Source organism: Aulostomus chinensis, chromosome 8, assembly GCF_037954235.1.
Source record: "Aulostomus chinensis isolate RoL2024-O1b breed Wild chromosome 8, RoL_Achi_v1.0, whole genome shotgun sequence".
NCBI classification, from domain to species: Eukaryota; Metazoa; Chordata; class Actinopteri; order Syngnathiformes; family Aulostomidae; genus Aulostomus; species Aulostomus chinensis.
The window spans coordinates 15,482,694-15,600,146 of record NC_141327.1 but is presented as its reverse complement, the minus strand read 5'-3'; the positions used below and the strand labels follow the sequence as shown (position 1 = coordinate 15,600,146).

The window sequence follows — 117,453 nt, the reverse complement described above, 5'->3', positions numbered from 1 at the left end:
GGTGCTTTGGACAAAGCTCCTTGGTGGGATCCATCAGAAGAGGTTCAGGCAGCTGCATACACTTGACCTGCTCCCTGAACACCTTCATCTCCTCCTCCTGCACTGCTCCCTTCTTGCTTATGAGGTACAGATCTTGAGATGTCCTCTTTCTTGCCTGCATATCCCAATACATCGCCACACAGTCCCGACAGGGTGTATACAGGAAAAAGCCAGTGAGGTTGAAACGATTACCCACATCAAATTTGAAGGAATCCCCCATTATTGTTATGTTGTAACGAAAATACTTGCAACTTTGATTGAAATGGTTTACGTGGATGTAGGAGAACCTGGAGGGTTCACTGGTGTTAGAGAAATACATGGTGACGCTGTCTTGAAGTTTCAACATGTCAGTGGAAGGTTGGTGGGTGAGAGAGCCTGCAGCTAGAGCCCATTTACCCTCTAAATGAGAAGTGTCCAGCACCAAAGGTTTGACCAGGTCTTCACAAGCCAGATCAGCTGACTGGCTCACATACGCCAGGCAGAGGAGAACGGAAGCAAGCAAGGCAAACATGTCTCTCGGTTTTAAAATGAATCTTTGATCCTTCTTTAGTACAAGTGTCCGTCCGTCTTCCTCTCCAGAGCGATGCAGGAAACTTCTGTTTTACAGCGCAAAAAGCACCAACTAACTGATTTTGCAACAGAGTTCAATCATTATCTCTTATCAAGTATCTTGTGTACATTCCACCGTTGTGCAACCACAAACAGTTTCCTAATCGTTTGTTATTTTGTGGCTCTCACGTGACACATGACTTCTCTGGAATTACACGATATTACCTGGCAATGTCTGCATTGAAGCAGCAGTCCTGCACTCCCTGAATATTCAACAGGTGATGCTAACAGCACCAGCGGCTAGGCTAGCACTGCTAATATTAATGCTAGCTCTATCACAAATAGAATCCCTGGAATTTGAAGGGCAGGATTCTCCCATGAGCATGAGGTTGTTTCAACTATTTATGCATATTTGAGCTAATTTGGCAACACACTGGGTGCTAAAGGGCTATATTATTTTCCGACCCAGACAGAAAAGGTCATAAACCCGCCCACAGCCCTGCTCTACCTCTAATTGGCTAGGACTTGTGCCAATTAGGGGAAGAATGGATCAGAAACCTCAGTAGAGGAAAAACAAACACATTTTTGTTTGTTTTGGATTAATCCTTTACAGGGTACATCTGGGGGCACACAAACCACAATTTGGGAACCCTAATACCCAAACTGATATTACCTTTTCTTACATTAATTATACGCCTAAAATTACCTGGAGTGTCTCACAATCACAATCAATCCTAAGACTTATTTTGTCGCACAAGTCATAAAAACACACAAATGTCCTTTTAAAGCAAAGAAGCAATTCTTTTCTTCCTCACAAGCAAATATGCCTTTGCTGCATAGAAGGTCTTATTATCATCACAGATATGTACATATTTAACGGACTCCATTTGAAATGTATAAAGGAATAATAGATGTGAGGACGTGTGGATTCTATATATGGAGAAAGAAAGGTTTAAAATGACAGATAAAAAGCAAATAATTCATCATTAATTTATATCGAGCGCTTTGGATTATGGTTGAAGTCTTTGTCGTTTCATCTGATGACCTGCCAACACACATAACATATCATACAACCAGTGGAAGATGTAAGCGTTTATAGATTTATTCGATATAAACGGCACATACCCGTGATTCATCTTTGTTTGTTTGTTTCTTTGTTTTCATAGACACATACATTTGAAATGAGTTTCATGAACAGAATTTAGTGAGAGGGAAAAACATCCGCAGTATTTCATATTCCTTTCTAAATACATGCTGACTGATTGATTCCTTTTTTCTGAATAAAAATGTTCATTTTTAATGTGCCAGACGGTTATAGGAACCAGCCCTGTTTTTTTTTTTTTTTTTACAGATGAACAAAATGACAGTAAGTACCCTTAATGAGAGGCAGATTTTTGTTACTGTTGCACGGGCGGTCTGTTACTTGGTGCCATCACAACAGATGTGAGGGTGGAGATTTCTCTGACTGAATCCAGCACTTCTGATAAATTTGCCAAAAATGTTTGCCAATTTGAGTATATTGGCTTACTGCTTCCTGTATATTTGCACAATATCTCAAGCACAATTAGAATGAAATACTGTTATACTGCAGTTAAAGACGGTTTGGACACATTAAGGAAATTAGGAAAACAAAACATCCAAGTTGACTGATATTTGGGAGAATTAAAAGGAAGAAAGAACACAGTCAACTCACAGACCAGCCACTACTTTTCTCACTGTAATGCAGGAATCAAACATCATGAGCAGTTATGTTTAAAAGTTGATGTATTCTCCGGTTGCAGCTGTTGAAGCAGCTGTTGAAGCAGCTGTTGAAGATATTACAAACTTGTGAATATGCAGGGATTATTTCTATGATTCTAAAGTGATAAGTGGTAAATTAATTTCACATCGTTTGCATTGTGATATTTATTATCACAATATGGCCATTAAACAATGTCAGGCCTCTCGTGTCTGATGAGTCGGGTTCTGAGCTGGGCAAAGCTCCTTGGTTGGATCCATCACAGCTGGAGGAAGCATGTTCAGACACTCCACCTGAGCCCTGAAGTCCTCCATCTCCTGCTGCTCCAGCCCCCTTCTCCTGCTGAACAGAAAGACCCGCTGCACCGTTGTAGCGTTTTTGTCGTAGCGCATCAGCAAACAGTCAGGGCAGGAAGTAAAGAGGAAGGTCACGGTGAAGTTGACCCGATCCTGCACATCAAAGCTGAGGACTCTGCCCTCCAGTGAGACTTTGTAGGACCGATGGTGGCACTTCCCCTCCATGTTGACACTGGGTGTGTAGGAAATGTTGGAGCTTCCACTAACATTAGAAAAGATTATACTGGAGCCATCTCTGCGTTTGAAGAACTCCAGCAGTCCTGGATCTTTGAAGGCACCTGCGACTAAAGCCCATTCGCCATCCAAATGATGAGGATCCAGTTGATCCAGAGGCAAGATCTGGTCTTCACACGCCAGAGGAGCTGAGTGGCTCGCTGACATCAAGTAGAGAGCAACAGCACACACAAAAAGCATGCTTCTATGTGTTGAAAGCATATTATTTGTGTCAAGTGACCAGCTGCACTGCACTTACAAACTAAAAATGGTTGAAGAGGCTTGTCTGGTTTTATAGTTGGCTTTCAATTATGCAATAGTGGAAACAGCTCTCAGCTTTATTTGCATTGGAGATTTTTGTTTCAAGACAATAAAAAATGTCTTCCTAGAAAAGGAATTCTTGTGTGAAAGTAAACTAACACATTTGAAATATAAAAGAAAGTAATACAGTTGTTTTGTCAAATGTGTCGCAAAAATAGATATAGATATTAAGTACTTTTTAAAAAAAAGAAGTTGAAATCAAAAGGAAATGTGTTTATAATGAATTTTCCCCAAGTTTTCGAGATAATGTACTGAAATTACAGTGTCTTGTGCGTGTTAGAAATAAAATATATTTGAAAATCAGACAATGTATTTATTCCAGGAAATATTTGTAGAAATAGTAAAAAAAAAAAATTAATTGAGAGATCAAATTAATCACAGAGAGATGTTTTGCCTCCAGTAATGACTTTAAAGTCTCATTTGACTGAAGATCTCATTCTTGCCACATTTTTCTGAAATGTCGTTGCGCTTTAACCTTGATGGCCACCCGAGAAAAATGTTCATTTTTTGCAGCATGTTGTCATGATGTTTTTGGTCATACATGTGATGAAAGCGTCAAATCGAGACACAGAGAAAAAGTACGCTCACATCATCGTGATCGTCAACTTGTAAAACAAACGGTTCAGTCACAAGATATTCAAAGACAAATACAACATAGGCAAATTTTTCGAAAAACTTAACTGATCATTAACATGACAGTTGCTTTAAAATGGTTAAATGCCTTAATGTTAGTGCAGTTGTCAAGGACCAACAGGATTTTCAGTTGTCCTCTCAGGACAAAGTTTCTGGTCAGGGTTCATCTGGGTGGGTGGAATCGTGCTCAGACACTGCACCTGAACTCTGAACTCCTCCATCTCCTCCTGCTCCAGCTCTCGCCTCCTGCTAAACAGATAATATTTCTTCTCCCCTCCTTGGTCGAAGGTCATCAGTATGCAGTCATGACAGGACGTGTGGATGAAGTTTACGGTTATGTTGGTAATGTCAAAAGTGAAGTTACCTCCTTCCAGTGAGATGTTGTAAAATGCGTAGAAGCACATTTCACCAACACCCAAGCTGCAAGTGAAGGCGATGTCAGTGTCACTGGTGTAGGAGAAGTTAACAGCAATGCTGGTTCCATTTGTGAATGGTAGATGACTTTGACTGCTCGCAATCAAAGCCCGTCGGCCCTCCAAGTGATCACGATCCAGATGGTCCAGGGGCCGCGCCAGGTTTTCACAAGCAAGAGGAGCGGAAGAGCTCACAGACACCAAACAGAAAACAACAATGGTACATGTAGCAAACATGTTGTCATCTGTGTTATTCCTAGGTAGCTGTTAGTTGGATTATTTTCGAGTGTGGATTAAATTACTTGGTGTTTGCTGATTTATAGTTGGTTTAGATGCCCACAGTTTCATAATACTGGGAATGCCAGAGAGCAGAGTCCGTGATTGTGAAATGAATCAATGTACTGTGACTTTTGACTGTTTACACTGCATGTGTACCTGTTGTACTGTTTTACTGTAGTGTGACTGTGTGTGTGTGTGTGTGTGTATGTGTATGTGTGTGTGTGTTTTTTAAATGCAATAGATTCTCTATTTTTTCATGCATTCTTATGCTGGATTCTTATTTAATGTATTAGAACATTTGTTGGACTATATTTCATACTCGAATCACAACTACAACACACTAATCTGATGATGTGTCAGGTTGGCAGGGAAGACCAAGAGGTAAAGGTGTGTAAAAATGAAGCGAGTGGAGTTGAGGTAGCTACAAAGGTCATGACATGCTTGCAAGCAGAAGCAGGTAAAAATCCACAAACAACTAGAAGTACTGCATTGAAGTTTCATGCCTCTTTCTTGTGAACTTGAAACAGTTACCTTGACCTTTAGTACCAGCGCTACCAGTAGGGCAGGTGAAAGAGTGACCAGATGGAGGTCGAGCTAGAGCTAGCAAGCTGGGCTAGGTAAGGGAGGGGAACAGTGGAGGGAAACTGCATGGGCGCGGCCTAAACCAGTCTGAAGGTTTACATCAGGACTTTCCATTGGTGCTTGTTTTCCAGGTATTTTTCTGAGTTTCCAAAGTGACAAATGGAACACCCACCCAACACCACTCTTATATTTCAACATGAATTCAGTCATGCTAGCACTGTTCATATTTTATCTGTAGACATGTTTCTACAGGGTTTATATTGCAAAATACCACACAAAAGGTTGTTTCAACTGCTGTTGCAAAATGGCTGAGATGTAAACAATGTGGTAGCACGGTGGTGCAGTGGTCAGCACTGTCGCCTCACAGCAAGAAGGTTCCTGGTTCGAGCCCTGGCTCCGGCACGGGATCTTTCTGTGTGGAATCTCCATGTTCTCCCTGTTCCTGTATGGGTTCTCTCTGGTACTCCAGCTTCCTCCCACAGTCCAAAGATATCAAGAGGGGACGAGGCTGATTGATACTCTAAATTGACCGTAGGTGTGACTGTGAGTGTGAATGGTTGTCTGTCTCTATGTGTTGGTCCTGTGATGGACTGGTAACCCATCCAGGGTGAATCCCACCTCTTACCCAAAAGCCACTGGGATCAGCTCCAGCCCCCCATGACCCTTAACAGGATAAATAGAAGAAAATGGATGGAAGGACGGATGGGTAAACAATGTACGTATTTTCTTTACCTTACCTCTTCTGTTGGAACATGTAAACTCGAGTGTGATGTCATTTCCAATTCTGACCTTCAAGTTCTGAGGTAAACTGAACGCACCATATGTTGGAGAGTTTATGTAGACACTAGCAGGGTTGGCATTGCTTGAGAAAAAATATCTATTTACGTCTGTATTTTACAACGTCACACAGATCTGCTTCTAAATTTTTTGGTGTCGTCTTTGACTCACGCTGCATCATTTAGGTTTAACAAGGCAGGTATAGATTTGTCTTATCCTGCTGACAGATAACCAGACACTTTAGTGAACGCTATGAAACGTCATGAATGCAGTAAGATGGGAGAGCAGATGTTGTTACCAGACAAAATATTTTCAGGTAGAAGAGATCTCTGCTTTGCAAAAGTAATAATACTGGAGGTCAACCTCACAAAATGAATGCCGGCTTTCATTCGGGAATCCATCCCTGGGTGTCTTTGTTCAGGCAGGATTGAGGAGCAGGCAGCTGTATATGACCCCGCAAGATCTACTCAACGAACTGGGTATGCGCATATGGACCGCATTATTTAGATTGCTGCCACCATAACTTGGACATTAGATCAGCGAAAGCAGATGAGCTAATGGATGGAGGGTTGTAGATGTGCTCATAATTCTTCTTTAATATTCATTAGTTTTTGGTCATTGCCATACGACCACTTATTAGTCTGCTAAAATCTGTCCGTGAATACCAATTAGAATCATTATAGTCGCCATATTTCATTAGAGGGGAAATGGACTGCATTTATATAGGCCTTTTATCCAGAGTGCTTTAGACTATTTCCTCTCATTCACACTCAAGCTGACACACTGATGATGACAGAGCAGCCTTGGACGGCGCTGGCTGGCCCGTCAGGAGCTACTCAGGGTTCAGTGTCTGGATCAAGGTTTAAGCCTCAGTCTGCATTTTCATTGACTTCCCATCTCCACTCATCAGACTGACTGGGCTGAATTGGATTGTGCAGTGTCTAGAAATTCAGTAAAAAAAAGTTTAAAAAAAAGAAAAGTTCAATGATTAAATTAAAAGCATGTGTAAAAAGCTATTCAAACAATTTAAGTTACCTTTCAGATCTGAAGAAAATAGATTTCTCAGTTGATCTATTCATCATTCAAACTATGAATGCACTGAACATATATGCCATCCAAGTCCTCCTTAAAAGGAAAGGGAGAAAAAAAGAACCTTTTAAAAAATTTAATTATGTCTTTTACCATCCAAATAGTGTCCTCCAAGCTCAGAAGGCCAAATACTTGCATATTTGCTGGCTGAAAACGAGAGCAGGAAGCTGCTACATGTCCCATAGCAACGCTCAGAGAACATGAAGCCATGAGGTTCATACTCAGGTTGGTGAAATTTAATTCCAGATGTTGGTAAGGACCCGACGCACTGTAAGATGATACAGCCACTGTCCACTTCAGCTCTGATGGGGCCTCACTCCCTTTTCTGTTCACACTATGTGGCATTCAGAAGTGGACCGCTTTGGATTATGGGTAATTCTTTTTCTCTTGGGATGAGATGGCCACTGCTGCATTTTCCTTTTTTCAAGTGCTGATCTTCCTGAAGCATGTGATCTTTCTACGGCAAGCCTGGAGGGCTATAATATGATGGCAAAGTGAAGTGATGCATGGCTCTGAGGAGCCTGAGTTTGTTTGGAGTGTTCACATTTGTGCAAAAAAATCGGTCTGAGTTCACTTTGAGGGCTTAAAGGGACCAGTGTGAACACTGTGAACATACCCTGGATCAGTGGTAGACAGTGGTAGTAACAAAACAGATGTACTTGAGTATCTCTACTTTACTTTGAGCAATACTTCTTTTGGTAAGTAAATTTCAAAGATAAATTTTTTAACAATACGGGCGTTGATAATGAAAAGAAAATATACTTTTGAATACAGAAATATTGTTGTAAACAAACTCAATTACTGAAAATTACATTTGACAAAGGAATTTTCAAGTTTTTTTTTCCAAGCCAAATTTATTTCTGGTTTGACAAGAATTTAAAACTGCAGTTGTAAGGTTTGAATGAATTAAAACACTTTTTTTCAATCCTGGAATGGCACTGCGGAGTCCATGTTGTCTCTCAGTCCTTGTGTCCTTGTTTTGGCTCCTCAGGTTGAGCTGCCTTTCCTGGACAAAACTCTTTAGTAGGATCCATCAGGACAGGTGGAGGCATGTTCAGACACTCCACCTGAGTTTTGAAGTCCTCCGTCTCCTGCTGCTCCAGCTCCCTCCTCCTGCTTACCAGGTACAAAGAGGTCTCTTTCATTTCAGACTCAATATCGATGCGTATCATCAGGCAGTCGTGGCAGGGTGTGTGGACAAAAATTGCAGAAATGTTTTCTGCACCAGAGTAGGAGAGGCTGCTGCCTTCCAGGGAGATGTTGAAGGAATGATAATGGCAGGTGTCACCCATACGGATGCCTTGTGTGTAAAAAAGGTTGCTTCCACTTGTGTCACTGGGGACTGTGATAGTATAGGTTTCTCCTAATTTGAAGCGCTCCAGGTTGCGTTTATGGCTCAGGCTGCCTGCTACTAAAAACCACCTCCCCCCCAGGTGACCAGGGTCCAGTTGATCCAGAGGCCGGACCAGTTCTTCACAGGTCAGAGGAGCTGAAAGACTCACTGATATCAGGCAGCTGAGAGCGACGACACACACAGCAGAAATCATCTTGTCGCTACAGCAAGTGTCCGTCACATTGGGATGTTCTGCTGTTCTGACTGCTTTTTGTTGTGTCCAGTTTCGCAATACCAGAAAGTCCAGGTTTCAACTGAAATAATGAAGCAATGTTTGTCTTTGATGAGTGAGTGTTGTTGTCCCTCTGAGTCACAGGTTTAATGAGATAAAATCTGTTTGTTTGTTTTTTTGTTTTACTTCTCTCTGATTTAAGATTTATTTAGGGTGAATAAAAGTATTTCAATAATTTAGATTTGATATAAACTGCAAATCAGCTGCACGGTGGTGCAGTGGTCAGCACTGTCGCCTCACAACAAGAAGGTTCCAGGTTCGAGTCCCGGCTCCATCACAGGATCTTCCTGTGTGAGTCTCCATGTTCTCCCTGTTCCTGTGTGGGTTCTCTCTGGTACTCCAGCTTCCTCCCACAGTCCAAAGACATCAAGAGGGGACGAGGCTGATTGATACTCTAAATTGACTGTAGGTGTGACTGTGAGTGTGAATGGTTGTCTGTCTCTATGTGTTGGTCCTGTGATGGACGGGTGACCTGTCCAGGGTGAACCCCACCTCTCACCTGAAGGCTGCTGGGGCTCCAGGCTCCAGCCCCCCCCCCCCCCCCCCCCACAACCCTTAATAATAGGAATAAGCGGAAGACAATGAATGGATGGATGGATAAACTGGAAATCATTCCATAGCAGAACTATGGTGATTAAAAAGAACAAAGACCAAGTGGCTGCACACAAAAGAAGGTCTTGTTTGGTAAAATGGATTCAAACTGAAGAGCAGATGAATGGGAATGTTCTGTAACCTTGTGTGATCTTGTTTGCTTTGCCGAACTAAAGTGATCTTTTTTTTCTTCTATACTGAGTTATCTGCAACACAGATCTGAAAACCTCCCTGAATATGAGCTATGGCACATACATAAGCATGAATTGTGTGTAGGTGTTTGATTAAATTACAATCCATTATCATCTATATTTCCGTTTTTTGTTTGTTTTTTTGCCATTTAATAACATGTTTTTTCAACTGCATAGGCTAGCCATTTATTTAGACTTTCCAATATAACACCTGATATAAGTAACTTACGACCCTGTGGCTCCAAGCCATTGCTGAAATCATGTAAAACATTGTATTTGATATCGGCTTCTCTTGAAACACGTACAAACTTATATTGATAGATACGAATTTGCCTAAAAGACTGAAGTAGATTTTATGCATATGTAAGTAACAATTGTAAAGGACATTCATTTTCATTTTAATACAGTAGATTTTCAGCATGTGTGCCAAGGCTCTTATTCAGGGAGATCTTTCATAAGTAGAACTCCATGTCAAACAACTAAATTATATAAATACGTTTCTGTACACGAAAATGAATCATAATTCCAAGGTGCAGGACCTGCCATGGCACAGAGTAATGACACTAGTGAAACGAACTGCACTGAATCCACCTTCTGTCATTTGCATGCAGGAACTCTGCCTTTCTTCTTTTTAATCACCATAGTTCTGCTATGGAATGATTTGCATTTTTTTTAATCAAAACTACATAATTGAAATACTTTTATACACAGTGCAATTAATCATAAATCCAAGAGAAGCAAGAAGAACAAAACAGATTTTATCTCATTAAACCTGTGACTCAGAGGGACAACAACACTCACTCATCAAAGACAAACATTGCTTCATTATTTCAGTTGAAACCTGGACTTTCTGGTATTGCGAAACTGGACACATCAAAAAACAGTCAGAACAGCAGAACATCCCAGTGTGACGGACACTTGCTGTAGCGACAAGATGATTTCTGCTGTGTGTGTCGTCGCTCTCAGCTGCCTGATATCAGTGAGTCTTTCAGCTCCTCTGACCTGTGAAGAACTGGTCCGGCCTCTGGATCAACTGGACCCTGGTCACCTGGGGGGGATATGGGCTATGATAGCAGGCAGCGTGAGCCATCTCCCCTACCTGGAGCGCTTCAAACAAAGAGACAGCGCTTTTGTTAATGTCTCCAGAATCACAAGTGGAAGCAGCCTTTCTTATGTTCGCTCTCTCCGTGAGGGTGACACGTGCCAGTATCATTCCTTCAACATCTCCCTGGATGGCAGCAGTTTCACTTTCGATCACACTGATAAAAGCAACCTTTCTGCCAGCTTTGTCCACACATCCTGCCACGACTGCCTGCTGATGCGTATGGATGTGGAGTCCGGAATTAAACGGATCCATTTTTACCTCTTCAGCAGGAGGAGGGAGCTGGAGCAGCAGGAGATTGAGGAGTTCAAAACTCAGGTGGAGTGTCTGAACATGCCTCCACCTGTCCTGATGGATCCTACTAAAGAGCTTTGTCCAGAAGAAGCAGCCCAAGCTGAAGAGACAACACAAGGACACAAGGACTGAGAGACAACATTCACTCCACAGTGCCATTCCAGGAATAAAAAAACAACAACTTGTTCTTAATTCATTCAAACCTTACAACTGCAGTTTAAAAATCTTGTCATAATAAAAAAAAAAAATTACAGTTGAAAGTTCTTCTGTCAAATGTTTTAAATTGTTTTAAATAATCCTAAACACCAACTATAATGGATGATTCCTTGGAGACCCAGGATGCCTAAAAAAAAACCTACACCAAAGTCAGCAGGTAAATGCAATTAAATCAGTAATTAAACTTATCAGACCACATTTATAAAGAAAAAAACCCATCAACAACCGACTTATGTTTCAGGGTTGAAGGTAATAAGTATCAAGCAGCTTGATAAAATTGTGGTGGAGCCAAAAACGTTTCGACTTTGTTACTGTCTACCACTGATCCAGGGTATGTTCACAGTGTTCACACTGGTCCCTTTAAGCCCTCAAAGTGAACTCAGACCAATTTTTTTGCACAAATGTGAACACTCCAAACAAACTCAGGCTCCTCAGAGCCATGCATCACTTCACTTTGCCATCATATTATAGCCCTCCAGGCTTGCCGTAGAAAGATCACATGCTTCAGGAAGATCAGCACTTGAAAAAAGGAAAATGTAGCAGTGGCCATCTCGTCCCAAGAGAAAAGAATTACCCATAATCCAAAGCGGTCCACTTCTGAACACCATAAATTGTGAACAGACAGAGGACCGCACTTGGGTTGGATCGAGGTTGGATCATATTCATACCACAAAGAAATCCCACCAGAGTTTGTTTATAACCAGACCGAGACCACCTCTTCAAGGGTATTTTGATCAGCATCCGAGTTTGATTGCTGTATTCACACCCACTCAAATGAACCGCACCAAGAGAGTAGACTGACCAGAGACTGACTCAAACAGACTAAACAAGATCGGTATGAAATGCCTGCAGTCCTCTTTTAAATGAACGGAGTCCCTTTTGTGTTGGTCCACTTTAGGGAGGACTAAGGCAGTTTGTGAAAACATCCTGACAAAGTATGATTACTTGAAGCTGACAGACTGTATACTCTTAAGTCCACTTTTAAAGCCGGATCCTCAAATGATCTGCCCCTACTACCTGAGGAAACGAGCTGCACTCCACAAATACTTGGCAGCACAAATGAACCGGTTAATGATGTCTGAGACCCACCCAGAATGGTTAACCCAAAGGTAGACAGTCCTGATCGTGAAGGACCCCCAGAAAGGTTTACTCCCATCCAATTACCAGCCAACTGCCTCCACCTGCCTCTGCCATAAATGGAAGCTCCTTTCAGGCATCGTAGCGGTGAAAATGACTATGCATGGCTCAATACATGAGTGGGGCCCAGAAAATAAATGGTAGCAATACCAGGGGAGCCAAGCACCAGCTCCTGGGCATATAACAGTCTTCCAAGAGTGCAAAAGCTGTCACACCAACCCATGCACCGCCTGGATTGACCACAAGAACACATACGACACAGTGCCACACACGGACACTGAAGTGCTTGGAAATGTAGAATATCAACAGGATGAAAAGAGCCTTCATCAATAATTCACTGGGGCTCTGGAAATTAACTTTCGAGGCCAACTTGAAGCAAATGGCACAAGTGACCATCAAGCAATGTATGTATGTAGCAAGGTGATGCACTGTCCCTGCTGATTTGACTAAGAGTGGCTACGGACATTGGTTTTGAAGCGGGGCAACCATCAGTCGCCTCTTCAAAATGGCCGAATCTCATATTCAGGGAGATTATTCAGGACTGTGTAGCAGATAACTCAGTGTAAAAGAAAAAAAAAACAGGTTCACTTGGAGAAAACAAATAAGACCTGACAAGGTTACAGAAAATTTCCATTATTTTCTCTTGACATAGTCACGCTTGGCCGGTTTGCACTGTATCGTGGCTGGGCATGATTGCCCCCCCTCGCCACTCCCCCACTGGCAAGCTCCCACATTACATGTATAACATTCTGGGCCTGAGCATGGTTACATCGTTACAGTCCGTGCAGGCACTCTGCCTTTCTTCATTTTAATCACCATAGTTCTGCTATGGAATGATTTGCAGTTTTTATCCAAACCAAATAATTGAAATACTTTTACTTTTACTATTCACACTGCAATTAATCATAAATCCAAGAGAAGCAAGAAGAACAAAACAGATTTTATCTCATTAAACCTGTGACTCAGAGGGACAACAACACTCACTCATCAAAGACAAACATTGCTTCATTATTTCAGTTGAAACCTGGACTTTCTGGTATTGTGAAACTGGACACAACAAAAAGCAGTCAGAACAGCAGAACATCCCAGTGTGACGGACACTTGCTGTAGCGACAAGATGATTTCTGCTGTGTGTGTCGTCGCTCTCAGCTGCCTGATATCAGTGAGTCTTTCAGCTCCTCTGACCTGTGAAGAACTGGTCCGGCCTCTGGATCAACTGGACCCTGGTCACCTGGGGGGGATATGGGCTTTGATAGCAGGCAGCGTGAGCCATCTCCCCTACCTGGAGCGCTTCAAACAAAGAGACAGTGGTTCTGCCCAATTCTCCAGGAACACAAGTGAAAGAAACCTTTTTTACACTCGCAGTCTCCGTATGGGAGACACATGCCGTTATCACACTGACAGCATCTCTCTGAAAGGCAGTAGTTTCACCTACAACGGCACTGATAACAGCAACCTTTCTGCCAGCTTTGTCCACACATCCTGCCACGACTGCATACTGATGCGCACGAATATGGATTCCGGAATTAAACGGATCCATTTTTACCTCTTCAGCAGGAGGAGGGAGCTGGAGCAGCAGGAGATGGAGGAGTTCAAAACTCAGGTGGAGTGTCTGAACATGCCTCCACCTGTCCTGATGGATCCTACTAAAGAGCTTTGTCCAGAAGAAGCAGCCCAAGCTGAAGAGACAACACAAGGACACAAGGACTGAGAGACAACATTCACTCCACAGTGCCATTCCAGGAATAAAAAAAACAACAACTTGTTCTTAATTCATTCAAACCTTACAACTGCAGTTTAAAAATCTTGTCATAATAAAAAAAAAATTACAGTTGAAAGTTCTTCTGTCAAATGTTTTAAATTGTTTTAAATAATCCTAAACACCAACTATAATGGATGATTCCTTGGAGACCCAGGATGCCTAAAAAAAAACCTACACCAAAGTCAGCAGGTAAATGCAATTAAATCAGTAATTAAACTTATCAGACCACATTTATAAAGAAAAAAACCCATCAACAACCGACTTATGTTTCAGGGTTGAAGGTAATAAGTATCAAGCAGCTTGATAAAATTGTGGTGGAGCCAAAAACGTTTCGACTTTGTTACTGTCTACCACTGATCCAGGGTATGTTCACAGTGTTCACACTGGTCCCTTTAAGCCCTCAAAGTGAACTCAGACCAATTTTTTTTTTCAGTAATTAACCTCTTCAGATCACATTTATAAAGAATGGCAGCACGGTGGTGCAGTGGTCAGCACTGTCGCCTCACAGCAAGAAGGTTTTGGGTTCAAGCCGCGGATCTTTCTGTGTGAGTCTCCATGTTGTCCCTGTTCCTGTGTGGGTTCTCTCTGGTACTCCAGCTTCCTCCCACAGTCCAAAGACATCAAGAGAGGACGAGGCTGATTGATACTCTAAATTGACCGTAGGTGTGACTGTGAGAGTGAATGGTTGTCTGTCTCTGTGTGTTGGTCCTGTGATGGACTGGCGACCTGTCCAGGGTCACCAGGGTCTTCTCCTCTGCTTTTTAACACCCTGCAGCCTCACATCCTCGCAGAAAGGCTCCACCTAAACTTTGACCTGGACAACCAGCTCATTGTCTGGACTTCCTCATCCTCAGAACACAGAGATCAACAATAACCTGTCAGACCTCCTTACCACCTCTACAGGCTCCCCACAGGGCTGCATGCTGTCCCCATGGCTCTTCATCCTCCACACCAATGAGTGCACGACCACACTACCCGACTGTCATTTGGTGAAGTTTGCTGATGACACAGTCCTCCTGTCCCTCCTGTCCAGCTCTGTCCAGCACCATGAACCTGCCCTGCAGCAGTTTGTTGCATTTAATTCCATTCATTTTATTTAAAGGACAGCAAACATTAATCAACATTTCTGTAAATCTGCCAGCGTTAGCCAGCGGTTGAGTGGTGTGACACCCCCAGCTGGAGCTTAACCTCAGCAAGACCAAGGAGATGGTCTTGATGGTCTTCTTCAGAAGACAGAGGGAGCTGGCTTCAGCTGTCCCCACCACTATCCATGGGTCATCGGTGGAGACTGTGACGGAGTACAAATATTTGGGGAGCATCTTTGATGACCACCTCATCGAATCAGTCATCATTCCCAATGGTCTGCTGGTTCCACCCCATCAACCTGCAGGAGAAGAACTGCTTACATAATGTTGTCAAGGTAATTGGACTTCCTGTTTGCTCCCTTGCAGCTGCGTACGAGCAGCAGGTCGGTGGCAAGCGTGTCATTAGACCTGGGCATTCGCTGCTATAGCCCCAGGTCTCTTGGTAATAGCCCCAGATTCTTGAGCCCTAAAAGTATAAATCTACATATAATAAATCGCCTAATGATGAAAATCGCCATGGCCAGCAGCCACAAATGCAACATTGTTACTGACCTGACCTGGCTTTCCTTATGGAGTCTGAATAATTTGTTGCAAATTCAACATCAGTGTTCTAGTCTTTCCCCTCTGTCACTCATTGATGTTACTAGAGCCCGTCTCCAGTTAAAGCAGTGCTTAGTGGTTAGTTCAGATGGATACATGGCGGGGTTTTTTGGAAAAAAAAAAAAAAGCGATCGGCGACAGCAAACCCTGAATGACTATCACTGATACATCCAGCGATCCAGGCTACCATCTTGTGTGTTACTTGGGAATGACAAGTGACAAATTAAAATGAAACTTAAAATGAAACTTGGATTTAGGCTACTTACATGTTGGCGAGGGAGAAACGTCTGTCGTTGTCAGTCAGGAGGAGCAGGGATAACTTGCTTGCTCTGATTCGGCAGTCCCGCCTTGAATTGTGAATCAAACCTCTGTGGTCACCTTGACACGGTTGGCACATCATGTGTTTATTATTCTAATTTTTGATTTCTAATGTTGCCCACTGGTAAATCAATCAGAATTGTGGTTGTGGGTGTGAGGTCTCTGTTAAATGATTATTTTTTTCCCCCTTAAAGCCCCACGAAGCCTATGCAGACAGACATTGCATCAAAGCTAGGAAATTCTTAAAGGGAATGTTCTAGGCTTAGGTCTTGTGAGGGAAAATTAGCTTTATTTGTTACTAATGTATGACTGTTACAACCCAAACAATTGGCCTTCCTTTCCTTCTCAAACTGTTGAAACTGGATCTTCAACAGCCTGATTGTCAAAATTCCCAGTGGGAGAAACCCCCAAACCTCCATGAAAATAAAGACTCTGTCTGCAAGGCTGAAGCCCTGAATGTTTTGCAGTCCTAGCAACGCCTCTGCTGCCCAGATCCTGAAGGACCCCTCCCACGCTCTAGTCCCGGCATTCGAGAGGCTGCCATCCGGCTGCAGGCTACGGTGTTCCTATAAAAAAAAATTATCCTCCAATTCATTGTGCATATACCACAATATATGCAAAAGTACTTCTCAGTGCAATAATGTAAGTATACTACTTATCTATTGTGCACTACTACTTCTATCATGCACTTTACAAGGTAACCGCTGCTAACTCTGGGACGTACAGACCTTTCCACTGCACTTCTTCTCCTAATTACTGTAATGCATGTTGCTGTGATGTAACTTATGTAACAAACTGTATTGCTCATATATGTATATTCATACATACATATAAATATATGTGTGTGTGTGTGAGTGTGTGTGTGTTAGGGCCCGACCAATGCGGATATTTTTTTGGAGGGGGGGATGATTCTGATTTTGATATTAGGGAATAAAAATTCTGATAACCGATATATCGTTGTTGTTGTTTTTTTTAAACATTTTTCATATTAAACAAAACAAAAACCTTGGATGGCATGAAAACAGTTTCGAACACTTGTTACAAAGATTTAAACTGAAAGGCAACACCCGCTGTCCTCTCACTAACCATAAAGAAGTCTCTCCTACGTGGATAAACAGCGTCATGAACGTCGCTGGTCAAACATGATTTGAAAAGCGCCTCTCGGATGTCCGCTGAAAGTGAAAAAAAAAATGCAGCTCACATCGGTGCTTGCACGGCGACAAAGCGCTATCCTACTTTGCCCCGGTCTTGTCTAGTCTGGTAGCATTCAGACGCCTGAGTGAGCGTTACATTACTTTGAGGCACTGTAACGTGACCGTTACATCATTCACAGCACCCTGACTGACTCAGTTAAATAGTTTAGCAGGGTAGCTAATATTTAGTTAATTTAACTTTCTTCAGCTTGCTAACTTATCATGTCACGCTTACACAACGAGACACGTCATGAAAATTTAAGTTAAGTTTTTATTTCACAAACTAGTGATTATAAACCTACAAGTAAGGCAAACTGCTCGGTTTTAATACGCATGCGCTGTTGGCTTTTCAGTCGACTACACACTCACTCGGGTTCCTCTGGAGCGCGACATGAGAGGAGTCAGAGCGCCCTCTACTGGACACACAAGGACATAATTTCTAAAAAAAAAAAAGTGCATATAAAAATACGTGTTAAAATCGGCGTCAATACCGATAGCAATACCGATTATGCTCTCATGGCTATAATCTAGCCGATTAGTGGGCCCCTAATACACACACACACACACACACGCATTATGAATTATACATATCTACATACACATATACACACACATATATATGTATGTACATATATACATTTTCATCAGTTATTTGATGTGATTCTTCTTGAGAAGTAGAAAGTATAAAGAAATACTGGTTAAAAATGGATTAAAAGGAATTAAAATTAGGGTTTCTTCTGTCAAAGTGATAAAAATTAGACTTTATAATTTCATGAATAAGATCACATTTGATACTGTCTTGATACCAAACATATTTACATTAAGAGATCTCATGGTTTGCATATTTTATTTTACAGTATTCATTGAAACTGACACAAAAATGTATTCACTCTATGTGAAGCTCATCTTGTTGCCGGTTTCCTTGTCTTTCACGTCCGCACAGAAGCTCTTGGTGGGATCCATCACCACAGGTGGGGGCAACTTGAGACACTCGGCCTGAAGCTCAAACTCCCCAATCTCCTGCTCCTTTAACTGCCTCCTCTTGCTCAGCAGATAGAAGTCCACTGTTGCGCTCTTTGATGACGCCACATCCAAGGTGAAGACCAGACAGTCAGCACAGGACGTACGCAGGAAGGTTGCCGTGACATTGAAGCTCCACAGCTTCATCTTCATGATGTGTCCTTCAAGTGAGACGTTGAGTGGATGATATTGACATTCCTCACCAGAACGGATGGCTTGAGTGTACGTGGAGTTGGAGAAATGAAAAGTTATACTGTCCCTTCCTTGTAGGTTGGCTGCATCTACTGAGTCATTCATACTACTAGCAATTAAACCCCAACTGCCCTCCAGGTGACCAGGAGGCATTTGATCCAGAGGCCTGACCAGTTCTCCACAGGTCAGAGGAGCTGAAACACTCATGGACATCAGGCAGCTGAAAGTTATGACACACAAGGCAGAAATCATCTTGTCAGGTAGGCAGGGAACTGCTGAGAGTCATGGAAAGGTCTGCCAAGTCTTATACAGCAGCTGGAGCAGGGGCCTCCAGTTACACAATCCTGGTGGGATGATGGACCAGAGAGCAGAGTCCCAGCAGTTGAATGACTGCTGGACTACAAAATGTCCAACAGACAGAAAAACAAACATTTATTTTAGGTTTATTATCTCAGACGCAATGTCATGTGTCAGCTGTTAAATAAACATCTGTCTATTCATGATGCTAATTTATATACATATACATACACATATATATGAATATCTTTATATATATATCTATATAGATATAGACAGATAAAGCAAGGCTTGTTGTCCTGCTGTGCACCAGTTCAGCCAAGTTAGATATTGCTATTACAAAAGAATAAGTTTCAACCAGTAGAAGGCATTCAATATAAATAATTCTGACAAAATATGTACAATTGAAATATTTTGCAATAAAATGTCCCGAGTCGGTTTATAGACGGCTTGTCCAAAGGGGCTATTTAAATATACGCCATCATAAAAATGCAGTTAAATGATTCCAAAGGATGTAACTTTGAATCATTAGCTGAGATCTGATATAAAGAAGAAATATTGAACAAAAGGATGAATATCAGTGAGTATTTTTTGGATGATATTGTGTTTAGATCAAATCAAAACAACAACATAAAATCCCAGTCAACCTCAATAAGATCAAACAACACTGCGTATCACAAATGTCAGTTTAATCATTAAACCGTTCATTGATAACTGCAAAGCTGACATCTCATAAATCTCACTTCCAGAGGCTCTTGTTTATATACACATCCACACACAGCGTCGTCTTCCGTCTGGTAAACACACTAAATTCATACTTTAACGTGTCTTTTTAGGGCCACCGTGTCTGCAGTGGTACCCACCTTGTTCATAAACGGGACCATCTCATGCCATTATTGTCCAGGCCCTTTACATGGTTAAAAATATCTCTGATAAAATACCCAAATCTATTAAATAATTCAGCTTTAAAGTAATTAAATTAGAGCAAAAATCCTCTGTGAATCCTGTGGGATAAATCTCATATTTACATTGTGAAAATTACCCAAAGAATTACATTATATATGTACGTAACGCGGTTGATAATAAAACATTTTGTATGTTTTTATCGTTTCACTGCATCTAAAATGTAGCTTTTTTTATATGTTATGAAATCAAATGATGCAAAAACACCACAGCTTTGGTCCACGTTGTGTGACGAGTTCATCGTGAAGATGCAAAAGGCACATTAAACACTGACAAGTGGAGTCCACACCTCCTCTCTGTATGTTGAGATATGGAAGCTGAAGACTGAGGCGAGGAGGCTGAGGGAGGAGGGGACCTGCTCAGAGAGGAAGGTGTATTCTGCTTTCAAAAAATAAAAGGAGATGATTACATGACAGAGCAGCACTGGCAGGTTTTACGTTTGGGCACCTCCGCCTCCCCTCCTCCTTCAGCCCTGGTTAGGACGAGTGTTGCTGCATTGGCTGGGGTGTCAGCAGCGGCTGGCTCTACCTGCGTGTCGGTGGCTTTGGCCTGTGACAGGAGGGGTTCCTGCTCGCCCTGCGCTGCCTCTGTCCTGTGGTTCTCCTGGGGATCAGACAGAGGAACCTCCTGGAACTGACCAGATGTGACAGCAGCAGTTTCTACAGCAGCCTCAGCCTCCTCTGATGCCTGCAGGACCTCATCCTCTGCTTCTGGAGTGACGGTGGAGAGTGTTGACTCAGAGTAGACAGGCACGAAAGCCACTGGAGCGCCCTCTAGCTGATTAGCTGTGGACTGCAGCAGCAAAGATTCCTGAGCTTCCTCTTGGTCACCCTCCGCTTCATCCTTTGTCTCTCCATCTCTGTTTGCTTTCTCGTTTCCTTCAGCATCTCCATCTTCGGTCGTTGGATGTACCTCTGCAAGCTTCTCATGTTCTGATTCTGTTTCTGGAGCTTCCACTGGTTTTACCACGGTCTCTGAGTCGTCCTCTCCTGCCACAGCTCCCTCTGGACTTGGCTGAGACGTTTCCTCGGACTGCTGATCTTCTTGTGGTTGTAGATCTTCAGAAGCATCATCGCCTTCATCTGTGACAATCACTCGCTCTGCTCTCATTACAAGCGTCCCTTCTTCCTCCTCCTCCTCCTCATCATCAAGGCTAACATTTAGAACCTGCCCAGGCTCCGTCTCAGAAACCACCAAACTCATGGCAGCCTCTACACCGGGACCACGTTCAGTTACCGCGACTGTTCCATTGGTGGCTGACTGGCTCTTCTTCTCTGAAGTTTCATGACTGATGTCTAAATCTGGGGTTCCCTCGCCATTGGTTAGGACGAATGCTGCTTCACCCTCAGTTGTTCCTGAAGATGTAAAAACAAATTAATATCTTTCCACATTAAAGGGGGAGAAAATTGCACGTTTTTTTTGCAGCCGCTCACTGCAGCAATGTTGAAAAAAAAAGACGTCCTCCATTATGATTCTCAATGAAGAACTGAAAAAAAACTTTAACCTCCAATCTACTGTAGCTCCTGCTAGCTATTACATCACAACACTGATATATCCACATCATTACAAGTATGGAGGCGACACAAGCGCAACAGCAATGTAAAATAACGGACAGAAAAAGAGACAAGTAACATATTCGGAAAGAAAATATGAAATAAAATCCTGAAAAGAAGCAACAGACACACAGTAAATGAGCTACAGAATAAAAAGCAGGATTAGATAATGTTAAATTATGGAAGTCCATTGATTTAAAATGTTCAAGCACATTTTCACCCACAAATTTCCCTGACTTTTTTTTTTATTTGATCAAGGAAAACTTGTACGACTGTGCAGTTCCTAAAATGTCTCTTTGCACATGAACAATAAACTCCAATCAATGTTAAGATTTACTACGGTACATTTCACTGGAAATGCTGATAAACTGTGTTTGTTAACTTTTCCTACATTTTACGGCATTTTTGCATTAAAAAAAAAAGAAGTAGTAGTACATTTTTCCAGGCCTGGAAATTCAATGACTTTTCCCCGTTTTTCCCTGAAAGTTCACATGGAACATGTAAATTAAAACAGATGAATCCATTTCATTCATAAAAATGTCTCATTAACAGCTTGACGAGCCTCCGGTCCATGTACCTCCTGCCCTCTAAAAAACTGCTACTTATGCACCTCACCTCTATTTAATATTAATATATATGCAAAACCTTATTCAACATGTTAATATTCATCACAAGCTGCAAGAACCTTTTGTTAGGTCTGCCTGCGCCACTCCTTTCTTGATGATACTCAGATCTAGAGAGCAGTATATCCACTGGGTATTTCCTGGTCTAGGAGGATTACGAAGGCGATTAGATATGAATTAACATGAGCGGAGGATGAAAGTTTTCAGGTTTAAAAGGTGATGACAAAGGTGTTGACATCATTAAACCTTTCTATGTGATTGAACGTGCAGGATTTGTTTCAGGATGAATGGGGGGGTTTGCACTCTGCATGTGAGATTTATGAGTGTGTTGCAGTGTGCGTCAGTGTGCATTTTAAAATATACGAGTCAACTGTAGACCCACCTGACTCCGCCGCACTCTTCTCTCCATTCTGCACAACGGCCTCGTGGACTATTTCTGGGATATAATTTGCATTGATTGCAATGTTAGTAGGTAGCAGCGTTTTTCAATTACACAGAGAAGTCAAGAATCACTTAGTGCACGGCGCCTATAAATAGCAATAATCAAAAATCTTACGAAGCCCGAACTGAAGCAGGAATTATGATGTGACCTGTGTTTGGATAACATTTCTTGACATTTTAGATATGTAGTAGAATATAAGACTCCATTTCGAATCATTTTCATTGTGCGTGAGGAAGAAAAACATCACACAAATGTCATGTATTCAACATGTACTGATGTTATGTGATAGTAGATGCAGAGAAGTCATTTACTGGAATTCTGTAGCTCGGTAACAGACCAGATTTTTGTATGCAATATATTTTGATATAATACAAGAATGAAACGGTACAAATGTATCCAAATAATAAATAAATTTCACAGGAGGTCACGTTACATCTTTCTATTTTTAGGTCTGATGTGGCGGTGCAGCTGCGTTGGCTACGCCTGCTGCTGCACCATGACTTTGACTTACTGGTTTGTATACCTTGGCTATGAGACGTGATTCTACCTTCCGTAACAAATCCACTTGTTTCATTCAAACAAAGATTCATTAAGATTACATTCCAGCCAGATTTAGTTCAGGTGTTTACAGCCTACTTGTCTTTCAAATGAACTTCGGAGGGCTGCAAATCTGTGATCGAATCGCTGGTGAAAGCACTTTGATGCTCAGAGCTGATGCAGAAAAGGTGGATAGGGCTTTAATGCAGTACAAACCCCTACAGGTACAGTAACTTCCCTTCACCAAGTGTTTAACTGCTGCACAGGTGCTAAGAGTGTTAATAATTCTCCTCAAAGCAGGAGCCGGGGTTCAAACCCGGAACCTTCTTGCTGTGAGGCGACAGTGCTAACCACTGCACCACCGTGCCGCCTCTGTAATATGATATGAAAGACTTTGCAGTAAATACTACAGTTTTTTCCCCTCCTTTGAGATTTTAAATTATGACTAACTGATATACTTTTAATGAATCTTTTTGCAATTTTTTCTTAATTGATATGACTGGATTGTTTTTGTTGATGATTCTAATTGCTGTTTGATTGTTCTCAGGCTTCTTTTGGACAAGAGATTTTGATCTAAATGAAACTGCCTGATTAAATAAAGATTAAATAGAAAAGCAGCACCTGAGTCACAAACAATCAAACAACCATCGGCAACGATGATGAACATTAAAAAAAAAGGGTCTGGGAGGTTGGAGTTAGTTATTCTCTCAATCCCTCAATCTGCACTGTAAAATATTCCGTGGATGTTCAAGCTCGTCAAGTTTCGTTTTTTTTAAATGCTCATACTGACTCGTCATCACGGCGACATCAATTTTATCACTGAAAAGATGACATGTCTTTTAGTCTCACAATTTTTTCAATGACTTGAATCATTTCTCTCTACCAAAGACTGATCTGATCCTACTTACCGACTCCTTCCTCTGCCACCTCCACTGCCCCCTGTTGAGTGAGAGGTAAAGAGGTGAATTTATACGGTCTGTTACTGAAATGGTAAAAAAAAAAGGTATTTTCTCTGATACTTGTGTATTCTGCAAGGACACAAATGAAACAGAAATACTGAAAACTACCAACAGATTTTGAGGACACTGTAAATTGCGAATGTATCTCTATGCTGTATTTTTTTTTCTTCATATTGTCATAAAGGATTAGAGTCGTCCCTATAAACAGCCCAGACAAGCGCAGACTGGACTGAACCACTTCAATGTAGACAAAAACTATTCAAAAGTTAACATCTCTCAGTTCAGCCTTCTCAAAGTGAAACTTCATTCAAAAAAAGTGTACTTTGCCTTGCCCGATGAATGGAGCTCACAAAAACATTCTGCATTACTTTGTTGTGACTCCAGAATGCAGACATTTTATTCAATTTGCAGCTTGAGAGTTTGTAAATGGACATTTTTGGGCAGTTATGCTGTTATCAGTAGTTGATCTTGAAGCGGGGCACTAGCAGCCTCAAGCTAAATATATGTGACTGCTCTATGCGACTGCATTCGACAGTCACAAAAAAGTGATGCAGGAGAGCTCGACGGCTATTTGTGGTGATTTGAAAGGCAAAATACACATTTTGGGTGAAATATCAATTTATAATTAATTTAAAAAAAAAATAATGACGTATAAAACGACAATTTGTAAGGTTGGAAAAGTTGCTCATTTGATGAACCTGCAGAGTATTAACACCTGACTGCATCTCCCCTCCATCTTACAAAACTTCATAGTGAGTATCAGCTGCTGAATCTGTTGCTGTAACCACGCTCGCTGTTCTCAGTCTCAGTTTGGCCACAACAAGCAGAGTTAAGGTCTAGCGGGTGAACATAGCGGAGCATTTAGCAGCTAAGAAGCCAGATATTTCCCTCTGGACATGACAGAGACCACAGATGGAGTGAAAGGAGACAGAAACATGAAACATGACTCCAAAGTAACGTGCAAAAAATAAGCAACTGTTTGCTATAATGTCAGTGATGGCCAGGGGTGAAAAAAAAACCCAGTCAAGTCTGGAAACAACTCTCATCTTGGCCAATATTCAAGAGATGGCATGGCCATTCGTGTGTGAACATGATCTTCTTGGCACCAGCCAAGATGAATGTAATGATAAATGTTTGATGCCACATGAATTACTTTATCTATCTGTTTCCAGATATCACTGGATAATCTAATTTTAGCATTGATTTGCACATTATCTATTTATCCATACACCTAAAAGCGAGACTTCATGAAAGTCCATGATAAATATTTCATAACAGTACGATTTTTACAACTCTTTAATATTTCAAACCACAAGAACTACAACACCTCCTGACTGAGAGTGCATCTACAGTAGGATGCTTTATAAATTAGTCTGAGGTAAGAGTGTCTGCACGCCAAATCTGACCACCCGTGGAGGACTGATTGTAAGGATTAAGGGTTCAGCGCTGCCAAGGTGAGAGAACCTAAACATATTACGAACATGAAAACATCTTCATGAACCAGATATGAGCTGTCAATCACTACTGGATAAGATTTTCAATCAGAGCCAAATTGAGGGTGAGGTCACAGATTAAAACTCACCTTTATCACAGCCAGGATGACTAATCAGCAGTAGCAGCAATTGGAAAACAGAATTTGATGTTTTTGTCGCTGCTTGATTTGAACTGAACTCCAAAGGCAAAGATTAGGATGATGATATGGTGGCTGACACAGGAGCAGGAAGTACAATGGGAGAGACATGCAGACCTTCTATGAGGTGATGTACATGTGAACTGTTTGTGTAACAGGGCGGCTTACATTCTTAAAGCTCCTGGTTTTGAACAACAAGCGCTACATCAAAGGTACATTAAGGGAGGAAATAATTCATGGACACAAGAGGTGGGAAATTTTCTGTGTAATAGAAAATGATGGCGAAAGTTAGATCTAACACCCTTTGTGTCTACAGTGTGTGTGTGTGAGTGTGTGTGTGTGTGTGTGCGCTGGCTCTTCACCATTTGGCCATCGCTCATCTGTTCTTGCAGCCCATCATCTTCTTCTGCCTGGCGATCTGACTGCAACCTGAGAGTTACACACACACACACACACACACACACACACACACACACACACACACACACACACACACACACCCACACCAAATCTATATCCCTCTTATGTAAATACACAGTACTTTCCTATTTCCTTTCAGCCAGGAGCTCCTGTGGAAATGCCAAGTTGGGTGCGCTAGGAGTTCGTGTTTATTCAATTTCACTGAGAGTAGTTTGGAGGTGCAGCGTTTTGTCATCTAAGACACTTTGGTTGCTATGATACAGGATCTCAGTGGAAGTACAGATGTCTGCAGCAGGTAGAGTGCTTCCTCTGGTCTTCACTCTGGATTAGGTAATGACTGAACTGCACAAGGAGACAACACGGACCTGCTGCTCTGTGTGGCTTCAGAGTTTGTGCACAACGAAACATTTGGCGACAATCATTTGGTTCAACAGCTCTGCTATTATTTTTGTTTAGTGTGCATGTATAACCCATGTGATTTGTCTTTGTGTCCCGCTCTTCCTCTACTCCTACTACATTTTCAACATACTCCAACTCTCAGCTCCCTTTCTTTCTCACCCTCGCTCATGGGGAATTTTTTGGTTCGCTTATGTAAAACCGATTTAAATTTATATTTATAAAAGGCAAAAAGTTAACTTTCTTTTGTTACCTCCATACAATGTGAATAAATCCAACATCATCTCACAAGAAAATAATACCAAGTGTTCATGGCTTTGCGAAGAAAAGACACTCAACGGCTTGTAAAATTGCTTGTAGCATGGCGTGGAAAAAATGGCGTTCACATTAAAAAGATTAAAAAGATATGCTGACCTCAAGAAAAAAGTGCTTTGGTGAACACAGAGACCCTTACTGATATTATTGTGGGCACCCCGGAGGCCACATACAGAGCCTTTGTAATAATAAGATGAGATCTTGGAGCAAGATTCTTTAGGGACTCCACAACATTGCCCAGTGCAATAAATAAAAGCCTCTAGTCCTGTCGGGTGGGATTACTCTGAGAGTCAGTACTGGCAGAATTAAATGTAACTTTAACAGAGCAGAGCAAAACAGAAGAGGGAATACTGCAACTCAGTTACATTGCATACTCTGGCCCCTGTCCCAAACACACAGACATACACACACACACCTGTGTTTTTCCACAGAGCCCCACAGGGGTGATCGAGGGGTCTGGGGGTCCGGGGAGGTTGGGGAGGAGGGAGCTCCTTCCATCAGCCACTGGTCCCTTAGAGACTTCCTCTGGAGAAGACACATGATTCTGAGTCAGCTTAGCTTTACACGTTGTGTTATCAGATAATATCTCCAAACCCACTGTAATTAAATATGATAAAATATGCTGTCAAAGATTTTGCTCCACTGCTCGTTACACCACCGCTCCATTAGATGCAAATCACTGATTAGAAGGCTATAATGGATCCATGTGGTTTTTGCATTACTGTGACAGAACTTGGCCTCAGAGATTTCACACAGATACAAATTATACATTCCAGAGATGATTTTATCCCTACTCATCACTTATAGTATATCTGCTGGATGGAATGAAGTGGAAGGCAACTAAATGATAGCGGTGGTCCAGTTTTTTGATTTTCATAAAGCTCCACAAAATCAATAAAATATAAGCATTATCAGGAGCTAAATGAAAGAAACCCAAATGCTGTTAGCTTACAGTACCTGGTGAGCACTTAGCTGACCATAAGAACTTATATTTATACAGATGTGCAACAACAGTCACTAAACTGGGATTTTAAAGTTATTTCAAGAACAGATATACAATGCAAAACAATTTTTTGGGGGGGCACAGATTGATGTAGTTTGCTAACAAACTGTTGTAGTATCGTGCCAGTAGAGGTTGCTATAGCAACAGAATCTCACAGCAGTGTGATCAGACTAGGCTTTTTTCCATTCTTTTTTATATTTCAATGGGGGGGGGGGGGGGTAACAAGTGATTTTAGGCGGATGATTTCAGCTACTCTATGTGTCATGTGTTCTAATTATCCCCTACTCTCACCCACGTAGATCGGGATAGACGCTGAACTTTTATTGCAGTCAGGTCATATTTGAATAATGTCAGATGTGTGAAAGAGAGAGGAGACCCACAAAAACCGAAACCGTTGCAGCTGATGCAATTAGAGCGAGGACACAAGACAGAGGGTCGAGTGAAATGTGGTATTTCAAGTTGATGAAGGTGAGAAATAAAAAAAGGAGAACATCCCGGGGCTCCATGCTGGCAGTCTTCATTTCTGCTATCTAACAGAACGAAGGCAAGCATGACTTTATAGTCCATGGCCTGCTTCAATGTCTCTCCAATAAATAGACAACTGCACACCAAAACACCAGTCATGCACATAAAAACAGGACCAGCGATTGTCTCTATGATCTAGCTTCGATTAATGAGGCACAGTGGTTTGAGAAGGTTGCGAGTTTGCACGTTCTCACTCTGTTTTCTTGCCACACACCATCAAATAAAACAACAAAAAAAACACAACATGTACATTAGGTTAATTGGAGACCATAAAATGTGTCTGTATGTAAGCCCTGTGATTGACGGGTGACCTGTCCAGGGTGTAACCCGCCTCTCTCCTAATAAGCTGGGATTGGCTCCAGCTCCCCGTGACCCTGTACAGAATAAGCCATGGGCTCTACATAATGGATGGATTTAAATGACATCACCATTTTCACAGATTTGTCATTATTCCTTGGTGCTGAGCTGCCCCTGTTCTCAGACACCTCCACCGACAAACACGCCGTGATCTTAATTCAGTCGCTGTACAAATAGGGCTGCAAATCTATGACTGCACATGTATGATGCTGTCAGTCGAGGATTAGCATAAAAGTGGAGAGCGGCTGAGGTCTCTGCTCTGCCATTTTAAAAATTTTACCTTCTCAAAATTTTCATCACACAGTCGCCTTCAATATTGTCAACTGTCACCTCATATCCCCCCCATCTCTCTCTTTTGTGTACCCCCCCCCCCCCCATCTCCCATCTTTCCCATCAAGTCGACTCCTCGACACCGCAGGTATTTGGCTAAAAAAGGTGATTTAGCATTCGCTGTATCTCTGACATTTTCTAACTCTCTACTCCCTGCTGCTTTCAGTAAGAATATTCTTATCAGAGAGATTTAAATCTTTGATAGCGTGTTCGAAATGTGTAGAACTCTGTGCAGTTGTGATGATGAGGATATTCAAATGGGATTTATAATTAAAAGCAACTAAGTTCTTCAGTAGCACTCCAAAAGACAACAGAATTTTCACATACTTGCTAAGCTAGGGATGTAGGACATTGGAAGTGCAATGAACTGATATTTTCACAACTGATTTTTCCTGATGGTTGATATTTACAGATATTAAAATGTTTATTTACAAAAAAATTTGAAAAGCTAATAATAATATATTTGCTGCATTGTTTATTCATCCATAATTACAGATGATGAGCAAAGATGAACAGACTTGAGCAAACCTGGCCCGATACAATTATCATTTATCAGACAAATACGATATATTTTAAAAAATTACCAATATCTGCCAATACCGATGATATGCGAATATTACCGTGCATCCCGACACTAAATAATAAAAATCTTGCCATCAAAATAAGACTTATTTAGGGAAATTACAAGGTATTAATTAATTTGTACAACCAAAATCAGGTAATGCTGCACTAACAAAACGTCACTTGGAGGCTAAACACTCAAAAGTTCCTCACTGTTGGTGGGTTGTCTTTGTTCTTTGCTCCCTAAGTGATGAGTATAAACCAAATATAGATGCTTAAAAAAGTCTCATTTGGTGGACTGCTACGATAGCAGGGCTAACAGGGAGGAGGACTTATAACAACCTCAAAATCACGTTATGGAAAATCTCAGAGCGGTGACAGTGGTCAGGCTTATCAACCAAAAGTGCCACTATTTTCTCCTCACACACCAGGAATTTCCACAGCTATTTGTAACGGATCTTTGTCACATTCAGAAGCATCGGAACTTTATTCAATTCAGAAATATGGAGCTGCTCTACACTGACAAAAAAAAGACACCCTTCAAATGTTTTTTGCGATGAAGATATTGCACACTTTTTTGAGATAGTTGAAAGCAAGGAACGGTGAAGAGCAACTTTTTTTCATAAACCCCATAATAAAAGAGTTCCAGTGTACGTCAGAACTGATAACGGTGCCTGCAGAGGGACTTATGACAGAAACTAGTCACCCTTGATTCAAGTGGCTTTTTTTCCCATCATGCATCCGCCATTAAAATACCCTCGAGCCTGACACTGAACCCTCGCCAGCTCTGGAGGCGCTGGTCCGGGCCTGACCCTGACAAACACAAATAAACATTCTGCCTTCAGAGAACTTCTGAGTACATTTAATCAAATAAAATAACCAGGATTATCATTTTGGCATGTGTCGATATACACTAAAATCCTTGCTCCCGATGTGAAAGGGAGTATTTTTCACTTGCAGCTGAGACTGAAGTCTCTTAAATCTCCCTCTCTGCCTATGGTCCCGTTTCTATAAAAAAAAAAAAAGAAAAAGAAAAAGAAAAAAAAATCTGGCAAATGTTAGTCGGTCGCTACCTACCTAACTATAAGCGTCACAAAACGATCTCTGTGTTTCCTCCTGCAGTATAGAACAAGCACTGCTCTGTTCACTGTGTCCTGTGTCTTTGGCTGGCTGGACACAACTCTCTCAAAATGTTCCCGCAGGTCAGGAGCAATGTTGAGGCTGCTGCTCCTTCCTGCAATCACGTCCTTATACACCCATCCACAACAACATTTATGTCCTGGCAGCTTTAACATGTAATGCCGCAGCTGCAGCCGCAGCCCTGCAACAAGTCCTGCCTTCATGAGTAGTTTGTGTCTCATACTGACTGACAGAAACTGATTTATTATGTAATTTAGTTCATTCGCATAGGTGTTCCTAATATTTTGTCAATCCTATTTATATGACTTACAAAATTAGAATGCAACAATAGGATTCATGTTAAACTGTTTGAATGTACTAAAATCCATGGGAATAAAAACTTCTGAAGTCTGCTGCGACTTGACTTTGGGTTTAATGGGCTGAAGTTGAGTGTTGTGGCCCTCAAGTGCACACTCAAACATAGACAGCATGTACAAAACAGTCCCTTGCAGGACCACACTGATACACACATGCGTACCTGCAAGCACACTAACACACACTGCATAAATTGCACACAATTTGAGGAATGTGCCCTGGGGCAGCATAACACAGTGGAGTAGGAAGTGGGAACGCCAGTCTGGAAATGATGGGAAAACAATAGAGCAGCTCTGTGACTTGCAGAGTGTGTAAACACTCACAGTAAATCTGATTTCGGTAAAAGGGGGGCCTGCAAGAGGCTGGCAGGCCTGGGAAATTTGTTTAGTGTAGTTCATTGGTGTGTGTGTGTGTGTGTGTGTGTGTGTGAAAAGGAAATAGATTTGGAAGCTATCTACTTGCTAACAAGCTGCAATGAGTCTACAGAGGGTTTTTATCTTAGAGAAATTTGGGCTGCACAGTGTTGATAACCCCGACATGTGTGTGGGACCTTGAGCTGCTGTAGTCTCAGTTTTTCATCCTCCATCTCTCTTCTGGCTCTGTCCTCTTCTTCTTGCAGCCGTCGCTTCTCCTGAAAGAAGACAACGGGGAGGGACAAGAGTTGGTGGATGTCAGGATATTGGTTTGGAAGGAGTGAGAGTAAAAAGATTAAAATTTTATTCAGCTAAAGAGATGCGGGCAGAGAAAAGTCGGATCAACAGCGAGACGTATAAACATGCAGAAGTGAATAAATAAACAGCAGGAAGGAAGAGACGGCAGTGAATAAAGTATAACTGGGAGAGAGTTGAACCTGGCCGACCATCTGTCATGCTGTCTTCACAGACATCAGGTATACTCTATATCCCAGAATTCTCAGAACAACTGTCCCCATGGCAACCTGATGTTGTTTGAGGAAAAAGGGACTCCCTGGCTCGCCACATTGCAGACTTTTTAAATTATTGACGAGTTTCAGATAGCTGAGGGAACACAGCTACAAGTTTCTAACCCTGAGTGTGAGTGTGTGTGCATGTGCATTTGTGTATATACTCACAGCGATGGCCTCCAGTCGCTGTTTGTACTTCTCCGCTTCATCCATTCTGGCACCTGTGACACACCAAGTCAGGGTCAAAGGTTGGAGATTAAACAAATACTGGCAGGGATCCATCCAGCCTCTAAGTTTACTGTGCTCACTGGCTCGAGAGAAAATCAACCTTAGCTAATATTTTACATATCTCTGATGAGACTGTTCACGTCAGAGCCACTGAGATTTGCATGGTCTCATTTTTTTTTTTTTTTTTTTGTCTTTGCAAGTGTAAAGTTTGTCTGTGGAATGAAAAGTATGTAGGGAAGAAAATCAAACAGCATTTCTGCAGTAGTCCCCTAACTCTGAGCGTCCCACCCCTGCAACATCAGAGGATATGGTGGCTGGCGGTGCAACATCAGAGGCAGGATTGAGCTTTTTCTATTTGTGAAGAGTGTAATTGGACAAGTAGCTTGCACCCTCACCATAAACACCTCCCCCACACCCCATTAAAGCCTTTTCTTTCCTTCATGGCAGCCTCAGGCATCTCTAAGAAAACAAGCACATACAATATTTGTTTTTCCAGCAATTGACACTAAATGGTACAATATTTGAGCTTCCCAAAACTCAGAGGTACACATTCACAGCAACCAGCTCAAACAATTAAGAAGAGAAACTTCATTCCAAAATCTTCTCACAAAGGAAAATATGAGGCTTTCCATCTGTATTTAAGAGCGTGGTCTTTTAGATTTGAGCTTATGTTTTTTAATTTTGCATCTAGATTGAGTCATACATGCATTCAAAACTCTTTCCTTGTGCTCAAATAGTCTCTGATTGCACACAGATTTGCTGTGCTCCTGCTCCAATGTGTACATTTGCACCCGGATACTCTTGCTTGCACAGGCTCTTCCTGTGCTCTCACTTGAGCCCTTCTCAATACACACATATGGATGTCTGGAATGTTCTCGTTCCTTAACAGAAGACCAACATGCTAATTGCAGCAACCAAGTGTCAGATTGAAGGCTAAAATATATGAAAGGCCTCCGAATTTCGAGAGCCAATGTGAATTCACTGCCTCAAAGCATCTGTCCATTTTTGATCCGTTTCTTGCAAAAAAAGAAAAAAAGTGTGTGTGAGTGTGTGCATGCGTGGGTGTGTGAATGATTTGTATTCTAATTCCAAAAATTGAACAAGGCGAGCACATACGTGATGGCCTAGTTTCAAGTGATAATTGGGCTAATTCTTTTGACATGACAGAAGTGACTCATACCCAGTCTCCTTATTAATGTTTCCACTCTATGATGTAAAATGGAAATGGGAATGCTTTAAGGAGGGGTCAAACAAAAGACGCCACAAAGCTGCAGCAATACTTTGATTTGATTGGTCAAAACCATACCTGGCGCTGTGCTGCTGACAGATTATCGCACAAGAGTTTCAATTTGAAAGCAGAAGCAGCCTGACAAGGATGGAATCAGAGAGAGATGCTTGCACTTGAAAACAAACTTGCAAAAATCTAAAAGAACAAGCTTTTGGATGAAGGCAGTAGGGGAGGGACGCCTTAAGTAGGTTGTATTAGAATAAATAATATCTATACTTAAATGATGCTTATTGGAAATAGGGGTTTTTCATGCAATGACAGCAATAATCCTCCAGTCACTGACATTCCACTGTGGTGGGTTAACAGTTGTGTCAAACGCCGCAACATCACAGCAACTGAGATTTCATGTTTGGGGGGAGATGTGAGCAGTACAAATGTCACAACTAGTGCAGCTTATCCCTGTCACACTGCTTTGAAGTTATGATTGTGCTTACTGCGACACACACACACACACACACACACACACACACACACACACACACACACACACACACACACACACACACACCTCATAAACAGGCTAATATAATAGACACCAACAGAAAGATCAATCCCATATGGTGACTTCAGCTTTCACATGAAAAAATGCAACTGCAAAGAAGATTTGTTAAAAAAATAAAAGCAACTTATGTCACTCACATGCAACTAGTAAATTAGCTGTGACAAACTGACTCAAAGCTTCATTTCCCCATTGGTTCTAACACCCACACACACACAACAAATGAGGTTCCTCATTTGTCATCACAAGGCCACTTAGTGCAGCTGACGCGACTGATGCTCATCCTACATGGTGGTCTTGCTTTCGGGTTTGTTAGTTATCGTAGTGAGAGACGACTATTTCCCACAACACTCTCAGGTATGTGATGGATGGTGGGGTCATAAGATTTAAGTGAACTGTGTATAGAACGAGAGAAGAGAAAATGATAAAAACAGAAGGATAGTGGGAAACATTTAGAGGAGGGAAACACCTGCTACCTCAGTTCTCCAGAAACTCCAGAGCAATGAAAGACATGCCAGAGGTTGTTTCCTCATCTAAATGTTTCCCTCCAAGAGCAACAGAGGTATAGGAGACAAAAAAAATATCATTTTGGTGGTGTTTTGAATGACTGAAGGTGCTGTGACAGCTTACAGTATAAGCCTCCGTAGGGACTGGAGGCTTGCGTCTCATCAGGGCTCCAGGAGAGCGCCTAGAATAGCAGCCAGAGATAAACAAGCAAACACAAACAGAGGCTTTGATGAGGGGGTATTGAGGAGCTCCCTGTAGACACACACTGACTTCGATAATTAGACGAGATACAGGATAGGGAAGGGAGGGCTGACAAAGTCAAAAAGTTAAGAGACACGGAAAGTCAAGATGGTTGGATAGAAGAGCAGCAGTGAAAAGAAAAGAGAGGGGAATGAGGTGACGGATTGAAATCCCCAACGCGGGCGGATCTGTGACACAAAGTGAGGACAGACATAAACCTGTTCAATAACTGGAACAAGAGAGAAACTGTAGAAAGTCTGTTTTTAACTTACAGCAATTATACGTAGAGACGTATGTTTTCTTCCTTATTCCTTTAATCAGCGTGTAACCTCTCACACTAATCTAGCAACTGCTGGTTTGAAATTAATTTATTGTAATGTATGCCTTTAAAACATAAGACAGATGTTTTGTTACTGCTAAATATTTATTTTTGACGATGAAACTTTGCACCGTAGCTGTGCACACAACTCCCACAATTCTCTAGCGGCGTTCAGAAACCCACAGATGCAATGTGTAGTGAAGAAGTGTATTTTTTTTATGAAGTCTACCAATTTAACCAAAACTTAACTTCACTGCAACCTCCCTCTGTTAATTCAAATTGTATCCAATACATGTGAGACGCAAACAGCAGCACAGTGCAACACAAACATAGCACGTGGCCGTGAACAACAGCTGAGCTGCTGCTGGATTTAATTACAGACACCAGTTCACCTGTAACACCTGTGAACGCCAGCCCAGGCGACTTCAACAACTGAAGACTCAGTTCCATCAAAACAGGCAGTTTCTGTTTTTTAAAGGCGATAATTTGTGTCCGACAAACACATCTTCCAGTCAAGCGACTCAAAAGGCTGCCTGGCCTCGGGGGCGTGACCCTCCTCACGCATGCTCTTCCTGATGATATCACACAGTTGCTCTCGGCTTACACACCACTCACACTCTTGCAGGGGCTAGAAACTGCAGGGGTCAAGGGTGAAAAAGAAGAGACATGGTAGAAGAGAAAGCATCTTAAAATAGAGGGAAAGTACCTTGAATAAAACACCAGGATGTTCTGGGAGGGCGCACCTCCATTGAGGCATATGATGCCATTTGATCTGGATCCAGTTTCAGATCAATTCAGAAACCTAGTTTATATTTTTTTTCCCCTGTGATCTATCATTCTATCAGATCTAATTGAATCAAAACCCTATCCACAACTTTTTGAGTTATCCTGCTGAAACCCAAACGAACAATGATCACATGACCTCCTCAGTGGAAGTAGTTAAGAATTAATTCTAAATAATATATAAATAAATCAGCTAAATTTGACATTTCAAAATCATTTTATGAATTACATCAAATTAAATAGTACAGTTTTAGACCTGTGTGTGTGTCATAGGGTAACTTTGATTTTGCTCGACATAAATAAAATAAAATTCAACTTGACTCATAGTCCTGCACCCACACTGATTCAGTTTGCCATCTCATATGAAAAAGAAACCATTTAAATTGATTGTTACTGCTTCGACTGCATTAATAAAAACTAGACAAATGCTAGTAAATTATGAGAGCTAACTGTGTGTATAGGAAGTGCAGCTGCCTCGAAGTCATTCAGTCTTGGTAAGTAGCCTGGCTTTATTGCAAACATTCCTCCTGCCCTGGTGCAAAAGAATGTATATTTGCCTTCAGCGTGTGTGTGCATGTTTATATAACAATGTATATTTGCCTAGTGAGGTGCCATGAAGTCTATATGCTCAAGGCTGGTGTAGTGACATTAGCTCTGTGGGAACAGATGGAGGAACAGTAGGGTGTCTGGAATGAAAAACTTTAAGAATTTAGTACCGCTGCTTGTGTCTTTCTCTGACTGACACACACACACACACACACACACACACCTTTCTGACAAACTATGCAAACTATGTTGGTGTTCAACTACAAATCAAAGTTGGTAAAAAGAAAAAAATAACAGCAGTATATTTTCATCAGCATTTCATTTTTTTGTAGGCTTAAAAGAAGACGGTCTCTGAAAAGACTGCATGAGAAGCAATCAGCACAATCAGTGTTTGCTGAGCTGCAGCATTTACATACCCCCAGTTTCTCCTGTTGCTCTTTGTGTTAACTGGCTTGCACACTATAATGTCACTGGTGGTGTATCGCAGCTCAAACAGCAGAAGCAGATAAGCTGTCCACCAAGTTTCAATTATTTTAGACATGCATCAGGAATTAGCTTGCACAGTACTGCCCTCAAATATGAACATGGCTGCATGTTTTTCCAGTGAGGCCAGAGTCCAGGGTCCTCTACATGAACCTGGCAGTGATGGACTCAGGCTGCAGTGGAGCATGAAAACTGTCGGTCAGCACTGTGGTAAAGGTCACCTTTTGGTCCAGGTCTCACGAGACTGAGTTAGTTATTGACAGAGCATCTGTGATGGACGCACTGTTAGACAGAAACACGCTCAAGAACAGCCGACAAGTCTGTAGAGAAACATACCGTAAGCACTGGCCAGAGTAAATGTGGCTGCTCTAACAGACATCGGTCGCGATTCTAAATATATATTGTGATACGATATTGATAATAAGAACAACAATATCAATACAGAGTTGCTAATATCAGTGTTCATCAAAATGGACCTTTCAATTTCAAGAAGGAAGTTTCATTTCATTTTGTAAGATAACACTTGCGGGTGGCAGGGTGGTGCAGTGGTTAGCACTGTCGCCTCATAGCAAGAAGGATCCGGGTTCCAGCCCCAGCTCGAGCGAAGGGTCTTTCTGTGTGGAGTTTGCAGCTGTTTGAAGCTGTAGAAAATGGATGGATGACAATACTTGCTTTTTAACGCTGATCGACACAGCAAAAATTAGGTATCATTATTTTTGACTCCGGGAAAATATAAACCATGATATAACATGTAGACAATATTCAATATGCATCTATATTTTATTAAGCCCAGGTATTGAATTTATCACATAGCTCCCCTGATTGAACTGGAAATGCGCTTACTGCAATTCAAGGATAATGACTTGTTATATTCAGAATCCTATTTAGGGGAAGATTTTATTATATTTGCTGAGAACTGCTGTTAAGTAAGTTGATAAGCTTAAGCCTTTGACTTCCCTTGCATAGTTAACTATTCAAAAATATTTTTTGCCATTACTTTTTATGAGCAATTACATAAATGAATAAAACAAGAATGACGTCAGGAGGGAAAAGAGAACAGACCAGCAGTGTTTTGGACGTACAGTGTTGCTAAATAAGCTTCAGGTTGTGTTGGACGTATCGGGGTGAGGCCAGTCATTAGAAGGTCATGCAGTGACATTTAATTTTTATGCGATGATGCAGTTAGGCTGGTGCTGGGCTGCTGGCCATCCTGCTTCCTTGCACTTTCAAGATCCTGCTCTACTTCTTGGTGAGATGGGAGGAGGACAGAGGTATGATGAGAACAAGTAAACCAGCAGGGAGAGCAGGAGAAGCTGGAGTAGGACTGGGGTATAACATTCTGTGACCTAAATCCCAAAAGCCCATATGAGTAGCAATTACTAGTTTTATTAATCTTGAGTATCTGTATTAGGGACACTATACTGGACTAATCTTGGCTTTGATGTGTGGCTCATCTGCTAGAGGTTAATTTACTGCTACTTCTGCATGCCCTTTCTTCCAGCGTTGTTGGATTTTCATCTTTTTTATTCATTGAGAGTGGAATGAAAATGTAAGTGGAAAAAACTAAAAAGCCTGGTTCTTGACCAGATATACGTCAAGAAGCAGGAGATTTTGAAAAATGCAGAGCTGTGAGAGGGTCTAAGGGCCCTTATTATACTGCTGGAGGTCAAACAATCAGAATCAGTCATGAAATGATCAGTTCTAGCTTTCTCCTGCTGATGCCTCTCTGATACTGCACAAGTGACAGCTCAACTGAACGCACCTACAGATATTTCTGCTCCGATTCAGCTGGGTGCTCAGCAAGCGGTTACCTGGAGATGAAGAAGCCCCCCGCCCAAGCTAAAGTGTTTCCCAAAACAAAAGAAACACCCTCTCTTGGAAACAGAGTGGTAACCTTCAGAAACCTTCGAATAAAGGCATCAGAACTGACAGAGGACTGAGACAGCAGCAGATCTCAGAATAGTGAGTGTGGGACCATCACCAGCTCAACCAACATATCCTGTCAAGATAAAATGGAACTGCACATCTAAGAACCAACTGAAGGGGCCGAGTGGGAAAAGTTTGTGTCAGTTAACGGCTTTGGGAGACTTTTTGTTCTGGAGAAAACGACCATTTATAGTGTGGTCACGCTCACAATAAATACCCGCTTGGTCCCGTACCACTTCCTCACCACAGGTCTCTGCATCCCAGCTGTAGCAAAACAAAAGGGTTCGGTTTCAGGATACCACACACAGTCTGAGGACGAACGCATCCCTGCGGCTCAGAACATCCTATTGCTACAGTAATGTCGGGCACCGTGGACACCTTCTGCTCATTATGGTCTTAAAATTTCCAGTGTTAAGTCAGGGATATTTTTTTAGAGCGATACAAACAATTATATAGTTTCTTTCTTGAGACCAAACTCAACATAATTCTGTCTTCCTGTTTTCCTACATGGGGGGAATTTTGGGCCCCTAGCACAAGCAGTACATCCTGAGCTTTATTGGTAAACACAACCTGGAAATGTGACTGCTTTTCAGACAAAGATTTTTCCATTGCAGGTACAAAAGTGGATTCAAATCAAGGTTCTCAAAAGTCCTTTTTTTTTTTTTTTTTTTAAATAAGATCATTGTCGAACTCGCAGAAGACTCTGAATATATGTCCTGCTGCTGAGATTCGATCATTGTAAACAGAAAATGTTCATATTGTCAAGTATCACACTTACTCATTTGACTGCGTCACCAACATTCTTGCGTCACACTGCAAGTTATTTCGGATGCTTATTTCATTAAAATGCATCGGATGAATGAATAGCCGCCTGATTTGAATGAAACTCCTACCTGTTTGCACCTCGCCTCCCACTGGTGCACAATGTGTGCATGGTACAAAAATACCAGCATGGATAAGTAAAGCTAATTTCGTGCGCAGAGTAATATCTAGCATTGATAACAAGGCCAAAAAAGTTCAAAAGTTGTGTTCCCGTTTCACATGTGTGGAGGAGAATTCCAAGGCCACTGTAAACTGAAAATATCCTTCCAGCCCTGTGTTTGGGAACAGGAAAAACAGAAACATCACAGTCCTCCAGATGGTTCGAGACAGAACATGCAATCACAATGACCGTGATCTCTGAACCAGTGCATCCTCTGCTGTCGTCACTGGCTATAGCTCAGGAAGACTCTCCACTCAGACTACTAAGTGCAAAACAAATGCCTACAAGAACTTCAATCAGAGATGGGGAAATCAAAGAGGCAATCACTCTGTAGCTTGAGGGATGGACCAAGTGAACTGCTGTAAAGTGCTTTTTCATCAGCTATTGATTTTCCAGTTGCTTTACAAGCTCTGCAGCAGAAATTGCATTATTGGAGATGGATATCGTGCTTATCTAGATTGAAATACATCTGACACACAGTGGGAGGGTGTGTGTGTGTGGGTTGGTGGTGTTGGTGAAATTGGTGTAGCCATGGTGCTGCTGCAACACTATGCAGCCAAGTTCCTTTGATTGACAGTGTATGTCAGTTGAATGAAAACACTGCATTCCAATTCTGTTAGAGAGCGTGTGTGTGTGTGTGTGTGTGTGTGTGTGTGTGTGTATGTACAGAGCTAAGTGTGCCTTAGCCTTTGGAGTGTGTTGGGGATTATCAGAGTCAACAACATCCATCATATGTTCCCTCCAGGTAATTTATTACCGCTGCTGTCCACAGGCATGACAGTCCTCCTCCTGCTACTCAACCTCTGAAGCAGTGGTTCCCAACCCAGGGTCAAAGCCCCAAGACAGAGTCATGTTAGTCCAGTTGACCAAAAAGACAACTGTACTGTAATTAAACAAAGCAACAGGCACTAGCCACAGAGTGCTATATTTACAGTCAAATAAAAGATAAAAATACATAAATATAAAGATAGAAGTTTAAAGAAATGGGGGGGGGGGGGCAGATAAAAACTAGAACGAAACATGACATTATTTTTTATAAGGAATCCCAGACAGTAGCATTTGAGCTGATAAGAAAATACTTCTGACTTTAATCAGGAGTAAATGGATATAGATGTTATATTTAATACACAGGAGTGTTACCTTTACAGAATTGGTCATATTAATTATGGCCTGATCTCTAAAAAGTGACATTTCTTTTGTCAAACTCAAGTCTTTGTTGCAACTGGCCAGCAAAAGTCCATGCCTATGCTAAAGCCTGGTTATATTTAATAAAATAAACTAAAAGTCAATGGCCTCAATTTGTCAATTTTTTTACCTGCAGTACTAAAAATAATATTGAACATATTTCACATTATTTTAAGATATTTTACATGTGTAATATCAAAGCTGGGAGTTCTACTTCAACGACAACACAAATGACTAGTACAATTTTCCTCCTATGAAATGAAATGGCCCTGGTAGAAAAACTAAACAGTCAGATGCCTGTCTACACATCAAAACACATCCCAGTACTGATAGCATTAAACAGTCATGTTTTATAATTACTTCTGTTTAAAAGTATAAAATATTTGCGCTCTTGAAGGTAAACATTAAGAAAATTATCAAAGGTATTCATTTTTTGCAAAAAAAAAAGATCTATCATGAATCATCAGACTATATTTCTTTGGGGTGTGTGTGTGTGTGTATGTGCGCATGTTTGAGTGCTGATACAATATCGTTTACAGGTGGAACACAAGGTTGGAAGTAACACAGAGACTATTACTCGTGTATGAAAGGCATCAAAGACCCACCAGCGTCAACCTACTGATCCCATATTTATCAGAGTACGACCTGGCAGCAGACATGTATGAAAAGCTTCCACAAATGATCACAACGGAACACACACGCAAAGTTGAGAGCATCAAAGGCATCGCTGCAAGGAGCTATCAAAGGAAATCCTCCAACAGGTCCCAGCGTTCAGTGGTTAGACTAAAGAAAGTTTAATGTGCTGACAATTTGACACAAGAGAGGAAAAGATGATGAAACAATTGCAGCTCACAAGAGCAAGTTTCTTTGCTCTCATTTTAACTCGACATTATCCTGCTGTAAAAAAGGGATCGAGGGGGATCACTGGTGGTCCCATGTGGAATGACAGCAGGTCGTACGACACCTTGTGTGTTTATTTAGCCTTTGTGGTATCAAAAATATGTCAAAAGTTCATTTTTGATTGTAAGCACTATTAGTCAAAACTGGGCAAAATACAAAGCATCTTAATCCAGACTAGGGCTGAGCAATGTGACCAAAATCTCACATCCAAGTAACCATACATATCCTACATTCTGTATACATGAAACATTTTCTGCAATTGATTGAGTTGGTTAAATAAAATCACAAAATGGAGTTATTATATTTCACTTTTTAGTCTAGCGCAAAGTTTCAAACAGGCATTTAACAAAGTATTTAAGTGGTGACACATGGAATATGAGAAGGTAAAAAGACAACACTTTCAAACTACATTTGCAAAGAAATTCAATATCAGGTCTAAAATGAGAGCATTTTTATTAAAGTTCCACTCCTGGTTCACTGTTTGTTTAACGGTGACATAAAATGCTGTAAAGCACTGATTCACAAAGCCTTGAGTTGAAAGATACACACTAACAAGATACTTTTTACTATTGTCAAAAGATAAATATCGTCTTAATAGCAGAGCCATTGTGGTGTCCTTTAAAGAAAATGAGAAATACACTCCCCTGGGGCAAATCGTTCGAGGGCAGCGTTACGTTAATGAATCTCTCAGCAAATTATTACAACGAGTCTGCAATGCTGTCTTTCTGACAGGGTGTCACATTTTTAAATAAGAGTGGATGTCAAAATATTGCTGATGTTTGATCATTTGTTAGCAGTGTTCAAGGAATAGAACATCAAAAGACAGACAAATCAAGCAAACCACACCATGATCTTTTCATTCCGAAATTAAGAAGAAAAGGCTTCCTAACCAGACGGGACATTTACACAAACAAGTCAATCGTCCAAGACCCAGACACAAAAGCTTAACGCACATGAGGTCACACAAGCTTGCCAAACAGAGCGAAAGTCTTTCAAAACTGTCCATGTGTGGCTCTTCGCTTACTTTAAGTCAGTTTGGCCCTCAGGAAAAAAAAAATGCTGTCACAAATGATGAAAGGTGCAAACATGGAAAAATAAACATTTTTTTCTTCCAACGGTTTTAACTCTCTCACTTTCTGATAGATCAGGGTAATTCCCAGCACTCACACGGTGACAGTCTGCGGTTGCCAAGTAATCTTGCATAATTACACAGATCGTTTAGATTTCTTTCTTGATGGCGTTCATGGATCAGCAGATGGATTTAATTGCAGTTCAGTTTGCCTTCAAATTGCTCAAATCTTGTAATACAAAATTTTGTGGTGGGTCCACTTTTCTTTTATGTGCCAGATAAAAAGATTATCTGAAGACCCCATTTTCAAGTCCAGTTGGTTCGATGATGTGGTCTGCAGTTAAATCGCCAGCATTCATGCCCATGTAAAGGCATCAAAACGAACGGCGAATGCATCATTTTCTTAAAGACTTTGTATCAATACCTTAATCTACCGTTTATACCCTTAATTTCCCCTAATGACATATTCAGCGTTTCCCTGAATTGCAGACATTACCTTGTCGGCCAAACAGACAGATGGTTTGCCTAGCACTAAATTCTATATATACGGCTGTATACTGCTTGATATTGCCCTCTAAATGTTTCCCAATCTGGGCATGATTCTGAGCACAAGCCATGTCAAAATGACCATCTGCTGCAAACATTTTCAATATTAAGTCTGGCTGTGTATAGTGCTGAGATACAGCTCCACAGCCATTAAGATGAGCAGCAAATCAAAAGAGAAAAACCTTGTCACACACTCATCAAATCAGCAGAGGGGACGCAGAGATTAACACGGTCATCTGGAATATTCATATCCATGATGAAGCTGAAGAATTACACGCCATGCAGCACGGGTGACTCATCTTGGCTCAGTAAGTGCGATTAACATGCAGGATTATCCATTTAATCCGACTGTGAAGAAGTCACGTTGTTGCGTCACTTTGACTTTATGCTTTTCCTAAAAAGGTCCACTTTTAGAAAAGAAGTGTCAGTCTCTCAAAACACAACAGCTGTGTCATGACAAGGCTTGTCACTAGAACCGATACTTCGGTACCAAGTCGGTACTAAGATGTGACGGTACTGACTTTTCTAGAATACCCGAAGTACCGGTGGTACCGAGAAGCCAGATCTGGCCGCTTCTTTAGCGTTGTTTTTTGGCTGTAAAGAGCGATTATCTGGCAACCCTCCCACGGTGCTGATCACGCATCTGGGTCGTCAACTACAGCGATAGCTGCCCCTCAATTATTGCGAAGAAAAATGCCAAAAGTCGCGAATGGAAATACTTTGGATTTGAGGCTGATGAGGAGGGATTAGTTATTGAGCCGCAAAAACCGATATGCAAAAAATGCTGTCACCGTACCACGGCGAGGGGGAGCAACACATCAAACTTGGCAAAGCATTTAAAAGACAAACATCCAGATTTGTACAAAGAGTTCTAGGTGAGTGCATTTGAATTCATGTGTTATCATTGTTGCTCATGTCTAATAACGCTAACTTTTTTCGGTTCGGATTGTGCGCGTGTGCGCAGTTGTAATAGGTTAAACTACAGAGGATTTATTTTTTATTTTTGGTATCGAGTATCGTCAAATTCAAGTGGTATTGGTATGGACTACTAAATTTCTGGTATCGTGACAAGCCTAGTCATGACATATGTAGCTCCGCTCTTGTTGAGGTTCATGGGGGGGGGGGGGGGCCTCTGAGGTTAGGTTTGAGTGAAAAGGAGATGATGTGGGATTACTGTACATATAAACACCACGTTAAAAGAACACATAATGTTCACGGTTGCATAAATTAACAGTGAGTTACACTGAGTCCCACCCCATGCAGGACACCATCACTGCACTGAGCAGCTCCTTCAGCGACAGACTCCTTCACCCCAGATGTGTGAAGGAAAGATACTGTAGGTCCTTCCTTCCTGCTGCTGTCAGACTGTTAACACACAACACTGCTCTCAGTAGACCACATACACACAAGGACTCCATCACATAACCACTGTGCAACACTGATATACAATAGCTTCAGTGTGCAATTTTTAATACCCCATGTGCAACTACTGTTGTTGTTGTCTGTCTTATTCTTGTAAAGTGTTCATATTTATTCATATTTATACTACTTTTTACTTATATGGTTTATATCTACAACGTGAATCTATCCACTCTGGTGCTGCAACATTGTGAATCCCGCCATCGTGGGACTAATAAAAGAATATCTTATCTTATTTTATCGGCGCCTTCTTAACATGATCGCCTCAGTCATTTTTTTCAAGTCTTTCAGAAACCACAAAAAAATGGAGACAACGGAGACATCATAAGGAGTTGTTTTAGGGGGGGGAAAAATTGTCAAAAGACGACTTAGGCAATTTTTTTTATGAGGGTGACGTTACCTTATTCCTGCAAACCAGTAAAAACAATAATGATAACGACTTTTGGTTTGGTCCGTTGCCATTTAAGTTCAACAACCACTAAGAAACCGCAAATGATGATTTCTGAGGAAGTTGCAGCTGGTTGCAAAAAGCAAGTGAGCAAAGCAGGAAGTTAAACACACAAACAGCACAGAAATTTGAACAATAATCAAAGTCGGGGCACCGGGCCAGAAATTAACCAGTCCACTTCCACCATGGACTTTTAGAAATCAAAAACACAAAGTGAAAATATTGGCTTTGCCTGCAACTGTGCAGAAAATAACAACAATGAACACCTCGATTCTATGGTCTGTGTACGTTTGTAATCCAATCCAAGAAACACAAAAATCAAGGACAAGCGCATCACCATCATCATCAGGCAGCCGTGCTTCTGAAATTTCCTTGTGCTAATTAAATGCAGCCCAGACAGCCCCAGGGGGAATCCAAGGTCATGACCTCAAAGCCAGAGACAAAGTTTTATCACCTGTCTCCTTACGGCTGACTTAATCACTGAGGCTCTGAAAGGTTTTGCATTTACAAACTATCTTCAGCTTTATCTCCTAAAACTTTGTGCGTGGCCAGTTGAGGCACGGATTTGTTCTTTATAGGAGAGTAAACCCGGGTTTTTAAACATGCGGTGGAATGTAGCGTGTGTATCTGTGCGTGTTATTCAGGGTAAAAGTGTGTAGAACCCCCAGCTGAAGGTCATTCTTGACTTAGGAGTGAGTTTAATAAACAAACAGTGCCATGCTCAGTAATATCTCAAGATTCGCAAGCACCTGTAATCTCTGTATAATGGTAAACAGAAAGAGAGAAAGATTAACCACAACAAAGCCAAGTTAAAAAAAGAAGAAAAGAAAAGGTTGCCATGAGTTCGGTTCCTCGTGACCTGCTGCACAGAGGTCAGGAGAAGAAGGCAGGTAGAAAACTTCAGAACAGAGAAAAATACAGGAAGGAATGTGTGCCCGTATCCTACCAGCAACCAAAGGTTAGAGTTAATTATCACACTGTTAAATCTCTGATAGAACATTTTCAATGCCGACTAAGAGCTTACTATTTGCCTGTGACATGTTTGTATTAATTACCTGTGGCACTCACTAGAATATCGTTCAAATAGTGTGAAAATAAACACTAGCCTACCACCACGACATTTTAAATTTCCACAAATTACAGCTGGATTATTCTCTAAGTGGATTTCAGAAGGAAAAAAGAAAGATATACACATAAATATATACATGTACACACACACACACATATATATATATACACACACACATATATATATACACATACACACATATATATATAAACATATATATCTACACATACACACACATATATATACATATATATATATATACATATACATATATACAGAGAGAGAGAGAGAGAGAGAGAGAGAGAGAGAGAAGCATTATTGTACATCATAAACTTCCAGCAGTGTCAGTCAGAAAAGATGAAGAATACATCAAGAAAAAATACAAAAATGTGACAAAATACATGCACATATACTGAATGTATTTCTTAGAATGCTCCAAAGTGTCTGACAACATTCATAATATATGTACTACTAACAATATGCCATGTGAATGAATAAGTACTTCTGCTTCACACAGAAAACATTCGATGATCCAGGACACATTTGTGTTCACACTGCTAAAATAATGTGACAACTTGGGTTCACACATGTACTTTGTTGTGATCCAATCACTCAGGACCTGTCAGTGTCGCACATGCAGACTCACACAGAGATCTACCATTCAGTGATTAACTTTAATGGCAATGTGTCATTCTTTACAGAGAAACACTAAAATAATATAGAACATGAAGTATCTGCTGATCCAATTACACAGTATAGATAATAGATGCATTTTTTTGTAAAATCAATCTGACATACTGTGAATGCTTGATAGCTAAATAGCAGTACGAGTATGTAACCAACATGAATCCTTCTTGTACTACAGTAATTTGCAGCAGCAATTTGGAGCTACTGTGAAATACAGGGAGAGCAACACTTCATCCTCGACTCACTGATTGTCATTCAAAGACGCTGCTGGTTATTTGTTCATGTTGCTTTGAGGTTTAATCACTCATCAATCCTGCTGTTCATTAGGAGGAGGAAGTTCAACTGTGCGAATGGGCAACAGGGTTGGACACACGTAGGGAGGCGGGGAAACATGATCCAACATTCTGACATCTTAAATACGCGCACGCGCGTTTGCACACACACACACACACGCGCACACGCACAGCTATTTATAACAATGAAGTGAATTACAACAACGAGAAATTGTCAAAGAGACGTCTGTGATACAACAGCAACCCTCAGGTCTTCCTGGCTCCCACATCACTGAACCCTGGTCAGGTGGCATTCCTACTGCTGGACCAACTCAGGTGAAGCAGTAAGGATATCAAACAGGGAATACAATCATGGTGATATTTACTATGACAATGATACTGACTTAAGTCACATCCTGTCTTACTCAGGGGTGAAAGTGAGCCAGAACGGGCCGGAACGCAGTTCTGGTAAAATATTCACAGCCGGAACGGAGTTCCATTAAAAAAGGAGGAGAAGGGAGCTGTCAAAATCCCATATTAAATAAAGAAAATGACGTCTGAAGGCGGTTTCACTCTGAACGCAGCAGACGCAGTACGCGGCGTGGGGTGTGGCGCAAGCACGCGCAGTGCTACCGAGTTGCTGGGCTTAGTTTGCGCTCATGTAACATCACAGCGCGCCCACATACACAATGAATGGACTTCCCCCACACAGCCTGCGCCTTGCGCCTCCAGTGTGAAAACTGCTTGACTCGGAGTCGTGCCCATGAGCGCATCTCCGCATGCGAGGCGTTTCTGGTTGGCTGACAGACGGACACGTGGGTCACGTTACCAGCATTGTTAGTTTTGATTGGTTAAAACCACACGTGTTCTGCTTTCACGGAACGAAAAAAAGAGAAAGAAAACAACAGAGGGCAAAATCAAAGAACTCGGCTGCTGGCTACCTGCTTTGGCACAATGCAACGTAAAATAAGTGACATGTTTAAGCAAAAAGGTGACAGAGTTGAAGAAGCAAGAGAAAAAGTTATCAAAATTAGACCCACGGAAAATTCAGACTCAGAGCAACTCATTGATGAGAATGAGTTCCAGGGAGAGACTGTCTCTGTGGAGTCTGCCAGTGAGAACCTACAAGAAGAATAAATCATTGAGTGATATTGATGATCTGTTTTTTCATGTATGCATGTCTGCTTGTTCCCTGTTGTTAGCACTGTAGTGGGCAGTTACTGTAAAGAGCAGTTTTCAAAGCATTTCCAGGGGTCGCGTGGGAAGGGTGGGGCTATGGGGGCTGCAGTTGTGTGGGGAACAGACACCCGAAAACTGTAATAAAAATCACCCAAAACCGCTTCAAAACTGTAATAATTCGTCGCCGGCGCCCCCCCCCCCAAAGGGCGCACGCTTTTTTTTTAAAAACAGTACAGTTCTGGCAAGACTTTTAAGCCACTTCCACCCCTGGTCTTACTTCATGCACAGATCCTATATCTGAATAATGTTGCCGATCCACAGATTCCATTTCATAGCTTTTGGTGCATTGTGATCCCACCATGTAGTTCTACTTTTTCTATCTTTAATACAAACTGCTGTGGGGTTTATTGCAGCCCTCTGATGTAACTTTCAATATGTCGCCAATAAACACAATAATAAAGATGATATAAAGAAAAACAGATCTCTGACATCAGGATCAGTATCGGTAGCATTAGCAAGACGGTGCCTGAGTTAACCAGCCAAGACATCTGATTTTGATTTCAGGATCAATGAATAATTCATTCATTTTCATTTCCAGTATTGTAAGGTTTTGAAAACAGAAGCCAAGCGCATGCGACCTGGACTGTCTTGTACTCTACTGAGCTCTTCTCTCTGACAAAGCAACCAGTGCAGGCTCTGGTTTACTCAAAATGCATCCAAGCAATCTCTGCGTGTTGAGGCAGGACCAACATAAATAAACACCCACATCAACGTTTCTCGTCCAAATGACTGAAATTATATTCAACTGAAATCTATTATAATATCTAAGTAGTGAAGACGACAATTTTGGAGAGGGCAATCAGAAAAGTGATGGCGATACGTCAATACTGCCCCGATCATGAATTACCCTCGTACTTATCTGACTTGTGATTTACACACATTCGTTTATTCTTGGTGGCAAGTGTTCTCTGTGAGAGATTGGATGACATGTATTGGCTTGCTTTAGTGATTAGCCTCTCTGTGTGCAGGACTTTGTGTGTGTGTGTGTGTGTGTGTGTGTGTGTGTCAAACAGGTTTGGAGAGGAATGCAGGACTGGTGTAATCCGGTCTCGGTTCATTTTCGCTATTGTCATTGCATCAAAAGCCTGCAGGCCTGTGAGCCAGGGGCCTCATAGCTCCATTACACACATCATCTCACAGGAAAACATTACAAAGACTATCTGTGAGGCGCAGGAACATAAACTCTCTAGAGATATGACATATTCTGAATGGTCTTACTTTGGCATACAACATCCAATTCCTAAAAGGCTCATCAAACCTTGCAATTGCTCACATTCGTTCAGTTAAATGTAGCATACCAAGGTGTCATGTCCCGCTGTGAACGTCTACTTAAGCAACCTAATATTTAACTTTCCCTTATTATCACAGTGAACAAACACACCGACATTCCAATACACCATTAAAAAAAATCTGAGTGAATACAATCATCAACTAGTATTTCCTGATGTTGTGGGTTACAGTTATGAAAGCAATGAGGAACAAATTAATGTCAAACTGCTTTTTTCTTCATAAATAATGGAAGTTGCTTAGGAGAATCAAGTGTGTGAAAGAGATCACAAGTGCTACACTTCTTATTAATATCTTTCAAAAGAACAGACGGTGAGTTGGTGTGTTTATGGACATTTCCAGCAGAGTGAAGTTCATTTGCAGATTTTACCCCTTAATTTCTCTCTCTTACTTCTCCCTCCCATCATTTTGTTTATTCGAAGTGTTGCCGCCCTGTTTTTCTGTGAATATTGTTCAAACATTAATGTTGCACGTTATAGCCTTTGCAGGCTCTAAAACAGATCTTCTCAGGTTTTTCTGTTGCCAGGTGTTTGCTCATGGGCGATTGCTGGGTCTCTTTAAATACAATCAATTCCAACAACGTGATTCTAGACCTGCTTTATTTTCTTATATGTCATGGGATGACTTTTTTTGTTATTTGGCGCAATGTAGCAACTACAACAATGACAGTTCAATGGCCTCCAAGGCTACGTGGAAAAGACACTACTGTTCCACCTGGTGATTTTGGATAAAGAAAACGAACCGAAGCAGTCTTTTGCGTAACCTCCTGGAGCACAACACGTTCACGTAAGATCGTCACCATAATGTTCCATTTTGAAGGTGCAATCTCAAGACTGTCAGATGACATATTTAATCTATTGTTCAAACAGTAACTCAACGTAGCTGAGGGAAGTTAATCATTTGCACATAATACCCTACATTGTAATTATAAAAAACTGCTTTACATGTATACACACGAGAAAGCCAGCATGCATTTCTATCAGCACCCACAACAACAACAACAGAAAAATACTCAGCCACCAAAGCTTGGCAAATCAGTTCATTTCACCGTGAGGGAGTTATCTGTTGCTGGCACAGTTTCTTATTTCTGCAACAGGTGAGATTTTTCCTCCTCATTTGTGAATTGGCAACATTAATACCTTTTTAACTAACAAGACAACAACATCACACTTCAGCTTTTGGAAGGATGTGCCACATTAGACAGCTTGCTGGCATCGACAAACACTCCCATCACTCCCTCGCACAAAGATCCAACTGTGCTCCTGCCGTTCATTAATAGTTTGTGAAATCGATTTGATGCTTGTGACCTAAAGCATATCTCATTTCTATGCCGGCAGTTTAAGTACATACTGTCCTCAAACTACAGAAAATAAACAGCCTTCTGGTAAATGTTGCCTACAACAAACTGTATCTGTCATCTGTGTGGTGCAACCTTATCCACACATGCATTTTGGTTTTGAAGTTAAGTATTCCTGTTGAATTATTTATGATCTGTGGACCATTTGTACATAAATCAGAACCAAAAAAACTCTGTAGCATGAGGATGTCCAACAGGAAATTCATAAAACTACACTGATCATATTTATTTAGAGCAACAACAACAAAGGTGCAGTTTTGGACACACTAAGCCAACAACTGGGTGATCCATACGTACCCAAGTACATCAGTGTCTAAAGTCGGGTTTATTTATCAGTGTGGTCAATCTGTACTGTGCCCAAGAGCAGCTTCCTTGGCTGTGGAAGATGAAGGCATCAGTGCGTGAACTCGACATAAGCATGGAACAGGCAGTGGCCTTGACTGGGGTGAAGTTCAGCAAATGAAGTGTGAAAAAAATGGCAAAGTGATTTTGCAGCACCAGAATAGAATATTTTAATGTGCTTCTGTCTTTTATCTGTCACTCGCTCTCTGTATCTATATAACCTAGGTAGCGAACCTACAGTTTGAGGTGCCAACTTGTGACCTATGGGTTTAGTTTTTGTTGTGTCCTAACATTGGAATGGACCTTCACATCTGTCCTGTCCCAGACAAATCCTGAATCATCATAGCGTAACAATTTGAGTAGGGAGCATCAGGGAGGAGTGAGGGGCAGTGGGGAGGAGGCACAAGGCAACTGGGCCAAGAGTGAATGGTACACATAGCATTTTTTTTCTGAGGACCAGTGTCTTATTTCTATTGTTGCCAATGAGGAGAAGGCGTGTGCAGTCACATGAGGCTTCCTCCAGACAAAAGTCTTAGGGCATCGTTTTTCAGAACATTTCTCATTTATGTTGTCACTGTCAATTTATTACAGGTTTCTAATCAGATTGATTGGTACTCTGGTAACCAATAAAATAGAAGAGAAATTATTATGTCTATCTGTTTATCCAATATTGATGTTAAACTTGATAAAAATTGAAAAAGGGAGGCCAATTCCAGTCCATCAGTGTAACCACACTGCATTTTAAGTCCTCGTCAATCGCAGTGACATCACTTTCATCATGCATACAAAGGGCAAACATTCTTCGGTCGGTGCTCAGGGTTACAAAAACAAAAAAGGCAAGACAACCAGTAACAAACAAGAAATATTACTGCAAATATTACTGCACTGCTGCTGCTGCTGCTTTTCAGCCACAAAACACACCATGTGGACACAGGCGCTGAAATATCAGACTAGAATTGTAAAAAAAAGAATCTGAAGAAATCATCAAATGCCAAGAGGCAAGGAAGATAAAGTGCTATGCTGCCAGCGACAGCTCAGGCCTTTCTTCGAAGTGATCCCCTGAGATGATTGCCTTCCCTAACTGGCTAATCCTCATCTGCTTGATTAACACATTGTTGGTGGTGTCAAAGGAAGAATACACTGGACTGTGAACAGTAGTGAAGATGTTCTTCATACCTCCTCCTCCTCCTCTCACCAACCATCAGACAGGATATGAGGGGTTTTAAGTCAAAACATTATCGCAAATGGAAAAAACCAACAACAAAGACACAGAGGCAGAATGATGTCACCTTTTAAACCTGCAAAAACACATGAGAAGGGTGGACAGACTGCAGTTAACATTTGGGTGTCGGGGCGAGGTTGGCATCTCCAGCATGCTCAGACTGACAGACTGACTCTGACTCTGGTTTGGCTAAACAATGACTCAATTTTTTTGTCAATAGTGACAAAATCCTTTCACCGATTCTGCTGACAAATGATAGACCAAAATCAACAATAATCTAATCGATTTAAATGATACTTAATGTGCATCAGTCAAAAGACTAAAACTAAATCAAAAATCAAGATCCCCACAAACCTGAAGAGACACATTAAAATGCACCACGATAAATAAATACATTTTCAAGACTAAAACTAGCAGGACAAACAAAAGACTGACAGAATTAAAATGGGTCAAGTAAGACTAAATGAAAACTTGACAAGGACATTTGACTTTCAGAGGACTTAAATTCAATTTTTAAAAATTGCTGCTCCTATTAACACTTGAACAATATTGAAAAGAACTTTCATATTTGTCTTGATTTCCAGACCACCAGTCATTAGTGGTGTGAGGCAGGCTTCATCAAAAAATGACTAGTGTTAATTTATCAACTGATTAATGCATCGACTAGAAATTATCAGTTATTTTTATAAAAGACTAGCTGCTATCATCCTGTTTAAAACCAAACTCCCTTTCAATTCTAACAACTTGCTGCTTTTCCTATTTAAAAATGTAACTTTTAAGTAATTTTATTGAGATTTTTAAATGTAAGGCTGAAACAACAAGCAATCGTGCCATTGTTTTCACATTTTATAGACCACACCATTAAACACATACTCTCTAAAATAAGCCTCTCATTTAATCAGTCCTGAAAACAAACACCACCCTGAGTTGTTCATGTGAGGCCAAACTACCTTTTAACACGTCCATTGTCTCGTCGCTCTCTTTTAATGTGCCGTTTCCAGGTGAACCATCTTTGTGTGTGTGTTCGTGTGTGTGAGAGAGAGAGAGAGAGAGAGAGAGAGAGAGAGAGAGAGAGAGAGAGAGAGAGAGAGAGAGAGAGAGAAAGAGAGCTGACAGTCTAATCTCCAGTATAGCCATAATAATAACAGCCCTCAGCAAAGTGTTTTTGGTGCAATCTGCAAACACACAGTTGAAGCTGAGCTAGAAACTCTACAGTTGTAAAAAGAACGGCACATCATTCATCCGAAAACTCTTTGCAGTTTGTAAGTGGGAAAAGTAGTAAAAAACTCTGCTGAAATGTACCAACAGCAAGAAGAGGAGTTGTTTTCTGATGGCATTGCTACCGTTAGTAACTGAAGAGAGAGAGAGACAGAGGAGAAGAATCCAATAAACCGAAGACAGAGAGAGAGAGAGAGAGAGAGACACGCAGATATGCTGGGAGCCATGTGGCAGTGAGGAATTTCTCTCTTGCTGAAAATTCATCCATCACCCAGTTTGTCAAGCAAATAAGTGGTGGATTTCATGACTCCCAGCTATTTCTTTGTCTCCCTCCCTTTATCTTTCTGTTTTCTAATCTCCTTCCGCCTTGTCAGAGTCTTCCTCTCCGCCGCTCTCCTCAACACCATCTGAAAAGGTAAAACTCTCGCTGATTGTTGCTGCTGACGACCACACAGTTTCTTCATCTGCCCTTTTATCAGTCTTTAACAGCCATCTCGCCCACTCTATCCCGCTGTCTTTCTCTTCTTACTTTTAGGAAGATTTCTGCTGATTCGAAAGAAACAAAACGAACCTGCTTTTTGCAAATGACTATCCCAGGCTGGGCGTTGTGCTTGGTTTTGAATGCATCACAGATTACGCCGTTCAGCTTCATAGCAACAAATAGGCCAGCAGATTAGTAACAGATATTACTGATTATTTCCAGAAATGTTTATTTGTTCCACGCGCACAAAGTAATGAAGGATTATCTTATTTGGCTGTTCTGGTCACAACCTTGACATTCATTTCAACATATTTTTTTTCCTATCACTAAAGTAAACTTTCCATGCCTATCGATAATAGAAAAAAGTTAGATTTCACTGCTTAGTCTGAAAGCAGTTTAGACGTTAACGTGGAGGTAGAGATGCGCCATAATATCAGCATGCCGTCAGTAGACAAGTGTTTTTGTTTTTTTTAATCTTCTTATATATTGGTCCTATAGATGTTTCTCTCAAGTCTTGTTCTCTTTACTCTTCACCAAAGATGAGGCAACAACAATAAGTAAATGATTTATGGGCTTTTCCGAATGTTTAGGATATAAAAATATCAAAATTTGCATGATAGCACTGCTACTTTTTTTTTTCAAACTCACAATGTTTACATGTGCCTTTTCAGGATCTACAAGACGTGAACATTATATGAACGTGTTGTTTATATCATTGGCCAAAATTGGTTGTAAAATATCCTTGAATAAATGCTCGGGCACAGGATCTTCCTGTGTGAGTCTGCATGTTCTCCCTGTTCCTGTGTGGGTTCTCTCTGGTACTCCAGCTTCCTCCCACAGTCCAAAGACATAAAGAGGGGACGAGGCTGATTGATACTCTAAATTGACCGTAGGTGTGACTGTGAGTGTGAATGGTTGTCTGTCTCTATGTGTTGGTCCTGTGATGGACTGGTGACCTGTCCAGGGTGAACCCCGCTCCACCCCCCACGACCCTTAACAGGATAGGTAGGAGAAAATGGATGGATGGATGGATGGATGGATGGACGGACGGATGGATGGATCTGTTGTAACACGTCTTCGTTTTGCAAGAAAAGAGTCAACGTATCATTCTGGTATGTCAAACATCTGGAAATGCAAAAGATGAGTGACAAAGTAAAACTTTTTCTTCTGAATCAACACCACAATTTTAAGCTGTAAAATGTTTTTATCAAGGCTATCAGGTTTGACTGAGGACATTAGAAAAGGAGGGTTGAGGGTCACCTGCTAAGCTCAGTTTTTGACGACATCAGGATTATTCACCCTGTCACAGACAGTACTGACGGAAGCTCGCTTCCCTTCCTGCTGTGACATATTTTCAAGTATCCTGCATAGCCACCAACAACTTCTCTTTGAAACCTCAAGAATGCTTGTTAACAAACCTTCAAAAAGCAAGTCTTTCCTGAGAGCCAAATTAGACCAGAAGCTGAGTACCACCACCCTCTGGAAAAAGGCCCGAAGGCCCTCTGTTCTCCAGCCTGGCAGAAGAAGAGCCATGTCAGGAGCTGCTGCTGCTTGTAAACCAGCATGCTAAGCTGCATGCTAAGCAGTTGTTTAATGGCTTATTTGTAAGTCAAAGAAGTGGTTTCTTTAGCATAACTGTGGTTGAACGGGTGAACATGCATCATATGTAGGCAGGTGGGAAAAAACAACAACAAATGTGCAGTTTATCTGATGTGCAGCATCTTGTGCAGAATGCGTGTGTGTTTGTTGATCTACATCTGCACCAGCCTGAAAGTGTCAAAAGATAACCCCGCTGTTTTAACCAAGGCGTCATAAAAGTGTTGTAAATGACCTGCAGTCTTATGGCTTCTGGACTTACACACTCATAAAACTCAGCATTCACAGACAAACCCCTGCAGAAAAGTTCCAGCTAGTCTGACACTTTCCAATTAAAGAGATTTAATGAGCTTCCATGCAATTACATAACACATTTTAGAAAACATAACGATGATAAAGTGGTCCCAATTTTATTTTATTTAAAAAAATTTTTATCATTTATGTTTTCTTCTTATCTGAGACATTTGTGAGGTTAGGTTCATATTTATAGAGCCACGGAACGTCAGAAAGCAGAAGTGGCTTGAGCAGCCAAATCATATTTCAAAGGGGGATTTAATAGGCAGTATAACTCTTTGGGTTTGTGCTGCCTAACAGGGGTCAGACAAGTCAACAGCTGCCGGGGCTCTCCAACTCTGGCTGAGCTCGCTTCCACCGCTTGGCCCCGTTTCAAAAGGTGTCAACCACCAACGTTTAATTTCACCCAGTCTAGCACTTAGAATGCACGCGAAAAAAAAAAGAGATGGTTTAAGTATAATTAAAGTAGAGCTTCTTACCTGGACAAACTTGGCCACCAAAGTCCCAAAACAGAGAAGAAGGCAAAGCGAAAGTACGGTTTAAAACAAACAAACAAAAAAAACACTGTATACAGTGGATGGGCGACCAAAACAAAAAACACCCTCTAAATGTAATGTATTCAAGTTGTGGTTGTAGAAGAAGATGGAGTAAAATAAACTTCGACGAAGAAGAGGTGAACACCTGAGTAGCTTCCGAGCTCCGAAACACCACGTTGCTGCTGAGGACACCGGGACGGACACGACGGTGAGTTTTGTCAAACTTTTACTGGCATATAAAGTAGTTTTTGGAGAGAATGTGACGACATGAGGAGTAGCGAGCTGAAGTGTCCTGGCAGGAAGCCGCTCTCACAACGTCCCTTCACCGCCTGTGAGGAGGAAGAGAGTCGGCGGTTACCTGACTCCGGTCGTTACCGTGGGGCCAACCCTCCTGACACCGCCAGCAGCTTCAGGTTTCCTGCCCATGCGGTATAAACCGATACTTTTCATTCAACGCACAGAATATTTTATGTTTAAAATACCAATATAAGCCCTCCGGATATCAATAATAATGTATCAGAGGAAAATACAGGCTGGAAAATTACTTTAATCTTGCTTTGCCCCGTTTTAGAGTCAAGCCATAAAAGAAAGATGCTGATTTTAATGATAACCAATCAAGCGAAGAACTCTTGTTTGAATTTTAATGAAGTAATTTATTTATATAATTGAAAAGTGCCAGTGCACATTGAGTTGTAGCTACTTAAAGCTTTAGTACAATATGTAGCCTGTAAATGCTCATGTCAAAATATCAGATATGATTATTTATATTTTTTGATTCAAATGGATGTAAATTGAGCTACTTCGCTTTATTAGCTTTAATTCACTATGACACAAACATCACTTAAAAGGGGAAGTGATAACGTTCGCTGAATCCTAACACAGGATTGAGATCTGTACAGTTTAAACCCACAAACTTGGCCACCTAAACTGATCAACTAGTTTGAAAACCAAGTTTGATGTTACCAAAATGCACCTGTCACATCCTTTTGTTAGGAAATACTCATGGACAAATCCTCAAACTCGGTCATTAGCTGATACTTTGAATCATTTTTGTGTTCAGGCACAGTTCAGATGCTCCTTGTGTGTCTGAACTATGCATTCACAAACTAAATGGCAAGAGGAAATTATTGTCATTTTTTACCTGGACAGGTGACCTGTTCTGCCTGGGTAAGAGAAGGAGAATTTACGTCTCCAAAGGACAAGTGTGGGGAAAAAGTTCAAATCAAGTCCTGAGAGGTTAGCCTACCTTTGCTTTAAGAGAGAGCGAGCTATTGTGCTGCTTTGCTAACCAATATATTAACCTTCATAAATTATTTTGTAAATGTAGATTATATTAGAAGTGCGGGCCACTGCTTCCTCCTTCCATATAAAAATGGCCTTAAAATATCTTGATATCTTGAGAATGAAGAGTTGATGGCATTATATCCCCTCTTGACTTTTTGTTGTACAAACTATATACTGTAAATGCCTCATGGACTACCAGCATTCCACTCAGAGCAGCCATAAGTCATGTTACAACCTAGTTTTTTTTATACTGTAGCATCAAATAACTACTCAGAACCAAATATAGAAGACAAATAAACACTTTACACACATCAGCATAATAAGAACCAAATAAAGAGGCAGAAACATTCTTTGGATAAAATTTATTTGCTATGTATTTAGCTTTTTTTTTTTTTTAAATTTGGCCGCAGTCCCATCTATTAAGAGGGCGGAATTTATGACCTGTACTGCAACAAGCCTCTAGAGGGTGATAAAGACAATGTCGGTTAAGATTTTAGATCAATATGTGCTTTATTTATGAGTTTAAGGTCAGAGGTTCCCTGCCTTTTGTACCTGTAATGTCAACAAATCCATACATTACGAAAATTAATGTTTTGTGTGGACTGACTTGAGGTCAAATTCCTGCCCTGCTTTTTTTCCATTTTCTTTTAATAAAAAAATAAGGAATTTCAGTCTGAAAACATAACATGAGCATGAATTAAGAGGACAATATTTAGAATAATAGATGAATAAAGACACTTTTTGGAAAACAAAATGAAACTCATGAAGGTACCAGCATTTTTGAAAGGTTTTAACATGAGCCCAGTGTTTATTCTTGAGATTCTGAGTTTATTTTATTTTACAAAGAACTTTATTGGATGTGTTGTAGGAATAACATTTCCTTGAAGTGTCCTATATTACCTCATATCACGTAGCGACCGCACTGACCCTGGTGTGGGAAGATGTTTTAATTCATGAGTGACGGTAAGGACAGACAAGGCATTAAACTACTCTGTAGCTGCAGGACATAAACTAGGCCACCTTATTTTGAGTTATATTTTATTATAGCTTACTCATATTTCATTTATACTACAAGATACTTGAGGCATGTTTTCTTGTGATTAATTGCTTTCAGAATTTCCCCAAATATGAACCTCTGAGGAGCGACTTCAGAGGTGGTCGGTATTTTAGCTGCATATATTACAGCTTAGCTGACCAGTGCTGTACCTTCTTTATAATCCTGGTTTGCCACAAATCGTATTAATTCTTTATAGCTAAATTTCTTAAGCATAGCAGTTTTAAGCTAGAATGTCCTTGGCTGTGATCCACAGTGATAGTGCATGAAATGAGCACATCCACTTACTCGCCCTACTTCTGATTTCCCAAGACAAGAGTCTTGATATGAGGAGCCAGATTGCAGGAGCACACAGTCGAACATCACATGGCTTTCCCTTAACAATGTGGTTACACAGTGTGTCTGTTTCTTTTATGTGTGTGCGTGTGCGTGTGTGTGTGTGTGTGTGTGTGTGAGGGGGGATGTTAGTTTTGCAACCTTTCAGGAACAATACTGTGTGTATATGCTATTGTTCCTGTGTGTTCATGTGTAAAAGTACCAGCACTTTCTACCCTGTGTTTGCTAATGTTTGTGTTTTTGTAGTGTAACGTAGAAAGAGCAGAGTTTGTGTTTGTGCATGTGTGTATACAATGCACATGTGAAGAAGGACAGAGAACAATATGAGTCCAATGTGAGGTTTCAGCAACACATTGTAAACCATTTATTGTGTTGATGATTGTTGCCAAAGGGCCAATGCGTGAAAGACCGTCTGCCTGATGCACCCAAATAAGTCACAAATATCCCAGTGAGCACGAGACATGATTTCATGTTGTGATTATAGTAGTGGATGACACTTAACACTCAATGTTATTTTAGCCGAAGCAGTTTGATTATTTCATTAGTATCAATTTAGTATTTTATATTGTTCTAGATGTACAAAGCTAGCAGAATTTAAACTGTTAATGACCACTGAAGTGCTCCCAAATGTGTGTCTGGAGGTCACAAAGAAGTTATTTCCCTCCTTTATCACTTCTTTGGACTCCAGAATGCAGAAAGAGCCAGTCACCTATATGAAGCTAATGGTGACTGAAAGGTAACAACAGCCAAAACTGACCAAAAAAAATCACAATCTCATCCTGTACATTTCATGTGTTCTTTATCCATCCAGCCGTATCCTCAGTTATCTGCAGTTTGGTATGAGCTAAAACCAGGATGGAAAACTTGCGGTTCAGCGCTCCCGTGAACAAGCGCGTAGTGCAAGTGATTCAGTTTCATTGCATGTGCCAGCATGGTGCTACCGTGAATGAGCGTTGAACTAGAATTTTCTTTGTTTTTTCTTTTTAGCTCAAATCAAAGTGTATGTGGATTACTGAGAACACAGCTGATGAAGAACATGTTGATTATACCAGACGATGCGTTTGAGAATGTGCAGACAGTGCAGACAGACATTTTAGAAGGGATGCAGGAGGGGGAAAACATTTGTTGGGTGAAACATTGCTTTTTAGATTTAAGCCTAGATGACATTGAAGATCTAGGTATCTCTTAGACATCTAGCCAATTGGAAATTGCTTAGTGGGATAGGATACACACTTGTACTCCTGAGGGATGCAACCCTGTCCTCAAACTAGAAGGTCACCTTTGGTTGATGATGCAACAAAGTCAGGATATAAAGGTTGAATTTAACCATTTTATTAGTGTGATAATACCGGCGACCTGACCCTCTTAATCAAAAAATTCTTTCACCGTCTGCAGTCATTTTCTCATGTCCCACTAATTCTGTTTTGACTGTCACTGAGTCAGCTATAAATGTGACTCACTCATTTGCAAGCATCTACTGCAGTGCTTTTTTTCATGCAATCCAGGATTAAGGTTTAGCCATAACCACACCACAGTGTTGACACATCATAAAGCTCATCATCAAGTAATTTAATACGGTTTTGCCATTGTCTGTGCCACATGTCATAGTGCAGACCACATTCCACAAACCTGGCAAATGACTGGATCCCTCGGCGCTCGCACCAGCAAGAGATTTTTATTCGCCGAGGACAGATCATGCTTCGGTCATGTTCATGCAACTGAATTTTGCACATTATGTGATGTCATGGTGATTTGAATTTAATGCACGGATCATAAATGTGGCAGCCCGGTGGTGCAGTGGTCAGCACTGTCTCCTCACAGCAAGAAGGATCCGGGTTCGAGTCCCAGCTCCATCACAGGATCTTTCTGTGTGAGTCTCCATGTTGTCCCTGTTCCTGTGTGGGTTCTCTCTGGTACTCCAGCTTCCTCCCACAGTCCAAAGACATCAAGAGGGGACGAGGCTGATTGATACTCTAAATTGACTGTAGGTGTGACTGTGAGTGTGAATGGTTGTCTGTCTCTATGTGTTGGCCCTGTGATGGACTGGTGACCCGTCCAGGGTGAACCCTGCCTCTCGCCAGAAACCCGCCGGGATAGACTCCAGCCCCCCATGACCCTTAGGGTTAGGGTTATAAATGTTATCAGACAATTTTGTCATTTCCACAGTGGAAGTATACATCAATGATGTATAGAGATTTTTTGTTTTAAAGACTTTATTTATAATATTTGAACATTAGAAACAAGGCATGCCACCATGTCATACACCATCAACAAACTGCACAACACTCAAACCCAACGACAACACAAAAAAACCCACCCAACCTAACCCAAGATTTTCATCATTCTACATTTTATGATCATCATTCTTTGTTCCCTGTCTGTTTGCATTAATACCTTTGGGCATACGTTCATTCAAAGGAAGGAAAACCTGGTAAATTAGAACTGTACTGAAAAGGCTTGGATATTATTTCTTAATCTACAAAACATTTTTGTTCCAATACACATGGTTAATCAAACCCATCTTCAGTCACAGAACTACAACAGAGACATTTTATCTCCTGCGTAGAAAATGGAAAAAACAAAAAAAAAGGGTGGAAATTGGAAGTTTGTGATGAGAAACAATCTGCCTTCTGGATAAAAGACCTGCTGCACACCCGTACACTCCTTTGACCTTTACACATATATTTCCATGGACAGACGTTGTCCAGAATTGTAATTACAAGCACACTTGACTGGCAGTTATGTAGAACGAAGAAAGTTAAGGAAAGACAGGTGTGCTGCGTGTGCACGCATAACCGTTTGTAGGCCACACACGTCTACCTGTGTACTTTTGCTCTATTTACAGAGCACTACATTGTCTTTCCTCCTTGTCCTTGACTTTGACATCTCCTCTCTGGCTTTACATTCCTGTTAATGTGAAATGCTGCTTTTGTTTTTTCCTCATATACATCACCCCACACAACCAGACAAGCATATCAGACGACATCAGCCATCATGAAAGAAATATCACTGAAAAGAGTGCCCCTGTAGACTTTTAGTTAAAGTGGTGGGGTGGGTGGCTGTAAAAGACAGACATTAATGTAATAGCTGAAATAAAATAACCTTACATCAACCTGTGCTGTTGTTACATGAAAGGGCTTAGAAAATTCCCACTTCTTAGGTGCTCTTATAGGCATTTCTTTTGTCCTTTTTTTGCCTTCACATTGTCGAGGCAAAAAGGTATGACGGGACAAGTGGACTCTAAATGATAATTCAAGTGGTTGTTAAAAAAAAGACAAAAACAGCATTCTTAGCTTATGTAGAGTTATGAGTTGCTATTCTTTCATGTCCTTCTACTTTTCAACTTGAGTACACTACATTTTTTGTCGCTTGGTCAGTGAGCAAGGCCATTTTTTAGTGGTAGTTGTTTCATCTGCATTGTATGTGCACTTTTAGACGTGTGTGTGTGTGTGTGTGTGTGTGTGTGTGTGTGTGTGTGTTTGTATTTCTATGAATGCAGAGAGTTACCATAGTAACTATGTCATCTGTGACACCATGTGATTTTATCCATAATTCTTAGGCACTTTGCTGTGAGCGGCCTTTGGTCCTTCTCCAATTGTGAGTGATGTGCTTGAGTGCAGAAGTGGGCAACTTTTTTAATGATGTGTCCTTACATGTTGGATTGAAAAGTCTACCCTAAGCAACAGAGATGTTTTTGGAAATCTCTGCTGGCAAGAAGGATGCCTGACTGTTACATTTGCTTTCTTTCATTCCTTTTAATGGTGCTCTGACTGCACACTTCACCATAATTGTTCTATTCAAACTAGATCTCTTAGAGATGGGAATGTCATAGTGATATTTTTGTTCGAAACAGCTTAAAAGAAATGTTTTGACATTTTGGAAAATACACTTTGTGAACATATTGCTGTTGGTGAGACATTTGATACCACTCTCATGTCTGTAAGATAAACATGAACCAAGAGCTGGGCTGATTAGCTTGGCTTAGCGAAAATAGTGGAAACAGGGCTTGACAGTGAGGGCTGCCGCTCCATGTTGCGGGAAACCTTCGTTCCCTCTTCCAGTTAACTTGAGTGAAAATAAAAACATGAAAGCTGGAGGATTCAAGTTGTTATAGCTGAAGGTTTCTGCCATTGTAATCATAATTCAGGGAGTTCATTGTGAATTTGTGTTTGTTTTTCGATTGAAAGAGATTTTTTGCAGCAGACAATCAACATGAAATAGTAGGTGTACACTGAAGTTACCAACTACCCAACTTCAGCTAATGATTTTTTTTTTTTTTAGAAATAGTGCTTCCCAAGCTTAATAGATGCTACTGTTATGAAATTGAAATTGAAATGCCCTCTGGTGGACAGATTGTGTAAAAGTATTCATAGACTGAACACAATACACAGTGAAATAAGTAAAGAAAAAAAACATTTAAATGGGATTATACAGGAGGATATATGGCAGGATTCTGTGGCAAATTATCAGCAGGCAGTACACTTGAACATGCTCACATGCTCATGACTCTCACACGCACACACACACATAATGCATGTGAACGTTTCCCCAGAAACACACCATATGTTTTAGGCAAACGCATGTCACAATATAGGTTTACACTTGTGTACCTGTGCAGAAACACACACACACACACACACACACACACACACACACACACACACACACACACACACACACACACACAAATACCCTCATAACAAGCCGAAACTGGCTGGTGAGCCTTGCACCTGTGGGCCTCTGACCCACATAGGACCATGAGTAGGATCCGTCCCACTTTTCCACTTAACACTGCATCATTAACCCGCTGCCTGCTGTCCTGGAGGCTGAGGTGGATGGTACTCACCTCAGCTCCCAATGTCACTAATGTTTAGAAATGGAGAGCGACATTGCTCACGCACACTCTGCCTATTTTATTTCTCCTCTCCATTTTCTCATAATTACAGAGCAAATGGTTTCCGCCAGTATCAAAGTGGTTTCATGGAGTATTAAAGTGCACGGAGTCTACCATTTTAGCCACTATGTTGCCTCAGCCTCCAACACACACATGCAGTCCCTCCTTCTCTCCCCCTTCTCTCTTCTTCCTCTCTCCCGCTCACTTTCTCCCTCTCTCTCTGCATCTCTTCATATACATGCTGGCTTTTTCTTCTTTCAGTCTCTTCTCCCGCTGTCTCACTCTCTTATTCCCTCTTCCCTCCCTCTGTTTTTCTCCTCCTCTCCGCCTCTCCTCTCCCACACAAGCATGCAGATGCGAGCACACACACACACACACACACACACACACACACACACACACACACACACACACACACACACTTTTTTTCCATCCCCCTCTCTTGTATCCCCCTCGTATTCACCAGCTACTGCGCTGAGCAGCCTCTCTCACGGAGCCTGTGGATCCCCTCACTTGACTAATTAGCCTTGAAGTGCTGTTGGAGATCATCATATCCAGCTTAGCGACCTCGCGGCAGAGTGCAGACAGATATAGACCAGGCTGGCTGGAGACAGGGTGGCTGGCACAAGCAACCCGTCTATCTCTCTCTATTCACACTCAGTCTTGAGGACTTGTCAGTGGTGGAGCGGCGGAAGTGAGAGGTGGTTTCGCTCTGAGTGAAACGAGCAAAGGAAAAGAGCTGCGACCACAGCGAAACTAGAATGGGAGTCCTCTGCAGGAGCAAATCCTCCTAGAGACAGACTTGGAGGAAGCACTGCTGGCAATATACATAGATTTAAGGTGAGGTTTTTTTTCTGGTTCTTTTTGGACAGTTTGTGTGTGTGTGTGTGTGTGTGTGTGTGTGTGAGAGAGGGAGAGAGAGAGACTGCGTTTAATGCGATTTTGCCTTTCCCTGACCCACATTGTTGAAGTGTGCAGCCCAGCAGGAATTCGGTGCAAGGTGTCCTCTCTCTCTCTTTTTCTCTCTCTCCCTCTCTCTCTCTGTCTTCCACTTGCTGTCTTCCACTCGCTAATACACACTCTTGCATGCCCACACACACATACACGTACACATCTGTGTGGCACCACTTGTTGGACTGATATCCAAGTCAGCATGTAATGTAGCCTACTGGGATATTGGTAACTTGAATGTATGCATGTGTTTGATTAAGTCAGTGTATACAGGTGTGTGTGTATCAGTGTCTACAAATGCAAACGTGTATGTGTGTGTGTGTATGTGTTTATCTTTGTGGGAAGAAATCCCAGTTTGAAGCCATCTTCTTAAGGATGTTTTTTATCCCACATTGTGAGGAGATTTTTGGCCAGTCGTTACAACTTCTTTAGAGTTAAGGTTATAATGATTTCCATGTGTGTTTGCGTGTGTGTGCCAGTGTGCCTGTTCTCTGTTGCTGTGGTGCCAGTGTGAAGCTTAAGGGATGCACATCATTGTCAACGACACGGACAGCAACACAAGAGACAATCAGTCACGCCAGCCTTATGTCTGATTGCTTCTTTCTGCTTTGGAAGATGGGAACACAAAGAAAGACCCAAATACTGTTTTAACAACAGACACCCGCTTGGTTCATGTGTTTATACACTGAAAACACACATATAGCCCAGGGCAGTCCAAGAGCCTGACGACCTACAGAACAACCTCCCAGTTAAACTTTACCATCGATCAACACTGATCAACCAGATTCAATAGAAATGGAACATTGTGATCCTGGTGAAGGGAGGATTTGTTGGGTTTATTTTGCGGGCTGTAGTGTCATACTGTATAATGTCTGAGTGTACAGCAAAAGCCAACTGTCAGTGAATGCTGTCTTCACACTCAAACCTTTTGAAGGTGCTGCTGAGGCTCAACAGTAGTAAACACTCATTCTTACATTAGAATAGTGAGATAATAGTGAAATAGTATCTCCCATGAGACGGGCACATGATATTGAGGAAAGAGAGATGAAAGCAAGTATGTAATCCTCAGCATGGATAATGAACACACTTTTACACTGTGTGTGTGTGTGTGTGTGTGTGTGTGTGTGTGTGTGTGTGTGTGTGTGTGCATTATGAAACAGCACACTGTGCAATCCAGCCACTCGCCCAGGTTTTAGGTTACAAGTTGAACTCTACGCTTGGTTTGTTTTAATACAAGCAAAAATGACTCCATTAAATTCTTCGCCATTTCAAACAAAAATCTCATGTAATGCTATAAATAGAGGTCCGTGTTGATAAATCAGTGGTGTGAAACAGCCACGAGGGACTTCATTCAGAAATAATTGAGGTTTGTGGATATTGTGAGGTCCCCTGTGGAGAAATGATTGATCTACTTAATCTTGCATGTTTAAACTGAAAGGACAATTATTCAGAGTTTCAAAAATAACACAGGCACAGTCTTTTAATGTTGGCCGCTTTATAAATGGATTTTTGAGAATGAGCCTCACTTTCTTTCACACTGACTGGTCGAGGCGGATGGTCACCCGCATAGAGCCTAGGTCTGCTCAGTGTTTCTGCTTGGTAAAACGTTATTTGTCACCACTGTCGCTAATGGAAAATTGTGATTGTAAAATCTCTTCAAACTAAATTAAGTGTCATAAGATAACTTTTATTTTGATTTGGTCCAAAGGTAAATAATAAAATTCCATCACAAAATACTCTGAGACCCATCTACGGATACGGATGGTCGAAGATGGATGGATGGGGGAGCAAAGATTGACACTGATCTGAACATAATTTATTGAATCTCGGCTTGTAAACTTTGACAGTGTGTCCTGTTAGATTAAATAAGGTAAGTGAATTCAAATTTCTGCTCTTATTGGATCATTAATTACCTATTAATCCTTGTGTGTACTTTCAAACATGATAACCATAACACCAGGAAAATGTAACAAATATATTTTTCTACTCTCCTCAACACTGAAATATCCAGTATTTTCTTCGTAAATTACAGGATACTGAGAGGCCACAGAAACGATTCCGACAACTCAATTTTTTTTCCCATTTTTAAAAAAGCGCTACGTTAATAAAGAGTTCGAATTGAAGGATAATTTACCTTTAACTTAAAGGTGTTACAGTGCAACATGAATGCATTCCAATCGTGTGATGCAGCTTCATGCCATCTTGCTCATAACCACCATTGATTGTGGAAAGGGCTGACATTGCTGTAGAGATTTGCCCTCAGCCATAAAGTGAGATAACTGTTGTCAAGGAGATGAGGGAATAAGCTCGATATCTGAGAGGAGAACCAGATGGTGTTTGAATGAATAAAAGTACATGGAAAACTAAATTATTGCTGAAGGCATTTGCTTTATGATTGATAAAGACGTGATTTCAAACTTCAAGGGAAGTTCTTGGAGAAATTGCTTCAACTGTTTGATTCAGATAGCGGTCACATTTGAACTGAAAACCAATAAGCTTTTAGGACAAAATTACTTTTTTTTTAAGCTGATGATACTTCGCATTTCAGAAATTCCAGAAATTTGGTCACTGCCTTTTTTGTCTTACTTGGGTCAGTCAGTCTTGACTTGGGACTTACCTGGCACGGAAAGACCTGAGACCTACTTTGGACTTATAAACCAATAACTTCATCCCACCTCTGCCTGTCTTTGATTCCTCCCTGTGTCTATCGGTTACTTTGAGAACTGGAGCTCTTTCTCCTCAACTTCTACCCGCTATCCCTCAATTGCTGTTATTTCTCACTGCTGAGTCTGCTAGCCCCCCCACCCCCCGCCGCCCTCCACCCACCCCCACCACTTCTGAAGGGTCTCCAAACGTCTGCATCATGACTTTGTCTCTCTCTTATCTCTTTCTGTCAGGCTTTTGTTTTTGATCATCCTGCTGTGTTTCCACTCTTCTTCTCCTCCTTTCAACCTCATTTCCCCCCAATTCTTTTGATTGCCTACCTGTACAGTGTGTGTGTGTGTGTGTGTGTGTGTGTGTGTGTGTGTGTGTGTGTGTGTGTGTGTGTAGATTATATCTTTGTGGGAATCTGCATATCTGTCAGAAAGTGTCAGTAAATGTAGGTGTGCATTTGCATGAAAATAATAGTTTTTTAATGCAAATGCACAGACAAGGATTTTTTTCGCACCCCATGGTAAACGATAAAAGTGTTCTTCATGCTCAGACATGATTATCTGTGAAACATGAAGCACAAGGACTAGCAGAAGCTTTGTAGGTCCATGGTGTGGTGTCCTGATGATACATTACGATGACACAAACTCCAGCAAATGTTACGTGAGGTTGTTAGGATTTAGGATCTTAAAGCGGCTGCCATGATTTTATCTGGTTAGGTGCATATGAAAACAAGACCATCTCCCATCAGATTCATCTTTAAGTGCCTCTAGGTTCCCATGCAAAATGACGAGGGTAACAGCAGCTCTGCTCTTGTTGTCTAAATGTAATATATTTAATTTATCCCAGACAGACACCAAAGCCTGATATATATAACTCCTGGGTGATTGACAAATACAAGAGGTACACAATAGATGTCAGGAGCAAGGAGTTACAAGTAGCCATTAAACTTTACCTCCTGTAAGTCTAAATTGAGTCAAGGTGAGGCTAAATTGAGTGTTAGAAAACTGTGTAAGAGCAAATTTGTGCACGGTACGATTTCATGAGTGAGGCCCCAAGCTGGAGCTACATAGTTGCATCTTTCAACATCGTCTTAATAGGTTTTTCTTTTGACAAAGGAACAAATACACGATCTCATCACTTTGCATCTTGCAAGCTAAATGCATTGCATCCTTTTTATCACTTACGTCAAAAACAAAGGCGTGTGCTGAAGCAAGCCTGAGTCAGGCGGGTCAGCACAACACAGGCGGCAGCTGAGAAATGCAGCCTTCATTCTAGTAAACGCTGCTGCTTCCAGCCAAAGTCAACATGCACTGGAAGTTCTTAGCACTACTTAACGTAGTCAGGCAATAGACTCCACTGTGAAGGTCTGAGTCAGTACAAGAAGGTGCTCAGTGTTGCTTTTGAAATGTGTTTTGGCACACATGAATTCGGAGACAGAATTATGCAAACACATGCAGAGCAACAGGTGAAAAAGAGAAAGCTGTATTTTCTTTTGATCTTTTCTTACTATACAAAATATGAAATTTACTTGGTAAGGTTTACAGTTTCATCCTTATATGTAGCTACTGTAGCACCAGAATATTCCTCGGGCTCTCAGGAAATACTTCATGTACTACTTAGCACTGTAAACGTGTGCGCACGCAGTATTTTTTACGGGATTAAAACCAGTGCTTGTGCAATAAGTTAACAATATGAAGTGTTAACTTGTGCAAAACATGACATTGTTGATCATCCTCCTCTGCATTTGCTCTAAGATATTGTTTAACAGAACGGATCAATGCTTCTTGTCCGCACAGATGTTTGACAGTCGGCTGACAGCACAGAGGAGGGAGATGAGGAGCCACCCTGGAGACAGAGGCCAACAAAAGACCAGCACCTACATTGTTCCCTGCTTTCTTTTTGTGGAGGTGAGTTTTTAAGCCACATTGCAAGAGCTGAGATCTGCAAATGTCAGTCTGCTCCGACCTGAATGTTGGAAGTCATTCTGTATTTATATGTTTGTTTCGTCTTCTTCTGTGTCTGATCTGACATAGTTTTAAATTCTAAAAGGTTGCAGGCTACACAGTGTGAATGCTGCACGGTTGTGAGTTAACGTGTAGAAATAAAGAGGCCTTTGATCATTTTCTGTTGAATGTCTAGAAAGTTTGAGCCACACAGGGCTGTCTGATGGGCCACTGAATGCACACTTTACATTCATTTGCATTTGAATGTTCCCATCATCTTGTCTTCTGTTTCTGTCCCATCACATCCTTCTTGTACCGCTTCACATGTTTCTCATGGCAGACTAAATACAGTGAATGTCAGCGGGGGAAACGCAAGAATTAGCTGGCTTTGTTTTCAATTCACTGACACTCAAAAGGAGTGATTGATTTGATTAAATGATCCTAAATGGGTAATTTCAAGATGTGGGTAGTAATGGGTATATTTACAATTTTATAAGCCTCATGAAGTACTTTTTTGAGTGTGACAGGCAAAATGGTGACACTGAATGATAACACTGTATATTGATGTTGTTCTTTAAACTACAATTCAGTAGCTCGGTGCGTCAGATTACGTCCCTGTCACACAGTGTGTCCTGCAATGAACGTGTATCATCACAAAATCTCAACATCTGTCTAGGGCTTGACATGGTGTGACATGGTCTGCTGTAAGCTGATTTATTTGCCAAATCATGACATAATACAGCAGACAACGAGCAAAGAACAGCATTGAAATTACCATTTTTGCGCTCAATAGAGTATAAAATTGAAATATTTTGTGATCATTTGTGATTATTGTCTAACAAGGAGAGGATGACTTGTCATGTCATCACAAATCAACGGATGTAAAATTTCTTTCCCTGAGGAAGACCTATGAAAAATTGTGATTTAATTTAGAAACATGTCAGGGTCTAACTGCCTGCCTGACTGACTTGTGTGAGTGTTGAGATGGTCTGGCAGTTGCCCAGGGTGCAAAATGTCCAGAGGACACCACAGTTGTTAAGTTAAAACAGTTTAAACAAAAGAAAGGACAATGTGTGAGGAAAAAAAAACCATCAGTAAAAGCATCTGAAGCACCAGCACGAGGAGATGGCACCAGCTGGTGCCTCAGTTTCACTTTCTTTTTCGATGGATCTCGATGGACCTCCTTTCCACTGAAGAGAACCAAAACTTTTTTCGCTCATTAACCCGCATGGACACTCATCATGTCAGCAAACACAGAAGAAATGATGGTGGTGCTGCGGGGCTGCCGACTTCCAGCCGTGGGCGCTGAAAAGTTTCCTGAGGAAAGTGAAGAAAGATAATCAGCATTTTCAACTCACATAATCAGCCGCTCTGCATGATCTATAAGGTTAAAAGATCATTCATAAATATGAATTTTGATGGATCTATTTTAATGCGGGGACAAAAAAAGCCCCACAACTCCGCTCAGAAGCCTCGTGTTGCCTCTCATACAGTGAGGTTCATTTTAAAAACCTTTTGTGTTTGCATTTCTGTGGAGTTTATGTCATTATGAATGCCTGAAAGACCGTCCACCGCACCGGCTCCAGTTGTGCTGCAGGCTATGCAGCAAAAAACTGAGCTGGTGGAGCAGGTAAAAACCTACTCTGTCGTGCCGATGAAGCGTCATCAGCGTAGTTCAAGCAACATCATACACAGGCAAAGATAGTTGTGGGTTCTTTATCAACATAAACCTACACTTGCATCCAAGTCCAGCTTTACTAGGCATGTCTCATCTTAATCTAGTATTCTTGTTTGACCAGTCTTCTATGAACGGCACTTGCCGTGCAACAGGACTTGTAGCTGAAGAGAGTTTCTGGTAAGTCTGCCACCTCTGGAACCCCTCAGTCCCTCACACGATCCTCTCTCAACGTGGCCCTCTCACGTGACCCTTTTGCTCTTCAGCTTCTCTGTTCCTCCACTCCCATCCTCTTCCCACGACTCTTCTTCACTCCATGTAATCCCTAAATGACCTGGTGGAGTGTTCATGGCCTCAGTTGCATTTCCTAATTAATTGGCCTAATTATGAACGGAAACCCAATTAGCCTATACTGCTGCTAACACGCTCCAAGCCTGCAACTCCTCTGAGCTCCAGCAACAATAGCGTAATGAGCTCAATGAGCTGTTTATTAGTCTTCGCTTTTGAGTTCCACTGAACAATGTGATGCTGCTTTTCTGTGTGAGTTAAAATATTCAAGTTTAAGGTTGGTGAATTTTGTCGAGTCAAATCGTGCCGTGGAAACATGACTGGATAAGTCAAAAGTTCAGGTTTTGAAATAGTGGATTTAGCTTACAGGCAGACAAGAGCTGAGGATAGATATGGATGTTTTTCTGGCCAACTGGGTGAGACAGACTTAAATAAACACATACAGTCTTAGGAAAGCTGTTCTCTTTTAGGATTTGCAATTCTCAAAAAAAGAAAGTTTCCTTGCACCTGAAAAAACATCCCCACCTCTTTAACTTAATCACCTGGAGGATTTTTCTCCAGCCTTACTCTTCTTCTCTTTCCTTGTAGGCTACTTATTCACGGCATCCTCTTGAGATCGTACTGTAGCTTTTCATCTGTTCTTTGTGCCGCATCCAAACGCATCAATCTTCTTACTCCGTCTGTCTTCATGAGAACGCACCTCTGTTACAACCGCAGTCCTTTGAAGCACAAATATCCCACGATCCCTGCAGGTTTACACTCAATGTTGAGCTTGCTTTTATTTTTCTTTTGGTGTTCTTTGGCACTGGGTCATTCTCGGTATCCTTTTGGACTTGTTATAATGATTTTCTAGCTTTTTAATAGTGCACAGATAATATCTCTAGGCTGATCTGTCTGTGGTGCTCCTCCCCTCGTCCATTATTCTCTTTGACGGTCTCCTGAGTTCTACTCAGTCTCTTTTTTACACAGATCCCTAGCATCACCACTCTCCTGCACTCATTCCCCCGAGTAATTATATCTTTTTCACCATGCAGCTCTCCATTATTGCCCTTTTCTTGTAAGGCTTCATCTCCTCCTCCCACTCCAGAGCCTCTCTGCCATTGCCATGACTTCCATCTTTCCTGTGTGTTTCTATCCAGCTTCATGTTTTCTCTCGATTCTCCTCTCTTCATTCTTTTTGTCTTTTCTCTTTGCCTTTGTTCATGACATCCTCCTACTGAGGGCGAGCCGACCTTAGCGGACTGTATCCTCATGCTCACCTTGTATCACAGACTGGAGGATGACATGAACATCTTCGTGCCTGGAGGAGGGGCCGCAATGTTCTCTGCTTTTGTGTGTGTGTGTGTGTGTGTGTGTGTGTGTGTGTGTGTGTTTTATTTTGCTTCTGATTTTTCATCTCTCTCCAGAGTTGTGACTACTCTTTTTATAGCCAGAGGTGGGAAGACATAAATCTGGTTTGACTTTAATCACTGTATATACACCTGAATGAATATATGTGCATGTCAAGAGTTTATTAAAGGGCATTTTTATGTTCAGTCCCCCCCCCACCCTTCCAACCACCCCCTGCTGTGCTCATACAGACGCATCCTACTGTAGCATAGCTCCCCCCGGAGGGTACTCGCTCCTTTGTTGTTACATTAGCATCTCATTACCCATTTCTTTTTAATCCAAACTCCCAGTCTTCCTTTCTTGTGATGATGTTGCTGATTCCCTCTCTTTTCCTCTTGTTCTCGCTATCTAGTTTTCTATCTTTGACTCTGCTGTTCTCTCTGTTTCCTCCTCCTTTTATCGTTCTATCTGTGTGATGATGGCCTTTTTCCTCAACGCTTCTTGTCTCAAGGCTTGTCTGCCATATCTGACTTTGATAGCTGTATCTCTCTTGCTGGCAAACTTTCCAAGTTTCCTTCTCTCCCATGCTCCTCCTCTCTTGTCTCTGCCTCTGCTAGTCATCCGTTCTCATTCCATTTTCTTATTCTTTTAGATTAAAATGTGAGAGCTGACCTTCCTGTACAAACAGACACACTTTAAGTTGAATGACAGGGAAACAATAAAAATGTACAGCAGGTAATTTCTCTCTCTCTCTCTCTCTCTCTTTCTCTCTCTCCCTCTCCCTTTTCTCTCTCCTTTCTCTGCTTTTCCCTCCTCATGTATTTGCTCCATGGCACAGCTGTCACTGCTGACATGCTGCGCAGCCACACAAGAGACCAGTCCGAGGCCTAACAGAGGCACTGCTTCAAAGGACCCTCTTTAAAAAGTCATTTTGATACAACCGATTCCTGACTTGCTTTAGATACTGGCGGGCGGGAGTAGGCTTGTATTTCTGTGTGATCTAGGCCAGCCAGACTGTGGAAATCTCAACTGAAGCAGAGTTAAAAAGTGCTCAGTGAGACTACAAGTGGACTCTTTGAGTGGATTTTACTCAGTCTACAACTTCCAGCTCGTGAGTAGAAGTACTACTACTTGTAATTGTTCTGAGAACGGTTAATCATTTCTGTTAACTGATAGTGGAGTTACTACAGAGCCACAGATTGATGGCACCAGGCCTTCATGTGTATCCTGGCTTTCCAGCTTTGCTGTTAAGCCTCGGCAGCCAGCTCGGAGTAGCAGGGCTTCCTCCCCCTCCTCCTCGCTCCATCTTCATGCCTTGTTGGCTGCAACCTCCTGTGGCACATAGACTTCTGTTAAATTAAACAGACTGCTGAGCATCGGACCACATATTTCATGATCTATGGGTCATGCTGTCAGCTTGCATCTCTCATTCTCGAATCCTGAGCTTTCTTATAGATGCCTTAATTTGTGCATGATCAGTCATTTTTGCTTATATTGTAATATTCCTGTCATTATTCTCTTTTCTTCACATTGAAATTTGATACATGGATTTGTATCTCCATTTTATTGTTACCACAAAGATATTACGTGTGTTATTATTATCTTTTCCCGTTTTTCCATCATCTCTGTGTCTTTAAATCTTTAAATGGTGGTAATCGTTAGGAAAAGGCTTGATTATCTATTAAGGACTAATAATGTATGGAACTAAGGATGTCTTTTGTGCTAAAAACCTGCTCTCTCCTTTAGGGTGAGGTAGATTTGTCATTTTGAGGGTGCCAACTGAATGACTTCATGACTGAATCAAGAACTGATCAATCTGCGGCAGTTTCTCTGGGGAGAAAGAGAGAAGGAGTGAGATGATGTGATGTCACCTCTGCAACATGGGGAAAAAATTATACAATTTCATGTATTTAGCAAATAAGTGTTTTAAACACCATTTTTTTCCCAGAGTGGCGGTTGTTCCTGATGGCTGCAGAGTGAACCTCTGTTTCCTCTCATTCGTCACTGCCCTGTTGCCCACCATCAGCTCTTCGTCTCAGTGCTTTGTGTTGCTGCCAAGTGCACCAGCAGGAAACTGTTACCGTGTGTGTTTACAGGACTTGTGTCATTGTGTGAACATGGAGGGCCCCTAGCATCTTCCTCCATAGTGCTGTGAATGCAGCAGCACAGTATAGGTTGCTCCAGTAATAATTGTCATCCTATCTGCATCAGGCCCACAGCTGCCTGCAACACAGCATCATCTTCTCTGCGTGTGTCTTCTTCATCCATATTCCCCGCTGGATTTGCCACTGCCTTGGTACATCTTCTACCTCCAGGCAATGCTGGGGTTGAATCTGTTTACTCTTCTCTGAAGATGTTGTGTTCCAAACAGCTTTATTTGTGCCAAGACCCAGGCCCTGCCAACCAAACTGTACCTCATAGCAAAACACCACATGTTCTAAAGTACTCCATGAGTATTCCTTTTATATCTTGCACCAGTCCTCTGTTTAATGAAATATCACTGCTGATGCAGCTTAACCCCTCATTCAGCAGTCCTCTCTTATTTCCCTTTATAAAACCAATAATTATTCGTCTCACTTCTCTCTAGCCTCTCAGTGGGTGATGTTCATGACCGGCATCTCTTTGTACCATGAAAAAAAGATAAGAGTGAGAGGGGGAGTGAAAGAGCACATTTGGCCTCATGCAAGCAGTGCATTTTAGGGGTGCCAAGATATATTGCTATGATATTTAAAAACATGATTATGAAAGATAATGCACACTATTATTAATAACCCAGCATCATCTGGTTTACAATCCACTGTAGCAGGTGTGGAATATTCTTAAAACTGGTTATACTCTTTCTTCCCTCATTTCACTCAAAAAAGAAAAGAGAAAACATTTAAAGAAGAATTGAACAGATAGAAATATTATTAGAATTGTACAGTTCAAATTTTCTTATGAAATATTTTGGTCACAATAATCTTAATCTTAATCCGATGTTGTCACAGCCCTTTAATCCACAGATTATTACATTTATTTGTGCCACCTCACACAATTTAAGGTTTTCACATCTGTAAATTGCCAGATGTGTAACTTCACTTGCATTATACTACCACGTCGACTGCTAACCAGTTATATGAAGGCTCAAACCCAAAATAGATTCAAAGTCTTCTCAATCATTAAACATGTAATAACCAGTAAGGCTAGTGTGGAATAACACTTCACATCAGAGTCTTTTCTTTCATAAAGACAAAATAAGAGAAATTATGGTATAAAATCTCATAATGTGTAATACTTTGATGAGACTGAAGGGAAAAAACAACAGTAAACTGTAGTTGCATGCTTTGTCTTTTGTGTAATCATTTAATCATATAATCTGAATTAACATGGCTGCAATATAAACAGGATTATTAATGGAATATTCATTTTCCCTCAGCATGTTGGCTTAGTCGGAAAACTGTCATCTTTGGAATAAGGGCTAAAATTGGAATAATAGCGGATAGAGCATGCAAATGTGTGTTTGCCATACACACACACACACGCACACGCACGCGCGCACACGCACACACACACACACACACACACAGAGCTCATGCTCACATTATTCTCCCTCTAGTTGTACCCTCATTATCTCCATGAATAGCACCTGCCTGACTATCTGCTGCGCTGAGATTTCTCAGCTCTCTGGAAAGATGTTTGAAACACTTGTTAGCTGTCTGCTCTCCACCTGTTATTACTGTAGATAGAGATGGATATGAGAGAACATGTGCATCACAATATAAAGGACCCTATCACTGTCAAATACGGAGTAGATTACACTGTAGGCAACATATTATGATATTGTAAATTGAAATACTGTATAAGATCTGCATTGAATAAACTGGTTATGTCCCATATCATTTTATCCTTCAATTTTGCCTCATACAATTACAAGACTGAGGGACTATTTCTCCCTGCTGCCCGCGCTGCATGTTACTCCCAACAAGGTCAGCTTAATGTTTCAATTGTAACAGATGTCAGATCCTAAAACCAAAATATTCACATTTTATGAAATTGGCACTTCCATTTCTGGCGCGGTGACAGATCGCATCGCGTCAGTAGAAATGATTTCCCCCGCCTTGAGAAAATTGACATTCATCTTTGTCTTACTCTCTGTCTATATATGTGTGTGTGTATATATGTGTGTGTGTGTGTGTGTGTGTGTGTGTATATATGTGTGTGTGTGTATATATGTGTATATATGTGTGTGTGTGTGTGTGTATATATGTATAAATGTGTGTGTGTGTGTGTGTGTGTGTGTGTAAATATATGTAAATATGTGCTGATACATGTCAACAGAGAGATTTGGTTTAAAAACCTTTAATTGTACCAGTGGGTTTTATTCATGCAACATGCTTGTTTGTGTGAGCCTGCCTGCGCCTTTTATTCTCCCCGATTTGCAGATGCGGGGGCATGTGTGCTTGAGGACTGGGGATTTTGTAGAATTCTGTGATTGTTCTTTTGTGTGTAAGCATTTTAATATGTTATTTGTGGATATGCAGTACTCTGGTATTACACTAGCACAATAAAAACTGCACATATCTTTAAAGAAGGTGTATGTGGGGGGGTGGAGGATGAAGAGAAAGAGAGAAAGTGTGTTTGTGAGTCAGAGCAGATATAAAGTCTGTTGACAGCTAAAAATATTGTGAGATATGGGAAGGAAATAAGAAAAAGAAAAATGATTGATGGAAAAGAAGATGAGTTTAAGGTAAATAAGGCAACCATTCGTTAATCAGACAAAAGAGGCGGAAGGGAGAAAGAGAATGAGTGCCCACTTTGATCATGTTGCTTTTTACCTTTCTCTCCACTTCACCCTCATCCTCTCTCATACATCCTCATTTACTCTTTCAACTCCTCTCCCCTTCTTGTTTTCTCTTGCCACTGCTGCCTCCATCCATTTTATTTCCCAGCAGGGTGCTTTGTGATATACTAATGTCTCATTAACTGTTTAATCCATCCATTTATCTTCTCCCAATTTACCCCTTCTGCAAGTTCCCAGTCTTCTCTTTAAGTCTCTCCCCTCTGGCTTGTCCAGTGTTTCTATCACTCCGCACATCTATCTTGTGCTCTTGTTCATTGTTTTGTAATACAATCCGGTGACACCAGGAGGCAGTCAAGCCCATTCATTTACTCACTCCTAACCTAGTAGGATATGCATCAAGGAGCATTGGGGCTTTTTTTTTTTTCCACAACTGCTTGTGGTGGGGTGTGTTGTATTAGGGTCACTAGAGGTTTGCTGCTGAACACTGAGAGGACAGTAACTCAGTATTGTTGCTATTTATGATGCCAGATTTGAGGTTTAATATCACAGCTTTTCTCTGGGTTTTATAAACCAATCAAAGCTTATTAATGATCAGACTTCAGAAAAACAGATGTGCTTCCTTATGCCAACTGTAATTCATATAAACAGGACCGACAAAAAAAAAACAAAAAAACACACCTCTCACTGTAACACATTACAGTTCATCAACACTATAAATCACAGCCCCCAAAATGACCATTAAATCAAATCAACACCTCATTTTCAATTAAAACGGAACATTATAATCTTCATGAAGGGAGAATTTATAACACAAGATCAGTGCAATCATTTCAATATTCATTTGGTTTGATGCCAAAGCAACATCATTTCATGGCTAAAGGGGTATACAGACCAAACAAGATGCAAGGGAGAGATTGAGTGGGAGTGAGATGTAACATTTATTGCTGTAATAAGACCGAACGAGTGTGGTGATTAGACCACATTGCTTTGCCGTAACATTAATTGAAGAAATAGCAACAGAGAGAGGTTGGATGGTGGAGCAGAGCCAGTAGATGGAGACTGAACATCTCGAATGACTCACTGGGAACATTTGAAATAATGGGTGCTGATGGCTGAGGGGGTGGGTTATGTAGAGTAGATCCCTTAAATCAAATTTTGGAAGCAGTTGAAGTACGAGTAGTGATGGGGAGGATGAGGTATTTGCAATATTACATGTGAACAAACGAAAGATGAGGTGACATTTAAAGTGCAGCAACCCAGAGCCTGATAGGCTCCGAGAACACGGGCAGAGAGGTGATTGGTCGGATGACATGACATCAAAATTGTGAATGAAAGGAATGTAGACAGGGTGGTGAAGTGGGAAATTAGCCTTTTGTCTTGGGCATAATAACACGGCTGTGTCATGATACACTTGACGCTGTTCAAGGAATGCACCAACTTTTTGGAGAAATATGCATTTTACAGAACCAGACAAGAGGAGAAATACTCTTCTTTTCTCTGTGTAGGCAGTAGGCAGCAGTACGACCCACAGAGACCAGCTGACCACTAGTTAGCTTAGCACAGTGAATAGTAATGAGTGGGCTGTAGACTTTTTCCAGAATAGTCTTTGCACTAATAGCAGCAGTAAGGTTGAATCAGACACAGCTGAAACTACGACTGACCAGGAGGAGTGATTTAACACAGCACCTCAAAAATGTGGTCAAGAAAATGCAATGTCTCAACTAGAAAGATGTTTTATTATTGTCATGCATAAATATGATATTCATTATTAGCCCATAAAAGGCTTCCAAGACACCATAAATTGGGGTGGGGTGGGGGTGGGGGGGGGGACTTTTGACTGAAGTATGCTAACACCCCCCCCCCCCCCCCCCACACACACACACACACACACAACCATTCATTGTGCTAAGCTAACTGGCATTCAGCTGCACAAACATGGAGGGGAAGTGTATCTATTTTCTTGTCTGGCTCTGGTGAGGGTGGTAAATAAATACATTTCCAAAAAGCTGTTGTGTTCCTGAAAAATTTGTCCTCTCCCTATTTGTTACGTGGTGACATATTTCATCTACATACTGTTAATAATCTCGACGAAATGAAGAATTGATGTAACTGGTGCTGTTATGTTCTTGGGTTTGTTCCAGAGAGATGCACATTTTATTTTTTTTTAATTTTTTACACGTAGCTGCATTTTATGATCCTCAATTGGACTTTGAAATAAAGATTTATTATTACTACTACCTAACAGGTGTAGCTCAGCCTCCTGCATGCTCAGTGGGACTCATTCGTAGTTTACACTCATTCAAAATGATGTCAAGATGTTTAGAGTGTAAAACGAAGCAGCATGTCACCAGTTCATCCTGAGCTGTGTGACATTCATTTTCTCTCTGCAGGGTGCTGTCATTTCAACACCAGCAGCCTCCTTCCACGTATTCACACCCTCCGTGAGCATGTTTGACTTTGTCACTTGACTTCTCTGCCATCTGGCTTCCCCACACAGGCCGAGAGAATACATGCACCGCTTGTGTGCAGGCTCACAGTTAAGCCCCAAGAGACATGAGTCCTACAACACATTATTATCGTCACATTCTATCCTCCCCATTTCTGGTTAAAGGGCTATTCAGGACAGGAGATTTGTGTCGTATCAGTGCCATATTAGTCTGTTTGATTTTTCCTGCTTTTGCTGCTTTTGAAGTTGGGAGGTAGGATCTTTAAGCTGTAATTACAGGCCTGATAAGTGCTTATAGTTTACTGGGTCAGCCAGAAAGGGGTCATCCCTTCTTTGTAAACCCTAGAGGCCACATTTATGCTGACAGACTTTCTTTTTTAATGAAGTTGGGTTTGATTATTTATTAATTGTATAATATTATTTCCAGTCACTACCTCGACATTCCTGTTGATGACCTCTCCGTATATTTCTAAGTAGTGAGTTACCAATTTTGTGTAATTTAAAAACAAACAAACGACCATGCCGTGATTATATAGGAAGGAGTTTTTTGTGAGCCCTTCTTTTTTCTGAGTGAACACAAATTGGTGTTATTTTTTATTTATCTCAGCTGAATAAGGGATGTCAGCTTAAATTCATCAAGGATATTTTTGACCAGTTGCACACGTCGGCCTATGGGTTAACATGCCTACGCACACTGTGAATAGCTTTGCTAGCTCGCAGCCTGAAAGAAAAAAACAAAAACACAATGAACAATTTCCATTTCTTGTAGAGAAGCAACAAAGTCAAATAAATTGTGTGATGATCGTTTTCACTTTGGCACCATTCAGTACCACATAGGAACAAGCCAGAAGCTAATAGCTATGATGGAAACCTGGGGCCTGTGTCGATGCTAACTAAAAGGGAGGGGCCTGTAATACACATCATTTAAAACAAAGATTAGCTGCTGGTTAATGGTTGTCGGGCTATCAAAGCCTACATTAACTGAAACTGACATCCCTTAGCTGATATTTTACGAGGTTGTAAACTTTTGAGTGGGAGTTTGGGATGAGGCTTGATTGTACACTTCACAAGTGCAGAGCAGCTTTCTTTTAAACATTCACTTTTGTGGAACAAATGTGTGGACAGAAGCCATTTGTCTTTAGTGTTGAACTGGTTTGACCCACCGATGTCAAAAGGGAGAGATAAGAGTTTCATATTTTTTTGTGTGGAGAGATGTGGAGGAGAAAGACGGTTGCTGTTTGACAACGTGAAGTTAATCTCAAACTGTGAAGTCTCATGAGATGAGACACAGTTCAAGAAAGCTGGGAGCGGTTCTTATAAAAAAAAGAGTTAATAATGCCTTTTATTTATGTCACAAAAAGAATAGCTGTTCCAGATTTATTGCTCGCACTGACTTTCAAATTCAGAAATGAATAAAACAATCATTAAAACCCTATTTGGCCCTTTTACAAATATGAGTGCCTTGAGGCTATGGATATCTGGGTTCAAGTTTTATATGAAGATCAGCTGGCAGCGTCACTTGTGTATTACACAGTGCGTTTTTTGTACTTGGGACATGGAAACCAGTTTCAATATTCAGTATGTTAGCTGATACCCGATGTGAGATGCATCTGTTCAGCAAGACTCCAACACACGCGCACGCACACACACACACACACACACACACACACACACGCACACGCACGCACACACACACACACACACTCACACACACAAAACAAAAACAAAAAACCAATTGCAGACAGCGAGAGAAATAGACCATGCCCTCAATCAAGAAGGGTGATCTCCTATTTCGGATACTTAATCAGCTATGTGTGGGCTGTGTTTAAAAGGGGCTGACCTGAGGTGTTGACTCTGTTGTGCTGTGCCAACCAGTTGTGTAGTGCTTGTTTTGTTTCCCAGTTGTGTAGAACAGTGCAGTCCTAGCTGCACCGGACAGCTTAAACTATGTTGCCTTGCTTCTATCTGGGTGTTTTGTCCCAGGGGTGCCTGAGCTCCAGCCTGCCTTCAAGGAGTTCAAATATTGTGAGCCAGAACCACGCGCCAGTGCAGATAAGAGATGAAAATGTGGCAAATGGTGGAAAGGAGATGTTGAGGTGTCATACTGGCAAAAACCTACAGTAAATCAATTTTCTTTTCATTATAGGAATCAGAAGTTGATTAGATATGTGAACCATAATGGACACGACACCTCCACTGACCCTGACCACCATCTCCCGCCTCAGAGAGAGGCAGACACACCAACAAAACACAACTTCAATAGAGAGTCAACATAGACAGCATGACAGGACATAAGGAGAAATTCCCTTGTATTTCAACAGTGATGTATTCACAGTGCAAGTGCTCTCAATTCAAACCGACAGGAGATAACCAAATACACCATCCTCAGCCATAAATACTGATCAGTGCAATTTGGTTCTGATAGCAACCGAAATAACTGACCATTAGCACACACAGGAAGGCTTCATCAGCCTACATTAATCATAAAGCAGTCCATACGCAGCACATTTCTTAGCTCTTCATCCTCATCTAATAATTCCACTGACATTAAATAGATGGGGCATTTCTCACTGCTTCTATTTTTTTGGCCCTTTACCTTCCATCTTACCCTCTTGACTTCATTTGATCATTTCTCACATGAGATGGCAACGTTGCATATCTCTTACTGTATGCTGTAGGTAGCCTACCGCCAGTGCTGGGACAGTGTGACCCTGAATCACGGCCCATCTGGCATGAATTGTCATATTGCCAGACTGACCTTGAACACACCGACAGTTACACTTGTATTAGAAAATATTATTTATGAGGTGCATTGAAGCACAATTTTGATAGTCGTCAACTGTAAGCAAAGCCACTGTGTGTGCAGTAAATCCTCTGATGTCTATCTTGACACATGGAGGAGGCGGCCGTGGAAGTCTGGGGTAAACAGGCTGTAGAGATGTCTCACCGTGACAGAATTACGTCAGCCTGTCTTGACCCTCTACGACCTGGCTGCAGTCTAAGTTAATCAGTAGGTTCATTTATTTTGGATTTGCATATTGTGTCTTAGAAATATCTGTTATGCAAATTGTTAGTTCAAGGTGACTCAAGCAAGATGTGCCATCAATTTGAAGTTGCTTTGACCCCAATGAATATTTAGTGGTGCTACTGTATACCGCAACATGATAGCTATGCACATCTGTTATATTAAATCAGGTGCAAAACAGAGACAACTTAAAAAAAACAAGATGGCTGATTCTAAATACGCGTTGGAAAAGGGAGCAACGGTGTGCTAACGTGACATGCCAGCTAGTCGGTTCCACAGATCCATTTGGGACTTCGTCCAGAAGAAAGTGTTTTGGCAGAAGCTTTCAAAAAATACTTGGCAGGTGATTGGATGAACCATCTGTCAGTCAGCATTTATCATGCTAAATTTAATCAATCAGATAAACAAACTCACATAGATGCCCAAGCTGGTCGGTAAAGGAGTGAAAATGTTGTTTACTGTATATGGTGGACAGCTTTCAGGGGAGTTCTGCACTCTTTCTAAGAAATTCCAGCTCTGATGTTACTATAGCAGCACCTACGCTAACTCCTTCAGGAGCAGCGAGTTTTGCTTTGAACAGATGATCCCACTGCCAACGCACCTAAACCACTCCCCTTTTCTCTCAAAGGGCACTGATTGGCCCGAATCACCCTTGGTGTGCGCACAAGCACGGAACTTGAAGCCTGATGAAATGGATTCTCATGTGATCTCAGAAATCGAGCTGCTTAGCAACAGTGAGCAGACGTTCGTCGTGTTCTTTAAGTTACTGCTGCATACTGGAACATGGACTTAATGTGATCATAGTCGTATGCCTGTTTGATTGTTAGCAGCATATCTAAAAAAAAAAAAAAAAAAAAAAGTGAGTGCATTTGAATCAAATTAATGAATTTGCTGTAAATATAAAAGGAAAAATTGATTAAATTTGGAGGCATTCTAGATTAAATTGAGGGTCCTGGATCGCGAAGACTGTTCTGGGCTATTGGCAAGGTTTTGCAATACATGTTTGTTTTTGGGGTTTTTTGTTTCTTTGTTTGTCATAGACCTTAAATGCATTCCCTGTGCCCATATGAAAGAGTTGAAAGAAGAAGAATATTTTCAGCTTTTGCAAACCGTTCTGATCATATTGTGGAAATGTGAGTTTTCATTTCTGCCCATATCTCAGAAATAGTTGAGCCTATTTTGATTAAACTTGTATAGGCCCTGTATTTTACCTGGAGAGAAGTACTGTCTTCTTGAAGCTGGTGTTCTGGACCAGTGATTTGTTACACCTATTTGTGGTGGTTAGGAGGGAAATTTTGCTCAACATATTTTGATGACCCAATGTTCATGTGGTAAATCTACATATTTCAGTGGAGAAGGTTTGTGCTGTAGTTTGCTCACGTGGGATGAGATAATACACATTTCCCACATGTTAAAATGGAGTTGCCTGCATTTATTGGCTGATATTTTAGTTTTGCTGAAATATTAGAAACGGGGCAGTCTTGTCTCACAATGGTATTTTAATATTATGTATTATGTGTATTATTCGGCATGCACAGTCAGAGCTCCCAGACTTGTTGTGTAGTTAATAAGATTAGCCATTTTTAATGCTTATGTAGTGTGAAAGTAGATGCAGAATGGCATACAATACATAATCTCCCAGGGAGACTCTGCAGTTGTCTTCAAATGTTTGTTTAAACTTTGATGGGTGTTTGTACTGTAGACCTCCCTCGCACTCCTTCCTCCTACCTTTCTACACCTCCCTCCCTCGCTCCCTCCCTCAAGCCTTCTGTAGTTCAGCAAGAAGAGAAGAAGGGATGATGGAAAGAAATGTTCAACACAGCATGCCTGTGTCAGAGTTCCTCCTCAGACACGGGAATGCACCCACATGCTTACAGACGCTGCACATGGAAACACACACACACACACACACACACACACACACACACACACACACACACACACACACACAGAGTAAAACACACACAAAGCTCATGTAGATGGAAACAAAACATGGAAAAGGACGGAGGACAGAGCTGCTTGATATTGTTAGCCTACGTATATATAACGCTGCAGGCTGGATGTGTTTGTATATTTTGCTGGCATATGTGAATATGATTGTGAATGCATGTGTGTGTCCCTCATGATTATGCTTTGCTGGCTCTCTGGGTTTATGTGTTGTTACACACACACACACATACACACACCCAATATGACTCCCCCTTCACTGGGGACCCTCAGTACAAGATGTCGTCTTTTCATAAATAGTTTGAATTACATTACATTTGCACATCACCATGGGAACATACAGAGCCATTGCTAGATTATGCTATTCATATATGAATTACCCAGTCTTTGAATGTGTGTAAATTAAATTCAATGTAAAGAATTAGGTCACCATCCCTCACTCCCACTCTGATTGTCACTTGCCGTTGTGTCATAAGGATGACAAGTGTTTCTTGTCGTGAGTCTTCTCCCTGTAGAATTTTTCCCAAGTGGGTATATGCCACCAGGGTTGAAGAGGATGTTGAAGGAGGTTTGTCACTTGCTCAGTCATTTGCCTTTGGGAAAGTTTTGCTGTCTTTAAAACTGAATATTAACAAATTGAATAAAAATTGATTTTGCACAAAGAGTGACTGTAATGAGCCTAAATGGTAATTCCTCCACAGAGAAATCCAAGTTTACTAATTTCAATCATTGAATATATTTAGAACAAACAACATTTTTAGCCAAGCAAGTGGGATGAGGAATGTAACAATGTTGCTCTGGCAGTTGCTCCACCACTTTGATCCAGATAGAAATATTTCAAACAAGGATTAGTTGGATTACTGTGAAAATTTTGCGCTGAAATTCACAGCACGAGTTTGTTGGAGTTCAGACTCTCCTTTCCATTGCATGCACAAACAGGTTGTCATCCTTGGCCTTTTGTAAAATACCTTGGCAACTTTTTAACTTATTACCGTGAACTTGCAGTCATCCAAGTCATTTTTACACAGAGAGGGTTTTATCGAGTGAACTTTTTAAGAAACTTGAGGACATTTCTCCTTTGATGGCTTCCTTATGAACTGTTTGGCTGTTACCTTTCAAACTAAAATATTCCAAAGTCCTTATTATCTGTGCTCCATGTTGAGTTGAAGAAACCTGAACACAGATAGCCTTTAGAAGTTTTTGTCTCCATTTCTGACAACAGGTTCCTGCAGATTACTGAAGGAGATATTAGCTAACTTTAGCAAAATTAGCTTGTTGTTTGCTTGATTGGTGATTAGCTAATGAATGCAATGATTACAACGTAAGTAGGAGTTTTATCTTGACTTGTAGATTTTTTTCTTTTTTTGCAAGATTCATAGCTTTCAAGTCAGTTAGCCTTACATTTCTAGTTATTGGCTTTGAGGGTTGCCCTACTTAACATTTTGTTAGTGTACCAAAGACATGAAGGTGTGTATTTGCACTGTTATATTCTCAGCCAGATGTTATGAGACCCTGGTTGAAGGCCAAGTAGTAATGTCACTGCAACCCACTTGGAAGTTTTGGGTTTGCTAATGAAAACCAACTAATGTGTTTGAATTGGTCCTGAAGGCGTCCTCTCCCACCCCAAGGTCCAATTTTAACAGTTTAGTTCGCAACGGATGCATTTGTGTTGGTGAAATTAGTCTTAAAGTTTGTTACCTGAATACGAACATTAATTAAAAGGTAATTCAGTGTCCTGATGTTTCATTAAGTTTCAAATGTTTCACTTGAAGGTAAAGGAACAGTTTTTACTAACAGCTGCTGTATCTCCCCTTCCTCAAAGTCCCTAAAGCTGTGGACCAGCTTGGCCTGCCAATTGAGGCTTCTTATGTTTTGGTGCTGATAAATGTGTCCTTCAAACATAATACAAGTTCATCTAGCAAACATTTTATGCCGCAGATTATGACGAGGCTCGTCAACATGCTTTCTATATTTACACTCCCATTCATTTGTAACTTTCTGTTTCAGGCTTTTCACAAACAAACTATCAGTTATAGATTCAGAGGAGCTCACACACAGTTGTGCTTTTTTCCTCCTGTAAAGATCTGGGCTAAGGAATTAGCGCACTGTGTACTGGAGTGTAAATGAGTAATTACTGCATCTGTCTCATTTGTGTAACACACTTTTTTTTTATGTTTTCTATGTTTATCTTACTCTCTGTCCCTGACACAAATTATTTCATGATCTGCTGCCATATAGTTATTTTTAAATACTTAAATGTCAGATTTGATGCTTGTCAAGCAAAACGAATAGAGTTGTGATATAATGTCATGCATTCTTCCATTCTTTGCTCTTTAACGTTAGTTTCTTACGTTTCTTCTCTTTTACTGCTAATTCATACCATCGATGTCTCAACCCCTCTTTCTCTCCTGTCCTTCCTTCGTTCTTCCACTCATCCTCCAGTGTTTTTCCCTTTGATTGCATTCCGTTTGTTACTTCACCCTCCCACTCTGCATACTGACACTGCTGAAGGGATCTCTTGCTCTGTATCTCTCGTTGCTCCCCCCCCTCTCTGTCTCTTTCCTTATTTGTCTCCCACCGTCTCCCACCCTCCCTCTCATCCTCTTTCCCTCACTATCTCTCCATGCACACTTGATTCATTTTACACATTACAGAGGCATCCATCATTTTTGCTCTGTGAAGGGATATTCTCCTTTTTATGTCCCTTATAACATTTCCTACTTCTCTCTTTCTGCCTCTCAATTCTTTCCCAACTCCTTCACTTTCCTGTGGATCTGATCCTAAAGCTGGAATCAATATGTTTTATTTCCAGTTGGTCATCATGGCAGGGACCGTCTTGTTGGCTTACTACTTTGAGTACACGGACACCTTCCCTGTGCACATTCAGGGTTTCTTCTGTTTCGACAAAGCCTACTCCAAACCCTACCCAGGACCGGAGGACTACAGCAAGGCGCCGCCCGTTCTTGTCTATTCCCTTGTCACCGCCATCCCCACTGTGACGGTGAGTCAGTGTTTAACTAACAATTTTACTCCCACAGGTGCTAATCATGCTAAAACACATGAATAGACAATCATCTACATGCATGAGCACACAGGATTGACCCGAAACATGTGACACACACTGATGGTTCTGGTGCACACGTGGTGTTTGTGGATTGAGCGAGGAGAGAGGTGTGTAGGTGTGCATCCTCGTGGTCTCACTGGTCTGTTTGTGTGTGCATGCGTTCTTTGTCATAACCATGGCAACGGGCACTATATTTGTCCTCCGTAGGCTAGTCAGCAATCGCTACAGTGTACAGAGTCTCTCCTCATTTCAAGACTGCACAATATCAAACAACAAAATAGATGAGCTCTGAATGGCTTTCCTCTGTTCTTTAGCTAGTCACACTTTTGTTTTCACCAGGCGGTCTTCAACAAAGACTTATACACACATATCGAGGCAGAAACATCGAAACAGATACTTTAGGGTGTGAATTCTCTGATGTAAGCATATTCATGCAGCGATTAACGCTTTTTCCATTCATCATACATACTCACCTATGCAAAATCAACTTGAAATCCATTATAATGGACAGAAGTTGCATTGCGATTGTAATAATCACCAATATACCACACTGTTGGCCATCAGCCACACTTTTTTTGTAGCATGAAGTTATTAATAATGGAATAGCGTCGCATCCTCATCAAAGCTCTGTCGTCTCCATGACTGTCTGTCTTGTCCCCTGGGGCTTGTCTCTTTGATGTCCCACAGCTAAGTGGCATTGCGACATGGCCGCCTCTGAGCCACATATCACAGCATCACACTCACAAATGCAAGCACAGGCACAGGAAGTTGCATGATCACACACACATATATAGACTTTGGTCTAAGTCTGGTCCTCAATAGGTGGAAATCTAGCGCAGCCTCACCCACGCGTAGGGTGACAGTGAAGCTTTTTTATCGTTAACAGCCCGATCACAGTAAAGAATTTTTGTTTTGTTTCAAGAGTTGCCTGAGAGAAAGTTGCAGTCCTGTCTTTCGAGCAGCAGTTGTCCCACCCTCTTTTTGTTTACATGTTTGTTGACAGCTTCAAGAGACAAATTGTGATGATTTACACCTATCACACATATTGCAGGTTTATAGTGTGCTTATGTGTGAACATACCTAATAGATGGAAGCTGCAGGCGTTCGGGACATGTAAGCTTTGCAGAGTGGGAGCAGAATGGCATGATTTTGCCTGGAGTGTGAAGCGGCTTTTTTGAAAGTCAGAGCATCTGCGTTCTCTCTCGCTCGCTCCAAGATACCAATCCCTCCCACGAGCCTCTGTTCAAATACAGTTTTAAAAAGCAGATCTCCATTTCTCTTCATGTGACTCAGACTTTTAGCCACAAACAGCAAACAGATGAGTTCCTTAACTGACAACGCTGATGTTCGCTGCTACGGCAACGCACAGACTTGTGTGTGCGGTGATTCTGTGTAGTGCACTATATATGTGTGTACCATAATTTAAAGCCTTACTGGGGGCTGCAGAAGTTTTCTTTATTTTTTTCCCCCAAACTATTTCTCTTTTATTTTTTTTGATAAAATGGAAGCTGGACTGGGCTGCACGGTGGTGCAGTGGTCAGCACTGTGGCCTCACAGCAAGAAGGTTCCGGGTTCGAGTCCCGGCTCGGGCACGGGATCTTTCTGTGTGGAGTTTGCAGCTCCAGCTTCCTCCCACAGTCCAAAAACATGCAACTGGGGACGAGGCTGATTGAATACTCTAAATTGACCGTAGGTATGAATGTGAGTGTGAATGGTTGTTCGTCTCTCTATGTTGGCCCTGCGATGGACTGGCGACCTGTCCAGGGTGAACCCCGCCTCTCGCCCGTTGACGCTGGGATAGGCTCCAGCCCCCCCGCGACCCTTAATGTGTAGGAATAAGCGGAAGATGACGATGGATGGATGGATGGAAGCAGGGCTGCAGGGCGGTGCAGTGGTCAGCACTGTGGCCTCTCAACAAGAAGGTTCCAGGTTCGAGTCCCGGCTCGGGCACGGGATCTTTCTGTGTGGAGTCTGCATGTTCTCCCTGTTCCTGTGTGGGTTCTCTCTGGTACTCCAGCTTCCTCCCACAGTCCAAAGACATTAAGAGGGGACGAGGCTGATTGATACTCTAAATTGACTGTAGGTGTGACTGTGAGTGTGAATGGTTGTCTGTCTCTATGTGTTGGCCCTGTGATGGACTGGTGACCTGTCCAGGGTGAACCCCACCTCTCACCTGAAAGCTGCTGGGATAGGCTCCATGGAAAATGGAAGCTTACAACTTTGGATAGCCACAGGTCTTTGTGCAAGTTGAAGCAATGGTAGAGCAGACTTAACTATCCTAACTGAGTTTTATTGGTCAAGCTGCTTTTGGTAGACTTCCTCTCTTGTAAAGGCTATCGTCCATCTTGCATTTCATAAAGTCTTTGTGTCAAATCTGTAATGCTGCAAAGGATACTTGCACATACATCCAGAACCAAACATGGGAAGAGAAAAGAAACAGCTTTTAAACTGCACGGGTCCAATATTATTGCAGCAACCACAGTATTTCAGGAATCTGTTTGCAAATTTATTTACTTTGTCTATATCTTGTGAGCTCACATATTCTTACAGTTTCTGTCCATAGAAGAATACGTTTGTATATTTGTTTTTTTGTACACTCACTTTTGGTTTTGCTCACATGGCAGCATCATACAACCTGCAGCAGGTGGTTCTTTAAGATGGCGTCTCAGAGTCTGATAAAGAGCAGTAGTTCATGAAACCTCACTCACAGTTGATGCAATAGATAATGGACATCATAGCCCTGCAGTGTGAGCTAATTCTCAATCCTAACTGTTTTTATGAACCCCCTCGCTCTAACCTTTCATGTATAACCTGAGATAAACCTGACTTCTTTATCAGGGTTTTTATTTTTTACAAGCTTTTGAAAGCTCCTGTGGAGCAACAGAGGACACAGTATAATAGCATTACTCATCATGGCAATTCTTATCTTCAGAGACTTCCCTCAGTAAATAAGGAACCCTGCTTCAGGAGCTGAATGAACCGACTCATCAGATGGTTTGTTTCACTGATCCATGCGGCAAATATTTAGCAGGGGATCGTATCAACCATCTGTCTATCAACATCTATGGGCAGCTCAACGAACTGACGTCATGGTGAAGGACTGAAAACATCTTTTGAGCCGTGCTCGTCTTTGCTCTTCTTTCAAGGATGACATACTCTCTAACTTCAGGAGCTGCCACTGTTGTTTTGAACCCCCAGTCTCAATATGAGCGCACCCAAACTTGCCCATATCTCCTAAAAGACACCGTTTGATTGAAACCCTGGTGCTCCTTTTACACTGCATGGTGCTCTTGACATATATTTGAATGTTTTGACTCTTGTGAGATGTTTCCAATTTAGAAACAACCCACATAGACATAAATAGAGGCAACGGGACTATGAAAAGGCTCCTACCAGCATTGCAATATTACAGAGCAGCAGTGGTCTTTGTATGGGTGTTCATGTTCATTTAAACCTAGAGTAACTAATTTGAATAACACGCAACGCTTAACTGCAGTTGATATGGCAGCTAGATTAGAAAGAGGGCTGGGTGTGTGTGTGTGTGGGGGGTTGACGCACAGACAAAGAGAGGAAGTGAGAGGCTGAGTGAAATAGAAGCACTTGTATGGTACTTCGCAATAATGCTGTAAGTTTCAGTGCATCAGTGAAGGTAAGTGTGTGGGTGGATGACGGCGCACATCTGATTCTGTGCAAGTGGGAGTTGATAGGTGTGTGTGTGTGTGTGTGTGTGTGTGTGTGCGTGTGTGTGTGTTACACATGATGTGTGTGTGTGTACTAGTCAGACTGGCCTATATACACTTACCTTACACACTACAGATGTCATTTTCAGCTCTCACACCAATTAACATGCCATGCTGTCTCGCCTAAAGTGCTATTTAAACTCTTTGCTAATTATTTGTTTGTGTAAGGGTGTGTAATGTCCAGTGCATCTGAAACAGTTGATTCCGCAAACCTCGGACCAACCACAGGATCAAATAATGATCATAGGCTTCAGACGCATTGGCACAGCGCAAACTGCCACAGCACTTGCGGGGGGCGGCACTGTGATGTTTAGACACTTGTAGGTACAATGCCCTAAACAAATAAAATTTAGAATGTATTTCTCCACCTTTTTTATGTGGGTCATACTGTACAATGGTTAATGCTTGTTCTCTGGAGAGCTCCATCCTAATGCAGCGAAATATAAGCCTCTCAAACATTAACGCAAAGAAAGGGTGCCTTTTCAGAGAAGAGACTTTTGAGAGTTAAAAATGCAGCAAACACAACAACAAGAGAGGGAGAGAAAAGAGGAATACAAGAATCAAAAAGTAGCAAAGATAAAACAGAGAAAGCAAAACCTAAAAAGAATACATAAAGCAGCGATAGAGATGGAGGGAGGTGTTCCAAAGTTTATTTGCTGCTGTCTGTTAAACCTTGGAAGGAAGGAGCCTTCATGCATAATGCAGTGCCGTGTGACAGAATGATGGGGATTGGCTCAAATCATGGCGACAGACCATATGATCCAGTCATGCCAGAGTTTATTAAACCAGAGATGCGGATGCATGAAAGCTGCATTGTGCTGTTGTTGCTGTGATATTTTCAAAAACAGAAGCTGGATGAGGACAATGTTTCTTTGTGTATGGATCTTTTATACCTCAGTACGTAGAAGTTGAAGAGCAGTAATAACTTTAGGTGAAGAGAAAGACAATGGTCGGTGAATTGCCTCCACAGAGGATGTCGAGAGCTTTCAGAAATGCTGGGCTCTGCTTTTGGAGAAATTTAAATTTTCTGTCCTGCAGCTATCTGGCCAAAGATACAGAAGATAATGTGATGAAATTATGAGAATCTACTCAAGCTGAGGTATTGGTAGCAGTGAATACACTGGTGAAACTAGAAAGCACATCTCTGCTAACGCCAACTAGAGAACACATGTATGATGCTGCAGTAGATCACATTAAGACAACACAGTGTAACTTTGATTTAGTCCAACCACTATGTGGCGCTATGACTGTGATTTTGAATTCAGTTTATAGCTCTTGAGGCTGGAAAAGATGTGACCGTGTGGAGTCCAGTTACATCAGTCTCACTGTCCTTTGTATTTTAAAGTGTAGAATATTTAATAATGTTGGGAATCTGAATGTGTTGCTCTAGCAGAGTATGACTGTTGTTCTCACTGTATAACTCACATCGTATTACTTTTCAGAGTTGCTGAAAAGCATTTTTTCCCCCGATTTATTTATACTTCTTTACAAAATAACCTCCCAAACATATTTATATGTTAATTGCTTAGTCACACAAAAAGAGGCACAGCTAAATTTATGTCTATGGGCTCACAAAAGGGATGGTGCCAGAGGCCTGGTAACATAATGAGCACTTGTGCAGCTGCTTCCATTGGTTGTGATTCATTCATGGCTAATGCTATTGCTTCTCATTCAGCCGAGCAGAGTTATGTAAAATCAAACGGTTTGACAGAGTGAGCGGGACAACTTCATCTGCCTTGACACAAATCCAAAATGTCAAGTTCATTAAAGCTTAGCTGCAAATGCACTTACGGTAACTTCCATACCAGGATATCCAAATGGTAAATGAAGAAAACTGGAGTATTTTCCTCCAGATTTTTCCCATGTAATCCCAGAAGCTTTGTCACTTCTAACTGACCAGTGAGGCGTCAAAACCATCCTGCTGACGTTGATCACTTGGACTATGACCCGGATGACTGAGAATCCTCACTAACATGTCCTGCTTCTCAGCACTTGCATTTAACTGTTGATTTGTAGGCAAAACAGCTGTGGATTTCTGGTGTCCATTTAGAGCTCCTTTCATCAGGTGGCCATAGACTCCATCACCATTGTGTTCCCCCATGCAGTCAGTCAGTGATTAAAAAGATACGTGTGTCCAAGAATTTCACTTTTCTCCTGCGGGGATAACAGACAGACAGACAGACAGACAGACACACACACACACACACACACACACACACACACACACACACACACACACACACATATATAAAGTATATATAATATGTATACAGTATATGTATGTATATATATAATGTGTATACATATGTATGGGTGTATATGTATATATGTGTACATATATACACACATATGTGTATGTGTGTATATATGTACATAGACAGAGAGACTATTTTCTCCAGTGATATGGCTCCCACTATGCTCTCTGACTGTGCTGTGGACAAATTCAGCAAATTGTGAAGTTCACTGTCCTGAATGCACCTTCCTCTGTTATTCTAATCAGAGTTGCCGTCTTTGACAAACAGCCCAAAAGAATTGAGCTGTACTACAAACGCGCACACACACACACACACACACACACACACACACACACACACACACACACTCAAACATGATCCAGGTTACCAACTTCATACATAGTTGAACTCCTGCAACTCAAGCATGAAATCATTCTTATTTTCCTGACATTTCTGAGTTGATTGCAATTGTCATCAGCCTCGTAATTTATCTTACATGCTGGGGATGTGCAAATTAGCACCCTGATACACGCACGTGCACACAAAAACACACACACATACACACAGGTCCAATGCCGATATGCAAATTGTCCAGAAGTTTGCATATTGTTAAGCCTCAGGACAATATTTCATGAATAATGGAGTCCCGTATGACAGACAGAGGAGAGCCGGGGAAAACTAGACAGAGGGAGACAATATTTGTGTGTCATGCTGAAACTCATCCTTAGCTCTTTGTGCCAAGTAATGGATTGTGAGAAGATCACTTCCCTAGATGATTTCCTCCTCAGGCGGGATACAGGAAAGAGGATAAGGCCATGAATTTGACAAAAGTGATTTGGAGCTGAGGTTGAATGTGTTTTCCTGCTGGGATGAGTCATTTTTCGATGAACATACCATAATTTTCACTCCTAGTCAACACATGTAGCCGTTTTGGAATATTAAGCAGCATAATTGTGTAATGAAACTGATAATATTCTTCGATGACGGTGATGTATTCTGTAGAGCAGCACGTAACTGGAAGATATGATACGATCCTGTATGATTTTCCCACGTCTCACCAGCTGTTGCAGTTTTTTTTCTCATCTTGTAAACAGCTGATGTGTTTGCACCGGTTTTCACATTCTGATATTATATTGCATTGTGCAATAAAATGAATACGCATACGTCTCTTTTTTTCATATATAGACATTCCAGCCCCTTGCATGGATACATTCAAAAAAATAATAGCAATCCTCCGCTCCTGCAGATATCCCTACAGGCGTTGTTGCGTCTGAACTCCCATGCATCCAGCACTAGTTCCGTCAGAGGTAGACTGTCATGGCGGACGGCATAAGAGCCGTATCTGCTGCTTTGAAAGCCAACACTTGACAGCACTTAGGATATAAAGACAAACCAGGGAGTAACGAGTTGAATAAAACAAGTATCTTCTTCAAGCTTCGTCATTCTGCAAGTATTCAGGGACACATCCAACAATAGTTTTGACTGAATGTGTCTTGTTGTGTTATCTGTATATTGTGTTGTACATAATATCATTGTATATTTACAGTGGGTGCTACACAGCAACTTCTGTTTTCAGCTCTTTTTTGAAAGTATCTGACTGTTGTGTGCTGTATCTCAATACGTATCATATTCTAAACATCGTCACAATTATAGCATCTTGGAGTTCTCACTATCCAGCCCTGAATTAATATTTAATCAAATTTCTGTGTTCAGCAAAAACCATTGTAGACAAGATCAAGTCTTTTCAACTCACCAAAAAAGGATAAACGTGAATCATTTCAATGCCGTTGAGAGCATCAGAAGTGAATCTATTTAAAAGAGAAGGAACTTACGCATTAGGTTTCTCTATTTGTGAGCACTTGCTGCATCTGTTTATCCATCTGAGCAAAAAGACAAATTTAGGAGGGGGGTAGGGACAGATCGTGGCATTCACAGTTGTGCTTTTTTTTTTTTTTTGAGAAGGAGCGGTAGAAAAAAAGAGAGCAGGGATAATAAGGGATAATCATGGCTTTATCCTGTCACTGCCAATCACCCCAGACAGAGGATTGAGAGATGAAGACGGCAGGCCATGCAGCCCCATGTCGATATGCCTGACCAGCTATCTTCTCCCACTGCGATAGCCTGTAAAACATGCTCTAACCCGTAGATGAGAACCCCTAATCCAGCAATACTCACACTGCTAGATTAGCTGCAAGGTCCCTTCCCACACTGATCCCTAATCCCTCTGTTTCCTCTCAGAAAAGAAGCGGAATGAAAAAGACACAACTTATAGGAAGCAAAGGAGAATATGAAGAGGTGGCGATTAAGCAAGCAAGCAAAGAGAAGAAGAAGCTAATAAAAAAGAAAGAAAGGGTTAAAAATGATTAAACTTTATAAAAAGGATTTGAAGGAGGGGGCAAAAAAAAAAGGGAGGCAAGAAAGGAACATTTATATTTGCATCAGGAAAGATAAAAAGGACGAATAAACAGTGAAAAATGGAAGATGTTTCTAGTAGCCTAGTTTCTCTTTCAAAAAAGAGCTGGGAAAGCTGCCGAGCCATGAACGAAACAACGAGCATATAAAAGCAGGGTGAGACGGAGAGGAGAGATGGATGAGGAGAGTGTGGGTGATGATGAAGCTGAAGCTAAATTGTCATGGTTACCATCACTAGTGTGTGAGAAGGCAGCCGCCGTGTGTGTGTGTGTGTGTGTGTGTGTGTGCGTGTGTGTGTGTGTGTGCGTGTGTGTGTGTGTGTGTGTGTGTGTGTGTGTTTAAAGTAGAGCACTGGGCTTGCAGTGTCAACAGATGTCACGGGATATTTGCTGAGGCTTTATGCATAATCCTCACCAAGGTTTTGTTTTTGTTTTTTTGTCTTTTTCACAATAAAAAAAAGATTTTAAGTAACTATTAACACCATTTTTAGAAGCCACATAAAAGATGTCGACTGAAATGCACATTATATCCGCATGAACACAATGATAATACATTTAACATGACGCTGGATGACTCACAATTTAACACTAGGGTATGTGAAGCTATATTTAGCGTTATCACACAATATCCTCAATGATGAAGGGAAAAAATCACTAGCATGTATTTCCACACTCCCCCTGAAGCGTAAGCTGCTTTTTATATGCTGTGACGTCAGATTTGCATTTTATGCTGCATCAGTGTGTGTATTATTCTGTTCTGTTACAGGATGAGAGTGGAACTAGCATGTTCTTCTATCTAAGATGTCTGGGGTTGTGAATGGGCTGTAAATTGAAAATACTGGTTTATTGAGAATACCACACACGTATTGTTGAAGGAAATCCACTGGTATAAAGCTCCGCTTTGTGCCGACAGAACCCTTCGTTACACTCTTCATTGTCTCACTTCATATTCTTGGCATATTAGGTTCAACAGGCTGTAGTTCTCTGAAGTGCTCTTATGTTTAATGTTCACCTTTTCACGGCATTCTTCCTCTTTTCCAATCGTCTCCTTTTGATCCTCATTGTCAGCTTTTGTTGAGTAAGACTTGCTCACGCACCCACCCACCCACACACACACACACACACACACACACACACACACACACACACACACACACACACATAGCCACACTGTTCATGCTCACAAAGACAAAAGAGCACCACACAACTGACTGTCACATGTCACAAAGCCCTAAGAAATGAAAGCAAGACAATTAAGACCAGCTCAGTCTCCCAAGTTTCTCCCATTCATCTCCCCACATGTGCTCTTCCCCGTGCCCCCTTATTCCCACTGACAGCCTTTCAGCTTTCATCTGTATAGTTGTCAGACTTAAAAACAGATGATGACACTCTTGACAAAAAAAAAGTCTTACGAGTAACTGATTTCGCAGTGGAGCCTTACAGAGGTTTGTGCACTTACGCCTACTTTCACATGTGATCTCTTCTCTTGCAAGCAGAAGATGATTTGTGTCAGTCATCGCTCTTCATCTTCCTTCTCTTATTCCCCTTTTTTAATGTTCATCAATCCTCTATTTTCCCTTTGCTCTTTCCTAACCTAGTTGCAGTATTTCATCACACCCCCCCCTTCCTTGCATAGCTCCATCTCTTTTCGCTCTTCAGGTGTTTACAGCACAAACATCTGTCTGTGTTTTAATCAGGCCTTCATCTCCGACTAGCTGAGGTCTCCCTTTTTTCCCTTTGACTATCCTTGCATTAAATAAATACGGCCTAAAAAAACACACCAATTGCCTCCAAGACGCAGGTAACATCTGCTCAAAACTAATTGGCTGCCAAGTCTGATTTGCACGTACCAGACCGTTTTGTACTACAGGGTATAAAATGTTATCTTCCTCTTAGATTAATGAAATTAGACTTTTGAAGAGAGCATGGATCCGTCAACATTGACTTCTGACAGTGGTTTTTTATTCATATTCTACGAGCTCATCGTAACATAGTCCCTCTGACTCTGGTCTACACGATCTTTCCAACTTGGCCCTATTTTTCCATGTGTTAGGGTGGAAATAACTTTTGTGTATCTTACTTGAGAGTGCTGCACAATTTTTCACGCAAATTCGCGGTTGTCCAGCAACATGAGCGATGAGCGCGCCTGCGACAAGACCCTCAAGCAAAGGTTGTACATTTCTTTCTCTCTCTCAGTTAGAAAAATGCAGTATTTTCAGACGGTTGTGACAGAATACGAATCACACCACAACAATGGTTCCTCATGTCTCAACATCTCACTGGAAAAAAAAAAGTTCTACAACTTGCCTCTGGCTCACATTTGTATGAGTTGCATACATGAATTACAATTGTTGAATTTTAATTATTATACACTTTGGCGGTAAGGCGATTCAACTGTCAAATTATCTGCAAAAAGTCGTGTTGTTGAATCTCATCTTCTTTTTCCCCACTATCTCTTTCTCCTTTGTGATGTTTGCCCTCATCTAATGACCCTTTACTCCCTGTGCAATCACTTACATAAACATGATTATTTACTCATTTTCATTCATTTACATTTCATGATTTTTTTGTTGTCTGTGTTCCGACAGCAGTGTAAACTCATGTTAATATCTGCTCGCGCTCATTTGTTCCTTCCTTAAAACAATGACAACAAAAACCCGTTGACATCTTTGAGGAGCAGCTGCTGTATTTCTTTTCTGAACAGCAAACTCAAAGGCATGTTGTCGCTCTTGCGCTTTTACGGACGTTTTGATGCGCGAGTGCAGAAATACAGAAGCAGCTTGTATGAGAGAGACGCACTGCTGATTGATCCTGGATGACATTTCAGTAATTTCAATAATTACTAACGTGTCTCATTATCTCTCAAAGAATCAGAGCGTTTCGTGTCCTTCTCTTAGAAGCCCAGGTTGCACCAGGACTTGGCGTATCACTATTTCAGTGGCGCACAAATTTCAACGCAGGAGAAGAGAGCACTTCTCGTTTAAAGAAACGAACGGCATGTCTTATGATGATGTAGGCGAGCGTCAGAATCCTGTCTGAACCCTTCTGTGTCCACTTTTAGTTCTAGACTCAATTCCGACATTATTCCTCTCATGTTGTAGTTTCACATCTCTCAGGTTACTTGCCAGTTCCTGTAATTCCCCTTGTGTGTCTTTGTGGGCTTTTCACTTCCCGTCTATAGCTGCCTTTCCATTACAGTTTTTCACAAAGTGAAAGCGGTATTTCTAAAATTTCGACAAAGTACAGTTGCGATTCGCAGGTGTTTCCATTGAATGGTGTTAAGCACATACTATATTGACATGTCTGAAAAACTACCTCATGAGAGTGTCAAAACTTTTTAGCGACATTTGAGAGGTTTTATGAAAAAGTGTTTCCATTACCAGTTTTTTGTCACGATATTTAGGTTTTGTGCAATTCCAGGGATAATGGAAACGCAGCTAATGTCTGTTTCCTTCCCCTTTTGAGTCTCACCTGTGTCTTCTTAGTAAATCAGCCCTATCTAATTTGTTTAGTTTCCCTGTTGCTCATCTGGTTTATATTGGTGTCAAATTACAAGTCAAGTCCAGCCTGTTTCCTGTCTGTGTTTTGACAAAATAGGTGTTATGATCTCACAAAGATGTTTTTGTTGTTGTTGTTGTTTTCCTCCTGCATTACTTCCCTCTGACTCCAGACTGCAGGAAGAGCCCGCCACATCTATTTAGCTACCAACAGCTCCTGCAACAAAACTGTCTCTTTCTAAAAAGGGAAGCACACCATCCCGAATGTCCGCACAAAGACGTGGATTATACCAGACGATACACTTGATAGTTTTTAAAGGAACAGTTTTGGGTCCGCCACTAGCTTCAAGCTAAATGTGTGTGGCTAGTTCTTTCTGCGTTCCAGAGTCACAAAGAAGTGGTGCAGGAGGGAAGACCATCTTTGTGAGTTCCTTTTAACACTACGTGGGTGAAGGATTGCTTTAAAGAAGCCCCGTACAGCTGAACTGAATTCTGGTTGAGTCCGCTGCGGGTTTGTTGTAATACATAACAGCTGAACAACCAGGTGAATAATTTCAATAATACATTTTGGTATGTTGTCAATATGCCTGAAATTAGTATGTCATTCTGCAGACACTGTTGTGATTCCTCCTCAGATGTGAGTATTTGACATCTGTTCAATATCTCCATGAAAATTCTTGATTTCACATTTACATTTTGTGACCTTTTCCTTCAACACAATTTACTTGCGCTTTGCTTGCGCACAGATTTGCTGCTTCTCCTGCTCTGCGTCTTCCTCATGAAGCATTTACTGTCAAATTCCTGCTGTCGCTCGGATTTATTTGTGCAGTAACCCAGTGAAAAGGTTACTTAGTGCTATCAATACATCTTTCTTGCCGTTACAGACCTTTTGTAGTGATGAAGGCGCTTGTTCACTGAAGCAGTTAAAAGTAACCTTTCGGTGCGATCGCTTTGAGAAGAATTGATATTGACATGAGATAGTTTTGAATACATGGCTGGTGGGAGAAATGTAGCATGGAACAACTCAGCGGGAGCCTTTCACCATGCAATTTCAATATGAGCACATCAGACAGGCATAGCAGAAAAAAGTAATTGAGCGAATGATAAATGATTAGACATAGCAACTGCTTTCCTAATAGGGACGTAGACTCCATTTTCCATCAGAGTGAGGGGCAGGGAGAGAGCACGCCAGAGCAAAATTAACCAGACCTTACACTGTCGATGTTGCAGTGTGTAGCTGTGGCTTTACATGATGCAACACACATTCTGAATGAGCGGTCCTGCTGTCAAACCAGAAATGAATAATTCATTTTAATATAAACCCTCAAATGCCTCTCTGCGTCTGTTCCCTCATGCCCTTCAGTCTCTTTGGATCCGTTTGCTGTGGTTTGATCAAGGAAACATCCAGGAACTTTGGCTCCACGCTGGCGGATTTTCTTTTTTCTTGCTCTTTCATAGAAAAAAATGCTCTCACTCTGCAACCTTGAAATCTAATTAACATTTGTCAAAAACAAAGTGTACAGGTGGTAGCATTACGGATTCCCACGTCAGAGTGTTAAATTACTGTTTACCTCCATATGTTATGGAAAGAAAATAGTGTTGATTTACCACTGACCTTGATTAAAAAAAAAGTTAAAATAATGAATCGAGATTGAATTATAAGAAGATTGTAATCAAAATTAACAAGAATTTTTGATTATTTCGGTCGAAGCAAAAATAATCAAATAAGATGAATCAGTTGCTGTTAAATGAGCAGAAACTAATTTAGATTTAAAGGAATCCATGATCTTTTTTTTTTAGAAAGCCAAAGTTATGTTTTGTCTGTTTTTCCTCTTTAGTTGCTTGAAGTGATGAGAAACCGAAGACAAAGCAATTCTTGGGTATTGTAATTGTAATTTCATTTTCCTTGTGATCAAACGCTTGAAATACCTCAACTCATGCTTTTAAATATATCAAATCTCTGTGTATGTGTTAAAAATGCAAAAACCCAGACCTTGTAATGACATTTTCATGCCAATCACAGTTTCACCCAACTACCAAGTCCCTTTATCTTTACAATAAATGTAAATTCCCACTGTTTACTCCAGGTGTGAGACACATCCGGGGGGGGGGGGGGGGGGGGGGTCGGTATCAGCACTATTGCAGACGTAATGGTGTGAAGAGGACTGGAGGGGCCGACCCCCGCAGCAGACAAAGGATGTGAAACTCACCTGGGGGAGTTCCTCAAGTAGGAATGTTCATGTCTCCCCATACTCAATGTCTTTTCGTCACCTTAACCACTCGCGTGTTAATCTGACCTTTTCTTTGCAAAAAAAAAACAAACTTGTCGGCCGGCAGAGGTCTCTATTTCCTCATTCACCAGCAGTGAGCATAAAAATTTCCACGACAGTATTTTTGGCCATGCTGCACTGACAGCTGTTGAAACCGACTTGGCAACCTCAGCCAATTTTTAATTATGTTACAATCAACTTCCTTTCCTCAATCTGTAATCTCAGTTTCACAGGGATTAATTGCTGTTAACATAATTTACAAGTCTCATATGCCTTCTGCTCTTTTGCCTGCCAAGTAAATATCATCAGAAGAGTGGAGGATGAGTAGCTGCCGTCTCCTCCGCTCTTCCTCTCCGTTTCTCTCAAGTGTCTCCAAGAAACACACTCAGACAGCTGTGGTTTATTCAGAGCAGCGCGGCCAGACCTTTAACATGAGGAGAGCGCACATCGGTTTTATGTTTAAATTAGTCGACTTTTTTTCTTTCTTTCTCAGTTTTAGAAACATCGCTGGAGTTTAACATTACTGGAGGTTTTTTGGTTTTTTTTTTGGGTGGGTGGGGGATTGGAATGTTTTTATGCTCTTGCACCTTAAAAATTCATAACCCACCTGTTCTATAATGCTTTAATCTGCAACTAAAACCAGTTTAAAAGCGTTGTGGCGAGACTCATTTCATTTGTTGGAACCTGAAACTTTTCTTTTTGCAGATCTGCTTGTGTCACTGTAAACTCAAGAAAAGCCACCTTTGTTCTATATATTGTGAATTTCTCCTTGGAGATGAATAAAGTATCTATCTATCTATCTATCTATCTATCTATCTATCTATCTATCTATCTATCTATCTATCTATCTATCTATCTATCTATCTATCTATCTATCTATCTATCTATCTATCTATCTATCTATCTATCTATCTATCTATCTATCTATCTATCTATCTATCTATCATCGTGTGACCCAGATTCTTTAGGTAAACACTGTAAGATCGAGACATTTAGGCCTAGTTTTATCAAAATACATAATATAAAAAAATCATTATGTCCCAAGATAATGCAACAAGAGTCTTGTTCAGTCGAATCGCAATGTCTGCGGGAAAAATGTCATGAAAAATTCTCTTTCTGAACCCGTATGAGAGGATTCAGCTACTAATGATTGGCCTGAGCGCAGATTTTAATGTCTGGTTAGGTTCTGGCACCAAAAATGCTTAGTTAGACTTAAGAAAAGATCAGGGTTTGGGTTAAAATAAAACTCCAGGATTAATAATGCCGGAAATCCCTGATATTTATGTCAACAATCAAGGACACAGAGGGACAAATGTACCCAGCAGATAAACCTCAGCAGCCTCTCCTCCACTCCTGGACAAATGGAAAGAAAACGTCTGGTCCACTCCTGTGTGGCGTTATTGCTCCGACCAGCTACAGAGGAGCTAACAGCCTGTCGCGTCACACTGCCTGCTAGCTGACATGTAGCGGGTTAAAATGTTAGCTTGGTTTGCCAGCATTGCATCTACAGTCCTCTACGATCCACAACAAAAGATTTTTTTCCCATCTTTTCAGAGTAAGCACTAAGTAGGAAGCTTTATTGGCATTATATATAATATTTTTTGAATAGATTAGATTATTAGTGCCATGTTGTTAGCACTTTTAGAAACAGAACATGAAAATCAGATAAGAACTAGATTAAAACATGATACACACAATATACAGCAGAAGCTTAGGTCAAAGTGTATTAATGGACTTGTGTACTCTGAACAGAGAAACGAGACACTCCAGCCGAAGGTATTGGATTCGTGGATGTGCCTTAGTTACGAGTCATTTACTGCACCAATGAGAAGCTTGTCGCTGGTGTCACCTTGTTAAGTGCAGTTTGTCATAAGTACCGTAACTGTTCAGTTGTACATGTTACTTTAACATGTTTACTTTGCAACACAAGTTTGGACAGAATGAGGCAGGTGTTTAGGATCGTCTCAGAGTGATCGTCATCACGTCTGTTTCAGTTTCATTGTGCCTGAAACATCTGACTCATCTCATGTACACAAGTTTGCAAATAAGAAGTACAAAGAACTGTAAATTATCTTCACCTATAAAACTGATTTTAGATATTTACTATTCAAACCTCACTATCTAGTTGAAATAGGAAAGCGGCGTTGATCCCCATCTGACATGTCCTTTATGTGCTCCGAGCCTCCATGGTTGCTTGTCAGCTGGTTCATCGACACCAGTTCAGCTTCTCATTGGTCCTTCAGTTTGTTTTGTGCAGTTTGCTGGGACCACAGTCTCCATGTTCCTTCCTCTTCCTCTTCCTCCCCTTCCTGACAGTAATGTGGCCCTGGCTGGAGAGATTTGAGTGTGCATGGTTGTGAGGGTGCTGACCTCTGGGGCTCCCCTCGGGCGTCATCTCCTTCATTATGACCCTGCAGATTGCACAGCACACCTCATGTGAAGATGCAGCACACGGTCACAGAAGTAGAGGACTTGCGTGAGTTTCACCAAAGCATTTCAATCATCGGAAAATGATGAGGCAACAACATTTAGCAGCTATTGTTGCCAGAGCAGGGAGACATGATGCATCGATAGAGGAATACACTGTATTTCTTGTTTGTCTGAACTGTACAGATGTTGACGTGTTAATAAACAGATACAATTATAGGAAATATTATACTTGTATACAAAATAGTTTTTTTTAATTAAACATTGGGCACGATTGGACCATCTCGTACTTATTCCTGCCACAGCAGAGCAGCTTGCCAAGGAACAAATCTGCAGCTTTACAGCCCAGAGACCACAAGACGGCTGTGAGAGGAGGAACAGACAAGATCAGCCATGAAAACTACTTCCATTATACTGACACATTGTTGTATTCATGACTCATTCTGTTATCGCTGCAGTGAAGCGAATTACACACGTGCTCGTGTGCATGGATGTACAGTATGAACGACGTGATTATTTTCACCAAACCAACATGGTTCCACTAACTCACCTGTATGAATGTGTTTGGATGGATGAACCGCGCCTGGCGGCAGAGAGGCAGAAGTTCATCGATTTAATTTTGAATGGTGGTGGTTGTTGTTGTTGTAGTTGATTGACAAAAATTTATTATTTCTCCATCTTAAATAAAACTGATCCTGATACTACCGATCAATAAGTCACGCTAGGACTGTGTCATTTGCTGGTGAATTGGATTCCAGTGTTCTGCTTGGAATGAATTACCTGATTTACTCTTGATTTAATGTGGGCCAACAAGCATATTCTCCTCCATAGCTTCCTCCCACAGTCCAAAGACATCAAGAGGGGACGAGGCTGATTGATACTCTAAATTGACCGTAGGTGTGACTGTGAGTGTGAATGGTTGTCTGTCTATATGTGTTGGCCCTGCGATGGACTGGTGACCTGTCCAGGGTGAATGGAGGCTGGCTGCAATGTGGCCCACACTTCCAGCGTTTTCTTCCTCTGTCCATTTTCTGTCTAGTCAACTGCATTTGTCTCAGGTTGTCATCTGGATGTAGATGTAACAGCTGGTTATCTGAGGGTCAGACACAGTTTCAGCCGGTTTGTGGCATTTAGGCTCCCAACAATAAGCTGGAGAATTTCCTGATTACAGTTGATTTTTGTTTTTTGTTGTTTTTTGTTTTTTGGTTCTTTTTTGTTGTTTGTTTGTGTGTGTGTGTGTGTGTGTGTGTGTGTGTGTGTGTGTGTGTGTGTGTGTGTGCGTTTTTTCCACTATTGTTCACTGATTTCACCGCCAGCATCAGCAGCTCAGACTCCCAGTCATCGTCAGCACCACTAACATACATCCAGTCCTGGAACCATTCACAGTTATTCCTTTCACTTGGATCCGAGGTGGGAGTACTGTGGAGTTTATTTTTTTCATCATTGGCAGTGGGTGATATGATTTTAAAGCAGCCTGAAGGTAAAAATGTGCTACATATAATCCAGCTGTCTAATCTGTGGCGCCCACCAGTTCTGCTAAATCGCCTGCAGCAAGGCAACGAACCTCCACCAGCTCCAGGGATAATGATTTATGGCCGACCCCTCCACCCATATTTCTCTGCACAGATAACTAAGAAGTTGTATGTGTGTGCGTGCGTGCGTGCGTGCGTGCGTGCGTGCGTGCGTACATGCGTGCGTGTGCGTATGCGTGTGCCTGCTTGGTCAGTAGAATGTTCATTTTGCTTCAAGATGAGAGATGAAGATACATAAGATCTAATGCTCATCAATCACATTCTCTGTTTAGACCTCAATGTGAAAATTCACCAAAATGAACGCACACACTTGACCTGGTGGTTTATTCTGTAAATTTGGTCTGTAATTCCATACCCTACATCACACATCCAAAATCCTTAGACCTGCACATTCCCTGATTTATTAAAGTGTTTGCAACACAGTGAAAAATGCAAAACAAGCTTTTTCCAACTGCTCCTAAAACTCTGCTCATATCATCGATGAACCCTCGTGAGAGAAGTTATCAAAGGAATTCGGATAATGCAAACATTGGTTAAGTTGTGAATGACCTGCTTCCTTTAGGTTGCAGGAAATGTACATTATCTTGAAAACTGTTGATCCTATGAAAACTAAAATCAACTCAGGGGGTTCCACTGCTCCGGTGTTAAAACTCGATGCGCCGCGTTTCAATGTGATCAACCAACATTTCCAAACTCCTCAGAAGCTGCAAATCTGACCAAACTTTTTTTTAATTTTCCCCTCCATGCAAAACTTAAGATGTTTTTGCATATTCCTCAATGTACTCAAGTCAAGAGAGACCAATTCCCCATTGGGCCTTTGTTCAAAATTTGGCACCAATCGATGGCGCATTTTAACCAAATGCTTTTAAAGGGAAACCCTCTTTTTTTTTTGGTCAGATTTTGGTTTGGCTTTGTTTTGAAAATTTGGTTCAAGTGGACATTGTCCTTATTTGTTGTGGCCTTCTACCACAACAGAACTGAATTTAATAGGATCACACACACACACACACACACACACACACACACACACACACAAACACAAGTATAGAAACGTACACGCTGCTCTGAGCTCCCTCTCTTCGCAGCTCGCACTGGTCAGCTGTGGCTATGTTGCTCTTCTTTATGTTCTTTATTATGTGAATGCATACTTCCATCTTTTTCCAGTCAGCTACATCCCTCCATACCTCTCCCAGCTGGGTTCCCTGATCAGACGGGTTCTGTAAGCAGGGTGTATCCAGTGGTGGGTGATAAGGTGTTTAATCAGTTTATGCTCCTGTCAAAAGAAATCAGTGCTCCTTCTGGTTTTGACTTCCTTTCTAAATTCCTAAAACTGCCTGTGGAACAGCTGCTGGGGGCGTGGAACGTGCGCTCCTTCACCAGCTGTTCTAGATGTGGTGTGTCGAGACCAGAACGGTAACTATAATAGATGTTTCATTGATCAAGGTGGGCTAAAACATTAGCTAATGCATCTCTAATATTTCATGATTACAGCCAGCCTGAGGTGTGTTTTATTGATGTGATTTGGCTCACTCTGTGTTGACTTTTGATGTTAACCTGTGTGGCAACATTAATCGAAGAATTGTCGTCACCATTTTAAGGAAAGTTTGAGACTTAGAGGGATGGGGGGGGGTTGTGTATGAGACATTAAAGGTGACATACTCCAGCAGTCATGCTGGTTGCTAATATTGGGAGTTTTTGCTAAAGCAGCCAAATGGCGAGGGAAATTAGAATCGCTGCGAGGCGGAGGGGAGGAACACTCATGAATAATTTTGCTGTGCACCATATTTAACTGACAGAATATTCTGTGAGGCTGATCAATGCTTAAGCACACAGTTTCAGCTTTCTGACAAATCCTCTCTCTCTCTCACTCTCTATTTCCCAGATTCTGATTGGAGAAGTGACCAGTTTCTTTGTCAAGACAGAGGGAGCTCAGGAGAAGACCATTGTGACCGCTGACTGCTGTTATTTCAACCCTCTCCTCCGCAGGATCGTACGTTTTCTGGGTCAGTGAAAGCGCTAAAGATCCTCAGTTTGGGTCACCTGTGCTGTCTCTTCATCATCTTTCCATCCTGCATTTATTCTACTTTTATGAGCTGAGTTCATGAGGCATAAAAGCAAAGGCTATGTCCATCTGACTTTAATGTTCCACGCATAGAGGTCAGTGTCTCTACAGTGAACTGATGGTTTTTTGTTCCCTCCCACTGACATATTCTATACACATTATCTCTTTCTTTCAACCAGGTATCTACTCCTTCGGCCTCTTCACGACCACCATCTTTGCCAATGCAGGTCAAGTGGTAACAGGAAACCAGACACCTCATTTCCTGTCTGCCTGCAAGCCAAACTACACAGCTCTGGGATGCCAGTCTCCGCTGCAGTACATCACGGAGCGCCGAGCGTGCACAGGAAACCCGTACCTGGTGGCGTCCGCCCGCAAATCCTTCCCCTCCAAAGACGCAGCACTCAGCTTCTATTCAGCCATTTACACAGTGGTGAGAGATGTTCAGCTGTGCTATATGAGGGCTTGCGGAGAACTAAGAGGAACACACAAATATTCACTGAAGAAAATGTAGCATTTAAATTGAACTGAATAAAGCATCATTCCTTTTTTTATTACGTTTATTAACTTACAAACGTCTTTTATTATGATAATGAATAGATTTATGTGCATTAATCTGTTTACTTCAGATTCATAGATCAGTTATAACAACTTTATAGCCGGGCAACGTACAGAACACTGAATGGCAACTCAAAGGTCTCTTTTGGGGAATATTATTCATGCCTCCAAATAAAAGGTGCTGCTGATGCTCCAGAGAAAACAATCCTATAATGAAGATAAAAATGTCACGTGACAATATCGGAACGTGAAGCCATCAATCATGTTCTCCAATTTCTGATGAAGTGGCCAATTTCTGTGTTGCTTGAATGTGCGCAGATGTAAACACAGTGAAGAGATTTATAAATGGCAAACAAAACTATATATATGTGTATGTATGTGTGTGTGTGTGTGTGTATGTATATATATATATATATATATATATATATATACACACACACACACACACACACACACACATATATACATATATATGTATATATATGTATATATACATACATATATATGTGTGTGTATATACATATGTATGTAGAGAGAGAGAGAGAAAGTGACAGAGAGAGAGAGACATGATATAATAAAAATACACAACATAATCCAAAAGTACTCCCTATAAAGTTCTTCTTTTCCTCTGCGATCACCATGAACGACTCCGCATGTGTCCAAACGGTTATACGTTACTTCACCTGCACACAACGATGAGGATTTTACAGCAGAGACGGATCCAAGTGGAACATTTGCTGTCATTTTAATTCTAACAGCATGTTGTCAAGCTATTAAATGTATTCATGCCAGTGTTTTATGACACTCTCTTCAGTGGCTCATTAAACCTCCCAGTGCTCTAGTGGTGCTCCCCTCTGCTGCTCCCTGCAGCCCTGCAGAGTGCTTCCTCTTGTGGCGTACCCACAGTGTTAAGGCTTCTGAATTTTCTCAACTGTCGATTCAACTTTGTGTACATTCATTTCTATCCAGATGTACGTCACCCTGGTTTTTCGGACCAAGGGCACCCGTCTCATGAAGCCCACCCTGTGCCTGGTGCTGCTGTCTCTTGCTGTGCTCGTGGGGGTTGTGAGGGTGACAGAACATAGAAACCACTGGAGTGATGTCTTGGCTGGGTTTGTCACTGGAGGAGCCATTGCTGCCTTTCTGGTAAGAGGAAGAGGAGGGTGGAGGAAGTCATTGATGGGATTGAAGGGATCAAAAAGGATGAGAGGAAAGCTGAAAACATTAGGGGGAAATTGCAAACAATTGGAGCTGGGTCGCTTCCTCCTACAATATATTCTCCATCACTCGTCTTTAATCTCCCTCCTCTACTGTAAGAGTCCTCACCCGCATCTGCTTCCATCCTCATGGGGACTATTTCACGCACCATCAACTCATCCATCACTCTGCTGCAGTGGAGTGAATCTTTTACCTTCTGTCTCCACACTCCATCAGGTGTCATGTGTGATCAACAACTTCCAGCCGCCTCAGAGAGCAGCATTGACTCCGCCGCCTCTACAGCTCTCGGAGCCCCCGCTCGGGATCCCTCTGCTCAGCCTGCCCCGTGTGGAGAGTCCACTCGAAAAGTTAAGTGGCCTTCAGGTAAGGGGTGGGGTAAAGATGTTCAGAGGAACAAAGCCATCTATAATGAGATGTGCTGGTGGGAGACAAATACTTTTGCCTTTCACAGATTTTGTCCTCACAGATGAGTCATCACCTCTGGATGTTTCCTGAATGCTTTCTTAATTGTGCAGCTTTTCTGTCTGGTCTCAGCCCAACTTAAAGCCATGCATCACCCTAAAAAAGATCACTTGTTTATCAGTAGCTCACCCTTCGATGTGTTGAATTTATGAAGACATGTTTCCTCCCAGCTTGATTTCTTGGTGAGATTCAGAATTCAGAAAGTGAAAGCCTCCGCTTGTTGCTGGAAGCTAATGGGGACCAAAGATTAACAGCAGCGGGACTAGAAAACCAGCAAGGCTTTAGGAATATTTGCCAATAAACAATAAAATAACAATAAAAGCTCAAGCTAATTCCTTCAGGCGCATTGATGAGTTTTTCAGAACAGCTGACGTTAGCCTTCACGCGGCTTCAAACGGCGTTCTCTGAACACAAGTGACGTCATTCACGTCCTGAGCAGAGTTCAGCACGCTACTGAATATTTTCAAACATCAAGACACCAGAATTAGTCTCTCCCTCTTTTTTCTCTCTCTAACATCACAATATGTCCTGCCGTCTGTCTTTTTGTTCGACGGGACTCTCATTCTGGTCCTTCATGAAAGCAGGAAGCTGTTAGTCCGGTCCACTATGCCAAGAGCGAGGGGGAGCAGGGCGCTGAACAACTCCCACTAATTTTGCAGTTGGACCGCTGCTCACATGCATGCCAAACCACGGGGGATTCATCTGAATGAATCCTAGCTCAACTGTGATCCGTTGCATCACTAAAAACTTCCCAAATAAAACTTCTCTCTAGATTTTTACTTGGTCAGTCAGTTATGCAGCAGAAGAACATCTTCATGTATTCATGTCACGTCGAGTCATCGATAAACACGTGGTCATTTTGTGAAGTATCACATCAACGCTCTGTGCTCCCTTATGTTGTACCTCCCTTCCTTCTTCTTTGTGTCTCCTAACCTTTCTCTCTGTTCCATCCTGTTAGGCTCCAGGGCTACCGTATTCTGAGATCACATGACCATCAGCCAATCCCGTCCCCCGCCCCTCCCGATGTGCTCCTACCCTCACGGCGTTGCCTCACCAGCGCAGTCTAGACCTGCCCTTTGAATGCCCTAAACCCTGCCCTGCCCACCCAGAAGGACGACATCCTCTCCGACGAGTCAAATCCACCCAGGTCTGAGGGTCCTCCGGCCAGTTCAAGAGACGGAACAGCAGCACACACACACGGCGAGCCAGCTGACATGCTCTAACAACCAATAGGAGGTGGAGTTCAATCCTTCCTGTTCTGTTCTGTCTTGTTTGTCCTCTAAGATGGTCTCCCTTTTTGAAGGGGGGGGGGCAGTATGAAAGACTCACCAAAGCCAGAGCTGTTGAAGCAATACTGTGACCTGATTTCCTCGTCCTGTTTTCCACGAAGACTCAACAGTGAATCCCACGACTGTTGGCTGGTGATGACTTGATTAAATACTTGATCAAAACTCTGTGACTCCGAGGATGGAAGAGAAGCCTTTAAGCAGTGGATCGTCCTTTAAAGACCAACACTCAGGACAATAAAATGGGAACAAAACAAACAAATAAACAACAGAGACCTTTATGACATCAAACTGCAGGTACAGACACGTTTCTTTCTTCTTCTTTTTTTTCCTGTCCTCAAAAAAAAAATTAAAGACAAGAGATGCTGTCAAAGATGAAAGCACTTTTGTTGAAGATATCACAGATGAACAGCAAACTGTGTTGTATCTATATTTGTTTTGGGGGAATGAGGGTTTGATCTCGTTGTATATTGCGGGAAGTGATACACACTGGAGCGGTGCTAGTCATCCTGGAAGCCAACAATACTGGATTTCCACCGACTCTCCTTCATTTTGTATCCACTTGTATGTGTTTATTCGTGTCTGTAAACTGTACAGTCGTACTGTGAACTATGGAGTGGCGCAGGAATGAGTCTAAAACCCCCGAATAACTTCCCTCATCTTGAAATCAAGTGGGTATGTTTGGGGGGTTTTCTAATTGGTCTTTGGCTAAATGCCTGAAATGAGGTTCACACTTTGAATCTATTGCACAAAATACGCTAGTAAATAATAGACGTGTACATTTTGAAGCTTTTACGTGTCTTCAAAAACAACTGTAGTCACTGAACGTCGCCGTGCTGAATTTGGCGTGTGGTGACCTTGAAGGCTAACATTAGCAGTTCAACGCGCTTAGGCTTCAAAAGTCGTAAGAAGCCGTGTTGATTTGTCAGGATTATCTTACCGAAGAAAATGGGTAAGTCTGACAGAACTTAGTTTCTATGATACTCCAAATTCTCATGTTTAAAAAAAAAAAAGAATAGGGCTTCACGCTCCTGCAGTAGTTAGCGCCGGGATCTCATGATAAGAAGGTTCTGCGTTTGAATCCACTGATCTGCTGGAGCTGCTCAATGTGTGAGTCCTCTCCAGGTGCCCCAGCGTCACGCCACACACCGAAAACACGCAGGTTGGATTGATTACGGTCTCTGAATTGGCTGGAGGCGTGGATGGGAATGTGAACGGTTGTCTACAAGCCTGCACTGTGATGAAGTGGCGTCCTGTCAGCTGGGAACAGGCTCCAGCACCCCTGTACAAGATAAGATAATGAATGTAACAATCCCATTCAGTCGAGGGAGCCCACGCTGACTTCTGGGTTTGGCCTACATAAATATATCATCCCTGCTGCCCTTTATTTAGAAACTGTGATCACGTGACTGTCCGGTTCTTTGTCAGTTTACATTACACTCACTTTCTCCTCCTCTCTCTACTCCATTGGACATTTTCATGCCTTTAAATTTAATTTCTAATGACCTTCATGTATTTACTGATCAATCTGTCTTGTCCAGTTTAATCTGCTTCACCGTACCATCATTTCCCTCCCAGTGACTCGTAAAACCATTGGCACAGGCCAGTGTGTACCACAGAGAGAAGATCCGTGAGATTTGTAAAGATTTGTACAGTATCTAGGTTTCTCTACACAGTATATACTACAGTACAGTAACTTGTGTCACCCGTGTGAAGCCTCCTGTCTTCTAGGAAGGGGAGACCACAGCTGGCGTGTTCAAGAGGACACTGCAGGCAGGTTATAGTAGGAGAGAATGCAGCGGGTATATAAAGAAGAAAATACTATGGTTTTATTAAACGTGTGTGTGTGTGCGTGTGTGCGCGTGCGTGCGTGTGTGTGTGTGTGTGTGGGCTATTGGGATTTGTGTGTTTGTTGCAAATGAGCACATTGTATGGCAGCAGAACTGTTAATTTGGCAATCTGTTTTTGTTAAGTTAAACTGTCAAAAGTAGAAGCTGCTATAATTACACACTTGTGTGTAACCCCAGGCCTTCAAAGGACCCCTGCCAAGGCGTCCTAACAATGCCTGTTATAGCAGAGGGTGCTCATTTTAGCTCTGAGATTACCTACATTAAAACTTTTCAGTCTGGATTTTTTTTTTTTTTTTTTTGTAACTGAAGAGTTAATGAACGCAATCATGTCAAAATAATGTTATTTTCACGTTATATGTCTCTGTTTTGTATTTATTTAACAAAATAAATAGTAATTATCACACTTTGTTGGCGTGTTTGTTCCTCTCATGCTTTTTGTAAGCAGGTGACCGCAGGTACCCTGAACCTCATCACTGCTTGTTAAAATGTGACAACTGACAGATTATAAAGAATCTGGACTCTCAGGTTTAAAGCAATTTGATATATTTTTTTTTATGATAGAAGAATAACAATGGCAAAGATGGTAAATGAGCATGAAAGAAAATCAGATAAACATCAGGTCAAACATTCTAAATTCATGATTTGGTTAAAAGATGTTTAGCTGCAGTATTTTCAGGGGGATTTGACTGTGTTTGCTACTTTCTAAGACTATTATAAATTTAAATGACTGAATTAATGACTCAGATATGTTTTACCCTGAATTTAAAATTAGCCCAAGGTTTGTGTAATAAGCCCATCAGCTCAGACTTTATTTAAATTTTGATTAAGGGCTCATTACCCCCTTTTTTATGCATTTGAGGACAATAAAATCCATTATAAGCAAACTCAAGCGTTAATTTTCCTTCTTTAGCATTATGACGAAATAAAAACCTCAAGCACAGCTGAGTGAGGAGGTGGGACACCGGTGGGAAAGTGCTGCCCCTCAGTGGCCATTATGCAGCTCCGCTCGGAGGTAAATGTGAACTGTCAGAGGTTTAGTTTGTTTAGACTCCATCTATCATCCAGGGAGAATATATGCAATTATAATCTGTGAGAAAAGGTTTGCAAAATGAGGCCATAAATAAAACTTTCAGTTGGACGAGAGCTAGTGTATTCGTTCAGTCGAAATGCTGTAGTGAGGCGCTGTGAACACAGGGTGGCAGTGTTGACCACGATAAAGTGAAAAGAGGAGAGAAACTCAGGATTCACCAGGTTTCGTGTTAGTAAAATCAAACTGCCCATTATGAAATGTAAAAATATGCTAAAACAGAACGGAGCATTTTAGATGTTTTTCACTGGAGAGCTTCGTTGACCACCTTTAACCATTAGTCATCAAGTTCATAAATGTAACGTAATGGCACAATTACTTTGAAATGTAGACTCTCTCTCTCTCTCTCTCTCTCTCTCTCTCTCTCTCTCTCTCTCTCTCGATTGGCCCAATCTCTCCCCACCTCCTCTTTGAGTTTATGTTAGTCAGTCTTGTTAACAACAAGACACACACAAACACAGAGAACACTCTGCACTCTCTCGACAACATTATCTTTTCCGGAAATTACTTCTCAAGCACAGCCGGAGCCCCATTAGAAAAGAAGAGCTCTGCGCTGTAACCTTTTTAAAAAGCCATTAGTGATGCACCTGCTTCTCCCTTCCTCTCTCTCTCTCTCTCTCTCTCTCTCTCTCTCTCTCTCTCTCTCTCTCTCTCTCTCTGTCTGTCTCTCTGTGTGTCTTTCTCTCTCTGTCTGTCTCTCTCTCTCTCCTATTTGCGCATCCTATTTGTCTCTTGTTAACTCTCTCTCTCTCACACACACACGCACGCACGCACGCACGCACGCACGCACACTTTCCCCATCCTGATTGCCATCCTCCCAGTTCCCAATCCTGCAAACTGACGACTGAGAAGCACAAGCACCCTTCCTCTCCAATTAGACCATAAATCACTAACATTTTAGAGTTCTGCCGCAGAGCGCAGAACCACTCAATTTAATCATTTACGCGTGTTTTTCTCATGCCTCTGACTCTTACACGAGTGTTTTGGACACGAGGAACTCTCCTAAACATGGAAGAGAAAGAAAGAAAAAAAACCCACAACAACAGCAGCTCTCGTTTTAGTCCGTTCTAGAACGAAAAAAGATGACGTGTCCTCAGATTTACGAGCGTTTACTTACGGTGATTACATTTTTGATTGGATAAATTTACTACTAAAAAACATTCATAGCGGTGATTTATATTCGGCCATTTCCATTTAAAGATTTATCTAATGGTCTAATTGCTGACTCATTCAAATGGAAATGAATCAGTCAGATAATGTTTCATGATTTACGAACAAGATATACAAGCGGGTTGAACCGAGCTTTTTACGTTTAGAAAGCAAGGGGAGCACGTGAGCAGTCGGAGGATGAGCGCGGTTGATCGTGTCTGTCGTAGTAAATGACAAATATTGGTCTTCGTCTTGCTGCAGTCTCCTGATTATGCTCAATGGTCTGCCTCAGACAATTATGAAGCCATTAACACTGTGTGTGAATTTGCGTGCGTGCGCGTGTGTCAGCGAGTGAGAGAGAGAGAGAGAGAGAGAGAGAGAGAGAGAGAGAGAGAGAGAGAGAGAGAGGCTCTATTGCTGCGTCTGGGAGGAAATAAGCTATTGGTTTTTATGGCCTTGAAAGCTCCAGCAGCGCCTGGCAGCATCAGACTTCTCAGCCGCCGCCCCCCCCCCCCCCCCAAAAAAAAAACATCACATTTACATTTAGTCTGTCTGCTCTTCCCTTTCTGACGTCTGTGACCAAATTAAAGAGAGAAATTAAGATTAGATGTGGCTAAGAATATTGACAAAAGCCAGTGTAGCTCTTGTGTAGAGCATCCAGCAGCGACAACACCCACGCGCCGTAGCTGTTGCTATCTTTGTGAGGACCTATTGTTGGCATTCGTAAGCATTTCCTAGCTCCCTCTTATCCTGGGTCACAACCAACAGGTGGGTCGCTGGAGACTGGATTGGGGGTGACAAATAGATATGGAGAATATTTTCTATACCTCCAAAAGCTCTGAGTCATGAGACAGCTTGTGTTACCACACGCTGGCTTCCCAACACAAAAGATGGCTAATAGAAAGAAGAAAAAAAAAGTTAAGACTTGCAGAAGACTGCAGTGACCTCAGAGAGGAGAAGTTAAATGTTGAGGCCATAAAACACAACTTCCCTCAATTTAGTCTTTTTTTTAATATTGCGATTTGAAAATAAGTTAATTGAGGAGAACAAGTTCTATCAGTTATGGTTTAATCTGTTCATTTGGTGCAGCTCAGCTAAAACACATAGCAGGCTCTGTGTGCGTGTGTGTGTGTGTGTGTGTGTATTTTCTCTCTCTCTATAGCCACTCCAGGGCTTTGTGCCATAAATTATGTATATAAAAAATGTATATTGTTTTATGGCTGAGAGGGAAAAGAAACAAAGGGGAAGCTGTTCTTGTTCCTCCTAAATACATTTATTTGGTCTCATTTATAAACATGCATGAAAAAGCTGTGATGTAACAAAGTACTGCTTCAGCAAGGTTGGTTTCCTTCCACGAGATGATTTAAAATCGTGCAAAAAAAATGGCAGTGA

General features: G+C 41.4%; 2 protein-coding genes across 9 annotated transcripts; one reads left to right on the top strand and one right to left on the bottom strand.

Moving 5' to 3' along the window:
- Positions 1-19,284: 19,284 nt before the first annotated feature.
- palm3 (paralemmin 3) lies at positions 19,285-57,048 on the bottom strand. Of its 5 annotated transcripts, XM_086211219.1 has the most exons (9): positions 56,554-56,834; positions 55,603-55,698; positions 31,811-31,863; positions 31,271-31,351; positions 26,866-26,975; positions 25,682-25,748; positions 23,639-23,669; positions 22,134-22,187; positions 19,285-20,930 (listed from the first exon to the last, which is right to left on the bottom strand). In XM_086211219.1, the coding sequence occupies exons 3-9, from the start codon at positions 31,853-31,855 to the stop codon at positions 19,981-19,983; spliced, it is 1,338 nt and encodes a 445-aa protein (XP_086067345.1). In that variant the 5' UTR covers positions 31,856-31,863; positions 55,603-55,698; positions 56,554-56,834; the 3' UTR covers positions 19,285-19,980. The 5 variants fall into 5 exon arrangements, with proteins under 5 accessions (XP_086067345.1, XP_086067342.1, XP_086067343.1 ...); XM_086211216.1 differs by lacking the exons at positions 55,603-55,698; positions 56,554-56,834 and adding an exon at positions 56,969-57,048; XM_086211217.1 differs by lacking the exon at positions 55,603-55,698 and having other exon boundaries at positions 56,756-56,962.
- LOC147257349 (phospholipid phosphatase-related protein type 5-like) lies at positions 56,389-114,219 on the top strand. Of its 4 annotated transcripts, none has more exons than XM_086211221.1 (8): positions 56,389-56,818; positions 69,581-69,691; positions 88,030-88,218; positions 108,275-108,395; positions 108,634-108,884; positions 109,979-110,155; positions 110,444-110,574; positions 111,648-114,219. In XM_086211221.1, the coding sequence occupies exons 2-8, from the start codon at positions 69,581-69,583 to the stop codon at positions 111,754-111,756; spliced, it is 1,089 nt and encodes a 362-aa protein (XP_086067347.1). In that variant the 5' UTR covers positions 56,389-56,818; the 3' UTR covers positions 111,757-114,219. The 4 variants fall into 4 exon arrangements, with proteins under 4 accessions (XP_086067347.1, XP_086067348.1, XP_086067346.1 ...); XM_086211222.1 differs by lacking the exon at positions 56,389-56,818 and adding an exon at positions 64,469-65,018; XM_086211220.1 differs by lacking the exons at positions 56,389-56,818; positions 69,581-69,691 and having other exon boundaries at positions 87,884-88,218.
- Positions 114,220-117,453: the final 3,234 nt, after the last annotated feature.

Coding starts and splice junctions, on each gene's coding strand:
- palm3 (XM_086211216.1), bottom strand. CDS start 31,855: ATGGATGAAGCGGAGAAGTACAAACAGCGACTGGAGGCCATCGCT. Junction 22,188..23,638: donor GGTGGCAGAGGAAGGAGTCG/GTAAGTAGGATC, acceptor ATTATATCCCAG/AAATAGTCCACGAGGCCGTT. Junction 20,931..22,133: donor GAAGAGTGCGGCGGAGTCAG/GTGGGTCTACAG, acceptor TTACATCTTCAG/GAACAACTGAGGGTGAAGCA.
- LOC147257349 (XM_086211220.1), top strand. CDS start 87,916: ATGTCCCTTATAACATTTCCTACTTCTCTCTTTCTGCCTCTCAATTCT. Junction 108,396..108,633: donor CAGGATCGTACGTTTTCTGG/GTCAGTGAAAGC, acceptor TCTTTCAACCAG/GTATCTACTCCTTCGGCCTC. Junction 108,885..109,978: donor ATTCAGCCATTTACACAGTG/GTGAGAGATGTT, acceptor ATTTCTATCCAG/ATGTACGTCACCCTGGTTTT.